General features: G+C 37.5%; 1 protein-coding gene across 1 annotated transcript; it reads right to left on the reverse strand.

Annotated features, from left to right (window-relative positions):
- Nucleotides 1-44,204: 44,204 nt before the first annotated feature.
- Nucleotides 44,205-121,361, reverse strand: LOC126248544 (protein piccolo-like). The gene is made up of 6 exons (XM_049949605.1): nucleotides 121,322-121,361; nucleotides 119,527-119,672; nucleotides 89,673-89,763; nucleotides 82,914-83,039; nucleotides 58,601-58,709; nucleotides 44,205-44,469 (listed from the first exon to the last, which is right to left on the reverse strand). Exons 1-6 carry the CDS (start codon nucleotides 121,359-121,361, stop codon nucleotides 44,460-44,462), a joined length of 522 nt encoding a protein of 173 aa, XP_049805562.1. The 3' UTR covers nucleotides 44,205-44,459.
- Nucleotides 121,362-128,277: the final 6,916 nt, after the last annotated feature.

Here is a 128,277-nt window from a genome sequence, read left to right on the forward strand (position 1 = left end):
CATTGCCGGTGATTATTCCTGTTCAACAATGTCTGTTCCTTAGCAATTTGTGAAGCAGTGTATTTATAATGACAACCTAATATTCGTTCTGACCACCAGTCACCCCGTTTACATGGAACTTCTAAAATCGGATCTCATAAACTGGTTTCCCAATACTGCTAGGTGGTCACGTAAGCACTTCAAAATCGATTCTGGAAATCCGCTTCTGGTTTCCGGTTCTCCAATTCCTCAATCGATTTTCGCTCCTATGTAAACTCAACCGGTTTTGAAACGTGCTTGAGCTGCCACGTTTCGTCTTGTTTTTAACAATTTTTGGGTAATATAGATGGAGTGGCTTTTTGCACAATGAAGGTTAAGTAGAAATATTAGACTAAAGCTGTTTATACCTCGTCTAACTGAAGAGAAATAGCGATTGTGGTGACTAAATCATAAACTGTAACAGCTGTTCTCCAGGCGCCATATTTAACTGGGCTAGCAAATCCACTTCAGTCCTTAATATGAAATCACGACAGTGAAAAACTGTTTTCGAAATTCAGTTTTCGTCTTTCGGAAGATGTGTCGCTTGTTAACATAGTGAATGTTTTAGGTACTCAAACTCCTTAGTTATTGCCGGCTGCTGTGATCGAGCTGTTCTAGGTGCTTCAATCCGTACCCACGTGGCTGCCACTGTCGCAGGTTCGAATCCTGCCTTGGGCACGGATGTGTGTGATGTCTTTAGGTTAGTTAGGTTTACGTAGTTCTGTGTCTAGGGGGCTGATGACCTCAGATGTTAAGTCCCATAGTGCTTGGAGCCATTTGTTATTGGCTGACATTAGTCATAACATGCAATCTGTGTGCAAATACATGACACATTTGTAGAGCCACTACTAATTTATGTGCAAACTTCAGATAATATGGTGGTGAAGTATTGTAGCAGTCCAAGGGCACGCAAAGGGGGCCGCAGTGCATCCCCGCCCCCACCTCCCCCTCCAGCTCCTAGGGAAGAGAAGAAAAATTAGTTTGGTCAGGTGCTTTCTTTCAAGAAAATGGTTTCACATTCAGTTTTATGCAGGTTTCTAACAACGTCAGAACTGGAATTTCTTATGGCTACTTACAAGTGGCCATTTGTCTTTCATAATAAACTGCTGAAAACAAAATCGGCAACGCCAAGAGGGAGTTGTGTGACATAAAAGAAAGTTGGTAGGCGTATTTCTACATGTGAAACATGATGTCTATTTAGATTTTTCAACAGTTGCATAAGAGTGGCGCTATTAGTGCACTATGAGGATGCAAATCAGGTATGCTTTAAATAAACGCTGTAATGCCCATGAGCGTTAGTTACCTTTGAGATTGGACGTGGTGAGTTGATATTACTCAACAATGCCTATAATACGACAAAGACGCCATTATCAACACTTCACTGAGTTTGAATGAGGTTATGCAACAGGGCTACCTGAAACTGGAAGTTCCTTCTGCAATACTGCAGAAAGACTTGGCAGGAATGTAGCCACTGTACATGATTGCTGGCAGTGGTGCTCAGAAGAATGTACAGGCACAAGAAGACTGGGCTCTGGATGGCCATGTGGCACTACCGGAAGGAAGACGATCGTGTTCATTCAGCGTGTGGCTCTGGCACATCATACTGCATTTTCAGCATCAATTTGAGCACAATTGGCACTACAGTTACACAATGAACTGTTACAAATTGGTTACTTCAAGGACAACTCCGAGCCAGATGATTAGTAGTGTGCATTCCATTGACACCAAACCGCCATTATCTGTGACTTTGCTGGTGTCAAGTGAGAGCTCATTGGAGGTCTCTTTTGTTTTATGATGAAAGCTGGATCTGACTCCATACCAGTGATGACCATCTGTTGGTTAGAAGGAGGCCAGCTGAGGGTCTGCAACCAACCTGTCTGTGTACTAGACACAGCTGACCTACTCCTGCAGTTATGATCTGGTGTGCAATTTTGTATGACAGCAGGGGCACTCTCGTGGTTATCCCGTGCACCCTGACTGCAAATTTGTACATCAATCTGGCGATTCGACCTGTTGTCCTGCCATTCATAAACAGCATTCAAGGGGGTGTTTTGCACCAGGATGATGTTCATCCACATGCCACTGTTGTAACGCAAATACTCTACAGAGTGTCAACATGTTGGCTCGGCCTGCTCGATCGCCAGATTTGTCTCTGATTGAGCATGTGTGAGACATCATTGGACGACAACTCCAGCGTCATCCACAAACAGCATCAACTGTTCCCGTATTGACCTAGCAAGGGCAACAGGAATGGAACTTCATGCCACAAACTGACATCTGGCACCTGTACAACACAATGTATGCACGTTTGCGTGCTTGCATTCTACATTCTGGTGGTTACACCGGTTATTAATGTACTGGCATTTCACATTTGGATTGGTTTATCTCATGGTTACATTAACCTGTGATCTTGCAATGTTAATCACTTAAATGTTACCTAGACAAATGTATTCTTGAAATTTCATACTCTGATTATTTTTTCGTGTTGCAATTTTTTTCCTTGATTGTATGAAAAACAGTCGATACCACCAGGTCTAGGCTCCTCCCTATAAACAACTGAATGGGCGCTCTTAGTAGTAGAGCTGTTTATTTGTCGCGAGGTGAGCCTGATTTGGGTCAGTGAAACTTGCCAGCACAGCAGTAAGACACGGTTCTTGCAGTATAGATAATAGGTGATGGGAATCCTCAGTCAACCAGTTTCAGTGGTGTTAGAAGTGACTAGAAGCAGCGCACTGGCATACGAGGTGCAATGCTGTCCTGTATAAATAGTTATCATTTTGGTAGCAGATTTATTTACAGCATAGCAGCTCTACTGGGACATGGGCGCTAAACTAGGTAAGGGGACAACAAGGAGCCACCTGCAGGAGTCACGATTTCAGAACTCAGTTGCTGCATCTGCCTCTTGCGCCTTCCAGACTCAGTGCCACAACACAGAGGAGCCAACCCACATCCTCTCCATGAGTGGGCAGTGCTTCTGCTCAGGGGGCAACAGGTCACAACACGGGCACTGCAGCTACCACACAGCAGCCATCATCCACAGAGGTGGGGTCATCCTCCTCAGAGCTGGGTACCACTAAAAGAATTCGAATTGTCTTCAAGCGCAGCTCGTGCTGGGTGCTTGTGGCACGGCTCACGTAACTGGGTCGCGTGCAGCATACTGAACACTGTCGTCAGCAACTGGGGAGGGCGTGTTGAGGCTAGCCAGTTAGACACTGGCTGTCACCTTGCAGGCAACATGTGCTCTGGGAGGGGGGGGGGGGCATGTCGCTACTCTGCACCATTATAGTGCGGATATCTGAGTGTATAAAATGCTATTTTTGGCAGCTGAGTTTCACTGGGACACCACCAGCCTGCAATCCTACTTCAACGTGGCACTGCCAGTCATCCTGCACCGTAGCCAACTCACCACCTCCCGGCTACAGTTGTAGTCAGAATTGGTGGTGTCATTGTCACTGGGCAACCGGTGGTTCACCACCTATTCAGCACAATGTGTGGAGCATGGATTATAGTGTCTTCACAATGCATTGAATGGAAGGACTGTTGCTTATTTTGGTGTATAGCTGGCTCATGTTTCTGAGTTCTGAGGTAACTGCATGGAGCAGGACTTGGAGCCTGTTAAATGTTTGCAGTGCAGTCTGCTTGGGAATACTGCACTGTGTACATGTCACCATTATGTTTGTGTTGTGAGGCAATGCAGGCAATATACATGGTTAATGATAAAAAGTGAGGTGTAATTTGTTAATAATTTTCAGTCTGTGAGTTGTTGCATTTATATTGTGTGTATTACGTATGGATGAGGGATAAGAGTTTTGTGATGGCAGTGTCATGGGCACAGGGTATTTAGGAGTCAGGTCCAGTATATTCATTGAGGAAAAAGGTAGCACAGCTGTCAGCAGACGATATGGAGACACAAGAACAAATTTCAGTTAAAGATGAGCAAATAGCATTGCACCAGGGCATGAGGTGGAACCAGCTGCAGCTAGCCTAATAACTCCTTTTTCTGGAAGGTTATCTGAGGATGTGGTGTCATTGGTGGTGGAACTGACTATGTTGGCAGGTATGGGAGGTTGGTCTGATGATTAGTTGTTATGGGTGGTGAAATTGCATATAGTGGGAAGGGCGAAAACTTTTTTAACATGTGCAGAGACACTGAGGAATACGGAGACGTTCGAGCAGTTGAAGTAGGTGTTTCCGCAGAGGTTTAGGAAGCAGAACAGTGTGAAGGTCTTCCAGGAGAGATTGAATACTCTTATGAAGGGGCGTGGGGATGTCTTGAAGGATTTTGGAAGGTGAACTTTCATGCATATGAACTGGGGAAAAATTATGAAACAAATAAAGTTTTGCTACAGGATGCTTTTGTCAGAGGCTAATCACCGTATAAGTCTAGAAGAGCATGCACATATGCTCCAAAGGATCTGCATTCTGCTGTCAGGTTAGCAATGGGATATGAGGAGATTAATATGTCAGTGGGTGTCCACGATAGGTGTGAAGTGTTCTCTGCACATGCAAGATGTTACAGATGTGGACAGACAGGGAATGTGCAGAAGGAGTCCGTCAGACTCAGTGGGTTATAAGTGATGAGTATCAGCACGGAATTTTGGTAGCAGTTACAGGGGTTAGCAGGAAGAAAATAAGCAGCCATTAAATGCAGGAGAGAACTCCAAGTGCACTGAAAGGTATTCCCATTAGACTTATATGCAGTGAGTACATATACAAGGCAGAATGTGCAATAATTGGTGTTGTAGGGGGTAAGTAGCATAAGTTTTTGTTGGGTGCAGAGATGCATGTGTCATTGGCCAGCAGAGAACTGTTAGATTGGAAGCACTGGAACCATCCACACTATATGTTTTTTGGGGTGGGAGATACTGATGTAAGGCCACTGGGGTCAGCAGAATAAATTTTCATGTGGAGGCAGTTCAGCTTAGGCAGTGGGTAAAAGTAGTCCCTCATGTCAGTGAGGGATTGTCCATGATACTATTGCTGGACTTTTTTTTTTATCAACATCATGCCAAAATTGTACTTTGGCAATGTGTGAGGGAACCAGCTATATTCTGATTAAAATTACTTTGTGATTGACAGAGTGCAGAGGCATGGAACAGTGTTGGTGGCGTTCAGCTAGTCATGCCCCAGAAGGCACTTCACATACCTATACAACAGGCATAATAATAAACATGTGTCTCTCAACAGAGAGCCACAATTGGATAGTGGCAGGCCCCTACCACTTGATTCACTGAAACATCAATGACAAAGTAATTCTAAATGGAATATAAGGAAGCTGTCCCAGTGTAGACCTGTCATGAGGTGTGTCCTTCATACTGGGCTATCTGATTGAGCCATGTAAAAATACGCTAAGGCTTAATTCATATGACTGTGTGTCAGGTGGCACTGGGAACTCGCTTTGGGTGAGTGTGGAGCTAGACTTACCTATTGATATTCTGTATGTAGAGTTGTGCTCTACCAAAACTATGGCTCAGTAAGTTCAGGTACAGTACGTAAATGATGTAGTAAATGGTAGGATTACTGGTAGTTTTGGTAGCCTTCGGATGGAAAGAAACATAAATAAATATGCAAGAGGGGAACTGGTAGCCGACATTTTTTTTTTTGTACGTAATTAGAACTGCACATCATTCAGTGTTAGCCCATTATGTGTTTTATATCTGTACAGAATATAAATTGAATTTTATTTTTAATAAATATTCGTTAATCACTTAACTTCTGTGTTTTTATGTCAACTAAAGCAATTACTTTTGATGCAGGTACAGTTTACATATACAAGCAAACAAAAAATCTATATAACTATTATTATTATTTTGTACTCAGTTTTTCACCATGCTCAGAGGCAAGAGTTTCCTGTTATTATTGATAAATGTGGAATTGTTTATGAATAACAAAAACATATTTTACATAAGCTTGATGAACTCTTGAAGCAATGTTCAATATATTTTTGTTTTGCAATTTTTTACATTTTATTATTTTTTTAAGAAATTGCATTTTGTATTGCTCTATGAAAAATCTGTATTGTTTTTTTTTCTATTTTTACTACAACATTCCTCTGCTTCACATTGCAAATCAACAATTTTGACAAAAACTTGGATTAAAAATTGGCAGTTTCAGTTTTGCTATAAATACTGTTTATTTTAAAGTATCAGATAAAAGGATAACTATGTAGAATAAACATGTCCTTCAGGTTATGCAGCCATTTACATAGCCTCACTCAGGCTCTAGATGGTTCACTGCTTTCAGTTTCTAGGGGAATCTAATAAGTCATTGATAGCATACGTAAACAAAGCGATTGATATGAGGTAAAGCCTGAAAGGTATGCAACACATCTAATGTACAGGTGTTACACATATGATCTCAACCAGCGAAGGCTACTAGGGAAAGTACTGTAGTGTATTCTAGTTTATGGAAGGTTACAGTAGCCTATGGTAAAAAACTTGGACACCTTGTGTCAAAAGGAAGGTGTTCGGCCAGGCCCAGAAAAGGTGAGACCTATAACAGAAGTTCCTATTCCTAAAAGTATTAGAGCTGTGAGAAGCTTCCTCGGAATATGTTCTTATTACCATCGTGTTATCAAAGACTTTTTTCTTTATCAAAGCCAGGCCACTTCAAGAGTTGATAAAAGACGATGCTAAATTTATCTTAGGTGGTGCTCAACAAGATTCTTTCAATGTACTGCAAAAAGCTGTGACGACTGACCCTGTACTTGGTCTGCATGATGAGAGAGCACCTACAGAACTGCACACAGATGCCAGTGGGTATGGGATCAGTGCTGTTCTAGTGCAAATTTCGGATTGAAAAGAGAAGATTATAGCCTATGCTTCTAGGACACTTACAAAAGCCAAGAGAAACTACTCAACCACAGAAAGAGAATGTCTTGCTGTGATCTGGGCCACGTGCAGATTTTGACAGTATCTCTATGGAAGGCCATTCCCTGTTGTTACAGACCATCATTCACTTTGTTGGTTGACAGGTCTTAAGGATCCAGCAGGACAACTCACCAGGTGGGCACTACGCCTTCAAGAGTATGACATTACCATAGTGTAAAAGAGTGGAAGAAAACACCAAGATGCCAACTGTCTCTCAAGAAACCCTATTCAAGATCATCAAGACTTTGATGAAGATAGTAACTGTCTGGTATATGGGCATGAGACGACTATGATGATGGATACTATGTTTCCGTTACATCAGGCAGGTGTTAACCAGAGCTGAGGAAGCTCGGCTTTTAGCTTGACTCCGCACGCAGCAGGTTCAAGAAAATGATCGCCGAAGGTATGATGCGAGCCACCGCCCTGTTGTCTACCAGAACTGTGTTCTTGACAGACATGGAGGAACATGGCAATGACTGAGGGAAGTACTAAGAGGTTAAGAGCTCCACATCTTGCATTAAGTATGGAAAAATATCATTTTGCTTTAGAGAAATTAGGTTACTTAGGGCACATAATTAGCAAAGATGTGGTGAAAACAGATCCAAGACTGGGATGAGCATAATGAGATTTCCCAGTTCCTAAGTCATGTAAGGAGTTGTAATTGTTTTTGGGACTTTATGGGAAACTTGTGAGGGGGTTAACTGATATAGTGCAAACAGTGATGCAGCTGTTGAAGACAGGTATGAAACTGCTTTGAATGGATGATTGTCAGGCTGAATTTGAAGCCTTGAGAGAAATTTTAATGCCAAGACAACCTTTAATTTTTCATGAGTTTCAGAAGGAATTTCTACTATTGTGTGCTGCATCTAACCACACATTGGGGTGTGTGCTAAGTCAAGAGGTCAATGGTGAGGAGAATACTGTGGTATATGCATCAAGACACCTTAACAGAGCAGAAAAAGAAACAATTGTTCAACAGAAAAAGAGATGTTTAGCCTCATGCATAGGGTCACATTTTTTGGGTGTTAATGTATTGCAAGAAATTTAAAGTAATAATTGACAATGATGCTGTGAAATAGTTATTTGGGTTAAAGGATCCATCCAGCAGATCGACAAGATAGGTATTAAGACTCAGTGAGTTTGATTAAAAAGCAGTGCTGACAGTGACTGCAAAACCATGCAGGAGGCAACTACAGCTCAGCATGTGTGACTGTCGTGTAAGATAACTGGCTTAGGGCCATGGCTAGTGGTGCTGGCTAAATTGAAGAGAGTACTGACAAGGGAAACTCCCCAACGCAACCCCCTCAGATTTAGTGGTAAAATGGACCTGCGAATAGCCCATCAAAAACAGAATAGAGATCAAACATGAAAACAGGAAGAAAGTGTGCTGAATTGTGAAAAAAGAAACACGATGGAAACAGTGAAGGGCCCAAGCTCCAGATGTGCTACATAGAGTGAATTGCAAGAGCCGTGGTGTTGTGGTTGTGTGGTCACAGTGTTGGACTGCAAAGAAGGAGATCTATGCTGAAACCTCTATTCTCCCCCTTGCTCTCTCCCTCCCTCCCATCCACCTTCCCCCCCCCCCCCCCCTCCCCGGTGCCCTTTCACAAAATTATGAGAACTTCCTGTCCGGTCACTGAAATATCTGTTCGTCCTCTGTAGTCTTGTCTTTCATCATACTGTATGTTGGTTATAGAATATGAGTCTGTGGTAAGAATATATCTTGAGTTTGGACCAGTCACTGTTTCTATTTTGCTTCTTTTTTCACAGTTGACTAATGACCTCAGCAGTTGAGTCCCATAGTGCTCAGAGCCATTTGAACCATTTTTTTTCACAGTTCAGCACACATTCTTCCTGTTTTCATGCTTGAACTGTGTTTAGTTTTTGACCATTAAATCTGAGGGAGGTGTGATGGGAAGTTTCCCTTGTGAGTGAGGTGCATGATCACATACTGTATGGTAATCGGAGGTGAAGAGCAAGAAAGTGAAGGGTGGCTGAGAAGTATTGGAGAAAGGGAAGAAAGGAAGTTCTGGATCAGTACACGATAAATTGTGTGCAGTGTGCACATTGCGTGGACTTGATTCATAAACAAATACTGTACGGAGACTGCCAGAAGCGTGAATGAGTGTGTACAAATAAGGGCTTGTCTCTGTATGAGGTAGTCTACAGCAGGAAAACTCCACCACCATTTGATATGAAGGGGCAAGGCCAGAGATTTGGTCCATCATTTCACTAGGACAGTAACAAGAATATGGGAATGTGTGCAGAAATCAAACACAAGGGCACTGGAGATGCGGGAGACGGAGGTGAAATGTATTATATAATGTGGGACAGTGGGTAATGTTATCCAGCCCTTACAAACCAAAGGGTAAGACTAAGAAATTCTTCATGAGGTACGAGGGATTGTATCATGTGATTGAGACTATGGCACCTGTTAACTCTAGGCTACAGGTGTCAAAGAGGTTGACAAAAGTGCATGTTATACTGTTCTGAGGCACTCTGGAATCAGTACTGGGAGTGTTAGTACCAAAGCAAGAGAAGGATGCAAAAATAAGGAAGCAGAGATGTGGATATGAGGATGTGGATGGACCCATGTAGAAGGTGCTCTGTGCATTGAAGTGAAAGAAATGATAGAGAAATTTTGTTGCATTTATTGGCAATTATTTAGGGTATTATGTGTGAGGTATTGGGCTACAATAAGTTGGAGGTAAGGAATAAGTTTTGTGGTAGAGTAAAAGTTCTTTTAAATTATTTGTATGAGAGGACTGGCCAATGTCAACGGTCGTTTCGAGGGGAGAGGCAGGATGATGGCAATCCCTGTTCTCAGGTTGCTGTACACTAAGGGAAAGGGTGGACAGGATACTAGTTGTGGCAGTGCTGCAATTGTCCTGGAGCAGAGTTGTGCACTGTGGAATCAATACCTGGGAGAAGGAGTTCCTTACACCAAGCAACAGAATGTGGTGATCACCAGCCATCAATGGATGCTAAGTTTATTTTTTAATGTGCTGGAGTTAAAGAATGACGTGAGGAGGATGGAGGTGTTTTCTGGGCTTCAATGAGGACCAAGAGCAGGAGTGGGCTTATGAAAGTTTCTGGGGAATGTGAGAAGTTGCGTAAGTCTTATGAACAACTGCAGGAACAGATGACATGTTCACTATGTCAGTGGAAGAGGGGTTGGATAGGTGCTGGGGGGAGAATTTTGAAGATGGTGTTCAGAACACTAGATGTCAGTAACATCAGCAAATGTCACCAATACTTGGGAAATCTTGAAATTTTATTTAAGTTGATTCACACTATTGTTTGTTATTCTTTATTTAAATATCTACATTTTAATTATGAAAATGTAGATAACATCACACAACTTTAAAATGTAAACAAAGTTTCATAGACATCTCATTCTGGGACATTGAATCTTTAAATTGTAATTATTTAACATTTCTGTTCTTACTATTATGGTTCTTAGATTTTTCCACACAAGTAAATATATTTTTATTTAGCTTTATTCTTACATAAAACTGAATGTAAGTAAAGTAACTGAAATGACACTAGGGATATCCAGGATAAACTGGTTGGTATCTATAAGAAAAATTCATACCAGCATATCTTCCTTTGATGTCTATAATTTTGTTTTAATTTTTTCTATATCTGAATTTCCTTGCAGTTCTCTACCTCTGTTAAAAAAGTCTTAATTTAATCCTTTAGTCTTTTTCTTTGTTAACCTTCAGATAAGTCTGTTTGATCTCATTCCATGTTTCTTAACTTCTTAACTTCATTGAATTGTCTGTTGATACTACAATTTTGCAACCTGTTATCCATAGAAAAATAGTAGAAGCCTTCAGGTTTGTAAGGTCCATTTTGCCAAATTTTGTGGAACAAATTCTGTACAATGAGATATTTGGGCATGGTCTATGGCCTAGGACCATTGATTTCTTACAGATTTTTCATAGCCCCATTCTGTCTTGTTCCTGCTTCTCTCCACAATATGTTCATTTTGTTTTCCCACCATACATCCAAGCTAAAACTGATTCCACCCCAGCCAGGCTATAGTGACAGGAGACAACTGTGTCTAGTTATGTGCTTATATTAGATCTGCAGGTGGATTTTATACTAGAACCAAGCAACTTATTGTCTTTCCTATAGGTATGTCTACTGTTCAGCAAGTTTTCTTACTGTTGTGTTAAGATGCACATCAGCATGTGCTCTTGTGCACATACAAGCATCAACACGTGAACACACAGAACTTAATGAAATCTTAAACATCACAAAAGAAACTTGCAAATTTAGTTTAAATTATAGGAAATTCAGAACTACTGATTTATAGCACATCATCATTAGTGTGGAGTGGGGGAACAGGGGGGGGGGGGCAGAGGATGAGCAGCACACACTGATTGGCTAGGTAAATACATACTGCTTCTTGCTTCGTCTGCTCATTCACTTGACATGGCATCTGTTAATAATGTATGGGAATTTGTAGATCAAGAAAATGGGAAAATTCTCTAAAATATGTAACTTGGGAAAGGCATCTGGGAACAAACACCTTGGAAACATTGTAGCTGGTTGACAGTCCATGCTGTAGTACAATGAGCATCGAAGGAAAGTGGTTGAAGGACAGTGAAGCTACATGTTGGCAACAAGTTGTTGGATGATCACACCTCACCATGTAATGTGGAGGTCAGAGCCTTGCCTGTTCTGTAAAGCAGGATAAGCTGCAGCCTGTGGCAGATCCAATGATGGAGTGCAATGCTGGTTTTGGCACAAATGCTGTGGAGCACACACTTCAACATTCGTTGTTGAATGTGGAGCTCCACAGCTGATGACCCCTATGTTTTACTGTGTTGACACAACGGCATTGTTAATCATGATTGTAGTGGGTGCAAGATTATTGAGATTAGACCATAGATCAACGAGAATTTGTTGACTGATCAGATAAATCACATTTCTTGTTACATCAAGTTGATGATGAAGTCTGGATATGTCATCATCCAGACAAATGGCTGCTCTATTCGAACAGTGCACCACATGGTGGACACAGACCTGTTTACAACTTATTCACCTATCTCCTGATTCTGCAATGGTTTCTACCAGCTGGCTAAAAACTATAAAATATAATGTCTCTATGAAAATGAATTCTCAGCAGTGGCAGGTGGCTGAGCTACAGGCACGCACAATCGAGCTCTGACCCATACTGTCCTGCTCAGTTTGGTGAGTTGGCACATTCAGCATTGCTGCAGCCTGTAAAACTCACCTGCTTTGCTTTCACTGCACAAACTCTCATGCTGCTGTCCAGCTAGTGCCATTTCTGTACACTTTGAATGAAATGATAAGCCAGGGAAGAGGTTGGCTGGCCAGAAAATAAGTACCAAACTCATTTGGTAAAAACAGACTATATTCTTGAGGCTCTGTGTTCACCATTTCAGTTGGTATATATAAGTATCATATTCACAATTGAAGAGATATGTGCATCACACCAGAATTCAGGGAGCCTTAATGGGAGCCACTAATTCAGAGAAATCATGACCCATTGTACTTTATACAAGTTTGAAGTACCAGTGGGAGATAAAACACCAGTCATTACTACGACATATTTAATGATTCCTGTACAAAATATCCTGGCACATGGGAATTTATACACTAAACCCCAGGATACTGAAGGACTGCTTGCCACCATTCACCAAATGATTTTACACTTCTGTTATGTTTTTCCACTCAGTCCTGATGATAAGGCCACCCACTACAAGAACATTGAATATATTTGTGGTACAATAGTTATCATAGTAACAGTGCAGTGGAGGGTACCGATGCTGTGTATCAGCAAAGTTTTTGTTAATCTGATCTAAAGTGTCTTTTAATTGTGCTTGCCTGCAACTTAATGTGTCATCTTTATTATAAGTAGCAATTTATCTTTTCCTGCATTGTTGATATTTCTACCTAGAGTTTCCATTGTTTGATCTAAACATATCTAAGTCTGTCAGTATTGTCATCATTCAAAATAAAAATTTTGTTTACCAATAAAAATCACTTCCTAAGTGTATGTGTTCTACTTTGCAGAATCAGTTAAACTACTAATTCAGCTTATATTGACATTTAGAGTTGACTGCTATCAGTGGCATAATCTGCATTCAGCCAACCCTCACCATCTTCCAATTGAAACAATGGAATGCTACCCCTATTTGTAAACTTTGCCCCGCCTGTGATGTCAGATACATCAATTTGCATTACACAAGCAATTAAAGTTCACTCTAAAAAAAGAAAGAGATTCACCATGAGGCAATTATGAGAATGGGATGGAAATCAGTAGGTGAGGTGTACATGTACAGACAAACAAATGATTACAACTTCAGAAAAATTGGTTGATTTATTCAAGAGAAAGAGCTTCACAAATTGAGCAAGTTAATAATGTATTGGTGCACCATTACTCCTTATATAAGCATTTATTCTGCTTGGCATTGATTGATAGAGTTGTTGGATATCCTCTTGTGGGGTATTGTGTCAATTCTGTCCAATTAGCATGTTTGATCACCAAAGTCCCATGATGGTTGGAGCGCCCTGCCCACAGTGTCCCAAATGTTCTCAATTGGGGATAGATCCAGTGAGCTTGCTAGCCAAGGGAGGATTTGACAAGTATGAAGACAAGCAGTAGAAACTCTCACCATGTGCAGACAGGCTTTATCTTGCTGAAATGTAAGCCCAGGATAGCTTGCTTTGATGTGCAACAAAACAGGGCACAGAATATCATCAACCCCTGCTGTAAAGGTGACGCTGATGGCAACCAAAGGGATCCTGCTATGAAATGAAATGGCAACCCAGAGGATCACTCCGGGTTGTCAGGTTGTTTGGCAGGCAACAATCAGCTTGGTATTCCACCACTTTCCAGGGCATCTCAAGACATGACTTTGGCTTGGAATCTCATTGACTGGAGCAGAATTGTCTTCAGTGATGAGACCTGCTTCAAACTGAGCCCTAATGATGAGTGAAGACATGCCTGAAGATGCCCTGTACAGTGGTGGGATATCAATCTAAATGTCAACAACAGATGGCCTGATAACCAGGAGTGATGATCTGGATTGCAGCTACATTTCATAACAGGACTGCTTTGGTTGTCATCAGTGGCAACCTTGCAGTACAGCAGTATATCAATGATATCCTCTGCCCTGTTTTGTTGCCCTTCATGGCATACCATCCTGTGCTTACATTTCAGCAAGATAAAGCCTGTATGCACATGATGAGAGTCTTTATTGCTTGTCTTCATGCTTGCTAAACTCTACCGTGGCCAGCAAGGTCACTGGATCTGTTGCCAACAGAGAATGTTTGTAATATTACAAGCAGGGCTCTCCAACCATCTCAGGATTTTGATGGTATAACATGCCAGTTGGTCAGAATTTGGCACAATATCCCTCACATGGACATCCAACAGCTGTGTCAATCAGTACCAAGCAGAGTAACTGCTTGCAGAAGAGCCAGAGTGGACCAGTGCATTATTGATTTGCTGAGTTTGTGAAGATCTTTCTCTTGAATAAATCATCCAATATTTCTGAAATTGTAATCATTTGTTTGTCTGCACATGTACATCACATCTACCAATTTTCATCCCATTTGTATAATTTCCTTGTGATGCATTGTTTCTTTGTTTTAGATTATATGTTTGTTAGCACCGATTGTGACAAATGCTTGTACCATCTCACATCCACTACTGCAAGAATTTTGGTATGTGCATTTCATATTCAAACAGTATCCTTACTGACAGACTATTTTGTGCCTTCCACATTTCAGAGCAACAGGGACTAGTCCATTGCTCCTGGTCCAAGGAATGTCTCTGGTCTCACACTGAGTTTTACTATCTAGTACATTTTAGTTTCCCCAGAAGCATCCATTCTAGAAGATTTTAGAAGACATTTATATCACCCTCCATGACACACCTGCTTACTTGGCATCTCTTCTGCTCACAAGGCCATTGGTCTTCTCAGCGTCGGGATCAATATCAAACATGGCTACCTCTCACTCACTTTAATTCTATTGCTCCACTATATTCAAAATTACATACTACTCAAACTAAAAGTTGGATTTATATGTGGATTGCATCAACAAACTGCAAATTTTCTACAACTTACTTTCCAAGTTATGTTGTAATTCATGTGTTCTTCAACTTAAGTTCTTTTGTAGAACTATGTTTGGACATGAGAGTGGGCAGGGAGTAAAATGTCTCTGACACTTCTCAGATGGGAGCAGTATTATGCTATGAGAGACATTCAACAATGCTTCCATGAGAAGTATGATTGTGATCAACAGCATAATGATCACTATGAACTATGTGAACATTACTGAAGACTACCTGTATCTATTCATGCTTGATTTCTTTTTCTGATGGTGATGACATTTTCCAGCAGGACAACTGTCTGTGTCATAAGATCACAATGATGAAACAGTGGTTTGAGTAACATGACATGAACCACAAATGTATCTTGGCCATGAAATGCTCCTCAGCTGAGACTGATGGAAATGTCAGGAATGCTATCGGGCATGAGCTCTGCGTCCAAAACCTCCCACCCCATAATTTACGGGAATTGCATGACTGGTGCATAGACATCTGGTGCCACATATGTTCAGAAATCTATTGAGAAACTGACAAATTTACACCATACAAAACTGCTGTTGAATTTCATTCCAAAGGTGAACCAACATGCTATTAAATAGATGGTCTTAATGTTTTGGTATACAATTCTGCATTTAAAGCTATTTTTTATTTGATGTGTTGAGGCTATTGTTTTAGTGCATACAGGGTTGGTATCAGGAAATATTTGGTCTTTGAATTTAATCATTTGTTCTGTTTTGTTTAGTTATTCGTATGTTTGAAGATTATAATATCAACCCCTTGCTATGATATGAAACAATTCAGATTTAGAATTATAGTACCTTCTCTCAGTGAAAATGTGGCAACTATTTTCTGTGTCACTCTACAGGTGAGACAAGGATAGTGTAAGCCGTTTCTCTTTTTAGTGTGAGGGCAAATCGAAAAGTAAGTTACTCTAGCTCACTGCAAGAGCATGCCATGTGTTGCGACTGTGGCCAATGTGTAGCACACAACAGTAACTCTTGACATTTTTGATAAGATAGGTGGTGTGGTATCCCTTTGTGTTGTGTGTGCAGACTGGGCTAGGCTCAGTGGTGCATCAACTGGATGTTCACTCCAAATTGGAGGTGCATGCAACTATCAGATTTCTATGGGCTAAATAGCTCAATTACAAAGACATTCATCATGAAATCATTGATGTGTATGGTGAGTGTGCAATCTGTCACCCAGGTATTGTGAAGTGATGTAAGCAATTTGATGCTGGATGCACAGGTCTCACTGACGAATATTGTGAAGGCAGGCCCACAAAATCAACTACCATTGCAAATTTTGGCCATGTGGGTATGATCTTTAGAGAGGATCAGCACATAACTCTGCAGGAAATTAGCAACATGCTGAACATTTTATATGGTAGTGTGTTCTCTATTGTTTGCCAGCACCTTGGATATCATAAACTGTGTGCCAGATGGGACCCACGGTTTGTCACCGGTATTCACAAGGGACTATGTTTCCAATCATCTCTGGCATTTTTGGAATGGTATTCTGTGGAGGACAGTGAGTTTCTGTGGTGAACCCTCACATGAGATGAAATATGGGTTACCACTTCACCCACGAAACAGAGAGAACACAATGGAATGGGTGCACACCACATCACTCCAACAAAAGAAGGCCAAGGTCCAAAATTCAGTAGGAAGGGTGATGATGACAGTGTGGTGCATGAAACTTCCTGGCAGATTAAAACTGTGTGCCTGACCGAGACTCGAACTCGGGACCTTTGCCTTTCGCGGGCAAGTCCCGAGTTCGAGTCTCGGTCGGGCACACAGTTTTAATCTGCCAGGAAGTTTCATATCAGTGCACACTCCGCTGCAGAGTGAAAATCTCATTCTGGAGTGTGGTGCATGTTGAATTTATGGTGAAATGTGTGAAAATCAACTCTGCTTCATACAGAATCAAAAAGTTAGTTACCCGTTCGATGAAATGTTATAGTCTCTTGGGGACTAGCACCACTACTGTTTGGTGAATAGTGGCATTTCCTTATCTGCTTGAGTATATTCTATTTGTATTTTCCAGTTGTCATCAATTTACCAAACGAGAGAGGTATATGTATTCTCTTACAAAAGCATTTCATTTCTGCACTTGATTGATTAGGATTAATAATAAAATTACATTTGTGCGTTAAATAAATCTCCAGAGTAACTCCTCAGGCAGATGATGACTGGTAGTGTCAAGTAAGAGAGACACAGAAGTATAAAATAATAATTTTATTGTATCAGAAATACATTTGTACATTGATAATTATGTAGGCAATACATAAATCATTTGGAGAAATGCAGTTGAAAATACCATTTTAACAGTATGTTACTATGTAACCTAAATTGACATAAATACCATGACATCAAGGTGCATTAGGCCATTTTTAAACAGAGAAACAAGCAAAGTACAATTATGAACCCTATTAATACACATTTTCATTGATTTATTAATATAAATTAGATTGCATCCCACATGCATTATTTGTCATATTTTTATCCTGTTTGTCACATCTTTCAATTGTAAAGTTATTTGTTTCACACTTATTTTGTGGAAATAAATATTAAAACTTCCAAAACAATTTACACTGTTACAGTTAATACTTTATTAAATTGCTTCCCTCCACTACAATGATTTTAAATATATGTCTCATATTGTATATATTGTTTCAACATAGATGGACCAGTAAATACCTTCCTCAGTCTATAATTTGAGCCTGTATTTATAAATATTCTTTCCAGTGTATAAAGAGCATCTAAATACTGATCTTTAGTATGATAAAATGGTTTGAAAAAAGATTACCATAGCAAAATATTATTTGGATGAAAGTAATGTGGTGCATAGACATCTGGTGCCACATACCCACAGGACCTGTCAAATTTACACATACAGAATTTCTGCTGAATTTCATTCCAAAGATGAACCGACATGCTACTAAGTAGGTGGTCTTAATGAAAACATGTGGGAACATCATTGGAAACATGTGGGAAACTGCTCTTTCAGAAGGGAATAATGAAAACCCAGCCACTCATGTTCAGATCTAAGTAGGCAAAAGGAAAATGAAACATGACAATATAAAAAATTACATAACTGTAACACTGTAATTAAAACCAACAATGGTACAACAAATGACATTAAAACATGATAAACATATTCATACCCAGGGCTGCGAGGTGCAGTTTGTCAATGTGACATGTGCACATGTTAGTGGCCACTACACTGATACAGTGTAAAGAAGATTCTGTCCTCAACATAAAAGAAAGAGAACTGTTACAATGAAAAATATGTTAACAAAATGTATTTTGATAATATGTGTTACAAAATAAAAGTAAAACTACAGATGTAGGAACAACCACACAGCAAACTGCACATTGTACAGTTTTGTGAGTATGTATACATTTTGCAAGAGACGAAGTACAAAAGTAACAAACACATGTAATTTTCATTATTTGATTATGCATCTGTTAAAAAAGAACTTGAAGGACTTCTGCTCATCTACAAAATAAATATGCTCTGAACTCTTTTCAATTAAATCTATGATAAAATTGGCAAAAGAGATCTGCTCACAAAATATTTTTCACTAATAGCTGCAGTTGCTTTTTTAACTCAGAACTTTCAACTTAAGCTAAGATAAGAATACCAAACAGTAGTGCTTACAAATAAAATCTTTGCTAAAACTTATAGCTGTTTTTGCATAGAGTTTCCTTTCACCATTTCCATCTCAGATTAAATTAAGAGCCTTGAGTTTTTTATTTTCAAAATGAATGCAAGTTCTTCAACTTGTGTATTAACTGATGGAAGACTAAAATACAAATTAGATATGTTCATTAATTTGTACTTTCTGTCTTCAAAATGTATAAAAACACACAAACTTGTACAGTGTCAATTTATTGTGAGGTTGTTTGCTATATTTGTTATTTTTGCTTTTATCTTATGTACAGTACTGACATATATTAGATTTATGTATTTTTTACTTTACTTTACTTTTTGGTTTTATGATGGCATAATCTTCTGTATAGTGTATCAACATACTGGCCACTGACTTTTGCTTATACCACATGATTAACTATGAAACCTATTACATTGCATCCCATGTACTTTTTAAAGTAGTACTGTGTTCCCTTATCACCACTATTGAAAAACTCTACCTTGCAGCTCTAGGTATGAATCAATTCATGATGTTTTAATGTTATATTAGTAACACTGCCAGTATTATTTACAGTGTTATCCTTATCTAATATTTTATACTGTTGCACTACAGTTTTCTTTTCCTAACTTTTATCTGAAGATGATCTTTTAGTAAGAATGAAACCGGTAATCATTAATTTTTTTAAAAAAAAATAGTGATTCAGATGGTGTTCTCCATTAATTATATCAATGAATATCATGTTTTCCTAAGACATGCAAAAACAATGGAGTAAGGAAATAGTCCTTTAATATGGAAATGATGGAATACAAGCAACATGAAGTGGACGTAAGATATCGATGGAAATAAATTTGTTTATAGAAAAATTCATAAGTAGAGAATAACCTGGTAAATAATAGGTGAACTGATGTTGGCTGTCAAAATACTAGTGCTGATGGCAGACATGTTCAAATTTAGTTAGGAAATTATAGAAGTTGAAAATGTGCCTACAGTGATCAAATTCCAGTTATTAATATTGTGAGTTAAACAAGGAGTAAATGAACTGTAGTTTACTTCAGAATGTTTCTCATCATCCAGATTTTCAATGTGAGGAACTCTGTATTCAAACAACAGTTTTTCAACAGTCATTACAGTTACCATTATTTTTGTTATTCATGGTAATCTCAATACACAATGGCAAACACATGGACACACAACATTCAGTGTCAGTATAAACTGAGATACTACTGAAGTAAGTATTTTTAAAAAATGATATTTTTTTCTAAGATCATTTGAAAGCTCTTGAAAATATGAGTACAGTGATATGAAGAATGTTAATGGTGGTATTGAAAATTTTTATAAAAGTGTCTGAGATATGTCTATTTTTTCAGAAACTGTAGCTTTAGGATACATAAATTTGCTGAGATATCAGTTCCCATGATGCAAATTAGAGTTGTAGGCACTGCCTAGCCTCAAGGCGACCACCAATTTGGTTTTAACCTAAATGTGTGATTTGTGTACTAATGGTGAGGATTAGTGTTGATTACAAAGATAATTTCTTTTACTGTTTTTGTGGGATGATTTAAAAAAATGGTGTAACCTTGCTTCAAGTCCAGAGTTACAAGGTTATAAGCAATTACAGGGTGTGAACCTTTGTTTTGTTAGGGAAGGGTGTAGTCTCCATAACTGTGGAATGTCTGGTAACACATCTTGCGAACATTTGCCTGTCTGCTAATAATTATTTCTTTATCATAAAAGGTCTGCCATTTTTTGTTAAATAATACATTTCAAGTCTACACTTTTGAGAGCCTATCTCTGTCAAAAATTACTTTACACCCTATGTTGTATGTACATTTTCCTATTGATGTGTTCCAAGTAATCTTCTCATGGTGAGTTAGTCATCATTTATTTTACAGATTTGATGGCACTCATAAAATCTGTACAACACAAATCTGAGAACCCACTATAAGAACCTCATATAGTTTTCTATGGCCATGCACTGCATAAATGATTACCTAATTTAAATGCAAACTATAAGACAAACAGATATGAGTGAGGGAGCACATTAAAAAGGGGCAGAAAAGTAGTAACCCAGAAATAAATGGAGTTGAAAATGAGGTGAGCAACATATACAACAAGGCAAACAGAAAAATAAGCAGTCATGAAAGAGAATCAATATGATACAAACATGTTATTAGAAGAAAGAATTTGCACAACTCTTGCAGTCCGTTTTGATGAAAAATATGACCATTTATTTCAATTTTTACTTACATTTTATACAGGCCACTTTGTAAATTATGGCAGTGGGTATGCAATCTGTGTTATGTCAAATAGTGCTTCATTTGCTTGATTCAATATGCAGTACATCCATTATAGTAATAATCAAAGTATCAAATGAATTTTTTCAAGTGAGTTGTGATTGGCTTAATGACTGATAAAAAGGTTAAGCATCTAGAATGAATTATCTAATGAAAATTCCATAGTCATACATGTCATCATCATGTGCCCAAATGATTAAAATTGCTATCACCTCTGATGGCTAGAATGCCCACCAAAGTACAATAGTGTTGTAACAATGTGACTATAGTGTAATGGCTGTACAATGCATCGAAGTGTTAGCGGGTATTGTGGAGGACTATGAACAGTGCTGCAAGCCCTCATAAGGCCACATTACCAGTCCTTGACTGAGTTCGAAAGGGACATCACTGTGGGTTTGCTTCGGGTTCGCTGTTGCAAAATCCAGGCATGTGTGGCATCTGGATATGGCAGTGGCCCAAGATTGGGCATGAAGAAATCTGGCTACACCAATAGAGGACTGCTCTGTGGTGCACCATGCACATTGTAACACATTCACATCTGTTACTACTATCCATATACAATTAGTGGATTGACTGTAACACCCCACATCATCCAACAAAATTGGTTGGAGAATTATCTGAACTGGATAACTGAATCATCAATGAGTAGGCCAATGTTTCATCACAATACACATAATTGCCTTGGAGTCGTGCCACTCTTGGGCTGTACAAACAGATATGATAGGCACTGCATCCTTTGTGATGAGTCTTTGTTCTGCACTTCCTAGGATGACCATTGTTTATAAGTACTTGGGAGCTGAGGAAATAGGACACATTCTGCCAATGTTTTGAAGCAAGGTGACAGTGTTATTGCTTGCATAATTGCACAAGGAACCATCTGGTATGATGTCAAGTCATCTCTGGTACTGATTCACAGAAATCTGATTGTATAGCAGTCCATATTACAAAAACAGATATTTGATTGAGCATGTTAGGTGTTATAAATCTATATTTAAGAAAGGTTGTGGAGGCAGCCAAACAAATGGTAAACAGTAACTTCATCTTACAACATAAAAATAAGTCAAAGGCAGTGTGGTCCATTGACAAATTAGAAAAAGTTATTAGTGTTATCCCCCCATAAACCATGGACCTTCCTGTTGGTGGGGAGGCTTGCGTGCCTCAGTGATACAGATAGCCGTACCGTAGGTGCAACCACAATGGAGGGGTATCTGTTGAGAGGCCAGACAAATGTGTGGTTCCTGAAGAGGGGCAGCAGCCTTTTCAGTAGTTTCAAGGGCAACAGAATGGATGATTGACTGATCTGGCCTTGTAACACTAGCCAAAACAGCCTTGCTGTGCTGGTACTGTGAACGGCTGGAAGCAAGGGGAAACTACAGCCATAATTTTTCGCTAGGGCATGCAGCTTTACCATATGGTGAAATGATGATGACATCCTCTTGGGTAAAATATTCCAGAGGTAAAATAGTCCCTCATTTGGATCTCCGGGCGGGGACTACTCAGGAGGATGTTGTTATCAGGAGAAAGAAAACTGGCGTCCTACAGGTCACAGCATGGAATGTCAGATACCTTAATCGGGCAGGTAGGTTAGAAAATTTAAAAAGGAAAATGGGTAGGTTAAGGTTAGATATAGTGGGAACTAATGAAGTTCGGTGGCAGGCGGAACAAGACTTCTGGTCAGGTGAATACAGGGTTATAAATACAAAATCAAATAGGGGTAATGCAGGAGTGGGTGTAATAATGAATATAAAAATAGGAATGTGAGTAAGCTACTACAAACAGCATAGTGAATGCATTATTGTAGCCAAGATAGATACAAAGCCCATGCCTACCAAAGTAGTACAAGTTTATATGCCAACTAGCTCCACAGATGTCGAAGAGATTGATGAAATGTATGATGAGATAAAAGAAATTATTCAGATAGTGAAGGGAGACAAACATTTAATACTCATGGGTGACTGAAATTCAATAGTAGGAAAAGGAAGAGAAGGAAACATAGTAGGTGAATATGGAATGGGGGTAAGGAATGAAAGAGGAAGCTGCCTGGCAGAATTTTGCACAGAGCATAACTTGATCACAGCTAATACTTGGTTTAAGAATCATGAAAGAAGGTTGTATACATGGAAGAAGCCTGGAGATACTGGAAGGTTTCAGATAGATTATATAATGGTAAGACAGAGATTTAGGAACCAGGTTTCAAATTGTAAGACATTTCCAGGGGCAGATGTGGACTCTGATCACAATCTATTGGTTATAAACCCTAGATTAAAACTGAAGTAACTGCAAAAGGTGGGAATTTAAGGAGATGGGACCTGGGTAAACTGACAGAACCAGAGATTGTATAGAGTTTCAGGGAGAGCATTAGGGAACGATTGACAAGAATGGGGGAAAGAAATACAGTAGAAGAAGAATGGGTAGCTTTGAGAGATGAAATAGTGAAGGCAGCAGAGGATCAAGTAGGTAAAAAGATGAGGGTTAATAGAAATCCTTGGGTAACAGAAGATATATTGAATTTAATTGATGGAAGGTGAAAATACAAAAATGTAGTAAATGAAACAGGCAAAAAGGAATACAAACGTTTCAAAAATGAGATCGACAGGAAGTGCAAAATTGCTAAGCAGGGATGGCTAGAGGACAAATGTAATGATGTAGAGTCTTATCTCACTATGGGTAAGGTAGATACTGCCTACAGGAAAATTAAAGAGACCTTTGGAGAAAAGAGAACCACTTGCATGAATATCAAGAGCTCAGATGGAAACCCAGTTTAAACAAAGAAGGAAAAGCAGAAAGGTGGAAGGAGTATATAGAGGGTCTGTACAAGGGCGATGTTCTTGAGGACAATATTAAAGAAATGGAAGAGGATGTAGATGAAGATGAAATGGGAGATATGATACTACGTGAAGAGTTTGACAGAGCACTGAAAGACCTAAGTCAAAACAAGGCCTCGGGAGTAGACAACATTCCATTAGAACTACTGATATCCTTGGGAGAGCCAGCCCTGACAAAACTCTACCATTTGGTGAGCAAGATGTATGTGACAGGCGAAATACCCTCAGACTTAAAGAAGAATATAATAATTCAAATCCCAAAGAAAGCAGGTGTTGACAGATGTGAAAATTACTGAACTATCAGTTTAATAAGCCACGGCTACAAAATACTAACACGAATTCTTTACAGACGAATGGAAAAACTGGTAGAAGCTGACCTTGGGGAAGATCAGTTTGGATTCTGTAGAAATGTTGGAACACGGGAGGTAATACTGACCTTACGACTTATCTTAGAAAATATATTAAGGAAAGGCAAACCTATGTTTCTAGCATTTGTAGACTTACAGAAAGCTTTTGACAATGTTGACTGGAGTACTCTCTTTCAAATTCTGAAAGTGGCAGGGGTAAAATACAGGGAGCGAAAGGCTATTTTACAATTTCTACAGAAACCAGATGGCAGTTATAAGATTCGAGGGGCACGAAAGGGAAGCAGTGGTGGGGAAGGGAGTGAGAGAGGGTTGTAGCATCTCCCGGATGTTATTCAATCTGTATATTGAGCAAGCAGTAAAGGAAACAAAAGAAAAATTCGGAGTAGGTATTAAAATCCATGGAGCAGGAATAAAAGCTTTGAGGTTTGCCGATGACATCGTAATTCTGTCAGAGACAGCAAAGGACCTGGAAGAGCAGTTGAACGGAATGGACAGTATCTTGAAAGGAGGATATAAGATGAACATCAACAAAAACAAAACGAGGATAATGGAATGTAGTTGAATTAAGTCGGGTGATGCTGAGGGAATTAGACTAGGAAACAACACACTTAAAGTAGTAAAGGAGTTTTGCTATTTGGGGAGCAAAATAACTGATGATGGTCGAAGTAGAGAGGATATAAAATGTATACTGGCAATGGCAAGGAAAGCGTTTCTGAAAAGGAGAAATTTGTTAACAACGAGTATAGATTTAAGTGTCAGGAAGTCATTTCTGAAAATGTTTGTATGGAGTGTAGTCATGTATGGAAGTGAAACATGGACGATAAATAGTTTGGACAAGAAGGGAATAGAAGCTTTCAAAATGTGGTGCTACAGAAGAATGCTGAAGATTAGATGGGTAGATCACATAACTAATGAGGAGGCATTGAATAGAATTGGGGAGAAGAGAAATTTGTGGCACAACCTGACTAGAAGAAGGGATCAGTTGGTAGGACATATTCTGAGGCATCAAGGGATCACCAATTTAGTATTGGAGGGCAGCGTGTAGGGTAAAAATCATAGAGAGAGACCAAGAGATGAATCCACTAAACAGATTCAGAAGGATGTAGGTTGCAGTAGGTACTGGGAGATGAAGAAACTTGCACAGGATAGAGTAGCATGGAGAGCTGCATAAAACCAGTCTCTGGACTGAAGATCACAACAACAACATTAGTGTTATGGCCAAATTAGATGATAGCCTTAATAAGAACTCAATTCAACTATCCATGTGTCTATTTGAATTCTTCATAAATATAGCAAAGGCAGATGTTGATATGGTGGAGTATTAAAGTATAGTAAGTCCCTTTGGACTTCATCAAGAAGCCGAGTATCTCAGAGACGTTAACAAATTTTGATGAAGTATATGGAATATATTATATTATTACTAAAACAAATACTGGTTGGGACAGGAAATTCACTAAAGAGATTACAACAGTGTCACATAACAGCACCTTCACTATCTCAAATAATTAACCAATATTTTGAACCGGGGTGCTATGCTGATGTGTTGAAGAAGGCAAAAGTCAAACCTCCATTCAAGAAAGAGTCAAGGAGGAAGACACGGGAAACTATAATCCTGTTTCTATTTTGCAAGTCCCACCAAAAGTGTGGAAGATAGTAGCTACATTTCAAATTCCACATTTTATTGTAGAAAGTGACATTATTCTAAGTAGTCTATTTTGATTTCAACAAGCAAAAACCCTCTGGTGCAGTGAATAACTTTACAGGTGTCTTCTGTAACCCTACAAAAGCTTTTGACTCAATAAACCATGCTTTGCTTATCTACAAATTAGACAAATATGGAATTAAGGGAAATGGCTCAAATGATAAGGAGACAAAGGGAACCCAGAAAACTGGTTCCATTTAAATAGATTGAAAATGAAGATTGCAAAAACACATGTGGTACATTTCAATATTAATCATTCAAAAGGTGTAGAGCTTAAACTACAGCATAAGAAACATGTTATGGATAAAGCTGATATGTTCAAATTCCTCAGATTAAATATGAAAAATAGCTGAAGCTAAAATATGCATATTGACTTCTTATCAAATAAATTAAGCAATTTTGCACTTCAAATGCTACCGACATAGTAAACAAAAAATAACATATCATAGTCATTTTGAATCATTCATTAACAGGCAAAAATTATTCCAGGAGAATCATTTTTGGGACACATATAACATGTGTGGGGGGGGGGGGGAAATTTATGCCTCCCAACCACCAATCAAAATTAGATGCACAGACCATACAGTACATGGGGATGAAATTAAATAATAATTAACAGGCAGAAACATACTTAATATGAAGTCATGAAGACAAATTGGGGGTCTTGTTGGCATGGGGAGTACCTCAACATAATGCAAGTTGTTCATAGCAACATACCACATGAGGACATGCACAGCCATGTTGGAAGATGGTTCAAAAATGGTTCAAATGCCTCTGAGCATAGGGGACTTAACATCTGAGGTCATCAGTCCTCTACAACTTAGAACTACTTAAACCTAACTAACCTAAGGACATCACACACATCCATGCCTGAGGCAGGATTCGAACCTGCGACCGTAGCAGTCACGCGGTTCCGTACTGAAGCGCCTAGAACTGCTCGGCCTCAGCTGCCCGCTGGAAGATGGTAGCAGGATGGATCTCATAAGAGATGACACCTGAGGATGCAGGTGTCTGTGATGTGACGTGAATTGAGATTCATTGATGTCATAATGTATGTAAACTAAATCATTTGATTTGGGTACTAGAGACATTAAAAAAATTTCTAGTGGAACTTCATCATAAATTTGTATTGTTATTAGCACTCATTTTTCTGGTTTATGGTGAAGTTCCACTAGAAATTTCTGGATGTGACTTCCATACTTGAATCAAATTATTGTAGCATTACACAACACAATATCAGCATTCCAATCAACCAACTTTTATTCTGCTTCCACATGAAATGTTATACTGAGACATTGAATAAAATAATAATCAGCACAAACACACTTAACCCAGGAGTACGTTACGTTACAGTCTGACAGTGAAGATACATTAGTGACATAAGCATGATAGTGGCCAAGGGCCTGGTGCGTCAGCTTGTATGAGGCTGTTTGGAACATGGGGCAGGGCTTGCTGCACCATTTGTGCCATTTTGTGACCTCTTTAGCACTGCCATGGAAGTACATGCTGCTTAATTATGCACGCTCATTGTATAGGGTTAAAACACAAATTATTTAGATTATGTACATTATGAGACCAATAAATCTTACCTCCCAAGTCACATCACAGAAATCCAGCAGCCTCATGTGTTATCTATAACAATTGTCCTCATATGGTGTGTGTTGCTATGGGCCAGCTGCATTATGCTGCAGTTCTACCTATGCCAACAGTATTGCAGATTTGTGTATGATAGGACTTGTGTGGGATCAATTCAAACATCAAATTCATTCTAGTGTCTGTATCCCGGATAACAAAGGCTAGTTACAACAACTGTTTTACCAATATATCTCAGGAGCACATGTAATGAGCATATGATGCACTTCCAAACAAAGCAGTGCATACAACTATAACCAAAGGGATGCACCATCTTATGATAAGGGACCAGCAGTGTGGTTGCACAATTTCATAGTTTGTTTAACTTAATTTTGTATTCACTGAAATAAAACCACATAACCTATCAATGCATGATAGTTTATTTCACTTTGTCCTCTTCTTCTAGATGCTTTATTTTTTTGTCAGTGAATGTATATAGGAGAATATGTCTATTCTCATTTGTTGATAACAAAGACATCACTGTGTGGCCAACAACAAGTATGATGTTGGGTACAGTACTGTGAGGAATGGAGAAAGTATAGCATACAACAGGGGGAGAATGGCAGAGAGATGGTAGACATCAGTTCACCCACTTCACTGGATTCCTGGAATACCAGCCAAGCACAATTCCATCTGAACTTCCAGTTATTAAGCAGATGTGTGCTGCTGTCACAACCCATAGCTGTTTCAGATGGCTGACAGAAGAAACCTTCTTTTTTGGAAAAATATTACTAAAAGTGATAAAGTTGTTATTAGTCACTGTACTCTAAATAATTTTGATGCTTTACATAATACAGAATAAATCACAAACCTACTGCACTGTCATGGCAGGAGGAGATGTTATGTTCGTACATGGCATGTCCAGCAAGGCGGGTAGTGGGGTCCTCACTGGCTTACTGGTGGACCTGAGCGAAGTAAAATAGCTCTTATGGACCAAATACACCCTCTGTGATTAACAACCATAGTTATAAATTGAAGCCTGCTCCAATTAGGATTAATTACCTTTGAAAGTCAAACATGAAAAGGTCTTTTAGGGAAAAGATACCACCACCATGCCCAAAAAGACAGGTAAAAGCTACATAGGATTCAGTGGATAGCCAGTTAGAAAAGAGCTATGTGTAGTAGTATTTGCAGTCACTCAAATACACAAAAACACACAAAAAGAAGATTCAACATTAGAAAATAAATTATGTAGCAACAAACTACATAAACTCACCACTTAATACTGGAAAACTAAAGGGTTTCACAGAAGAATTGAATAAACAAGAATATTTAATAGTGGGGCTCCAAGAAATTAGAAATATGATAGAAGCCCACTCGAATTACAAAGATACAGAATTCATAATGGGAAGCCAGAACAGAGGGTTCTGAAGCAATGTCCCCAATTTGGAACAGGATTCGTAGGGAAAATAAAAATAATAGATGCTACTGATTTTCAAGCAATATCACTAGGAATTGCAACTCTAACTTTTAAAACAAGGAATAAAACTTACACAGTTATAAATGCTCATGTTTCTGCAAATGAAAAAAAATCTAACAAAAACAAAGGGTATGGTAGATAAATTTTTGGATCTTCTCAAACAAATTGTGAGCAGAGGAAATAAAAGGAATGCAAAAATCTTATTGGGAGACTTCAATGTTTAGCTGGGAAAAGAGAGGAAATATGAAGATATAATTGGAAAATGGAGTCCACATAACTTTACAAACAAGAATGGTCAAAGAGTTGTAGAACTCTGCAGAGAACACAATCTTTTATCTAAATCAACATAGTTCAAGATGAAGCCAAATAAACTTAAAATATGGAAACATCCAGATTGGAGAAAGAGGGATTGGCAGCTAGACCATGTCTGTATGGACAAAAAGTTTCATAAGGAAATCTGCAATGTTAAAGTATTGAGGAAGAAACACAGGCTCAGATCATTACATAAATAAAATTAAAATCAAATTCACTCCATTAAAGAAAGACAGAGGAAAACTAATAAAACCAAAAGGCAGGTATGCCCCACATCTGGTAATTAAAAAACCATAAAATTAACAGATGGTACCAAGTCTCAAAAATCATAATCAACTCTATAGAAGATAATTACCACAAAATCAATTCCAGGAGCTACTACAGAAATCTTTGGGAAACAACTACACCAGTATGAGCCCCTATGCTAGTAGTGAAAGATGAAGATGGAAGAATGGTCCACAATAACAAAGAAATTATTGAAATCATGGCAAAAGCAATTAATAAACTTTTGAATTCTGAAGAACCCAAAGAACTCTTACAAATCAATGTATATAACCAAAGAAAAACTGAACCTAACAAATTAGACCCTCTAACTTTCTAAGACTGCCTCCATATACCTTCAGTATTAAAAATTTTAAGGAATCTAAGACTCCATCCAAAACTAATTAAACAAATATAGCCTACTGTAACCAAAGCAAAATCTAGAGTGAAGTTTAGAGTGTCAGTGATGTGGACTGTCTTCCTCTTGTGTGTTCTTTGAGATGTTTACTGCCTTGTAATGTATAGAAATTGGAGGGATTCAGCCCGTACATGTGTAATGTATTCAGTAAAAATAAAATGTGCTAAAGTGATGTGATGTGCATCTGTGTGTGCTCCCTGCCCTCCTCAAAAGAAGATTAACAGGTTATGGGCCCAGGATCATGGGTCTACAGCAACAGGGAGTGAAGGTGACATCTCAGTGAAAACAAGCTGTAGAAATGTTCAAACTGTTGAGAAACTATGAGTACTGAAAACTTTTCCCTTTTGTGGATAGCAAAGAGGATTTGTAAACAAAATTATGAAATCAGTGTGAAAGTGAAAGGCATGACTGAATTCCTCAAAAATAAGCAGAAAATTATGAATGGAAAGTCTTGCTTTACTGCATGATATATTTAAAACACTAACATGGCGGATGAGCATAACATTGAACTCTTGAATGCAGATAATTACCATCACTGGTCACAAAGAATTAAGGGGATCCTCATAAGCAAACAGTGTTGGTGTGCTATCGATCTTGGCATGGGCAATACACCCACAGTGGATGAATGGAAAACAAATGAAAGGGCAATGGGTATTATACTAACAACAGTAGATGATAATTCACTTGACGATATACAAGACTGCGAAACAGCAAAAGAGATATGAGATGCGCTGAAAGATTCCCATAGACATTTTGATTTGGGACGGAATGCTTGTGTTAAAGGAATACGTGAACATCGAAAAGAAAGCAGATGAACTGATGTTAGATTACCTTACAAGACGCAATGCACTTCTGTTCAAACTTTGCTTTTCTGGCATTGAATTATCAGACAAGCAAGCAGCTGTGCATACCTTGATGGGTCTACCTTTAGAGTACAAGACTTTTATAAGAAGTATGCGATATGAGTAAAGAATTCAAAACATACTTGTTAAAAGAAGGTATTCGGAGGCAGTTGGCTGTCCCTGGCACACCTCAACAAAACGGTCTGGCAGAACGGTTCAACCAAACTCTTTCACTTATTTTTCGATGTACACTCCTGGAAATGGAAAAAAGAACACATTGACACCGGTGTGTCAGACCCACCATACTTGCTCCGGACACTGCGAGAGGGCTGTACAAGCAATGATCACACGCACGGCACAGCGGACACACCAGGAACTGCGGTGTTGGCCGTCGAATGGCGCTAGCTGCGCAGCATTTGTGCACCGCCGCCGTCAGTGTCAGCCAGTTTGCCGTGGCATACGGAGCTCCATCGCCGTCTTTAACACTGGTAGCATGCCGCGACAGCGTGGACGTGAACCGTATATGCAGTTGACGGACTTTGAGCGAGGGCGTATAGTGGGCATGCGGGAGGCCGGGTGGACGTACCGCCGAATTGCTCAACACGTGGGGCATGAGGTCTCCACAGTACATCGATGTTGTCGCCAGTGGTCGGCGGAAGGTGCACGTGCCCGTCGACCTGGGACCGGACTGCAGCGACGCACGGATGCACGCCAAGACCATAGGATCCTACGCAGTGCCGTAGGGGACCGCACCGCCAGTTCCCAGCAAATTAGGGACACTGTTGCTCCTGGGGTATCGGCAAGGACCATTCGCAACCGTCTCCATGAAGCTGGGCTATGGTCCCGTACACCGTTAGGCCGTCTTCCGCTCATGCCCCGACATCGTGCAGCCCGCCTCCAGTGGTGTCGCGACAGGCGTGAATGGAGGGACGAATGGAGACATGTCGTCTTCAGCGATGAGAGTCACTTCTGCCTTGGTGCCAATGATGGTCGTATGCGTGTTTGGCACCGTGCAGGTGAGCGCCACTATCAGGACTGCATACGACCAAGGCACACAGGGCCAACACCCGGCATCATGGTGTGGGGAGCGATCTCCTACACTGGCCGTACACCACTGGTGATCGTCGAGGGGACACTGAATAGTGCACGGTACATCCAAACCGTCATCGAACCCATCGTTCTACCATTCCTAGACCGGCAAGGTAACTTGCTGTTCCAACAGGACAATGCACGTCCGCATGTATCCCGTGCCACCCAACGTGCTCTAGAAGGTGTAAGTCAACTACCCTGGCCAGCAAGGTCTCCGGATCTGTCCCCCATTGAGCATGTTTGGGACTGGATGAAGCGTCGTCCCACGCGGTCTGCACGTCCAGCACGAACGCTGGTCCAACTGAGGCGCCAGGTGGAAATGGCATGGCAAGCCGTTCCACAGGACTACATCCAGCATCTCTACGATCGTCTCCATGGGAGAATAGCAGCCTGCATTGCTGCGAAAGGTGGATACACACTGTACTAGTGCCGACATTGTGCATGCTCTGTTGCCTGTGTCTATGTGCCTGTGGTTCTGTCAGTGTGATCATGTGATGTATCTGACCCCAGGAATGTGTCAATAAAGTTTCCCCTTCCTGGAACAATGAATTCACGGTGTTCTTATTTCAATTTCCAGGAGTGTATGTTGTTAGAGAGTGGATTGCCACAAAATTTCTGGGGTGATGCAATAGATACAGCACATTACTTGCAAAATAGATGTCCAATAACAGCAAATGATGGAGAAAGTCCCTACAAACATTGGCATGGATGGAAACCAAAAATTGATCATCTGCGATTATTCAGACAACATGATTGAGCAAAAATGAAAAGCCAGTGTGGCAAATTTGAACCAAAAGGGCAGCCTCATGTAATCGTTGGATACTCAGAAACCAGGAAGGCCTACAGACTGTGGCATCCAATGACAGGAAATATAACTATTGCCAGATATGTGGTATTTGATGAAATACTCTTTCCTGCAAAACTGAGCAAAAGTGTCGCAAAGGTGATTGACCTGAAGACCACTAACATCACAGGTGATGAAGAGGCATTACAGAATGTGGATATTATGGAAACAGAAGAAGTGCCTGAGATTGAATGAAGTGAAGCTATGGAAACATGCATGCCTTCCAAAACACTGACATTGAGAAGGAGCATGCTGACAAGGATGAGAGTGCTGAAAGCATTTACCCCACAACACAGGATAAAAAGGGTCAACTTCAAGAATCTGAAATAAATTAAAACTACAGAACATGTTCAGGATGAGAAGTCAGTCCACCAAAATAGCTAACAGACTATGAGACAGAAGAAAATAAGAGTACACCAAGAGAAAATGATCCACAAAGTGTACGGTAAGCCATATCAACTAAAGATAGGAACAAATGGCAAGGACTGATGTTAGAAGAATTGGAAAATCTACTGCGAAACTGAACCTGAACATTTATACCATGTACCAACAACACAAAAACAATGTGAACAAAGCTGGCCAGAGTGACCGTGCGGTTCTAGGCGCTACAGTCTGGAACTGAGCGACCGCTACGGTCGCAGGTTCGAATCCTGCCTTGGGCATGGATGTGTGCGATGTCCTTATGTTAGTAAGGTTTAATTAGTTCTAAGTTCTAGGCGACTGATGACCTTAGAAGTTAAATTGCATAGTGCTCAGAGCCATTTGAGCCAATGTGAACAAAATGGGTCTTCATACAGAAATATGATGAAAATGGAAGAATTGCTAGGCACAGAGCATGAGTGTTAACTTTAGGAAATGAGCAAAGACCAGGCATAGATTTTGACAAAAGTTACAGTCCAGTAGTAAAAATGAAAAGTATGCGACTTCTGATGGGAACGGCAGTTGAACAAGACTGGGACGTTCACCATTTAGATGTTGTTGCAGCATTTTTGATGGCTGACATGAGAGATGAGGTCCATGTGGAACTACCTATGGGTTTCACTGACGCCACTGACAAACTAAGAAGAAAATTCTGTGGCATACGAGATCAATGGTGAGTGGATCTGCAAACTAGAAACGTGTATCTACGGGTTGCATCAATCAGGCAGGAGATGGAACAAAACACTTAACAAGTTCCTGCACAAGCAATGGATGCTGCAATCAGTAGCTGATCCACCTGTTTACTATGCTATACAACATGACCTCACAGTAACTGCATATGTAGATGATATAATGTTGTACGGAGACAAAACTGATGTATGAAAGATGAAAAATATCTTAAGTGCTGAATTTGAAGTAAGGGATCTTGGAGTTGCACGGCATGTACAATCAACTTGAATTATGAGGGAAGATGGCTCCCTGGTTTTAGACCAGTCAGCATATGCTAAAGAAATATTAAAGAAGTTTCAAATGGAAAACTACATACCTGTGCAAACTCCACTCATCATCAATTTAAAGCTGCAAAATGCAACAGATGAAGACATACTCACCGAACATGAGGCAACAAGATACAGGATTGCAGTTGGAAGCCTTCTTTACTTGGCAACAGGTACAAGGCCAGATTTAGCATACCCAGCGACATACTTGAGCCAGTTCAGCAGCAATCCAAGTGAGGAACACTGGCGTACTGTCAAACATACACTACGCTATTTGCGTGGTACAATGAATGATGCACTTGTTTTCTGTAAGACTAGTGGGAAAATTGTGATGTATACTGATGCAGACGTAAATCCTGTAGTGGATATTTGACTGTATTTTGGGGGTGCAGCTGTTAGTTGGAGCAGCAGGGAACAGTGACGTGTGGCACTAAGCACTGTTGAAGCAGAGTTTGTTTCACTGAGTCAAACTGTAAGAGAAGCAAAGTTGATGAACAGCCTTCTCGGTGAAATTGGTGAAGATTGTTTTCTGCACCACCCCATGAAGATTTTCATTTACAATCAAGGTGCGAAGAAACTCACTGAAAATCGTGAGGCTTCTGAAAGGACTAAACATATGGATGTGAAGATCTTCTTTGTGCAAGAGGAGGTGGAAGCCAACAACATAAGTTTGGAATACATTGGAAGTGAGAAGAATGTTTCTGATTGTTTGACAAAGGAAGTCAACAATGTGAAGCTGAAAACCCATCGGCAGTTAATTGGGGCCATGGAACAGGGGGGAGGGGTGTCAGTGATGTGGACTGTCTTCCTCTTGTGTGTTCTTTGACATGTTTACTTCCTTGTAATGTATTGAAATTGGTGAGATTCAGTCCATACATGTGTAGTGTATTCAGTAAAAATAAAATGTCCTCAAGTGATGTGATGTGCATCTGTGTGTGCTCCCTGCCCTCCTCAAAAGAAGATTAACATAGAGGAGAAATTTCTGAACCATTCCTCATAAAAACAGGCTTAAGACAAGATGACTGTCCATCACCATTATTGTTCAGCTGCACACTGGAGTACATAGCATGCGAATAGTACAAGGATAACACAAAGACCATAACAACTGGAAGTGCAAAAAATGATATAAGTTTAAACTGCTTGGGATTTGTTGATGACCTTGCCCTCCTAGCAACAACCTTTAAGAAACCAGACAATCGGTTAAATCGCTACAAGAAATAGCATAGAAAGTTGGCTGTAGAATATCATTTGAAAAGACATAGATTATGCTAACTGACCCACCACTTGCAAATAAAATTACCGTAGAAGAATAGGAAATCAAAATTGTAGACAAATTTAAATATTCAGAGAAAATCATATCATAAAATGTAAATGAGAAACCAAAATGGTGAAAGAGAATAAAAAATACTGAACAAAGGAAATTACATTACCAAAGGTGCATACAACAAAGAAGTCTACAAATAAAACATGCATTCTGCATCAGTTACAAGTGACTGCTGCAGAAAGTATTTTATTTGTATTTATCTACAGTCACAGCCCTCATAATGTTGTCCGATACAGTTGAAACATTAAAAAAAGCATCTCTGTAGTTGCAAAATTAAAACATTATAAAACAGTTACACAAACAGCAATTACATACGCACTAAACTATCTTCAAGACAACTAATACAGCAGAAATTGACAAAATACTAAAGACAGAAAGATAAATTATGAGGACATGCATAAATCAATGATATCAAGTAAATGTGCATTGGAAAATAGCTCCAAATTATACAGTACAGAAGAAAATAGAACAACTAATGAGCACAATCATTAAGAAACACATCTCATTTTTTGGACCTCTGATGAGAACAACAGAAGACAATAATAAAGAAAATTGAAGAACAGTAAGAGCAACATTAAATGAATCACTGAAATTAAGGAAGACATAGGGAAACAACAAATTACAGTAGATGACCTAAAGAACAAAACAGAGAAAAGATATAGAAGCCTGCCTACAAATGGAGATCAATAAAAGTACTACAGGAAGAGTGAATTCAGATGAAGAGAGAAAGAAAATGTCTGAAAGAATGAAACAGTATCGAGCAGATAGAAGAGAAAAACAGCCTTCCTGTAATAATAAATTACAATACTCCTTGTATTACCTTACTGAATTATTATTGAACTGAATTGTATTACAACAACAACAACTTGCATAAACCATTGCATAACTGATACAGAGTGGTCCAATGAAACCCATGTAATAAATAACAATAACAACAGAATAGACTGACACTTTTACTCACTATATTGTTATTTTTGTATTACCTGTTCTCAAAATTAAAAACATTTTTCTTTTATTAGATTGCTCCTGACTCCCCTCACCCAAAGTCTGGATGACCAAGTTTACACTGTGTTAGAGAAATCAAGACAAATTATAAATCACAAGCAATATCTTATGACAGGAAACAAAGAAATAATGAGTAATTTGATTACATTTTTGGAAACATTATAAAGGAATGAAGGCTGAATGCAAATTATTGTGGTCTTCAGAATGCTTAAGGATTAGCTACTCATTTGAAGAAGAAAGAAATGTTATGGTTTATCACCTTGACAAGAATGAGGTAATCATAGAAAACATCAGGCTAAGACTGCAAAAAGTCATTTCAGACAACACCAGGCTCAGAAATTGTTCTTAGCCTTTTAAAGGAACTACCTTGACATTCAGATCCAATACAACTGTGGAAAATCTAGATTAGATTAGATTGGAGTGATGAATATCTGAAATTCACTACTCTCATATTTCAATCCAGTCTCACAACCACTTGCTCATTGCTTTTCATTTGGGGCACAGCTTCTGAATTCCATCTGTAATGTATATGAAGAACTTTATAAATATGTTGAACATGACTATATCCTAGAGAGGGTCATGATACAAGGCTATTTCAAAAAGTAAGCACCAAACAATTACAAAAAAAGCAGTTACCAACAATAATACAATGATGAATGCTCTGAAATCGCAACCAATGCATCAGGTGTGTCACAAACATGTCATCATCAAACTGCTCTTCTGTGGCTTTGTATGAGGTCAAGTTATGACAAGTTTGTAATAAAAGTTCCTTTCCAGTTATGAAGTCTGATCACTGGCTAAAGTATTCACATTTTTGTTGTAATGCGACACTTGCACACTATTTCTTCCACCATGTTACCATACTGGTCTAATATAGTCATACAGGTTTTAAATAAGAAAAACAGTAATCATGTCTAAGAGTAAAATGAAACTCAGGTCACTTTCATGATGACATGGTAAGAATTACTCATAGGATCTTTGGTGAATATTGATACTTAAATATCCATAAACACTAAATATAGTTAAACATTGAAATACCCATTTATAATGATCTTTTCTATGTCAAGCCAATATACAGGTTCTTTTGTCTGTATTAAGTGCAATTAAAAGCAAAGTAGAAAATTTCAGCTGAATTCTTCTCCTTAATCAATGGTGGATGGAACAGGTCGAGAGTTGATCACAGTTATGAATCATCAGTGCATCTGATATAGCCTGAAATTGAACAGATAATAGGGATGTCTTTGAGATATTTGATAGTCACTATGAGGCAGAGTCTTTATGTTTTAAATGATATGGATCATGATACTGGCAAAAGGAATTATCACACCAGTACTCTCCTGTTTTGCTCCTGGATTCTATATTGATACTGAATGTTTCCCTCTATGATTATTTGTTATGACATTACACAAGAATCATATTCTGGAGGAGTGCAGTTCAGATCCCTCTCTGGTTGTATTTATAATCATTTGTCTTCTTTAAAGCACTTCAGATGGCTTTCAGAAATGTTCCTTTAACCAGGCCTTGAAAAATTTCAATATTCATCTTCTTTAGGTGAGCACATCTCTGTTTTAATGACATGAATCTGAAAGAACTACTAACATCCAATCTTCCTTTGTTTTCTTAGTTATTATGCATAACATACAAGATTCATTTGCACAGTGGCTTTAAATTTTCATTTCATTTTTTATTTTCTTTGATTTTCCCCTTTTGTTTTTCAGCCTGAGTTTTGTAAAGCGTAGTATGATCATTTATCTCTACCTTCTCTCTTCCCTGGTTGCATTAAAAATGTTAATATGGTGTTATTTAACTCCTAGTTTGATCAGGTAAAGTTCAGAAATAGTCTTGCCCTATAACAGTCACAGTGGTCCAGTAGTAGTAGGACCAAAAAGCTGGTTATAACCAAAAGTAAACAGCAATGAAATACTAAATTTTGATTTTAATATATACTACAAAGGTTGGTTGCACACCAAGAGTGTCAGTGTATTTATTGACATAAAGAAGTCAATCATATCTAGTGACATTATAACAAATTCTGATGCTATATAACTGGGAAGGAGATAAACATCAAATGTGTGTCAAACTAAGTAACTAGATGCTTTTGCATATCACCTACCACAGGAAACCTTGAGGCAGAGAGTTTTGAATAAAAGTTGTAGAATGCAGCTTGTAAATTTACTGACAGCATTACAGTAACAGGAGCAGATTTTGACTTACCAGATACAGACTGGGAAACTCACATAATACAAACAGGTTGAGGGACAGGAATTCATGTGATATGGGACAAAATGTCTTATCCAAAACTTACTCTGATCAGTTTGTTAAATAACTGACCTCTGATCATAACATTTACCATTGGGAAGCTAACTTTTGGCTCATGTAACACAGAAGAGGAACTCAGTGATCATTAGGTTTTCATTCCACAAATAACAAGTCTTAAGAGAATGTAAAGGGAGATGGGAAAATATATATGTTTGGCAGGTGTGACAACAAACAGATTGATTATTACCAGAGCAGAGAGCATCAAACATTCATCTCTGCTGTGCAGAGTGGCCGGGCAGTTTGAGGTGCCATGTCACGGATTGCATGGCCCCTCCTGCCGGAGGTTCAAGTCCTCCCTCAGGCATGGGTATGAGTGTTGTTCTTAGCAGAAGTTAGTTTAAGTAGTGTGTAAGTCTAGGGACTGATGACCTCAGCAGTTTGTTCCCTTAGGAATTCACACACATTTGAACATTTTGAACATTCATATCTGAGGCCAAAAATGTGGAGTATCAATGGATAATATTCAAGAATATTGTGCAATATTCATTGGAAATGTGTGTGATGGGCACAGTTGTATGGGTAAGGAGAGACTCTCTGTGGCTCACTACCCATGTTAAGAAAGATGCAGAAAAAATTAAACACAACTTCATCACAGAAGATAACAGTGGAGACTTTAACACCATAATTCTTGTTTTCTGGCATGCATTACATACAGTTTGGGATTATCACCTAATGAAAATAAATTGGACAAACTTAGAAAATGGCTTTAAGCATCCTTCATTACCACTACATTATTCTTGAAAGGGATAAATGTTTGGATTTCAAATCAGCTTCAGCACATACATCAAAAGACAATTATTGTCCATGAGACTTGCAAATAGCCAAGGGAATAAAGTTAGAAGATTCATCAAGCAGTTTGCAAATGATGCTGTTGCATATAAGGAAGCCACAACATATAAAAATCTCAGTGAATTGCACAATGACATACAGAGGATTGACACTTGATGCATGGATTGACAATTACTGCACAAGATAAACAAAGAGACAATATCAACAAACAGACTCCAGGAAGACTCATTAATTGACTATATGATTGCCAACCAATTATTGGAAACAGTTCACCCATTAAATATTTAGGGGTTGCATATGGACCACTTTAAAATGGAATAACCACTTATTACAGTAAAAGCAGATATCAGCTTAAGATTCAGTGCAAGAAACCAGGAGCAATGTAATTCACTCATGATGGAGGTAGTTTACAGCACCAGATTCTTGGGTATTGCCAGTCAGTGACTCTCAGCAAGTAGAACTAATAGATAAGTCACAGATGATTCAAAACGTGAGCATATTTTGTCACTGATTCATTCAGTAAGTGTAAGCATGTCACGGAAATACTCTTCCAAATCCAGAAGCAGAAGCTACAACACAATTGTAGTTCATCATGAAATCAATTGCTGTTACAATTCCAAAACCATGCACTCCACAAAGAGTCATGAAAAATGGTTCTTTCTCACACATTTGTCTTATGAAATCAAAAAATCAAAATTTCTTCCCATGCATTTGCAAATGGAACAGAAAAGGGGGAAATGTTAGTGATGCATGCAGTACTGATGCTGCATATCATTTGATAACTTCTGGAGGGCAAATAGGAGTGAGACTGTTGAAAACAGTATGGAGGATAGAAACAGACACACAGTAAGAGAAGGAATCCATAAAGAATTGTGAGCTGAGTAAACCAAGTCTAAAAATAAAACTACAGTGAGATGAAAAAAATAATGTAAGGTGTAGAAGATATCAGAAAATAGGTAGGACATATCTGAATATCAGAGACTAAAAACAGTGATATGTGGAGCTGTCTGTAAATGGTCTTTGTCCAACAGTTGATGGCAAATGGCTGATGATGATGATGACAGACATCTCAAATAAAATGAAGTGTGCAAGAGACATTATTGAACTGTTATTACTAATCTACTAAGATTTAGAGCATACATTTCTTTGAACTAAAATGCTATTTTGATTTAATGTCTTATACTGGGCATAACATAATTAATGGCATAAATGAATACAGTTGAATGTACACAATACTAGAAGCAAAAAGGTCTTAGTAAACATGGGCTCCAAAAAAGTATATCTTAAGAATTATGAGCAGTTCTTTATCTCTGATACTGTGAAACAAATCTCTTCTATTGCAAGCTCTCTGCTTTCCATATTTTGGGAGGAAGTAATATGGACCAAAACAAGAAAAACATGTACAGTAAACACAGGCTCTAAAGTGCATACCCTAAGAGCTGTGAGCACTTGTTCACCTGCGATACTGTAGAACACACTTCTTCTATTGAATAAGTGCACATAGCATTTAAAGTACACACTTTAAAGCCAACATTCTTACCAGTCAGTTTATTCTTGTTTAGGTCCATACTATCTCCTCCCAAAATGTGAAAAGTAGAGAGCTTGCAGAAGAAGAAATTTGTTTCATAGTACTGAAGATTAAGTGCTCGTAGTTCTTATGGTATGCATTTTAGAGCACACTTTTCCAAGTTTGTTAGCCAGAACATTGAGGATTATAAAATATACTTTTTCAAAATGTACCCAGACAATTCAAGGTTAGGCCTATACTGCAGCAGATGTATGACCTGGAAAGCATTTTACTATATTCATTCTGTTTACGTATAGTGCAAAAATTACTACAGAAACAAAGCCTGTCACTGTTATAAGAATTACTGACACACTTATCCACAATGCACTAACCACTGCATGGCTTACTGAACAGAGTGTATTGGGTGTGTTAAGTCTGTAACCACATTAATTAGTAAATTCTGTGAAGTGCAAACATGCAAATTGTTAATATTGCATGACCTACTGTTTATAGAGATTTCATGTACACTTCAATCTGAAGAGAAAATCTAAAAGTTAGTAAATTTTCTCAGTTCTTGTATTTATGCCATGTGCTTATAGTAAGTATTAGTAACAGACATACTGACATGATAGTGAGAAAAGTTTCTTCATGCTGAAATGTGATAAAAAGAATTTTACATTAGGCATCCATTAAAAATTTGGTTGTAGGATGAGAACAAACCTCCAATTAGAAAATCAAATTTATATTAGCATTACAAAAGAGTACATTTTAATCCCAAGGTGAAGAGTTCAAAGTAAATATGAGAATGGCATGTGAATTAAACCTCGCTGGCAATTACTGCTGATTAAAAGCTCTCAAGGTTGCAACCAGCAGGGTACTGTTGAAAAACTTTGACTTCAGGATGAATGACATACTCATCATTTTATGATGAAGACTTCACCAGATGAGTATGGTGCTCATAGAAATATCACAGTATTCAACACTACCATCTTATTGCAGATTTTCATTAGATTTAAGAGTGACATTTAAAATGAGACCAGAAACTATTTTTTTTCAAGTGTCTTATGAAATTCAAATACCCTAAAGAAGGATGTGTAAATCTCTGGATTAACAGATAATTGAGATCAGACTGAATGTTCCTAATGAATAAGATAAAAATCATCATGAAGATACATTATTTGAATTTTATTATGAATTAAAACTAACATAGGATGACAGTGTCACTATAAGAAATTACATTTTGTATGAGAAAGTGACATTTCGCAGTTGTGGAGCACTGATGTATAACTATCAAATTTGGTATAAAAGAAAGGTGCACAAATTCTTGGGGTATTAGTACAATATCTCAAAGGTAAATATTTTTTTCGCACACTCAGATGAAATATTTTAGATTTAAACTGTATACATTGCAGTCCCTGTCATGGGATATTATTATTATGTGATGTTGGCTAATGCCTCAGGTTTAAGAGCATTCTTATAAAATCTTCTTTAAGGAATAGGAAGAGATTTCACCATATTTACATGACAAACTACATACATGCCTGAATATGGATGTATCAAACAAGGGATCAGATATGCCACAAAAAAGAAAGAGAAATCATTAAATGGTCACTACAATCATAAGATGTGACTTTGTATGATTATTCACTATGTGGTAGCCCAAACAATCTGATATACATATCACTTTTACCATGTGTTGCACCAGAGCCCAAGGATGAAACTTTGAAAGCCACATCTGGCTTCAATCTTAATACTAAAAGAATTCTCTTAACATGCAGGCAGCTACTCTCAAATTTTGGTTCCAGTGTTTCCCTTCACAATGCTGTACAGCTGCAATCTGTAATTGTCACACAATAAATCATTTAAACAGTTTCCTGAATTTATGTACACCTTTATAATATGAGAATGAATGGATTCCCTTTAATTCTGAAAGGGGCATGTATATTATGGAACTCAGAAACGGGTGATACATTACACTGAAATTCCAGTTCAGTCTTTTTATAGTTTCTCAGAGGTAGGAATTTCATCTTGCTGAGTGCATGTCTGTTGTGTATTTAAAAGCAGCAGCTAGATATTTAAAAAAGTAACACCAAACTATAATTGACCAATGAAGCCAGCGAATGTCTGAAATTGGCTGTTTCAAATATGCTACACTAGTGGCTACATGCTTTGGAAAAATCTAAATAAAACAGCTAAACAATATGTAAATGCCATATTTTATAAAGAAAAACAGTTCTGTTAAGGAATAAATATAGAATTTTGTCATGCATGAACAAGTATTAAATGAACCTGACAATATCATCACTGTAAATTGTATCCAGAACGTCACTGTGATGAGTATCTGATACTCTCTTTAGTTGAATATGGTATCAAAATTCTTTAAGAAGAGAAGAAACTAACAGGAATATAGGAAGTATTGCAACAACCTGTATGTGAATGTTGCCCTATTGTGTTATAATTCTGTTTGTTGACATAAGATAGCAAGCAGACACATCATAGACAACTGGAGTGTTAAAAATTATCCAGTAGCACAATAAAAATTTGTGTTCATTAGTGATAGCTGTCAGTTGATCGAGCAGGGTGGCTACACTAGCTAGCAAATCTCAGGAAAATTTATGGTACAGATTAGCTTAAAAATTCACCAAAAATATTCTCTGAGCAACAGGATGTATCATTTGTTGTCTTTTGTATGATAGGCTAAAATATTTCCTGTTTATTAAATGTTTTGTCATTATATGTGTTGCAAAGAAGCACCTGTTTTAAGAAAATAATGAAACTTAAATATTTTATAGCATCTCATATCACTACTCTTTTTTGCATTCTAGCACCCCCAAAAGATATGACTCCTATTTCTTATTTATTAGGACATTAATTGATTTTAGTCTGTTGTAATACTTAAAGGCTTTTCAAGATTATAAGTTACATTTTTGAAGCTACCTATTTTCATCAATTACATCTTAAATCAAACTCCTTATAAAATTCTAATTTAATATCATTTTTATGTTTTCATGAAACAAATGTATAAGAATCAGTTCACATTTAGTACTTATTCTCTATCTAGGATTACATTTTAGTTATTAAAGTAAGAAATGCAAAAATATTCAGTTTGTACTTTTAGGGAGTCAATGCATATTTTGTAATACATGATAAATCTTAGGTGATATGCCAGATATGATATAATCATCCACAGTGACATGTGCCTCTAATTACTTTTTATCACTGGAAGAACACATTAATTGAATTTATCTCACAAACCAGTCATATTTCAATAAGGGAATCTAAATGGCTGTGAACCACATTCAAAAGTGTTACATCACATTCATGATAAATTTATCAAGTAATAAGATACAGGTAATTCAGCAATGCTGGCTAAGAATAATTTGGATGAGTTGCGAGGTGAAGGCTGGAGTGTCATCAAGAATTAGCATTTTCCAGAATTCATTCCATTCACATCTTGAGTCAAATGTTGCTGAAACAGAAGTATCAAACATACCAAAAACTTGATATAACACAAAGTAATATTTTTATACATTACTGCATCAGACACAATTATGAACAGTGACCTCAGTGCAGTGTATAATAAAATTCATTGTTTCTCTCCCTTTGAAGAAACTACATAATCAATGAGAGTAACTTGTGGAGTAGTGTTCTCACAAGGTGAGAGAGTGAGGGAGTGAAAAGAAAACATGGTGGAAGATTGACTGGAACAGAGACAGAAAAGCTGCAAGACAATAGAACAGGTTATATCCTCACATGAGGCCATGAGAGAGAAGGGATAAGTATGAAAACTTTCACATGTAGTGGTAGGAAAGTAGTTTGGGAAGATCTGTAGAGAAACCATGGAAAACAAGTGAAGAAGAGGAAGGCAATGAAGAGGAAGAGGAGAGACAATAAGGAGGAGAGAGAAAAGAAAAGGAAAACTAGGGAACAGACAATGTTTAGAAATAGTAAAATGTTTTGTGGAAGAGACTGATTGAAGTAAATAGTAAAATATAAAAACAACAACAAAAATGGGAAATACAAAACAGGTGCAAGAAGAAGATGAGATGTTTACATAATTAACTTATAAATAAAAGTACTTTTTATGTACTTTGTTTCACTTGCATTGACTTTTTTAAACAGCCTTAAGAGTACATCAATAAAGAAGTTAAATATATAAATAAAGGGTGATATTGGAAAATAACAAGGAGGCCTTGGATCATTTGAAGGATCAGTCTCTACAGAAATGACAATGGATGCTATAATTTAAATAATATCATTCTCCCCTTTTGTCTGAAATAAGCTGTATCAAAAGAAAAAAAATCACTCCGGAAACCTATAAAATTATGATGACTTGTCAGAAATTACCTTCAGGAGGCAGAAAATAGTTCTGTCAGGCACATCATGACAGTGCCCTACCTTTTGGGACTATTAAGTCCTTCAGTATGGAAGAGAGAAAGATAAGAGGATAAGTTGGAGAAGGTTAAAAGGAAAGGGCAAGTCACTCATACCCCAAGTAATTCACATTAAAAATCTGATGTCAACTCTATGAGGTGAAATTAAAAATGGAATTTCTCTGTGCATGAAACAAATAGTTAAATAAGTATTTTTTTCTTTTTCCTTTCTCCCTATTTTTTTCATCAGACTTTATTAAGGGTTGTGGAATCTAAATGAAGTTGATATGGCTGTGTATGGTAATACTTAAGTATAGTGCACAGAGAACCTATAGGAGTTAGAGGTGTAACACTTAGTTAAATAAACTATACATTGATCTTGTCAAAAGCAGGGAAATGATTTCTTCTTTTCCGTTTTATCCACCCTGGGTCATCACAATATCCTGTTCTCCAGGTTCTCTGTGAACTCAGTGATTACATAATCTGTTGCAAAGTAATGTTATGGTCTGTTGTTCTTGGCTGCTGATGTGCCACTCTTTGCTGTGCATGAGTGGTCCTCACTAAATCATCCCCAAGCCAAACAGTTTAGTACTCCCCTGTTGTGAATTGTTCTCATTGTACTATCAGTGATCAACATAGCCATCAAATATAGTTTTAATAATCATACTTATCATTCAAGTATAATGGTAACAATCAGTGAGATTAAGAAACAAAAGTTCCATCTATATGAATGCATCGTCAGATCTACTTCACCACTTGTACATGCTTGCATCCAATTTTTCAGACTTTAACCAAGAGAAGAAGCAATAAATGAGAATGGAAATTTTGAGTTTATGAACACCATTGCTTGAGTTAGTAGAAATAGGCTCCTTTCAACATAAAAAGAGACACAGCTCACCAGTTTTCTGCTATAAAAAATACACAAAAGGTTATAAATTTCTGGGTGTCTACTGTCTAAGTTGATATGAACTTTAATTGGAAAAATAGTATTAATACATTCTCATTACAAAAGAAACTGCTGGAAAACTTATTAAGAAAATGTAAAGGCCACTCATGCATCCATAAGTTGGCCCATGTCTGAAGTGTACATAAATTTTTAGTCAGTTCCTAGTGGTAGATCTGTTAGATCTTCTGGGAAAATTCTAGTCATATGTTAAGTGCCTGAAACTGTTACAAACTTTTTATGAAACACTTTTCCCAGTCACACCTGTTTCACAGTAGAAAAACTGAAATGAAATAACTAAATAACAGTGTTAAAACCGATGTTGAGTTCAACCTAATGGATAAAATAACGTATAATTATGTCTGTCTGAAGAACATATTGACAAGATGTTTTTATTTTGTAGGATGCCCAGTGCTCCAGTGCAACTCTCCAAGACCAAGAACATTCCAGTAGAAAGGGAAATGACACCATTGGAAAATATGCAAGCTTATTTATAGTCAGTGCAAATGTGCAGTGCCTTAGGATGAAACTTTATACATTATCATTCTTTGTCAACAATGTAAGACCCAGTGTATTATGCATATGTGAACACTTACTAGCCCAACCAGAAACAAGACACTACAGATGTATTACATGTTTGGGAATGGCAAATGCATAGTGTAGAGAAACTGCTATCCATAGTGGCATGTCTGTGTATCCAAACAGTAAACTCAGTGCTAATAAAATTGACTTAAGTAGCTTGTTCTGTATAGACTTGGACCTAGAATTGGATGCATTGAGGCTGCCACATGCTAGCTTTATTGTTGTTTCTGTGTATCTTTTCCCAGATGCCAATTTTGAAAATTCTGTCAAAGAATTGAAAAGCTGCCTATGTCATCTAGTGCACTTAGGAACAAAATTTGCCTTATATGGAGACTTCAGTATTCATATCAGGAAAGATGTTGATAAAGAGAGAGCTTTTATGAAGTTAATAAACAGTTATGAACTATTTGCAGTGAATCATCTACAAACAAGAGAAATTCTTTGCCTTGACACAATTGTCACAAATCTAAATAGTTGTGACTATGAAGTAAGTGTAGCTGACCCTAAGTTTGCATATCATAGTGTAGTGATCATGAATTTATGAACTAACTCTGTGAATACACAAAAAAATTCCAAGCTGGTATTCAAATTAAGTGTTGACGGATAAGGTTATTACAAAGAAAAGTTTATATACTTTTAAAAATATAGCTTCTTCTATAGATTGGCGCCAAGTATTTGAACAACTGGCACCAAATAATGCATTTAGTTCTATGTTCCATACCCTTAAAGTTAATTTTGATGAAAATGTTTCCACTAAAACTCAACAAATGTCCAAAATTGCCAACTCAAAATACATAGAGAAAACTGTCATAGTAAAAAGGTTGTATATCAAACAATGGAAACTCCAGGTTGGAATATCAATAATATAAGGAGAAAGATAGATTGCTACTTTCTGTAAAGATGTCATGTTAAGTTGAAGACAGGTACAACTGAAAGACATTTACTCATTAGCTTTTGGTCACAGCCTTCATCAGAAAAAGGAATGAATATGCATGTGTACCCCTTTCTGATGAAGGCTGTGACCAAAAGTTAATGTGTGAGTGTCTTTTAGTTGTGTCTGTCTGCAACTTAAGAGGGCATATACCCCTAGACTAGCTAAAGTACAATGCACTGTGTAGTGTTACAGAGCATGTATCAAGTATTTCAATACTGAATCATATATGGGGTAGTAGGACACCTGTTGTTGTGGATCAGAATCCTTGCTAAAAGAGTGCATGTTCAGCTGTCAGCAAATAAAAATCTTATATTGTCCATCAGCTGTTGGCCCTGCTGACTGTGTTGCCAAGTCTACACTGGACTAATGGCCAAGCTGTCTGCCTATCTATTTCTGTAGCTAGTCTGCAACACCATGCCATACTGTTTGCTGCCACCCATTTGAGTGGCCTAGAGTGTCCAGCATGATGCCACCCTCACCTGGACAGCATCACCTCATTGCTATCTGTGGTTGTGTGGCTAACCTATTTCACTTGTCAGGCGTGTACAGTCTTGACAACAATTTGCAGCTGTGTTCCATCTGCTGCCCATTCAATAGAACACCCCATTTGTGCTTACTCAGCCCAAGGCTCTGGCTTCAGTGCAGGGGGCCACACCCTCCTCAACAATGTGACAGCTTGCTGTCACCAATAGGTCTACACCCCTCACATACACGTTGCTGCTGACACCCAACACATGTTGCACTGGACTGTGCCGTGTCTCATTGCCTCACCAGATTGTAAGTTCTGTAACTGCTTTGTGTTTCTGCCAGTAAGCCACTACTGAGAGACATTGACAACATGCCACATTTTTATTTAAGAATTTTTTGTCATTGTTTTGACTGTAATTTTTAGAGATAGTTAATGTGTGGGCTGCAAATAAACACAGTAAAATTAGGAATTTTGCTATTTCACCCATTCAGTAGGGCTATTGGGTTGTATATGCTTTACAAAGAGCCTTAAATAATAGAACACTTTATTTTATAAGATTTGTGGTTAAGACAGCACATTTATATTGTATTTTGAAGACTTTTACTACACTGGCCATTTTGTTATCTATAAGTAATATGAGGAATAAGGGGCAAGATACTGTCGGTGAACTGCATCATTTTTAGGTTAAAGAATAAATATATGTCTGTTAAATATTATTTTTTAAGTTGAGTGTTGAGTAGAGTGCTAAAATAATCTGCAGGACCTTGCAGCTTGCAAGATGTCAATTAGCATCCACAGAGTGTTCAAGCTGTTCATAGCATTTTCTTCTGTCTCGTTTTTGTGTCACAACCCACACTATCTCTTTCATCTTTCCTGTTAGCACCATTTCTGTGGGCCACTGGTGAGCATAGATTGTCCTCCTTGAACAGACATAAGGTACCATCAGATGGGGTAAACTGGCCCACTTTTTCATCTTTTTTGACACATTAATATCTGATAAGTTGATAGATAGCTGGTAATTGCAACATAATATTTTCTTTAGTATCTATGTCTCATGGTAAACCAACAAACCACGTGTTGGCAAGGCTGATTCAGATATACTGAAGAAGTTTTGCAGGGAAGCCCTTTCACATCCTCAATAGGGTCTTGCTCTCTCCCACTACGATTTCCATATTTTTGGAGCCCTGAAGAAAGACATTCATGGCTATCGATTTACTGTGGATGAAGAGATGGATGCCTGGGCACAATCATGGTCCTGTAGACAAGGGCAAATATTTTTCTGTGAAGCTATTGAGTATCTTGTCACAGTGGGAAATTTGTATTAACAGTTACACAGATTACTTGTAAAGCAACAAGCAGTTTACTTATTTCATTCCATGCATCTCATTTTCATTTGTTGCCACTTATACACACATCAAAAAAAGTTTTGCATCACCTCGGTTCCAAGAGTTCCAGAACTTGTACAGAAAATTGGAATAGAGATCAATGTAGACACCATTTCCGCCCTTTTTATTGCTCATGAAAACCACACATTGCATGTTGTACCACCATACAGTGAGACCTCCAGATGTGGTGGTCCATATTGCTGTGCACACTGGTATCTCTAATACCCAGCAGAATGTCCTCTTGCATTGATGCAAGCCTGTATTTGTCATGGCATACTATCCACAAGTTCATCAAGGCAATGTTGGTCCAGATTGTCCCACTCTATGACGATTTGGCATAGATCAGTCAGAGTGGATGGTGGTTCACACTGTCCATAAACAGCCCTTTTCAATCTATCCCAGGTATGTTCAGTAGGGTTCATGTCTGGAGAACATGCTGCCCACATTAGTCAAGCAATGTCGTTATCCTGAATGAAGTAATTCACAAGATGTGCGTGATGGGGCCGTGAATTGTCATCCTTGAAGATGAATGCCTTGCCAATATGCTGCTGATATGGTTGCACTATCGGTCAGAGGGTGGCCTCCATGTATCATACAGCCATTGCAGCGCATACCATGACCACCAGCTGCGTACATTGGCCCCACATAATGCCACCCCAAAACAGTAGGAAACCTCCACCTTGCTGCACTCGTTGGACGGAGTGTCTAAGGCGTTCAGCCTGACTCGGTTGCCTCCAAACACGTCTCCGATGAGTGTCTGGATGAAGGCATATGTGACACTCATCGGTGAAGAGAACATGATGCCAGTCCAGAGCGGTCCATTCGACATGTTGTTGGGCCCATCTGTACCATGCTGCATGGTGTTGTGGTTGCAAAGATGGACCTTGCCATGCATGTCAGGAGTGAAGTTGCACATCATGCAGCCTATTGCACACACTTTGAGTCATAACACGACATCCTGTGGCTGCACGAAAAGCATTACTCAACTTGGTGGCATTGCTGTCAGAGTTCCTCTGAGCCATAATCCATTGGTAGTGGTCATCCACTGCAGTAGTAGCCCTTGGGCAGCCTGAGCTAGGCATGTCATCGACAGTTCCTGTCTCTCTGTATCTCCTCCATGTCCGAACAACATTGCTTTGGTTCACTCCGAGACGCCTAGACACGTCCCTAGTTGAGAGCCTTTCCTGGCCCAAAGTAACAATGCAGAAGTGAGCAAACCATGGTATTAACTGTCTAGGCATGGTTGAACTATAGACAACATGAGCTGTGTACCTCCGTCCTGGTGGAATGACTGGAAGTGAACAGCTGTCGAACCCCCTCCGTCTAATAGGTGCTGCTCATGCATGATTGTTTACATCTTTGGGTGGGGTTAGTGACATCTCTGAACAGTCAAAGTGACTGTATCTGTGATACAATATGCACAGTCAACGTCTGTCTTCGGGAGTTCTGGGAGCTGGGGTGATGCAAAACTTTTTTTGATGTGTGTATTTAACATATTGTTGCTAAAGTTCAGTGAATAATTTATTTCCAAAAATTGTAGTAAATAACTAAAATTTAACAAGATAAAATGAACAAGGAAAATCCTGATTTGTTTATTTTTATTAGGTCAATCATTTCAAAAATATAACACAATTTAAAAGTTAACAGAATTGATTATACAAAGCTGTCCACTTAAGAAACAGAAGATAGGTTTCTTTTAGAGACTTTTTGGACTGGCTTATTTTGTGCAACATCCTCTCAGTATTACATCTTCCTAGGATCAGTTATGGATGTTAAACAGTGACTTCTTTTTTTCTCTTGCTGATCTAAGGCTGCCTCTCCTACTAGATAAACTTCATTTTTGTTCATTGGTAAGCATCCAAGAAGGTTTTGCATGTTTAGTGAGACAGTTCCACTTTTTAAACCTGGACATAAGGTTTTGGATCACAGTCTCTTTTAGGTAGTTTGTCAGTTCATTTAGCAGCACAAGAAACAGCTGTCAGACTGACAGAAAAAAATTCTCATCAAAACAGTATGAAATTTATATGTACTGTCAGGTAACAAAATAAATAAAATTGAGCCTAAAATTGTTGAGGCAAAAGTTACTGCAAAATATGGAATAATGTCACCTCATTGTGAAATATAGTCTTTATTTCTTATGAAAATGAATAATTCAGAATTACTTGTCTTACGATCCAATCTAAACAAATGAAGCAATAACAAAAACTTGAATTTGAATACCACTAATGTGCCTTGACTAACAGACTTGTCACATAAGTGCTGCTGCAGCAGCAGATTTGTGAGCTACAAAAAAAAGTGAAAAAGCAACATACCTAATGGTGCTATCTTTCATTTAAGGCAAGAAACATGGATATTCATTGACATATATATGGAACTGTGTGGCAGAGAACCTTTTTTGCCCTCTGAGCCAATGTTACCTGCCATGAGCCAATATCACTCCAGTTGGTGGTAGCTTTTGAATAGCAGTATTTGTTTCCTGTCATCAGTTGTGACCACTTAAGCTAGATGACTGATTTTTTTTATCATTGATTTTAGTGAAATATTTCACATGTTTAGCCACTTCAGATTTACATTTTAAAAATATGTATTTTTTCCATTGTAAATAGTTATCTTTCAATAAAATTGATTGAGATCACTTGTGTGGGGCCTATTATTGTTGATTTTAAGCTTTTTTTGTAGAAGGGCAGACTATAAATTTTTCTAACGGTCCAGTTCTGGCATAAGCTTTTCTTCTCCTTCCTTAAAATTAAATTCAGACTATTTAAAAATCTTTTTGACATGGGCAAGATTTTATATATGAGTCTACAACAGAATGGAGGTATAATCAAAATTAAAGCTTAGAACTTTATTCTACAATTAAATTCAATTTAAAAATCATGCTGTTTCATTACAAATGTTTTCAGTATTCCTTGAATCAATAATCATGGGTTTTATGAAAAGGATAGATTGCTACTCAACATATAGTGGAGATACTGAGTTGCAAAGAAGCACAACAAAAAATCTGTCAAACAAAGAAGCTTTGGGCCAATAAAGCCTTTATCGAGATTAGACAAAACACATGCACACACACACACACACACACACACACACACACACACACACACACACACACACACACAAGCAAATGCAACTCACACACACATGACCAGATTCTCTAGCTGCTGAGGTCAGACTGGCTGCGGTTGACAGAGACTGCGGTCATGTGTGTGTGAGTTACGTTAGCATGAGTGTGTGTTTGTATGTTGTCTAATTCTCATGAAGGCCTTTTTGGCTGAAAGGTTACTTGTTTGACAGTCTTTTTGTCATGTCTATCTGCGACTCAGCATCTCCACTATATGCTGAGTTGCAATATATCCTTTTCATAATATTGTCATTTTTCCTTCCTGGACTTCTTTTGTTAAGTCATGAATTTTCATCTACACTGCTGGCAATTAAAATAACATTATGGAAGCTGAATACAACAAATGTGAGACTTGTATGAAGTGTGCTAGATGTTTCGATATGCATACGATTAGCATTTCAGCACGTCTGCACAAGGTAGATAGAACTGATGCCATCTACATACTATGTATAAGAAAATATTACACTTCTCATTCAGAAATCACTGTTGAATGTTGAGTTTTTGTGAGAAAATGTGTTATGCCTTGCTTAACAAAGAGAAACATCTACAAAGAAGTACCACAATTTGACATCAGAGGATCATGGGTTATTGAGACTGTATTTAATCATCCTGCAATTTTGCTGATTGCATTGTTCAGGACATGCAAATATGGAATCAGTGGGTCTGGGAGAGCCATATTCAGTGCCATTCAGTGCCAGACATAACATCTGCTCAGCCGTACCTGCTTATACAGACATGCCACATACCTTGAGTCTAAAAAGTCAAGTGTACTGCACTTTGAATGTTTGAATGATACCATTGAATTACTGGAGCAATAACATCATCAGTCATGTCAGTCATGTGGGGCCTGAGAGGGGGCAGTCAAATGGGAGGTGCCTCAGGGGTCAGTGTTGGGGCCACTTCTGATCCTTATTTATATAAATGATATGCCCTCTAGTATTAGGGATAAGTCTAAAATATTTCTGTTTGCTGATGACACTAGCATGGTAGTAAAGGATGTTGTGTGCAACAATGGCTCAGTTTCAAATAGTGCAGTTCATGACATAACTTCATGGCTTGTAGAAAAAAAACTAACACTACATCACAGTACGGCTCAGAAAATTTGATGTTTTAATTTCACAGAATGGGAATATGATTAGTGAATCTGGACAGTTCAAATTTCTAGGCGTTCAGGTAGATGGTAAACTGTCATGGAAAGCCCATGTTCAGGATCTTGTTCAAATACATAATGCTGCCATTTTTACTATCCAATTGGTATCTGAAGTAAGTGATTGTTTGACACAAAAATTACTCTACTTTGCTTATTTTCATTCATTATGTTGTATGGTGTATGGTGTTATATTTTGGAGTAATGATTCCCATTTCAGAAGGATATTTTTGGATCAGAAATTGGGTGTTCGTGTGCCTTTTGTTGAGCCCTTTTCACTAGTCTGGGTATTTTGACATTGCCCTTTCAATAAATATTTTCTTTACTGTCATATCTTGTTAACAATATCAGCTTATTCCCAAGAATTAGCAGCTTTCACTCAGTTAATACTTGGCAGAAATCCAATATTCATTTGGATCACACTTCCTTAATTCTTGTGGAGAAAAATTTGCAGTATACTGCAGCATCCATTTTCAATAAGCTACCAGAAGAATTCAAAAATCTTAGCAATAATCCATGCACTTTCAAATTGAAACTGAAGTGTTTCCTCATGGGTCAATCCTTCTATTCTGCTGAGGAGTTCCTTGAAAAATTACGCTAGTTTGTATGTTATATTGTTAATTGCATTTACATAAACTTATGGCTTGACTTTTTTTGGATTGATAAACATTTTACTTTATGTGTTATTACTTTTAAACTGTAATTTCATGTACTGTCATGTTCCATGACCTTGGAGATTTGCTCCTCAGTTTGGTGCTACAGAACTAGATGTGAAAATAAATAAATAAATGTTTACACAATGATTGGAGGATGTCTAAAAGAATTTGTAACTCATTACAGAGACAAGTGTAGTATTGTATCCAACTGCATGGGGGGCACATGGAAAACCTCAATTAACAGGTTGAGGTTTATAGTAACTTGTAGCATGTAACATGGTGAATTAGTATTATATTTTTTGTTAAAGTGGACCATGAATGAAATTTTTGCCCAATGTAATATAAAAGATTACATTTCAAAAACATTTTTACTAAGACAATAGAAACTTCTGTTTCTAAATGGAAACCCAAAATATTCCATACACAAACAACAGTATGAGAAATCACAATAATAATGGCATTGGTTGCATTGCAATAAGTCAATTACAGTCTGAGAAACTGGAACACGAAATTGACGTGTGAAATGAACAAAATTTCCCATGACACAAGCATGACCTGCATGTTGCTTGTAATCATGATGTGATGCAACAAATGCTATACAGGTATGTATACTGTCAGTACGTGGCCTGGGAAATATAGAGTGTCCAGTCACCCGCAATGAAAACAGTGACTTTGGTTTACTAGTATGTGCTTTATTGAACTTTTCGACAGGACTACAATGGACATAATTTTAATGTAATACTGACAACTACTGATCAAAGTAAACAAAATTAATGGCTGTCAAAGGGTTGCACAGAGGGATACATGTTATTTTTGTATGTAGTTGTACATCAGTTATACAGTGGTAAATGCCATGTACAGGATGTGTCGAACATCTTTAATGACTGTTAGATAATTGAACCATTGCAGATGATGGAATGCATACACAAGTAATACCAACAAAACAAACATACATCTTCTCTGTAATACACAAAATGTATGCCAGTGTGCAATCACATGTCTCACAGCTGAAATGCTACAACGTATGTTTGAAGAGTGCCATTTGCTTGGCAACATGCTGAGCATGCTCCATCATGGACCCACCCATGGTTGTCACTGTTTGTGGTGTTATTGCAGCATATGCAGCAGTAATATGGACTTTCATGTTGGCCATTGTTGTTGGGACCTGCTCATACACCACATCTTTCACATGACCCCGAGTAAAAAGTCCATGGGGGTGAGCTCCAGCAACCAAACTGGAAATCCCTGAATCGGACAGCCCCATTTAGTCCATCAATGTGAAACCACTCATACTGTCACCCATTAAGAGTGCTATCAATGAAATATGGGACAATGGTGTAGTGTCCTACAATACCACACCATACATTGACACTCCACTGATGGTGATGTTCTACCTGGTGAATCCAGTGTGGCTTGTCTGGCGACCAGTAGTGCATATTGTGTAAGTTGGCATTCACATGGTTTGTAAATGTAGGTTTATCGATAAGTAGTACCCTAAGCACAAAGTCTTGGTCTTGCCGCAGAATCCACTGACAGTATTCCAGGCAATGTGAACACCATTGACATGGAGGCCTTTATGTAGTGCCGTATGATGTGGGTGGTATCTATGCCTGTGCAGAAAATGCATCATGCATGTTCAAGGGATTTCCATCTGTCTCTCCATTTCAGGAATACTTGCATGATGGTTTATTGCAATGGCTGCCAGAACAGCTACCTCTACTGCTTCATGTATTACACCTCAACTCTGGATACGTATTTGTGGAGGCATCCACCCTGTCCCACGAAGGCAGGGTGGGTTGGATGATGTCTATTAGGGTACTGCTGGGCATACACCTGTGCCACACATGTGCCATTTTGGTGATATTATCCATACAGTAATATCATGTTAACCAGTTCATGATTTATGAATACCATGTCGAGTGTCTAGAACGGATGGACAGGTAAATCAATATCATGATTACAACAGTGACACCAATTACAGGGTACAGTACACTGGTGCTGTGTACCTGTACATACTTCCACACAGAACAACCTGCTTTGTAATGAGCCATTCCTGTACACAACTGCAGAGGCAAAGTGTTGTCCTGGGTGGTGTAACGGGGCAGTGTAAACTGGCCAGTGCTGTTCCCTAGTTAGTACATAGGTAAATACAGTATTCACAAAGGACTTCATTATGTACATATCAATGTTTGTGGCAGCAATCCCTATTATAACTTTTAGCCCTCATGCTAACAGTGAAAGTAAGAATATGCATCAGTCACATCACGATTACGAGCAATGTACAGGTCACTCTTGCATGACGGAAGAAAAGAGAGAGAGAGAGTGGTGTTGGGGGGGTGGGGGGAGGGAGAGGTGGGAGAGGTTGGTTGGAAGGGTTCCAAGGACACTCTGAACAGCTTATGTAACTATAGAATCTTTCCTATTAACATATTTATTTTCCAGCTGACATGTATAACTTGTATCATTTTACCATCGTTACTGCAACATTGCTATTTCCCACTTCTAACTAGTCATGGAAAATTCTGGGAACCTATAATTAGTTGTCTTGCGAATTAACCACATAACTGTTCAATGTGTAAATAATCATCTTGGTACTGTCACCTTTTGAAAACGTTAACTGAGACTTTGACACTATGCATTTGTGCTCAGATTGCTAATAAGTTAGTTACACATAACATATTTTAAAATTAAAAAAAATTACTCCCTTGCTTGAAAACAGGTGGAACATTAGCATATTTCAGCTCAGAAATGTTTAAGTGATTAATAGCTAGTAGCACAAACAATTTTAAATGCAACTAAATCCACAGTCTTGCTGGCTGGAGAAATTTTAATTTCCATTGAGGAAGAGAGGTGGTGTTGTCTAGCTTCTGATCATCAGGGTTTAGCATAGTGCCTTGCATTACCATCCAAATGCTCCCTAGCATGTGACTAAGTAAGAGTGTGAGAGAATGGTGATTCATCTATTCTGAGTGGGACAAAAGCTCAGTAGCCTCCTTCATCCTATTCAAGACTTCAAGATAAGTAAGCCACCAGGTTCTCTCTTTGCCCTCCTTTCATACAAAACAACACAAACACAATGTTAAATTACAAAAGTACTCATCACAGCCATTCATATGATACAGGTTATTCATCAGTCACTTCATAACTGGTGAGACAATGGTAACAGCAAATTGCCTCCACTACGACCTATCCCAGAACAGCAGTGCAGAATTCCTAGAGTAACTCCAATGATGTTTTTCTGGCTATTGGTCATACTTTGGCCATAATCACTCTTGCTTTTAAAGATGTTGTGGTGGACACTACGTCTGCTTGCAATGATATACAAATCTATGGTGAAATTCAGTATGCATTTCCAAATTTTGTTATTAGAAAAAGCTACGTTAAGTGATAATCTCACAGGATATTTCTACAGATGTGCTTCTTTTGTTTCATTATGCTTATATTTTCATTCACAATCTGGGAGGTATAATTCCAACCAAAGGAATTATTTCTGCTACATATTGTATATCAATGACAGAAGATTCAATGAATTTAGATAGCTCCTAATGATGAATGGATCACAAAATTAAAAATGTTATACTCAGTTAAATAGTAACCATTAGCCAAGTTTCCGCAGCCTATATCCTATAATGCAGACCACTATCAATAAAAATTAATGTGATAAAATTGGTGTGAAAACATAAATTAGCAGTGATGAGAGTCTGGAAGTAAAAGAAAATAAATATTTACCAGAGCACATTGATGCAGGAGAGAGGTATCTTCCTTGAGGTGCATGAACATGTTTAGCCATGTCTAATGTCAATATGTGTAAAGTTAACAATGAATCATTAGAGAAACAGATAGATTTTTTTAAATGTGTGAGACTACAGTTACTAGAGAAATTTCAGAATTATGTGTAGCATCCAATATTCAGACATATACAGACAAACAAATGAGATGAAATAAACTTTTTTACTATTTGAAAATGAATTTCTGCTGAACTTTGCTCACCTTTTCACCACAATTTCAATCTCACCCTCTGTATGTGAAATGAGTCTTTGCACTTCTTCAAAAGTTTTGCCTGTCAATGGAACACCATTCCATTCAAGTATTTGATCACCTGAAATTCAGATATCACATAAATAAAGTGTTTGGACCATCAAAATACTGCAGTAAATCAAGAGATCATTAACAATTTCACACTTCACAAACTAATTAACTTGTAAAAATGAAATAATTTTTTTGAATGGGGCCTCCATCATGAGTTGCATGCACCATGACCACCACAGAAGTATTAATAACAAAAGGAGGGTCAACATTGGTTGTTGGAGTAGAAATGTTTATTTCTGTTGCAAATCAATTTCAGTCACTGCATGAGCATCATTAGTTCTAGTATTAAAGCCCTGTGGACTCATAATTACAAGCAGTAAAACTGCAGCATCTGCAGATATCAATGAAGAGTTCTTGTCAGACTACAGGTACAAATGCAACAGGGCTAGCTGCTTTTGCCTCTAGCCTGTTCTGTAGTAGAAGTTTGACATATTTTCTTATTGTGTTTGTAAATACTGGCATTGACTTCATATGTGCTGCACTTTTTTCTGAAATTACAAAAATTACTCTGGAAAATTAAGGTTTTTCCAAACAGAAAAACATGGTCCAAAGTACAAAATGGTCATCTACCTAGGAGTAAATGTTTTATTGAAATTGAACAATATAACAATCAAGGAAATCTTTTCAATACTGTATTTAATTGTCTGACCATTACATTATTACTATAGTACACACTAATAATCAGCAACTGAAATCAAATTAAACAGAATTATTATCACAAACCAGTAACAAGTTAAATACCTTTTGATACTGAAGCTATTGGAAATTAACATAAATTTCCATTTTAAAGACTGATGAAATTGTTAAGACATTAATAAAACTCATTTACTTTGTAAAGATTCCATCTTCCATGGTAAAAGACCTTCTTCTGTTCTGAGGCACAAGATGGCGCATGACTAAGTATGGATTAAAGGTTGAAACATTGCATAACAAGTTCTAAAAATATGTAGAATTGTACTTGTCATGAAATTACATAGCTGAAGATTTAACAATATATTCCAAATAGCTTTAATATATTATAAATCATTCAAATGTGCAGCACTCAAATTATTTACAAATGCTGTACAAAAGATAACCTCATATCTGGCAACATAAAAACTGTAGAAAATGACGTAAACTGCTTCTAGCAGTCTCTAGTGTGCATTTCTTCTTGTGATTTTAAACCCAGCTACTAAAGTACTGACAAACAAAAATTATGTGTTATATGAATGTCCCAATGCAGCTGATATCAGTTATCCTTTCCATTTCCTTTCCTTTATCCTCCTTTCTGCCTTCAATTTACAAACATCATATGTTCCTAGGTATACTATCTTCTAGGTTCAACCACCTCACCTACTATTTACACTATAATAAACTGACTAGACCAAATGTTAGGCACCTCTTAAAAGAGCACACTGATCGCTTTCTAATGCAGCAGGTGATGCATCAGGTGACCATGTGACCCTCTGTTACTGACAGAGGTCAAGATAATGCTGTGGTGTCTATGTGCCAGTTGGTGGTATTTGACCAGAGCAGTAGAATGGGTCAATGTGTGGGCTGTGACACATAGTTGCATATTGAATGAAGTTGTTCAATTTTATGGTGTCTCAATGCAGGTTATCCAACATGTCTACAAGGAATTGCATACCACTCAGAGCCATATACCATGCCATAACAACATTGGTCATAAAAAGATCTCAGATCCCAAGTGACAGTTACTGGACCATTGACCATTGTCAATTGCAATTTGTTTGTAACCAACAGGGATTGCTGCTGTCATTGAGTGCTGGTCAATTTTCACAATTTTTCAAATGGAAAAAACAAAACAAACTGAATGCAGTAGACATTTGGAGTTTAGTACCTTCCAAACAGCCATTGCTCATTGTGACACATAAAGTTGCATGTATTCAATAACCAAAAACTAGGCAGTAGCTGATTGGAGGCATGTAGCAGGGCCTGGTGAGTTGCTATTTTGCTTCTTTTAAAATGACACGTTGTATTGTGTAGTCAGCTTGCAGGATGTGGAGAGAGTAGTTCAGGCCAAAAATGGTTCTGTGATGTTTTGGTGGTGTTTCTCATACTATGATTCAGGCCAACATTCTTAGGTTACCATGAATATGGACCAGGAAGTTTATTTCAACACTGTTGATGAACATTGTTACGGAGATGATACATAAACTCCAGTGGAAGACTCTGCAGGAGAGACGCTCAGTAGCTTGGTACGGGCTTTTGTTGAAGTTTCGAGAACATACCTTCACCGAGGAGTCAAGCAGTATATTGCTCCCTCCTACATATATCTCGCAAAGAGACCATGAGGATAAAATCAGAGAGATTAGAGCCAACACAGAGGTATACAGACAATCCTTCTTTCCATGAACAATACAAGACTAGAATAGAAGGGAGAACTGATAGGAGGTACTCAAGGTACCCTCCACCACACACGGTCAGGTGGCTTGCGGAGTATGGATGTAGATGTAGATGTAGAAAAAGTGTGGCCATTTCTTCTACATGTTCATGAAATGTGTGCTGTGGAGAATTCCCTCTTTCAAGATGGTGACATCTACAGGATATGTTCATATGGGCGTACGCATACATTCCTTGTTTGGAATCCATACAAGCACCCTATGACACCTCCACTGTCCTGCTAAATCACACCATTCATCCCACATAAGCAGATGAAAAGCAGCAATCAACAGTCCTATAATTTGGTAGTTCATTGAGTGGCTTAATGTGTGTATGGTATACACGAAGAAACTTGTGAGCTCTCTTCCTCATCCAATTGAAACCATTGGCAAGGCTAGATGCAGTGTCATATGGTATTACCACAATGCCCATGGGCTGACTAATGTTTTGCAAGATGTGCTTAGTTAGGGGAAAGTTTTAGCAATTTTAAAATTAATTTGCTACTCACTGTAAAGATGATACATTGAGTTACATACAGGTAGAACAAAAAGACTGTTATAAACTGAGCTTTCAGCTAAAGACTTCTTCAGATATGAAAGGAAAACACACAAACAAACAGGAACACCTCACCCACACACAAATGCTATATCTCCAGATGCTCTGGCCAGACTGTAAATGGTGCACTGAACAAAAGCAGCAAACTGGAGTGGGGCAGGAAATGGGGAGGGATAGAGGGTATGGCTGGGTGGAGAGAAGACAACTGTGCGGCAGAGTGTGCAGGTACTAGAATGTGTCTGGACAAAGCTGCAACAAAGTACAGCATAAGGAAGTTGGGAGAATGGAGAGAGAGAGAGAGAGGGGGGGGGGGAGGACAAAGACAGAAAAAGGAGCAGAGAGAGGAAAAGACCAGTGAGTTCATAGGCAGAGAGCAGCACTCAGTGGGGGTGAACAGACCTGAAATGGGAAGAAGTGACAGAACAGAGGGAGTGTAAACTTTTGGATGGAGGGCGTAGTGACAGTAGGCTTGAGTTGTAAGGATAACAGAATTGTGCAGATAGGAGCTGTCTTTACAGCACATTCTCCACTTCTGAAACTACCCCAACTTCAGCCTGCAGTAAATTGCCACCACCCTTACCCTCCGCCCTCTGTCTTATCACCTCCTTCCAGTTCATGTTCCCTTACCCTCGTCATGCACCCACTCTGCTCCCCTCTTTGCTCCTCCCCCCTCCCCCTTTCTTGTCATCCCTCTGCCTTCCCTGCACAACTCCAGATAGCTGCTTTCATACAACGCGTTAATTGCAGTCTAGCCAGAAAAGCCAAAGGCAGGGGTCACTCGTGCATGGTCTGTGACTGCTTGTGTGAATGTCTGTGTGATTTCTTTTCTTTTTTGAAGAAGGCTCTGACTGAAAGCTCAATGTGTAACAATTATTCTTGTTGTACCTATCTGCATCTCAACATGTCATCTTTAAGGTGAGTAGCAGTCTGTCTTTTTCATAATATTGCTGATATTTCAACCTGGACTTTCCATTGCTTAAAAATTAATTTGATAGCTTAAGAGATTTAGGAACCAAGTTCAAATGCTATTACACAAAATGTGGTTATATACAGCTCATGTGACCTGCTTATCAACTTATTATACTCTGTATTTCAAACAGGAAAAAGTGAAAGATGCCACAAAAGTTACATTCTTAACTGGATGGAATGTGTTCAATATACCCAAACATTTATGAAAATTGCAAAAATCATAAAGAATGGCTAATCTTATTCCTTACTTGAAATATGTGTAGAACTGGTTCCCAGCAGTAACTCATTATGATTGTGAAAAGTTGATATTCATATTGGTCAGCAATGACCTCCCTTTGAAACAAAACAAGTAGAATAGGTCCACTTGGTCTGATATGAGTTCTGATCTAAATACTATTTATTGTTTTTACTGCTCTCTTTTATGTAATTGATATATGAGGGTGTGCTAATAAGTAATGCCTCCTAATTTCAATGCAAAAATACCTGAAGTTTCTGAAATAAAATGAATGTTATTAACATTCTACATCTTTACTCTTTCTGTATACATATTTGCAGCCCCCTGCCAATAGATGTCTCTATATTGTGGCATGTAACATGGCAGTATGTAACTTAGCTGTGTCAGTGCATGAGAAACAGCATGCTGTAATCAAGTTTCGAATTCGAAGAGTTCATCCTTACATGGAGCACTCTCTCTTCAGAATGACAGTGCAAAACCACAAACAAGTGTTGCAAAATCTGCAACCTTGGGCTCACTGTCATTGATCATTCACCACCACAGAGCCCTAAGTTGGCCCCATCCAAGTGTCATTTGTTTCCAAGACTTAAAGAATGCATCCAGGGACTTTGCTTTGTTAGTGATGAAATGGTGCAAGCAGAGGTGTGGTTGTGTCCCCATTAACAAAGTCAAATATTTTAACTGTTGCCTGCTTGGCTAATAATAACTATGTCATTGTCGATATGCCTCAAACTACTATGGGCAATGAAACAGCAAGAATGAATAGCTTCACTTTGTCAGACACAAATCCTAATATAAATACTATTTTTTTCTTTTTCTTATAAAATCTGTAAACCATTCATACATGAAATATTAAAAATCTTTAAGCTGTATTTTTAAAGTACTTTTAGTTCAGTGTATCACCTAGTATATGATGGTGGCAATGATATTAATATTTTCCATATGTATTTTTCATAAGAGTATTTTTAACATTAGAGATTCAGAGGCACCACATGGTTCTTAAACTTCAGAAATGAACTTCAGAATTCACATACCTCATTTTAAAACACAGTTTGTGTCCTTTGTAAAGAAAATTTTCTTATCTTTCAAACTTTTATAATTCAGGTAATATCACTATTAAAAGATGTTGATGTTATTATAAAAACAGATTAAAATATAACCATGTTGTAGCTCTAATTTTTCCTTATCTAAAAATGTATATTATTGCTTAAAAAACTTAGTTAATGAAATATGCCTAGTATAAGATTTTAATTTCTAATACATTCTCAGTTGATTTTACTAGAAAATGAAGAGAAATAAACACACTTAAAAGTTTTCTGCTGAAAATATATCCTAAAATTAACACCATTTATGGAATATACAATCAAATAACTTAATTGTCAGATGTATACAACTATTGCCTACCATTTCTATTTTTTTATGACTAAATAATTAATAGCTCCATATTTTAACATTTTGTAAGATACATGTATTGATTGTAATTTAAATATCAGCAGTGTCATCTTAGTTATTTTGAGTTATTACTAGAACCTATCTGTGCATAAGTAAAACTAGAAAGAGGACATCATAGGAGCATTGTGGTTGTTTTTGTGGACTATAGTCTGAAGACTGCTTTGATGCAGCTCTATGAACTATTCTATATTGTACAAGCCTCTTCATCTCTGAATAATTACTACAGCTTCTATTAATTTGAAATTATTTACAGCATTCATTCCTTGGTCTCCTTCTACAATTTTAATCTTCCTGTCCCCAACACTTCCTTCCAATACCAAACTGACAATTCCTTGATGCCTCAGGATGTGTCCTATCAAATGGTCTCTATTTTTTTAGTAAAGTTGTGCCATAAATTTCATTTATCACCAATCTGATTCAGTAACTCCTCATTAGTTATTTGATCTACCTATATAGTCTTCTGCATCTTTCTGAGGCATCACATTTCAAAAGCATATTTTCTCTTCCTTTTTGTACTGTTTATTGTCCACATTAACAAAACTGATCTTCTCATTTTACTGTTTTATTTCTTAATCTAATTCACTCACCATATTTTACATCTGTTGATGTTCATCTTGTACCTACTTTTCAAGGCACTTGCCATTTTGTTCAACTGTTCTCACAAGTTCTGTGCTGTCTGTGAGAGAATTACAATGCCATTGAAAAACCTCAATGTTTTTATTTCTTCTGCCCTATATATAATTCCCTCAACATACAGGCTAAATAAACCTATCTCACTCCTTTGTAGTCACTGCTTCCCTTTCCCATCATTCGAGTCATATCACTGCAATATAGTTCCTGCACAAGTTGTAGATAATCTTTCACTCCCTGTATTTTATCTGTGCCAGCTTCAGAATTTCAAAGGGTGCAGTCCAGTCAACAATGTCAATAGCTTTCTCTAAATCTGCAAGTGCTACAAACACAGGTTTACCTTTCTTTCAACTGTCTTCTAAGGTATGTCTAAGGTATGTCATAGAGTCTAGAATTACCCATGGTTCCATCCACTTTATGACTGAGCAAGATATCCAGAAATGGCAGTCACCCTTCTCCACATCCTCCATAATTTGGATATTCTTGTGGATTGAATTCAGATGCTGAAAAAATCATGACAGTTCTTCTTCACTGTGCGGCTGTATTACAAAAGTATCATCTACATGTCACCAAAAGACTTTTGGTTTAAGTTCAGCAAATCCAGTGCCCTCTTCTTCCATAAAACAATTTGCTACCAGAGGGGATAGAGGACTACCCATGCCAACACTGTCAATTTGCTCAAAATATTCGCTGTTGAATAAAAAGTAAGTTCAGGATAGGCGATGATGAAATAGTGCTGTTAAACTGACTTTGAATTTATTGCTGATGAGTAACAATGAATCCATGAGAGGGACTTAAGTGAAGAGTGGGGTGACATCAAAGCAATCTGATTCATTGTCTTTAAATGACTGCAGTCTATTAATAAACTCAACAGAGTTGTGAATATAATGCAAGCACTTACCCACAAAATGTCTCAGTAGAGAAACAAGGTGTCTAGCTAAGTCATACACTATGTGATGAAAAGAATCCAGACACTTGGCTGAAAATGACTTACAAGTTTGTGGCGCCCTCCATCAGTAGCGCTGGAATCCAATATGGTGTTGGTGCACCCTTAGCCTTGATGACTGCTTCCACTCTTGCAGGCATATGTTCAATTGGGTGCTGGAAGGTTTCTTGGGGAATGGCAGTCCATTCTTAACAGAGTGTTGCACTGAGAAGAGGTATTGATGTCACTCAGTGAGGCCTGGCACGAAGTTGGTGGTACAAAGCATCCCAAAGGTGTTCTACAGGATTCAGGTCAGGACTTTGTGCAGGCTAGTCCATTACAGGGATTTATTGACATGTAACCACTCTGCCACAGGCCATACATTATGAACAGGTGCTTGATCATGTTGAAAGATGCAGTTACCATCCCCAAATCTCTCTTCAACAATAGGAAGCAAGAAAATGTTTAAAACATCAATGTAGGCCTGTGCTGTGATAGTGACACACAAAACAACAAGAAGTGAAAACTGTCTCCATGAAAAACATGATCTCACCATAACACCATTACCTCCGAATTTTACTGTTGACGCTACATACGCTGGCAGATGACGTTCACCGGGCATTCATCATACCCACACTCTGCCATTGGATTGCCACATTGTGTACCATGATTTGTCACTCGGCAAAACATATTTCCACTGCTCCATCATCCAATGTTTATGCTCCTTACACCAAGTGAGGCATAGTTTGCCACTTACTGGTGTGATGTGTGGTTTATGAGCAGTCACTCAACCGTGAAATCCAAGGTTTCTCACCTCCCACCTAACTGTCATAGTACTTGCAGTGGATCCTGATACAGTTTGGAGTTCCTGTGTGATGTTCTGGATAGATGTCTGCCTATTACACATAACAACCCACTTCAACTGCCAGCAGTCTCTGTCAGTCAACAGATGCTATTTTGCTGTACATGATCCTTCACTATCACATCAGAAACAGTAGGCCTAAGGATGTTAGTAGTGTTGAAATCTAACGTACAGATGTATGACACAAGTGAACCCCAATCACCTGACCACATTCAAAGTCCGTGGGTTCCACTCTATTCTGCTCTGTCATCATGTCTAATGACTACTGAGACCGCTGGTATGGAGTACCTGGTAGTGGGTGGCAGCACAATGCACCTAATATGAAAAATGTATGTTTGTTGGGGTGTCCGGATACTTTTGATCACATAATGTATGTCTGAGTGCTGATATTGCTCCACTTTTGATCACATAATGTATGTCTGAGTGCTGATATTGCTCCTAGTAGGGCATAATGGAAGATCTTCTTTGTGGATCTTTGGAAGACCATATAACCTTAGTGGAACAGAACTGGGAGTTCTTAATATTTTCACAACTACTTGCAAAGCAGAAGAAGCATTCAACATCTCTGAATTTTCCTCTCTGCTCTTCCTGTGGGGTCTTTCTCATTCTTCCAGTATGTTGATTTACTAAGTACATTATAAATGTTCTGGTCATGTGACAAGAACACAATGGTGTTTCCCTTGTCCTCTGGAAGGACCAGCATGTGAGTGTGTAACTTGTGTAATGCAGTACTTTCCATGAGGGAAGCACTATTCTTCTGTGGTGGAGCTCATGTAAGTATGTGAAATGTTTCATGCCTTATTTGTTCTACAGTGTCATTGAGAAGAGGTCTAACACCTTCTTCCACGGCACTAATAAAATCAGATAAAGGCAAGGTTCTAGAAGTAGGTATGAAGGTCAGGCCAGTCTTCAGCACTGATGGCATTATGTTGTTGAAAATCTTATCCCTAAAATTGTACATGGAGCCTCAAAAAGCACCCTCTTGTGGTGCTATTGCTAATACACAAGTGAACTTTCAATTTTTTTTTTTGACTCCTTATCAACCCAGTCCAACTTGGCCCATGTCATCTCCATGTGCAGATAAATCAACTGTTATGAAATGCCATCCTTACAATAATGAGTAAAATGAATCCTCCTCTTTGTTATGTTATTTTTGTCTTACATGTGATGAACTTTGCCATGGTGTTCTTAATAAAATATGTAATTCTGACAAACTTTGGAATGAGACCACTGTCCCAGCACTTCAGTAGAAAACACAAGGAACTTAACAATCTCTCTCACTTATTACATAACCTCTCCAACTTGTGAACCCATCACAAGCTATGGACATTCTTCAAACATTGTTACACTGCACTAATGTTGTGTCTGATAGAAACAGCATTGCAAAGGAGTTGGATTACCTACAATCCATGTTCAAAGATTAAGCATATTCTGCTCATCAGATCAACACAGCCTTAGGGAGGAAGAAAAATGATCACCCACATAAGCAAGAGCAGAAGTAACAGTCCACAGTATACCTCTCATATGTGAGCATATTTTGTCAAAGTTAGGCAGAGTCCTCAGGAAACATTATGTCAAAGTATTCATCCAACCAACCACAAAGACTAATGCTCTTCTCAGTGCAGTAAAGGATAATAGGATTTGTGGAGGGCTGGAGTCTACAAAATACCTTGCTAATGTGGCAAAGTGTACATTGGTCAGACCACACACACACAGTATATGAAAGTTGCATTGAACATGGTTGCCACACTCACCTTTTGCAGCCTGGTAAATTACCCATAGTTGAGTATTGTATTACCACAGGAAATTCTAGGGATTATTCTGCCATGGCAATCTTGATATCAATGAGATTGTCCAGGAATTACATTATTAAGGAATTGGTGGAAATACATTAGGTGGAAGATCTTATTAATCATGATAGTGACTTTCAGCTGGGCAAGGTGAGGGATCTGGTGATTTCTTTAATAGCTGCAGAAGGAAAGGAAACATTTTATGACTAGTGACATATCTATTGACAATTAATTTTATCTGAATTTTAGCTCTGTGAGCCCATATTGTGACAGAGAGCTACATGTAGTATCACCATTACACATGTGCCTGCACACCATGGGTGCAGCAATATTTGAAGAGGGTTCAGAACTCAATAGAGGTTGCTCATGTAGCAGCCATCTTTGTGCATGCATCTCTGTACCAGATTTTGGTGTAAAGTTAGCAATGTGAACCAAAAATCTCTAGTGCAAAACACTCGCATAGATGGCTGAATGGTTATTAGATGATATATCATGGCAAGAAGTTGAAATGAGCTACCTGGAATCCTCAAACTTCATGGAATGTTCTGTACAATGGGAAAATTTCAAGAATCACACCAGATGCTGACCATTTACATGATTGTCTTAAGTTTCTTCTTTTTAATTTTTATGTATACAGTGATGTGTACTTATCTATATTCATGGAGAAATGCACTGTGCATACACTATCTTACAATATATTTATTCACAACTGGTTTCAGTCATTGATAATCTTCACAGTGGAAAAATATTGTAACAACTTCACATGTCATACATGCTATTTAACCAGAAAAAATGCCATAGCTGACTTGCCAACATCTGGAGAAGATACTTCATGCCATGTCATAATTTGTGCTGAATTCAACATAGATGTAAGAGCTGATGACAGGTTTGCCATTTCTTTGAGGGAGATGTTATCTACAAACGGCTTAACCTTAAACTTTAGTGAGTACACTAAAATAACAGCATCTTTCGCAACATGTATAGATAATATAGTGAGTGGCATCAACTATGGTGCTACAGAAAAGTTCATCTTAGAATTAGGTATATCTGACCATTCTGTCCTTTTTATCTCATGGCAAAGTTTAGATAAAACTGTAACAGTGAAACAAGTCAGGAACTTCAGTCAACACAATGTGAATGTGTTTAGCTCAAGACTATATGAAACAACCTGGTCTTTCAGCAAGTGGTACTTAGTGAACACAAACTACAATGCTTTTGTATCAGAGTTTATGTGTTTTCAATGAATGTTTCCCCTTCATAACAGCATGTAACAAAATTTGTAAAAAGAACTCATGGATAACTGAAGGCATCAGGATCTCTAGTATTAGAAAGAGGAAACTGCACATGCAAGCAAAGAACAACCATGATGCAGGATTTGTCAGCTATGTAAACAAATACAAAAGAATGTTTGGTAGAGTAGTTAAACAGGGAAAACAAATGGCAAACTGTAAATACATATCAGATGCCACAAATAAATCAAAAGCTGTATGAAAAATTGTCAGTAGTGAAATAGGTGCAGAAAAAACAAAAAGTTTTAATCATAAGTTAGAAATAGATGGGGAAATGATTACAAACTCCAGACATATTTATGAAGAACTCAACAGATATTTCATAAATTCTAACAAAATTGACAAACTCCCTCCTCCACACATAAGTCCTAATATAATGCAGCACAGATCAGTGGAATTCAAATTCACTCATGTATCCTGCTATGAGGTGGCATATATTATAAAATCCCTAAAAAATCTCAAATCTGTGGGTTGGGATGAAGTCCCAACAAAAATAATACAGGCAGGATGTGATAAAATTGCATCCTAACTCTGTCACATAATAAATCAATCATTATATGAGGGCTGCTTTCCGGATAGGATGAAGTATGCAGAAGTTCCACCTATCCACAGAAAGGGCAGACAAGAGGAGATAGGAAATTTTCACCCAGTATCAATACTACCAATTATTTCTAAAATATTTGAGTGAGTAGTGTGTAACCAACTAGAAAAATATAACAAAAAACATAACATTAATCTTAATAATCAGTATGGATTTAGGAAGGGCCAAAGCACTGTGCACACTATTAATAACTAATCACTAACAGAAGCAGATGCCTCAATAACAAGGAGAGCATATCCAATATCTTCCGTGACCTCAGTAAGGCATTTGATATGGTAAACCATAAGCAGCTGCTCCTGAAATAAGCTTCTTATGGCTTCCATGAAAAATCTTTAAACTGGTTCAAGTTGTATCTCAAAAATAGGAAACAGAAGGTAGTTATTCAACACAAGGTCAAGAAAGCTTGCTCTAGTTGGGAGGAAATACAAGCAGGTGTACCCCAGGGGTCCATACTAGGCCCATTACTATTTCTATATTATATAAATGACATGCCAGGTAAGGCAACTTCAGATACGATTCTGTATGCAGATGACTCAACAGCAGTAGTCTGCTGTAAAAACACTGAAGAATTAGCACAGGAAACAAAACAGACTCTTCAAGAACTAGAAAATTGGATAAATAATAATGCTATGAAACTAAACCTAACAAAAACAGAAATTGTACATTTCAGGACCAAACAAACTGTTGAATATGTAACCTAGTTAAGTTATGAAGGCAGAGAACTGATAACTGCAGAATCTGTCAAATTTCTGGGAGTGACCATAAACAAAAACTTCTCATGGACTGATCATACGGATTGCTTACTGGAGCAGTTAAATAGTTTTGTTTACGCAATGAGGGGTCTGAATATAATAACTGACTTAGCTGTTAGGAAAATTGTGTATCATGCATATTTTGTATCAGTTGTAAGATGTGGTATACTTTTCTGGGGAGTTGAAAAAGGAAGCCTCCTCAAAGTGTTCAAGCAACAGAAAAAATTATAAGAGCTATGAGTGGAATAAACAATAGATAATCATGCAAATCTTTATTTGCAAGCCTTGACTTACTGACAATTCCTTCCATGTATATATATGAAACAGTTCTCTTTGAGTTAAAAAACCCACATCTCTATGAGGGAAATTCATTTACACATGCTTATGAAACAAGGCACAAACATTACATGTTACCTTGCCACAGACTAACATTATCTGAAAATACTCCATATTATATGGCTTTGAAGCTTGGGAATAAAATCTGATCAAAGTTGAAGGACTGCAAGTTAGAATCCACCAGCACAAACTTTGAAATATATTTAAAAAGCAAATGCTACTACAGTGTGGATGATTTTTTAAATGAGGAAGACAAGTAGGTGATATTACATTTGTCTTGTTTTCCTGTTTTTTACTGCATTACGTTCTATGTGTATGCTTATGTTCTCTTTTAATGGAGGTATATGTTCTTTTTATATGTGTCCATATTTATAAACTATATATCGTGTGAACTATGTATCTAAATATCTAGATCTCAACATATATACTACTTTTATGAAAGTATGTGGTCTTTGAAGTATGTCCGTGTTTATAAACTAGAGAAATAAACATTAAAAATACTTTAAAAGAGTGATATCAAACCAATGTGGAAATTTTAAGAAAAAGGAAGAAATCTGACATGTAATTATCTTATTATGTTTTAATGTGCTTCTGGGAGCATCCATATGCTTTATTTAAATGTGCCTTGTTTTAGAATTATTCGTAGACAAGTCACCAATGTTTCAATCAAATGATTGTATATAACATGTCATGTGACAATAAAGATTCTATTCTATTCTACTAGTTTAAGCAAGCACAGATGATTATTTTCTGATTGCTTAACCTGGTATTATAGTGTGAAGTATCTTCATCAGACATTTGCAAGTCAGCTATGACGTCTTTTCTGGGTAAATAGCATGCATGACATGTACAGTTATCACAATATTTTTCCACTCTTAAGATGATCAATTATCAAAACTGGTTGTGAATAAATATATTGTGAGACTGCACAGTGTGTACCATCTATGTCTCTAAATATATCAATGCTGTTGACAGTTGGCTCAAAAAAATTTGTAACTTTATTCAGTCTCTCCCTATTTCACTTTCAAATACATGCATACACATGTGCACTCCTCCCCCCCCCCCCCCCCCCCCTCCACACACACTCCTTTAATTACACTTATAGCACATTCAGAAATTCTTATCTGGACTCAAGGATACATTATTTCAGTGTGTGTTTGAAGGTAATTCTGTTATCTATTAAATTCTTCTATTTGCTGGGTAGATGTTCAAAGATTTTAATGGCTGAATACGTTAGTTCTTTCAGTGCCACACTAAGACTGAGCCGTGGACAGTGTAGGTCATTTCTCTTTTTAGTACTATATTTATGAATAATATTGTTGTCCTTAACTTGGGACTGATTATTGACAATAAACTTATAATGGGAGTCAATGTACTGTGTTTATGATGTCAGGATGCCCAACAGTTCAAAGAGCTCGAGAGATGAAGTTTGGATTGTCATACTTGTTCTTATACCTCTCCTGATGCTAACATTTTTTTCATTTATGATATCTTATAATTAATAATGCATATACATTACACAATCAAAAGTATCCAGATATCCATGCATAATGCATGATTGGCCACTGGATGTACCAAGAGGCAGACTTCCAGTATAAAAGGAGGCAGGTAGTATTGATTTGTCAGTAGAGAAGCAATAACAGCAGAATGGGTTGATCAGAAGAGCACAATGACTTTGAATGTGGACTAGTCACTGGATGTCATCTGAGTAACAAATACATCAGTGGTCGAGCAGATCCTCATAAGCCACACAGTTCCGTAGTCAGTGCTATGCGATGCTTGGGGTTGTGGGAAAGCAGGGCCACTGCACAGTTGATAACTGGAAATGAGTGATTAAACATGCTATACCCTGTGGCAATCTGATGAAAGGATTAAGATTTTGTGAATGCCTGACAAATGTTACCTTCCATGACGTGTAATGGCAACAGTGAGGTTTAGAGGAGGTGGCGATAGAGTATGATGGTGTTTTTCATGGTTAGGGTGTGGCTCCCTTATTGCACTTAAAAATGCTTTATATGGAAGGATATGAGCACATTATACAGCACTGTGTCCTGCTTATAGTAGTGGAACCATTTGGAGATGGTGATAGTATTTCACTAAATTTTATTATTCACATTATAATTTGCAGTCTACTGCTGACAATAGTATGTTGTTGTTGTGGTCTTCAGTTTCCTAGTACCTACTGCAACCTACATCCTTCTGAATCTGCTTAGTGTATTCATGTCTTGGTCTCCCTCTACAAATTTTACCCTCCACGCTGCCCTCCAATACTAAACTGGTGATCCCTTGATGCCTCAGATCAAGTCCTACCAACCGATCCCTTCTTCTTCTTAAGTTGTGCCACAAACTCCTCTTCTCCCCAATTCTGTTCAATACCTCATCATTAGTTATGTGATCTATCCATTTAATCTTCAGCATTCTTCTGTAGCACCACATTTCGAAAGCTTCTATTCTCTTCTTGTCCAAACTATTTATCGTTCATTTTTCACTTCCATACACGGCTACACCCCATACAAACATTTTCAGAAACAACTTCCTGACACTTAAATCTCTACTTGATGTTAACAAATTCCTCTTCTTCAGAAACAACAGTATAAATAGTTAAAACAGAAACACTTTATTTAAATAAATATTCATAACTTATTGTACCTTTAAACAAATCCCATCAATTTGCCATCTGATTAAAAATTGTTTGTTTCTAAACTGATGTATCTTATTTGAGAGCCCTCATACTCATCTTTGAAGCAAATGTTTTAATTTTTATAAAAATTAAATATTTCAAAAGTTATTTATATTCAAAATTTTGATTTTCCAGAATGCTCCTATCAAGAATGTTCCTATCTTAATGCATAATTTGGTATCCCTGATTTTTATATTTACAAAAATATATGGTTTTTCTGAAATAACCTGTTAGTTCATTAATTATTCTAATTACAAAATTTCACTATCTACAAAATTCTTTGCAAACTTTTTGAATCCCAGTTCTCACTAAAACTTCTCTCCCACAAATTAGTTCCTTATATTTTTTCTGTTCTCTAATTATACAGCTTTTAGTTAAACAAATTTATGAATTGCCTATTGTGTCTTTGTACCTTTCATTTTTTTGTTCTGTGGGAGTCGAGATTTTACGTACGGTAATATCGAACCCAACATTAATCATTCGCTCGTTTATAATGAATTAACTTTATTTTGATCATATTGGTACAAACACATCCGCTCGAATACAGAGTTCGGAACACACTGAGATCAACAGTTTTCAAAGAAGTTCGTTCCCAAAGTGAGGCGGTTGACTCTTGCAGTCGATAACTGCCACAGAGCCCCTGCCGGTAGTGTGGAGCACGGTAAGGATGATGAGAGGTGTGTGTGCACCCGGCCGGCTGATGACGCAGGTGCCCGTGACCGATCGTGTCGTGGCAGGCGCTAGTGCGAGGCGCGATCTGACCGTTTCTCGATGTCTTGGTAGGCGCGACCAGAGGAGGGAAGGAGGCGCCCAGGTTGACCGTGCCATGCTGCTGATGGCACGGTGGAAGCAGAAGGCGGTGGCGTGTCGGTGGGGAGAACATCGTCGTGCCGAGGCCGTGTGGCGCAGCGGGGTTTTGATCCAATCAGAGGTGCAGAGTGTGACAAAGATGCGATGTGATGTATTGCCAAAGTATTTGAGGCGAGCGCCGCGGTAAGTGCAATGTGTCCGGTAACAGTTTGTTATTGGCCGTATGACATAAAGGAGCAAGCATGCTGTGGCTTAACAGGTTGCCTAAGAAATGCCGGATGAGCAACACTCGCAGGCACTTGATGTTGCAGCAGGGGAGAAAACAGCAAGCTGCACATGACTGACCTTGGCGGCGGATGACTTCGGTGTAGACTTCCGTCTACACCGAAGAGTCCGTGGACAGTGAGTGTGTTACGGCGGTAGATGGCAGGATGTTCTGAGTGAAGTTGACAATGTCGGTGTTTTGATGTGCAAAACAGCCGTGATTGAAGGTTGGGGGGCCCTGTGCATGAGGCATGGCGACGGTGAGAGGTGGTGGAAGGTGGACGTGGTTGGCGAAACCGTGGTCGGGGCAGGAAGGCGATGAGACATAATGTGAACGTGAAGAAGTCAAATCGGCGGATGAACTACTGGTCTGTGGTGGAGAGGCAACACAGTTCGATGGAACTGGAGCTACGTGTGTCCTGTCACTGTCAGTGCTGTGGTCGAGTCATAAGGCTGCAAGCTGCTTGCGCGAAACTGCTGCACAGTGGTGTCTCAGAGCGGAAAGATGCTCACTCGTTGAAGCAGAAACGGCAGATGTGTTGGTCGTACATTGCAGAGGTATTGAAGAGGACAGCAAAGCAAGTGGCACTGGAATGCGGCTGGTTATGCCGTGGTACAGAAACGAAGTGTCTGGAACTACCGAGGAAAGGTGGCAGTGGCATAAATAAGTTGCTTGTATCACATCAGTAACATAGAATTTCCACTTGAGGCAGCATGATGATTACAGTTGTGACATCTGGGACATAGATCCATGTAGCGTGATCGTCAGGGTATTAGTTGTAGCTGGTAGTAGGGGCAAAGGATCATCAGCAGTCGGAGGCGGAACACTGACAGGAGCATCTTGTTGCATGTCGTGCTCAGTTGGTGTCGGCTGCAACATGTGTAACTGATCTTGTACCAACAAGTTGTATGTCGCAATTTGCTCATGAAGCTGTTGCAGTTTTTCAGGCAAAAATGTATGTCGTGAAGCAGTCTGCTGTGTATCACTGAGTAAGATGGGGTCAAAGTCAAAATCTGCCTCTATCAAAGGGTAACCTGGCGTACAAGACAAGGTCAGCAGCACAGTATTGACATAACAGTTTGAGTAGAAGAGACAGTCTGTGTGATCGCAAATGTGAAACTCAGTACTCAGCGGCAGCGGAGTGAAAACACGTTCACTGCTATATGAAGCATTGATATGGTTGAAATCGTCTTCTGGGTTTGGTGAACAAGTTGCGGACGCGATCCAGTAGTGAATAGCCGGGCGGTAAGCATGGGTAGTGTTGGCGAGTTGTTGACAAGATGCGGATTTGGTAGCTGTGACGGGATCGTATGTCACGCAGCTGTTTGTTTTGACTGGGTTGAGGTCAGTGAGCCAGCAGGTGGCAGCCGTGATGTCGCTGTCGGTAGCAGTCGAGCAGATTCAGTGCGGCTCGGGTGCTGCGTAGAGGGAGGCGTGGCATGTCCAGTGTTGCACTGAGAAACAGCCGGCATTGTCGTTGGTGTAATTGGTGCATTGTCGTTGATCAGTAGGATGTCCCTGATGAAATTGTTCCTGTGATGTTCGTAACAGGCACTGAATAAAAGCGGCTTCTGATCTGGTGTATAAGTGAGGAGAAGCAGTGGAAAAGTGGGCGCGAACATTCAAATTCTGGAAGACGGGCTGTGCAGAAACCAGGTTGAACAAATTTGCACACAGCATGGAAGATGTGGTACCTGTGACGGGCATTTGTGAATTCTACCTGGCATTCGATTTAGCCGTAGTTCGGAGTTCGTGCAAACTGGGATTTGCAACATAGTCCCCGTTTGTTGCAGTCCATTGTTCGGCATGATTGTCCAATGTCAAAGCACTGCACAAAGTTAATACATTATGTAAAAGCAAGTCAAAATTGTCCAAATTAATCAGCAAAGGAGCACTGCACTGTCCGGAAGTGAAATTACCGATGCATTGAGCAGGTTTCGTCGGATGACTTGTGCGCCTCGGTCGCATTGTCGATGTGTGAGAAGTTGAGGAAAGTTACCAAAAAGCATGATTCACACAAGAGTCGGGAATTTACACACTAATTACACTTCCTCTACACTGCATCCAGATGCGGCGTGATGTGAAGTTGATGGACGTAGAAATCCGACAAAGGGTTGCTGCATTGTTTGTCCATTTGTCCATGGCAATGTTCCAGTACACATTTATGGCGTTGTAAGTGTCGTTCTTGAGCATCGGGGTTAACGGTGTGGGAGTTGAGATGTTACGTACGGTAATACCGAATCCAACTTTAAGCATTCACTCGTTTATAATGATTTAACTTTATTTTGATCATATCGGTACAAACACATCTGCTCGAATACAGAGTTCGGAACACAATGAGATCAACAGTTTTCATAGAAGTTCGTTCTCTAAGATAAGGCGGTCGACTCTTGCAGTCAATAACTGCCACAGTTCTTTTATGTAAATATATAAAATGTAATAGCTATGTTATTTACTGATTTGTAATTTCTGTTATATACGTGTCAGTAAATAGGTGTCGCACATGAAGCCTCAGTGAGCTGATGGCCAGTAGCTAAAATGTGGAGATCTATGTCCAGTCAGTCAAACTTCTGTGTAAAATTAGTAACAATAAATATGAGAGAAGTGAAAAAAGAAAATTAAATTATGGTGAATTATGTCATTATTAACTATTTCAATAACCTAGCAGTTACTGGAAGAAGATTAGATTGATGGATTTTAATGAGATTAAAGAGATGGCCGACAGGTCAGTAATGTTACAAGCTGTCTACAAGAGATACTAGAGAGGACACAGCATATTATCCTTATTTAACTGTTCCTTTGAAAGAACAATTTTTCCTACAACCATGTATTACCACAGAATATAATACCTCAAGGCATTAGTGAATGAAGTTGAAAAATTCAGTCGACTTTTTGAGATATTAATCTGCAGAATATAGTATTATTTATAACACAAAAGTAGCAAAGGTTAACCATTTAAAAAGATCTGACACATGAATTACAGTTTAGATTCTTATCAACAGAAATGTCTAAGAGTTTAGTATATTATGTTCAATTTATTAATTAACTCTCAAGCCTTTTTTCTAATGAAGTAGTCAGGCCTCGTGCAGTACTGAATTGCAAATATTGAGTTTTACCTAAGTTCATTGACAGTCCACGTGCAGGAAAACAGCTATTAATTTTTAAGAAAATTATATTATCGTTTTCAAGTGCTGGATGTTTTCCACTATCTTTAATTATAATACTTCCATAGTCAGAAAGTAAAACATTGAAATTTTGACCCTGCAGTGTAATGTGCACTGATACAAAACTTCCTGGAAGATTAAAACTGTGTGCCAGACTGAGACTGAAACTCATGACCTTTGTCTTTTACAAGCAAGTGCTCTACTGACAGCTACACATGAATGACTCAGAACTCCTTGTCACTGCTTTGCTTCCACAGAACCTCAACTCCTACCTTACCTATTCACAGAAGTTCTCTTGCGAATCTTGCAAGGCTGGCACTCTAGGAAGAAAGGATATTGTGGGGACATGGCTTAGCCACAAGCATGGGGGATGTTTTCAGAATGAAATTTTCACTCTGCAGTGGAGTGTACGTTGATATGAAACTTCATGGAAGATTAAATCTGTGAGCTGGACCAAGATCCGAACTTGGGACCTTTGCCTTTCACAAGCAGGTGTTCTACTGACTGAGCTACCCAACCATAGGTTTTTTAAACATGACATCCTTTTAGTTAGATATGATGAAAATCATTCACCAACAAGATCTCTGATACTACTTTATTTGGTGGACTCATTGCAGGAAAATGTTTTATAAATTTTGTTACTTTACTGCACTAAGTAAGTTGATCTATCAATCCACTGTGCACACTAGAGAAAAAATTAGTAAGTATATCATAAACAGTTACATATATGATCACAGAACAGAAGACAGCTTGGACTAACATGAACCAAGAAAGGCAAACAAAAATATATGAACAGCATTTATATCAGGAATTAAAATGGTATAATAATTTACTCAAGAAGATAAAAAAGAAAAGTAAATTACATTTTATTAAAAAAGCAGTTATAGTGTACCCCTTATGTAAGGCATACTACACAACTAAAGATCACCTACAAGAGAAAAACCCCATCTTGTGCCCTTTAGTGGTAAGATGGCCCAGTGGTTAGCCAGTCAAAAACTGAACACAGATCAAATCTAAAAACAGGAAGAAGGTGTACTGAACTGTGGTAAAACAAGCAAAATAGAAAGAGTTAATGGTCCAAGCTCAAGATGTGCAATATTGAGCAAACTCAAAGAACTGTAGCATCCTCATTGTGTGGTCATGGTGTTGGACTACACTGTGGGAGGTTTGTGTTCAAAACTTCTTCATTCCCCATTTTTTTCCCCACAAAATTATGAACTTTCTGTCTGTCATTAAAAATATATCACTTTTTCGAACCAACAGCTCAATTCATGGAATCAATACTAGAAATAAGAATAATCTTCACAAGGATTTAAAGTCACTTAGTCTTGTACAAAAAGGTGTGCATTATTCAGGAACACACATTTTCAATAACTTGCCAGCAGCCATAAAAAGCTTAACAACCAATGAAATTCAGTTTAAGAGAAGCCTAAAGGATTTATTGGTGGCCAACTCCTTCTACTCCATTGATGAATTTCTTAGTAAAACCAACTGATTTGTATATAAGTACAACATAACTTCTGCACAATTTCAGTGCAGTAATGTGTTCATTGAAAATTTGTGTGTGTGTGTGTGTGTGTGTGTGTTAGTATAATCTAACTTCTGCACCATTTCAGTGCAGTAATGTGTTCATTGTAAATAAGTATTACAGTAGTTGTATTACCTTATAAATAAATAAAAAACTTTTTTATTTTAAATTCAGTGCATTAGTATTTGTAAAATTACTCTTAGTGTTCATTAAAAAATGACGATCATTCCACTTGGGACCTGTGGAATGGTACATTAGCTTATTTGTTTTAATTGTAAATATTTGTCATGTATTGTTGTTTTTCTGACATGTTCCACATCCTGGAGGACCTCCTCACTACGGATCACTTGGAATGAAAGTAAATCTAATCTAATCTAATCTAATCTGTTCTTGGCAGTTGTCACACTATACATTGGTTATAGAATATGAGTCACGTGGTAAGAATATATTATGTCACAAGTAAATGTGTTGAATAGTCAGAACAAGAGAGATGCCACCTGGACCTCTCACAGAAATGAAAACAACAAATAAATGGGTGTTAACTGTGTTGCAAAAAAGGAAGTCCCTTCCTTACACCTTGTAATGTCCCACCGGTTAGTGAGTAGTTAAAAATGGTTTAAATATCTGTGAATATCTTGCCTTTGGTGTCCCTTGACAACTGCATACATGAGCTAAGATATGCTTGTTCAATAAATACAAGATATCATAATGGATTTCACTACACTGATGTAGGTCACAACTGAAGTAAAGTAAGTACATAGATTTATTCACTTCAAAACCTGTATCTTACGAGCTCATGATCAAACTTCGGTGTAATAAGCCTTGTTGTTACTACTACAGCTAACCGATGGTAGCACATACTACACTGGTGATATTAAATAGTCCAGATGCAGTAATCTGATAGAAATGCGTGTGTGAGATCCATTTCATTGTTCAACAGTAATACTTCACAAAGTACGAATATAAAGTCACAAATCATTCTGTATTTCGCGATGTTAAATCAGACTGTTTAACACTCTGAAATAATCCATCACTGAAATGTTCTAATATGCTGTTTTAGACAATGCCCAACACATGAGTTGCTCTATTGTAAATCCAAACCTGAATCTTGCACCAAGAACTTATCTCGACTATATGCACGGATCTGTCCTCTTGTGGGTCCAACACTCATCTGCCATAATAATACTTGAGGCCGAGTATTTATACTCTTCCTACAATGTACTACTGGTTATAATAATGCAAAAAATAATTTATAATATGAAATAGTTTGACAACATTATCAAACACTCTGTAATATTCCCTACTTTGCTAGAACAAGTTAAAGACATTTTTTAAACACACAAAAAACCCATTAATATTGTAATTGCAGAAATAAGCATTCTAACAATGCTAAACGATCAATTATCTGTATTTTGTTAATGAAGCTTGGGATTTAATTCCTACCATTTACAGATGATGCGAATGAAACATATTATTCTTTTATCTAAACATTTTCCATATATCAATTTCCTGAATCTGATTTTGATTGTTTATGGTACAAGGGTATTGTAACTACTATTGTTTGGTATTGCTATTATTCTTCTAAAAGCCTTTTTCCTATTATGAAAAAGTAATTGAATTACAGCTGGAGATATAAGAGTGTTGATCTAGTAATACATAATGTAGGGGTGGTATCCATAAGCCGGGAATGTTACAACTTGCTGTTGCAAATGACTGGACAGACAGTTCATAATCTTGTGAGAAAAGAAAAAACAGGCACAAGGGAGATTTGACATGGACCTCCCACTTTGCAGTCCAACACTGTGACAACACAACAATGACACCATGGATATTCCAGTTCACTCGATGTGGCACATCATAAGCTTGAATTATGCACTTCTTCTATTTTATTTCTTTTTCACAGTTCAGTACACCTTCTTTCTGATTTCATGCTTGATCTGTGTTCAGTTTTTGATGGGATATGTACTGGGTCATATTATTACTGAATCTGAGGGTGGTCCAATGCAAAGTTTCCCTAGTTAGTTGCTCAGAGTAAGGGTTAGTAAAAAAGTGACAACTAGAACACCTTTGCTACATTTTGTGTACACAGTGTAATATTTTAACAGAAAACTCATATGTCCCAGACTGGTAGTCCATAATACTAAAGTTTCATCACATTTCCTGAGATCAGAATATCACTCAACATAAGAGTATACTTAGTCATTACTTTAGACTGGAAGAAGGGATGTCATGGAGATATAACAGAGGTATGGCAGCATGAACATGTTCTTCAAGTCATCTGTAAATGTATGTGGTGCATGCGGCAGTGAAGTGTTGAGAAAATAAATTAACAGAGTATGTTTATTTTTCATATTATTAAGTTAACTTGTTCCGTGTATGTACAAACATAACAGCATTGTACACCAGATATAATGAATGAGGCAGTGTGTTTGTCAAGACACTGGCCTCCTGATTTGGATTTCCCATGGTTTCTGTAATCATTTCAGGCAGATGCCACAATAATTCCTTCAACAGGACCATGGCCACCAATCTATCCTCTCCTCATTAAACATATGTATGCATGTATGATTTATGGTTTTCCTTGCATTAAGCTGAGTAGTCGTTGTAAGTTGATCCTTGGATGAATGAATCAATAACACTACAACTCAGGAAATCACATATATTGTTTCAAAGAAATTAATGTGTCAATGAATGTAACTGACTTAAGAAAACCCAGGGAAACATAAAATCTTGTTATCTGGATGCATGTCCTGAAAGCAAATCTAGTGTGTTAACTGCTGCACCAACTTCATAAAGTACCCTAGATGGCAGCATGTACTATATTATTGAACAGAATTGAGAGAAAGTGATGAGTTTCTAAACCAATATTGTAATGATATAGGTTAACTGAAGAGTACAACATTTGCAGCACCTGCAAATATTTGAAATATTTTAGAGATAATTAAAAAGTCATTTTTTAATATCTGTGTAAAAATGTATTAGAACTAACCTTCTTTAATTGTGCCTAGGTAATCCACAACTCCCCCAGGATAAATTCTGGACACAAAAGCACCAAGTTCACCACCTGTATGAGGTATTTCCTTCCCACCCACAATTCTCATACCAAGACCATTACCTGTAAGAAACAATGACAAATTATGTTTGAGGTTTTCATGGTGATAAAGGACTTGAGATAAAGTTAATGAACACATGGAGGAATATTAATACTTATCTGTTAATCCTGCACAATAATGTTATATTGGTAGCATTCTAAAATGAGCAAAATGGTCTACAAACAATTAACTACTCATTTGCTATTAATCTCCTACATGAAATGTTGTGGACTCACTTTTGTGAAACAGTCAAATTACAAAATAACCCTGTTTTTATGTTATTACAATTCAAAAACTCATCTTAAAACCACAGACATTGACCTGATGTTCCTAAAATTATTTTATTACTGTGTGATTAAATTTAAAAATGATATATAGAAGTTTAGACACTAGTGGTCTTAGGGCAGATGGTCTTTTTTAGTGAAGACTGCAGCAAGAAAACTGATACTGTGCTGTCAAAATGGAACTAGGAACTTAACTTATCTCAGTCACACCAATCTAGAGAGCATCAACAGCCAATAATACCTTAAAGTAATAAATAATGTGATTGAATCTACAAGAACAATAGTAAGAAAAATGAACATGAAAAATTTAGCATTCAATGGAATATTCAGGCAACTACATTGTCTTAATGTTAAAGTCCAACTAATAAGAGAGATTATGTCAGGTGGAGCAACTGAATGGTAGAAGAGAAAGATGCATGGAAGGGAATGCTGGAGTGAAAGCAGGATGGTGACTGGTGGTGAGAGGAACACTAATGAAACAGAATTTGAATGTGGAATTAATAATCTCAGCTTGGTGCTGGCAGGAGGAGTCATGTGTTATACATATTGAAGTAGGAGGTGTAGGGTAAGAAGGTGATGACAGCAAGATATATTGAGTGGGAGAGACACTGCATGAGAACAGCATGGTTGCAGATTCGTATATGTGTTACACTAAATTGAAATTTACCTGTTTGCAGTGAGGAGGAGGGGGAGAGACTGGATGAGTGGAAAAAGGAGGAGGGGAAAACCAGATGGTGTGGATTGTGAATCAGCCATTACAGTCAAGCAAGTTCAGGTCAGTGGCATCTCTGCCACTGGATGGTCAACCTTGAATATGACTACAGTTCCACATTGCCCGTGACATAAAAAACCTCCATACATGTTAAGGCTTTACCATTATGACGATGAAATGTTGTGATTATCTGGAAGACTCCACCATCTGTCTTCTTCCTTCACCTACAAGCCTTTCCATAGTATTCCCATCCTAGGAGACCAGCATAACTTCCAACCCATAATTTAATCCCTAGGACCATTCCAGAATCTCTTATGCATATTTATCACCTTCCTTATCCCAACATATTTCACATGTAACCACCCTGTTTTATCTGGTTACTGAATTCCTATTAAAATAACCATTGTCCTAATTTACAATTACCTGAAATCCACTGTCTGCAGTGTAGTTTCCTATATCAAGAATATCTATTACTTCCTTCATAACCTCTTCAATGTCTGTACTTGATATCAGTCTAGGTCCTCATTTGTCACCCTTTACAATGATTAATTATACAATGTGGTCATAAACAGACTGAAAAGCTTGTAAGGATGTTGCAAGGGTAGGTTGTACTGAGAAATAATTGTTAACAAAAAAGCCATTTCTGAGCTTATTAGCATTGAAGCTAACCTATCAAGCTGCTGCGCACACAAATTCAAGCGACCGAGCAGAGATGGAGTCACCAAACATGTTCTTTCTTTGGTATCCTAAAACCAAACAAGAGAGTGATACAAATATTGGAGGTGGAGTGGTAGTAAGGATCAACTTGAGCCAAAGGCTGAGCAGTCTCACGCACTATCATCTATGCCATGAGAAAAACTGGCACTAATTATATCTGGTAGGCTGCTTGAATTTGTGTTTGCAACGACCTGAGTGACTAACATCAATACTAATTAACTCAGAAATAGTGAAATGTCTTGAATTTTTGTGTTAGCAACTAGTTTCCAGCACAACCTATCCTGCAATACCCATACTAGCTTTTTAGCCTGTTTCTGACCACTCCGTATATTAACGTTGTTCTTGACATTTATCTTGCTGTCTCTGAACACTACTGCTCCCAACATCATGCAGACTGTAAACACAATAGCTTGTTTCTTATACACATGACTGACTGTGTCCTTACACACACTTATTTCTGCTTCAAGGATAACATATACAAAAGTATTCGTGGCAAGGCCACAGCAAATGTATGGGGCATTCATATAATCCTCTTTATTCATTACCTAGATAAAAACCACCTAAACACCAAAACCCCTCTCTGATGATATTATTTATATATTTTCGTGATGTGGAACCTGGGACAAAATGCTCTAGCTTCATTCTCTCACAGGCCTAATCCTTCTTTTCCTATCTCTTTCATCTTTGCCCAGTATGTCACAAATCTGAGCATTGACACCTGCTTTTCAATGTTTCCATAAAAAAATTCACTGTATAACATCTGCTAATCATCAGCAGTAAATCCACATAGTGACTTTGCAGCTAATAGATGGTGCCAACAGGTCAATGGAGAGACACTACAATCTCCATAAAAAATCTTACATTTAGTAGTTCAGCATGTAAGGTATATGAAAAACACATGTTAAATGACACTGCATGGTGTGTGAAGTCTAACTTTCTATTTAATTAGAAGTGTGAACATGTCAGCATGAAATTTTTATGTGACAAGTTTCCTTGATCCTATTATGTTGTGAGAATGAACATAAGCACTTCATATAACAGACTTCAGTAACACAACACAAGATGGCATGTTCAGCAAAACTGCAGTTAATGAACAACAAGTAAAACCAACAGAGAGATACAAATGGGCCATCATAAAGTACAAAAACTGAACACATAGGCACAAACAAAGTGTCAAAAATGAATTTCTAATAATCAATGATTCTATGCTTAAAAATGGAGTAGTAGCTTTAGCACACAAAATCAATGTTCATCCAACAAGCAACTGAAAAATGTTCTGGGAGCTAAATGAAGCCAAACAGAAAATGTTAACTGTAATGCTAACTACAGGGCAGTTTTCATCCATGTGTGGGCAAATTTCCTTCAAAGCTACAGCAAAAAAGACAGAAGCAATGAAACCAAAAATTTGATCTAAACAGTAAAAAGGACATTTGCAACATCAAAAGTAGTAATCAGGGGCATTATCCATAGATGATCAGTGAGAAATATAATCTGTAGTTAGCAGGAAAGAGTATAATAGACTACAGGAACAATATTCATAGATCCTAATAAGTCTATAACTACAGATCATTTAACACAAGATGGCCTACATTTGAACAGCTTATGGTCTACAAGATTCAGCAAAATGATTATTGACATGTATAAAATTGTAAACAATAAGGAAAACTAAATATGAGTGATGAGGGTGACAAGTTGCCTAAAGGAATGAAAGGTAAGAAATCTTTAAGGAAAGTAAAAGCACATTATCAATTCATTTAAATATACTTGCATAGAAAACAAACATATAAATGGAAGAGAAGCAAAAACTGATGATTTACAAATGTTTCTGTCACAAGGGAGAAATATTACAATCCTTCTTCTAAATGAACTTTGGCAAACAAAAGGCTGCATCAAAATCTTTACTAAATTGGAAAAAAATGGTTCAAATGGTTCTGAGCACTATGGGACTTAACATCTTAGGTCATCAGTCCCCTAGAACTTAGAACTACTTAAACCTAACTAACCTAAGGACATCACACACATCCATGCCCGAGGCAGGATTCGAACCTGTGACCGTAGCAGTCGCGCGATTCTGGACTGAGCACCTAGAACTGCGAGACCACTGCGGTTGGCTACTAAATTGGAAAAGTATGTTATAGCTGGTAGTTTTTGTAGAAGTAACATAATTCATGGGAGTTTCTGCATACTGATTAAAGTTCTTTAATTACCAGGTAAGTTGAAAGTTGCTGTATAGAGTTAGATGGACAAAATATTCCAATAACTTTCATATACATAACCTTCAGTAAAAAAGTACCAGTGACAAAAGAATTACTGCTTCAACTATGGAGTCTCTCACAGAAACCAACAAAAAAGAAAACAAAGGAGTGGGCTAATGTCTGATTATAACATGAACATAATAAATGAATACAGTGAATCAACAGAATTTATTCATCTGCTTCAAGCATTTTGTTTCATTTAAGCTTCGTAGAATTTACAAGAGAGAATGAGAAAATGAAAACCTTATAGGCAACATTGTGACAAATTATAAATTTGATGATACAACAAAACACTGCATCGGTTTAGGTATTTTTGATCATTTGGCTTTGTTTCTGGAGCTCCCAAGAGTCAGTGACCCATTCATTACGAACATGTGCACCAAACAATACTTCAGCAAAGGAAATATAAACTTGTTTTATTGTAGACTTGACGACCATTGTATTAAAACTTCTGAAACTTCTGTCACAGCTCCTCGCATGCTTTAATGAAACATTTCCCTCTGAAATCTACTATAAGAAATGACAGGCAAATTAAAATTGATAACTACTGGTATTAAAGTATGAAGCACTAGTAAAATAAAGTTACATAATGAACTGAGAAACACAAACATAAATTTTATAAACTGTATAAAATTGTATAATACTGTTTTCAGGGGTGTGATAAAAGTGGTAAAATAAATGGTACACAAAAAATTCATTGTGAACCACAAAAAATCAAAGGCAATATGATCATTCATAAAATCTAAATTTGGTGTCATTACCAGAGGTCTACAAATCACCAAAATTAAATTAGGTGACTCATTATAAATCCTTCAGAAAGATCAGAATACTTCAAGGAGTGTATCAGAATCAGACAATGATATAAATTGTTATTAGATAATGTCCATCCCTTAAGTTTCAAACAGGAAAACAGACAAGTTATAACTAAATTTGAAAAAAAAAAAAAACATTAAGTTAAAAATCTAGAAAAAGTAGTATTATTACTAATCAGATGAAACACCTACTGTAGTAAACAAAACAGTGTGTAGTATAGCATCAAGACCCTTATAAGTAATAATTAGTTCTTAATTTGAATAACGATGCTTCTAAGATGCTGTAAAATATGCAATAGTGAAACTGTTATTCAAGAAAGGCTCAGAGGACATTTATGAATCTACTGACCACAAAGTCTTTTCCCAGACTTCTCAAAAGCATTTGAAAAAAAAATTGTAATTCAGATCCACAGTTTCATAGCAAAATGTAATATCATTACATTAAGTCAGTTTGGTTTCTAGAAAGGCAAGAATACAATATATGACATCAAAAAAGTTGCTGAGAAAATTTGCACGTCTTTGGACAAGTCCTAAAAATTGACAGGCATTTTTTGTGATCTTATGATGGCTTTCTACTTTTCTCCCTTCAGCTCCATAAGTTAGAAAGATATGGTATGGATGGTAGTGATCTGAAATGGTTCAAATCATAATTGAAAGGGAGAAAGCAAAGGGTAGTTGTAATTTCAAGTACAGGAAATTGTTTTTATCAGACAGGGAAAATGGTTTCACAGGAAGTCACATGAGCACCCATTTTAGGCTTTATCCTGTATGTCTTTTATATAAATATTTCCCCCTAAATATAACATCCCACTTAGTTTTATTTGCAAACAACACATCAGCACTCTTTTAAGTAAGATCACAGAATGAATTCCCCAAAGAGTCATTGACACCATAAACAGTTTAGAATATTGGTTAGAACTTCCAAATTACCCATAAAATCAAGAACTTATGGTTACATATTCTATCAAATTCCTAGGTAAATTTCTAGAAAAAGAACCTCATCATTTCCCTAATTTGTTCCAGGCTAAGAAGACAGAGTGTGCTGGTTGCTGTAGTTAGTGACAACCATGAGGATAGTTGACTTCCACATTTCCACCAATGAGGGCACTGCCTGCAGGATAGTGTGGTCATTCTGCCACCATATGGAATGCATGCTAATAAACTGCAGAATGTGGAAGTCTCATTCAGCCTTCAATGGCTCACCTGAAGATGACTGGCCGGTGCCCACTCAGAATATCATAGACTGGTGCTAATGACAACTGGCAGCAAACCTGAAACTTCTTTGAACTTTCAGTTCACTTGGAAAATTTTAAAATTCCTATATGATAAGTGGTTGCCTTTATTTCTTCCATTATTTTTATTCCACCTAAAAACAGATGTCGAAATTATGCCACAATTAGATATTCTTAATATTATAATTTCAGTAGGTGATTCTCCTTTTTGTTCAGAGAATATTGATTGCAGGATGAACTACAAAACTGATAGATTTGGAGTCAAGATGAGAATTGGAACTAACTTTGAAGCACAACAAAGACATCTAAGGTCTTGTTATTCTTCACTGATCTAGTAGGCTATGGAGGATTGTCAGAGTTGCGGATTGGGAAAAGGAAGCTTTACCTATTTTTTATTGGATTTGTTGTTTGGCTTTGTAGATAACCACAATAATACAGAAAATATGAAAATGAAGTTGCCCTGTTAACTGTATGTAAAGTATAAAGTTGTTTTTATCACTAATAAGATAGCACTTAAAAACTAGCAGCCTTTCCCGTTATTTTATAGTTATTATACATGAGACAGTAATGCACTCTTACTCATTCACATTCTTACTCATTCACTATAAAACCTATAGAAAGGTATGCCATCATACTTTTCATACCTCCAACTGATCTGTCTTTTGGGTCCCGAGTCAAGAGAAAGCGTTTGACTGGAATCTCACAACTTACAGAAAGACTTTGGGGTTGTGATACCTGTAAAAGAAAACAATATACTTTGAAGTGATTTTTGAGCATGTTCAAGCAGTAAATTTTGTTCCTAATTTTTATACTTGATAATTATTTAAATAATTTTCTAATTATTAATTTACTATATTAAGCAGTGATTTATTTATGGATGTGTACTCCTTCTAGTAACACATACATATTTGAAAATATAGTACAGTTCTTTGCTCTATTCATCCACCAATTTTAACCTCTTGTTGCAAGTTTTATCCATTAAAAATCCAGGAAGGAAATGTAACTGTGTTGCTTGTTATAAAATAGGATGTGTTGTTGATATTTACTGACATCTTGTATTAAGCACAAGATGCTTTTCTCTATTTTGTGTCCTATCAAGTCAAAAGAGCTGTTGTACAGAAGAGATTCAGTGTCAGTAGCTACTACAAAATGGCGAGTCAGATAAACTTCAATCATAAATCTGGAATAGAAAGAAGATAGGGAGCTGAAAATGCATGTTATTAATGAGAATTAAAGAGGAAGTAGCAGAGAAGCATTACTGAAAATCATGAATATACAGACAACAACAATACCTGTAATGAAATAAATATTAGTATATTGATAACGAGGAAACTGATGAAATGCAGGCAACAACATATATCTAATGTATATAATAGACTTTTGGAATGGTAAAAGTGATACACAGTAGGGACATTTGGAAATAGTGATGACTATTATGTAAACATAATTTTTACACTAGTACAAAACTCAAATAGCCTGGCTGGAATACAAACAAGATAAAGAGTTAAAATAGCCACTCACCATTTAGTTGAACAGTACACAGATACATAAAAATGTTGAACTTGTTAAGTTCAGCTTTATGCTGCTGTGTACCACTTGATGTCTCTACTATACAGTGATTCATATGTACACTGCTACAATAAAGCAATTAGCATTGTCCAAAGATGCTGCTAATGCAGATAAAGAGGAATTTTCCTCCAGAGACTTGGTATTTTGACTTCTGATTCTGAAACATACACTATATGACAAAAGAACTGAAGCACCCAGAAGGGGAGGAGGAAACAAAATGAAATTCCATGGGTTGTGAAGATATAAAATGCTATTTTAGTGATTACGGGATCAAGTTAAGTTTACAAAGGACTTGGCATAATGAGCCCACTTATCAGTATGATGTTGCACCCTCTCTGGCCTGGATGCATGCACTGCCTTGGTTAGGAAGGGTATCACAAAGCCATCATATCTTCTCCTGAGGCAAGCTGGTCCACAATTGTTGAAACTGATCCTTCTATCCTGGATACTGGCAACAGAAAAAATTTGTTGTCTGAGCTGGTTCCACACATGCTCTGTTGGGGACAGATCTGGGGATCTTGATCACCACAAGGGTACCTCCCTATCATGCTGAGAGCTCATAGAGATATGTGGCACATGTAGGTGAGCATATTGGATTTGAAAAATGGCATCAAAATACTGTCACATGCAAAGTAATGCATGAGGACATAGGATTTCCATAACTTATTTTTTGTTACACCATCAGATTTGCCTCAATGCTAACAGGCAGACTTGAAGTCATACCGAAAGGCTCCCCACTCCATTACATCAGTAATAACACTACTGTGTCTCTCCAAAACATTGGAAAAATGGGGCCTCTTTCCAAATCACCACCATACTCAGCAATGATGATTCTCCAGGGTAGCTCAGTATCCCAGTCATTACTGAATACAAAGAACACCAGTCATCAGCAATCCATGCATCCCAAGGCTGCTTTACAAATGTCTGCTTGTGTCTGTGTATGTGCGGATGGATATGTGTGTGTGTGTGTGAGTGTATACCTGTCCTTTTTTCCCCCTAAGGTAAGTCTTTCCACTCCCGGGATTGGAATGACTCCTTACCCTCTCCCTTAAAACCCACATCCTTTCATCTTTCCCTCTCCTTCCCTCTTTCCTGATGAGGCAACAGTTTGTTGCAAAAGCTTGAATTTCGAGTGTATGTTTGTGTTTGTTTGTGTGTCTATCGACCTGCCAGCACTTTCGTTCGGTAAGTCACATCATCTGTGTTTTTAGATATATAAATAAACAATCTGGCAGACATGGTGGGGAGCAATCTTAAGTAGTTTTCTGATGATGCTGTGGTGTATGGGAAGGTGTCAAAGTTGAGTGACTGTAGGAGGATACAAGATGACTTAAGAAAAATTTCTAGTTGTTATGATGAATGGCTATCTCTAATGTGGAAAAAGGTAAGTTAATGTGGATGGTAGGAAAAATAAACCTGTAATGTTGAGATACAGCATTAGTAGTGTCCTGCTTCACTTAGTCATGATGTTTGAATATCTGGGTATAACTTTGCAAAGTGATATGAAATGGATGAGCATGTGAGGATCATGGTAGGGAAGATGAATGATCATTTTTTTTTCTTTTTTTTTTTGGAGGGATACTATTGAGAACATTTAGAGAACCGGCATTTGAAGCTGGCTGCAGAATGTCTCTACTGCCACCAACATACATTCTGTATAAGGACCATGAATATAAGTTATGAGAAATTAAGGCTCATACAGAGGCATATACATTGTAATTTTTTGCTTGCTCCATTTGGGAGTGGAACAAGAAAGAAAATGACTAGTTGTGGTACAGGATACCCTCCTCCACACACCGTACAGTGGCTTGTGGAGTATGTATGTGTATAGAGATGTGAAATGAATGAGGAATGTAGCTGTATTACAGATTACCTACTAAATTAGAGTGATCTACAAGATTAAATTTACTTCTTGATAAATGACGCTGTTACACATCACCTGGTGGTCATCTTTTTTGGCTATATAGATTTCTATTAAGTAATAAATAATTTTGCTATCAATTGCACTAAATTAAGCCGAATGGTACTTCTTAAAAATTCTAAGGAATAATTTCTTCTTGGTATTTAAAAATAATTTAAATTGCATTGGTTTATCCATGTTAATGGTAACAGACACCAATGGTTATGGGTTGAATTCGTACAGAATTACAGCATCTGGCCCCTTTCTGTGGCTGGCTAATGTATTTATTCAAGTAACATTTTGGTTTTATTTCATAGATTTTTCCAGAGTAATAAATATTTATGCCCTTCACAGGTATGCAGCTGGATTTCATCATCCCGATGACACAATATCAACTGACTGCCATCTTCAGGGGAGAGTACAGGTACATAAAAATGCCAGAACTGAGGTAACATCAGATATGCCATAATTCTGAAGAATCCTACGATGAGCAGTAGTTTTAGCAAGAAATTGAAGTAAATGAATGAAGTTCTGGATTTCATTTATGTTGTTGATTGACTTAAACCTGAAAATTTACCTTTGAAAACATCTTTTCTACAAACCAGTGTGTGAAACCCAAGGTAATTTCATGAAAACAAAGCACAGTCTACCTTCTTGGTCATTAAGAATTCCTTGTTATCTCACAAGGATTCTTTAAAGTTCTTTTTTTATAATTCCATGTAAAAAATTGTGTAATTTGCAAAAACTATAAATATTTTATATTCACTCAGAAATGTCTCAGGACACAAGTTGAAGATGATCAGTGTTGCATAGATGACTACGTTACTGTAACAATCTAGAATTTAGTTTAATAATCACTGAAGAAAAGATCTCAGAAAATGTAATTTTTCAGAATTACACAAAGTAAGTGTGAATGGCTTTACTGTAGTGTTCCTTAAATGTGATTAAATCTGCAAAAAGGAAACTTCAAAGAGATTTGTTGATCAAATAAAAACAACCTTTGGTGGCTAGCACCTTTCTTTAGTCTTCAATGGTATGAAGCATTTTAATGTGGGAAACACACATCAACCATACCTGCACAAAATTGTCTCGAGTTATGTATGTAATGTGGGAACTGAGAAGCCTGGTGACAAAAGAATATTTATTTTGGACTCTTTCAGTCACATATAGAGTATGGACTGCTGATATGGGGACACTCTGTTCACATCACTGTTCTAAAAATTCTGAAGAAAGTGATATGGGCAATTAGCAATTCTGGTAGATCAGAGCACTGCTGGCTACTGTTCATTCAGCTGAAAATATTAACAGTTATTAATCTTTATATTTACGCCTCAGCATTGTATGCGAAAAACAATATAGCAGATTTGGAAATGAGGGAAAATGTTCACCACCGTAATACCAGAGGCAAAACAAAATTAGACATACCTAGGCACAGGCTGACAAGAACAGGGAATTCCCATATAATCAATAGTCTAAAAATATTTAATAAACTTCCATTTTCTTCTCGGTCAGCTCAAATAAGTAGCTTCAGGAGCAAGCTACTAAACTGGGTTAATAATCAATCCTTTTTACAATATAACAGAATTTATGAACATAAAATCAATTGACATTAATTTTTAAGGATTTCATTATGTCATGTCACTGAATGTATTTTTTTATGTTATGGTGTATGTTATCATCTATGGGCACTATTTGCAATGTTCATTTAGCTTTAAGGTACTATTCAAGGAAAATGTTATATATGATATCCATGTAAATTGCCTATTCGACCTCAGGTGGTCAGTGGTGAATAAAGAATCTGAATCTGAATCTAAAGCACCATAGCCATCACCACATGTCATAGAATTACTAAAGTTCCAGTCAATACAGTCTTAGATTCTTCAAACTTTCTAATACAGTAGTTAATAATTTTATAGCTACATTATATTTGTATCTTTTTAAAAATGTTTCATCAGTGTTACTACCTACATCTAACATTTTTATCATGTGACCTAACATCAGAAACAGAAGTGTTTCAAGAAACCCATAGCAAGATGTAACTTGAAATGGCCATATTTTCCTATTCCTGTAGTAGTAAATATTGACATATAATTTTATTGCCTATTGGAAAACTCAACTGGGAGCATTCCTCAAACTTTGGGTTGCATTTTATTGTTTTTCCATTCATTGTTCTGATGCAGGATGGTTTCAGCATTCAAAAGTATTTCACGTGACCCCAGAAGACAGTAGGTCAGAAAGACAGGCAATGTATGTAATATAGTTTTCATCTGCATGCCATAGTGATCACATGATAAGAAGATATTGTAATGTATAATACAGCAAAAAAGTAAAATATATACATATTTTTACAATGTATGTGTGGTTTATCTGTCTACAGACTGTCTACTGTCAGTGAATATTTTTTTATATTCTGAAGTTATTGTACAAAATGAAACAGTGCTTAATAGAAAGATTTCTTGTAAGATGTAATGTGATTCAAAAGTGACTTCTATTCTTCTGGTAAGATTAAGATCTAGGAACACTTTAATGGCTATATGACTATTTTGTGGTACAGTGATAATGTGCATATTTACTCTGCATTAGTTTACCAATCTCTACTGAATAAGTGATTTCAAGTAGAAAAAAGATGTAAAATGTACAGAGCCAATAGCAGAGTAAAATATAAAATAGAATTAAAAGACTAACACCTCAAGGTCACAAATTATCCTAAGGCCTTTTTTTACTTCTACATAAATGTGTGCTATGAGTAGCACTTCTTCAGGAAAAAATTCCAGATTAAGGCAGTGAAATGAACTGTACATGGTACACCTTCATCCCTGTTGTAACTTTTAATATCTTCAATTGCATAATGTTGAGAGTTTCTATGAGAAGGAGCTGATATGCATAGGCTTATAGCATGTCAAGACCTAATAATTTTGTAAGCATTTTCTACTATTTAATCTTTTTGTCTTGTTTGGACAAATATTTAGAATAACAGGTGCAGAAGAGGAAACAAAATTATAGATGAGACAAATAGCTTTTCAATCACGATTAGTTTGCTTTTGTTCAATTACTTTGAAAATCTTGAGATAGACTATTCTTATATTGACTGAAAACTTTCTAGGTTAGATCCTGTGATTAATATGTTACTATCACCAGGGTACTGAACGGATTATTGGGTACTCATATGTTCAATAAAGTCATCTACATACATGATAAAGAGTAATGGGTCCAGTATCAAATCTGCAAGTATACAATGTTTTAGCAGTGACTAATCTTGAATGAAAATTTTATTTCTGATTTTAGAATGAACACTGGACTTGTAATGAAGTTATACCTGCTGTTTTGTAGTAAGTCCATAACTAGTGGCATACAACACATCTTACATATTAGCTTTCTATGTTTTGAAGCAAAATTTTATAATCCAGGACCTCAAAGACCTCCAAAAGAAGGTTAATGGTTTTCTGTTTTTAAATTAGATGTAGGTTACTGACAACTTCATACTCCATACTTACATAAATATACTTTTGGAAACTAATGTGTAAAAGCAAGAGCCTAATAGACACATTCTGTCCATATTTTCACTCAAGTCTTAGCTATGGCATTCTTTTTTAGGTGAGAAATGCACAAAATATGAACGTTGTGTGAAAATATAGAAAAGGGCCCTAAGAATAATAATCAAAAACAGTAACTAGGCCCATTATAAAGATTTGTTAAAAACATTGATCATTTTAGCTATATCATGTGAGTACATATGCCAATAAGTACTGCACATTAAACTCAGATGTGATATTACTGAACATACAGCTCAGTCTTTGACCTTGGAAAATGGAAGAATAAAAATAAAAATAAAAACAACACTTTCGACCCAAGAATAAAATCCTGTAATATATTTTTAAGGAAATTAAAGAGATTACTGAAACAAACTTATTTTATATGGCAGTTGAACAATGGATTTTGTACAGAGAAGGACAATTTACATAACACAGAGCCAGTGTTGGGTAAAAAAAGCAACATTAGTAAATAGTAACAAAACATCTCTTTCTAATGAGGGAACTCCCCATTACAGCCCCATTGGATTTAGTGGTAAAATGATTCAGGACAGCCTATCAAAAACTGAACACAGATCATGCATGAAAACAGGAAGAAGGTGTACTGAACTGTGAAAAAACAAGCAAAATAGAAACAGTGAATGGTCCAAGGTCAAGATGTGCAACATCAAGTGAATTGCAAGAACCACGACATTGCTGTTGTGCGGTCAGAGTGTTAGGCCATAAAGTGGGAGATCTGTGTTTAAATCATCATAATGCCTCTTCTTAGTCTAGACAATTGCCATACTATATGCTGGTTATAGGATATGAGTCACGTGATAAGAATAAATTATCGTCACAAGCAAATGTGATGAATAGCGAGGGCAGATTAGATGCTGCATAGACATTTCACAGAAAAATAAACAAAAAGTAAAGAGGTGTGAACTATGTTACAACAAAGAAATTCAAGAATCAAAACTCCGAAAACAGAATACAAGGGTCATAACATGTGGTACCTGTGCAGAACAAATAGAAGGTATGTACATCTGGAGGTCCTTTCCTTACATTTCACAATTGCAGACTAATGTTACACCATGACACAGACACAAATTTGAATACAGCAAACAGACACATTAATGACCAGATGGACAGTTCATAATTCTGGAAAAAAATCTAATATGGTGGAGATTTGAAGATGGATCTCCCCCTTCACAGTCCAACACCACGACCACAAATCCACAACACTGTGGTTCCTGTGATTTGATCGATGTAGTACACCTTGAGCTTGGAGTGTTCACTGTTGTTCAGACACCTAACTAGAGAGGCATTCCTGGCACCTTTCCTTTGTGAAGTGTAAGTGTTGTATCTTCACTACATCTGTGTACTCCAAGTGACTATGATGACTGAAGATAAAGTTTAATGTTGTTGTTGATGAGAATAATGATGATGACAGAGAGAATGATGACAGTTAACTCTTCTGCCACCACATATATCACTTCTCACAAAAAGCAAGAGGGATGCAACTGAGCTTAACTCCCCTATCCAACAGAGGGATCATCATCAATGATGTCAATTGCCCCACTCTGTGAGATATTGCAAACAAGTTTGTAGTTTAGCCTAGGAAACTGCCACACGGTTCGGTAATTGAGAGCTGTATACAGGACCAGTTTGAGAATATTTTCCCACACGAGTTACATATCACTTCCTGTTAACCTCTGATACCCCTCTCAGATTGTGACCACTAGTGTTACTTGGGCATTAAATGGTCCCTGCCTATATGGTACTACTTCTTTTTCCCCAGCTGGTCAAATACTGATGATGAAAATTTCTACCTCTGCCATGATTTTAACTGGTTACCCTTGATTGTATGCACACAAAAGAAAAAATGTAAACATTCTAAAGAAAAATATATTAGATAATTTAAAGCTATAAAATAGTATCTCAAGAGTGAATTATTGAGACATCGATGGGTCAGTATTTTTGTTAAGACAAGTATCTAAATTTGCATAAAAAAGAATACTCTGAGAATCAAGTAAATCCACTGCTGTCAACAAAATAAAAATTCATTTAATAGGTGATACCAGTAAACAAACAATTAGACAGTTATCTAGAATATCACACTGTTTTTCAAGAAGTATTGTTTTCAGAAGAAAGAAGAGTAGTTAACAAAGGAGGGGCCCAACAATTACACACCAGTCTCAATCTAGTTAACAAAGGATGGGCCCAACAATTATACACCAGTCTCACTGATGCCCAATTTAACAAAAATGTATTGTTTTTGAGAAGAAAAGAGGAAAGAAAACTTGACCTACAGACTTTCATAATTGATCTTCAATAACAGATACATCGAATATACAGTTTTAATAGGAAAATAATAAAATGGAGATGATGTGAATACACAAGAGAATTAATGAAATATTATCTTGAAACCAAGAAATGGCACATAACAATAAGAAATATACAAAAAGTTAAGAATTTGGAACAAATCAAGAGGGAAAAACCTATCAAATGTACACTGACTTAGAGAAAATGATTTAACTACAAGGGTGAAAAATATTGTAGCAGTATTACAGAATTGTAAAATGAAGAGCAACTCATGAAAAGAAAGATGAAACAGGACTGGAGGAGGTTGGCTTAATTTCATTCTTAGGAATCACAGGGCAAAATGAACTTAATTGGAAGCAACACATTCACAACTGATTTCAAAATTTAACAGCTCTCTTCATTACAATATAATTTTCATAATATTTTCAGAAAATAAATTTCTTGCAATCTATGCCATGGTCATTTTTAGCCATGTAATATTGAATAAGCATCTTGAATAATTCTAATATTAAAAGTAAATACTTATATTTAAAGAAAATCAGTTAGGGGACTCCCAAGAAAGGGGTAGACTGAGGCATGCAGAAGTTGTTTTCAAAACCTCGATATTTTGAGTTTTCCATTCTAGTATTTACACAAGAAAGTAATCTCATTAATAAAATATTTACCAGAATTAGAAACAAATATAAATATAATTGCTCTCACAAAAAATTAATAAGAACCAATTGTTATGCATACTGTATGTATTGAAAGTTCTTCAAATACATTGACTAAATACAATGAAAATTCCATGCATAAACATATGGAACATTTGCAATGAGAAAACTTTTCCATAGGTACTGGAACACTACTTAGTGCAAGAGGAATTTTACAGTGTAGTGGATTATGCAACAAAGTGAAATAGTTTACAAGAATAGATTTAATCCTTATCTTGATCTGATCCATATCCCTGAAGGTTCTCCTTCATGTAGGGATCTATGGAAAGCAATGTATCAGATTATGAATTTTGCAATATAAAACTTCAGAAACATTAATTCACTTAGATTTACATGTTAATTCTATAATTTTGGTGAGTGGTGTATGACATGTATATATCTGCAAGCTACGTAATCCAGTGGGACCAGTGGAAAATAATATCATATCTTTGTGGGTCTTCTCACTACTTATGTTAATGTTCTACAGGTGAAAAGAGATAATTTTCCAGCAGTTCGCACACACACACACACACACACACACACACACACACACACACACACACACACACACCTTCCCCCAACTGCTGTTATCCCTCACAGCAACCACTGCAGCCGATTGCTGCTTCCATCAGATGCAACGACAGTTGGGTTTAATGCAAGAGACAATAGCTTTGTGTGTGTGAGTTGTTGTGTGAGACTTCTACTCCTGATGAAGGACATTGTCTGAAAGCTTAAATATTTCTGGTATTCTTTACATAGTGCTTGTCTGCGAAACTCTATGTGGTGAGTAGTATTATGCAAGTAAAATTCCCCTCAATAGGAGCAATGCAAACAGACCTGTCCCAACAGCTGTGATTACCAAACCTGTAACTGAGGATAAAATTAACACATTTCGTAATTCCCTTGCTGACGGAGACTGGTTTGGCCATTGTAGTGTCGATGGACATTACACATCAAGTAATGACCTGCCAGCCAAAATAATATTTGATAGATTTTTTAATGCATTCTTGACCCTATTTAACCACAGTATTACCATAAACAAAATCAAAATAATGGACAGCAGCAACAGATCCAGATCTCAAAACAGACAAAATATATGGTACACTAAACAGCTGACAGGTATAAAGAAACAAGTTTTGTTACTGTAGAACATATACAATAGTATGAAGTCTGGCTGTGCCAAATCAGCCTATGTGGAATGCAGGAATGAATACAAAAAAGCCATCCTGCAAGCCAAATAATCCTACAATGCCAACAGCATACATAATTCCACCAATAAATGCAAAACTGCTTGGAAAGTAATTAACAGCACTGCCACAGATACTAAAAAAGACAAAATTAACATCCCACCACAAACACTTAATGAGTTTTTTATTAATTCAGTGAAAGAAATAGGAGACACAATTATCAAACCAGACATTAGTCCATCAGAGTTACTCTCCCAAAATTGGGGTAGACAGTCACTAAATACAAGCATGCTAATCTTCTCTGAAGTATCGCCTAGATATGTACATTGGGTCATAAAACAACTGAAATCATCTGATAGCTTAGATATATATGGCATATCATGCAACCTGCTAAAAAAAAGTGTGTGATTGCATTCTGTACCCTTTAACCCATTGCATAAACAAGTGCTTACTTGAGGGATATTTTCCTGATGAGTTAAAACCGTCTAGAATCGTCCCAGTATACAAAAAGGGAGATAAAGACTCTCCATCTAGTTACAGCCCTATTTCAATAGTACCCGCATTCTACAAGGTAATAGAATGCATCATGTACCAACAATTATCATCTCACGTTGAGAATCAAGGAATAATTAATGCTACACAATACAGGTTTAGGAAGAATCTGTCGACCATTGATGCAATCAACATGGTAGTCAGTTACATCCTCAAAGTTTTTGAGAACAAAGGCTTTGCTAAGGTCTCATTCTGTGACCTAGCAAGGCCTTCGACTGTGTTGAGCACACGCCACTACTAGAGAAACTAGAATTCTACGGCATCAAAGGAAACAGTCTCAGACTATTAAAAGCTTATCTCAACAACCATAAACAGGTAGTTTGTGTTGGTAAGGAAATGTCAAACATAGAAAATGTTAAAGTAGGTGTGCCTCAGGCATCTGTACTGGGGCCCTTCCTGTTTCTGATAATGATCAATGACCTCCCCTCGTTTATTAGATCCACCACTGTATTGTATGCAGATGATACGACTTTTCTTCATAGCAGTAACAATCTTAATGATCTTAAAACCTGTGCTGAAAATACACCCACTCATGCAGCATATTGGTTCAGAGCAAATGGTTTCCTGCTAAATGAAAATAAAACTCAGCAGATAATCTTCACTCTAAGAGACAAGCCACTATCTGATGACCCTAGTTTTGTTAAATTCCTGGGAGTTTATTTAGATGAAAAGTTATCATGCGGCCAACATGTAAACTATATTAGTAGTAAGCTATCTAGAGTAATTAATTTATTAAGACAACTCAGAAATTGTGTACCTGAAACATACATCAGATCATCTTATTTTGCATTTTTCCAAAGTATAATATCCTATGGCATTATCTTGTGGGGTAACTGTAGTCATAGACATGACATCCTTTGCATTAGGATAATTAAAAATTCTTCACATAAGGCTCACTGCAATCCCTTATTTACTAAACAAAAAATTATGACAGTAATAAACCTCTATATATACAATGTCTTAATCTTTACGAAGAAGAACCTACAAGATGTGAAACGTAGAGAAAATGTACATTGTTACAACACAAGAAGCATCAAACACATATACACACCTTACCACAGACTATCAAAATCAATAAACAGCTATGAAGTCACAGGGCACAAACTATTTAATAAGCTGCCACATGCTATACAGGATCTTCCTGAACATACATTCAAACAAAGACGGCATGAATTGTTTATTGCCCACCCATTCTATGATATTAATGAATTCTTCAACTGTAAAATGCAGTAATCCAACAGATGACCCACTGTACATTTATTGTAATATAAGCTAAAATATTTCAGTAGTCAATACCTTATCAGACTGTATTATAAATTGTAACTTCATTTGACGTTGTCAATTGCTGTAATGGCCTAAAGACAATAAAATCTTTATTATTATTATTATTATTATTATGCTTTCCTTACTGTTGCAAAATAGTTTAGTTTCACGTCTACAAGTTCGTATGTTATACTATTTTTATATATAAAAAATTGTGTGTGGTAGAAGTAGTCTTATAAAATCTTAAATTTTCCTGTTACATTAATTTGGTATATGTAAGGCACTTCACAGCATCGTTAGGCTACTATAGTATTGTTACAGCATAATGCAATAAGGCAACTAAAATGAGCAGAATGAAAGAAGGGTAGGAAAATTAGCATTTAATGCCGTGTGCATACTGAGGTCATTAAAGATGGAGAACAGATGAAAATTGGAAACAATGGGTAAAGAAAACTGGTGCATCCCATCAGAGAAAATTTACGAAAACAACAGAATGTCATTCCTCCCAAATACGAGTCTCCATACTACCACAAAAAAAAAAAAAAAAAAAAAGTGGAGGAAATGTTTTAATCTATATTTTACAAAGTTTACATTTGGGCTTTACAAGATATTATAGAATTATAGAAACAGTTTCAAGTTTCTAATTAATGCAATAGTGTCCTTAGTAGCCATTACCAACTCCTCCATATTCACAGAGAATGTTGATCATGGGCACATCTGGATGACATGTACAATAGTTTTTCATTCATCACTGCAGTTACAAATGGGCAGAGCGTTGGTCAGCATTTTCATTGTGAGGTTGTGTATCTCCCATGGTTTATCCTTTCCTATGCAGTAGAGGGGAGATCCTCAAATGCTGAAGGACTGACTGAGATTATGGGTATCTTGTGCTGTCCATTTATAGTGTCAGACTGCAATTATGTCATCCATTGATAATTCATACTCTCTTCATTCCTACTGAGTTCTTTTGCTATACACTGAGGGGGACTTCAGGAATTCAGTCTATTCCTATTGATGGTGGTGATGTCATTATGGATCAGAACCTCCATGTTCTCAGATAGATTTTTAAACTCACTAATGACAGATTACATTCACTGGAGTGGTGAAAATGCTGTGTGGCTAAGGACAGGCAGTCTCAAAGTTTGAGTGCATCATTAGCATTCCTGTAATAATGTTTATCATGTTATGTAGCTGTGACTCAAAAAATACAGCACAAGCTCTGTTGAATGAGAGTAGTGTGCAGTAATCTGCCATGGATTACACCAGTCCAAGACTAGAAGTTCTTAATGTTGATGCTAATGATAGTCTGTCATTCCACAAAATTTATTTACAATACTACTCTTTGTTCTGAATTTGGGAGCTATTCTTGACTAGGTATATCTGAGGATGAGTATTCTGTCAAGTACAGATACCATATAATAGATGTTTTGAATTGTTATTGTATGTTAGCTCTTTGTTCATGAAATAAGTCCAGGTTTATTTATTGCCACTTTTATTATTGAGATTAAATGCGCTTGTTTCTGTCTTGGCGGTGCTTCAATTAACCTAAATTAGTGGAAGTACTTGCAGAAGACTGACAAATCTTGGATCATGTATTAATTTCAGACACCAGAATAATAGATTTAACTTCAAGGAGGATAGACTACATAATAGTTAGCAAATATGATAAGATAGTAACCTAGACTTCCACTACTCTGATAATTATTGTTAGCAACTGATTAATAAATGTGGATCCTCCTGAAATGGAAAAAATATTCAGCAGTAACAAAGTCTAATCACTATGAATGTAATCACACTCAAAATTACACTAACTAGAAAGAATTTTGAGTGTCTACAAGTATTTTGAGTGTCTACAAGTTAGAAGTCTCAAATAATAAATGGAATGAATTCTATTCAGTTCTGTTGAAGCATTTTGACTCTTATTAAAGTGTGGTCCTTGTCCAGGATGTGAAAGGGCTGTCTACTGGCCACTGTGTCAAACTCCGCCATGGGGTGTCATATGGATGCAGTATGCAGGGGAATGAGGTCAGCACATCACTCTCCCAACCATTTTTCAAACTTTACAGACTGTGGAGCCGCTACTACTCAGTCAAGTAGCTCCTCAATTGGTATCACAAGGCTGAGTGTACCCTGTACCAGTCCTTCCACCAAAGAAAAATCCTCAGGAGTACCATGAATCGAAACTGGGTCCTCCTCATGGCAGCCGTCTGTGCTCACCACTCAGCCACAGAGGTGACTTTGATTCTTGTTGTCCAATTAAAACAATATTAACCAAATAAAACATTTAAGAAGTATTTGTGGCTGGTTGCGTTGTTCACCAACTGCCATTAATGGCTGCAGGTTTCACAAAATCTAACACGAATAAAATAACAATAACAACATATTTGATTCACTGGGAAAAAAAGTGTCAAGTTAGAACCACCACTTAGGTTAGTCAAGCTCAGGAAGAACATCCATCACCTCTGTGTAGTGTAAATTTCTAAGTGTAAATTTGTCATTTCTAGTGTAAATTTGTCATTTGGGTTATGCATTTTCAAAGAAAAATATACCAGTACTCAAAATTGTTACATATCGGAACTCCTAATGCTTAGGAAACAAGTCCACAGTGAATCAACAGCACAGTCAATAAGTGCAGGCTGGGTCTGCTGGAACCCCTTGAAAACGTTCTGTAAAACACACATAGATACAAAAGGGTGAAGCATTTAATATCAGACATAAAGATCAGCTGATACAAGACTAACAAACAGTTTGTAATTTTATTAATTTATTGTATAAAGACTACAAATTCTGATGGAACAACATAGTCAAGGATCAGTTTTCAGGATGGCTTATTTGTGCACTTTCCTTTGGGATTCAGAATTTTTTTTCTGTTTTCTAGTTACTGGGCTTAGGCCTACCATGTTGTCATGAAATTAGTGTTATATAATGCTTCTCTATACTCGAGTTTTTTTGCTGTAGTTCCAATGCTTACATTTAGCTTTTTCAGATGGCATATTTATTATTTCACCCTCTTCAGGCTATATTATTTTTCATTCAATCTGATAATTTCACTGGAAACAATAATCATCCTGCTGAATATTACAGACTTCAATCTATTTAAATGCAGACCATCTTTTCATAGGCAGTTTTCACTTAGAAATTTGCTTTGATCTGTGGTAGTATCTCAGGACTATCATATTGTTTACCTTGCAGGTACATTTATTACTTACTGACCTCCTTTTCATGATGCCACTAAATTTGAGGCTAGATGCTGTACAGACACTTGTGGCTAAACAAATCAGGTTTCTTTTCTTGTTACTGGTTTCTTATTCACTCATGCTTTTTATGAATTTTGCCCCAGTGTGTACAGACACATCTCTCAATTTATGCTTGTGATCAGAATCAGGTCCTGCAGTAGCTTGTACTGCATTTTACATATTTGTAGCAGGGACAGAATTTGGTACTACTGGAGTTCTAGAAGTTGTTCCTTTGCTACCTTCTTGACATCTGGGCAAGAACAGCACTCAGTCTGCTGGTATCACAGAAGATTTGAGGTCCAGGAACACAAATGCACATCCTCTTGCACGTACCCAAATGCCTGCAATGGCCAGAAATAAGTGCTGCCTCCAATTGCCAAGCATCATTTCAGCACCTTTTTAACAGTGATCGGAAGTCTGTTACAGATTTCTAGTGGATACCGGGTTATATATATGTCTGTCTTTCCCTGTAGACTGCTTTGTTGTTGTAGACCATCAACCTTCTTCCACCTGTCCCCTGTGAACAGCTCTTCAGTACCAACTTCTAGCACAAACCATATGGAATTAGACTTCGGGATGTGATAAGGATTCATGTGTAATTTTAAAAACATGTATATCACTGAGCCCATCATCAATGCTGATCTGTTGATATATTACCACCTGCTACTGGATATGGTGAATGTGCAGATGGTGGATGGCATAACCAGCCTGGCTACTTTGGGTTTCCATTGCTGTGCAGTGGTGCAGTCAGCCAAAGTTGTGCAGGCAGATAGCTGGGGAGCATGCATGCCTACTACAGCAGTTTATGGCCTTAACATGAACCCCAGGAGTGCCAGAAGGGGTATGTCATTATACTGTACATCATATCAAGACCACAGATAGCCTACCAGTTTCTTGTTGACCACAATGCCTGGCCCCAGATCAGTTAGTGATCAAAAGGCAGAATTTAATGCAATCCAGGTAGAGAGAAATATAGAGCTAACCAGTGGGGATTATGTGTCCTCAGTGCCCAGATGGTGCTGGATCAGTATCCCATTTCTCTGTTGTGCAATTACAAGTACACATTATGTTGTGGCAACTTCTAGTGTACTAGACTGTGTTAACGTGTATACACAGATACCAGTAGTGGAAGAAGTAATTCCAAAAACCACAATCATCACCATATTTGGATTGTTTGAGAGTCTGTATATGACATTTGGCTTGGAAAATGGCATACAAACATGACAGCAGTTTATCAATGCGGTACTACAAGGGCTATCCTTCTGGCTGACGTTTTTTGATGACATTCTCATTTTCTAGTCAACTGCAGAACAACAAGAGCAACAGCTGATGCAAGTCTTGGAACGGTTAAATAAACATGGTATGGTACTGAACACAGCCAAATATGTTTTTGGACAGTCATAGAATGAAATTTTAGGGCACCAAATTTCGTCCAAAGGTTGACTTCCTCTGCCTGAAAAGGTGGAAGCCATTTTACAGATCGTGTGCCCATGCACTGTTAGGGAGTTACAATGTTTTCTTGGCATTCTGAACTTCTATCACTGACATCTCCAAAGCTCAGTGGCATTACAATAACCTCTTACCACAGTACTCACCAGCCTGAAAGTCAAGGAAACTTTGCCTATCCACTGGACTGATGCCATAAGTCTGGCCTTTAAAGCTAGAAAGTGTAGCATAGTGGATGCAGCACTCCCCACTCATTCAGAAGTAGAAGTACCTCTAACACTGGTAGTTGACGCAAGTCAAATAGTAGTCAGGACCACTCAGCAATAGTTCTATGGGGGCATGTGGCAACCTTTGGCCTTCTACTCCCATAACCTGTCATCATCTCAGCAGAAATGGAGCACTTAATATCAGGAACTCCTCACAATATATGAGGCAATAAAATACTTCCACTCTCAACTGGAAGCAAGAGAGATCACAATTTTAACAGACCACAAGCCACTGACATACTCATTTCAGCAGGACTACAATAACTGCTCACTTTGTCAGCATAACGAACTCATTTTCATATAGCAATTCAGCACAAGCATCAGGCACTTATTGAATATTGACAACTTGGTGGCTCATTGCCTGTCTCTTATCTATGGCACTTCAAACAGATCAACCACTGTGGATTTTGACCAACTCACAGAGGTACAGAAATCTGATCAAAAGCTTCTAAACTACCTAAGTGATCTGTCAACAGCGCAAAACCTGACGTTAGTCGATGCACCCAGCACTGATGCCAAACATAATGCGATATCTCGGCTGGAAACTGAAGGCCATTCTTGCCAGTAGTGTTTCACTAGCCCACCTTTGACAGCCTGCACAACTTAAGTCATCCTGGCATTAAGTCAACAGTTTGTCTAGTCCCCCACCACTTTATGTAGCCAACAATAGAAAAAGACTGTTGTGAATGGAACCACACGTCTCAGACGTCAACAGAGCAAGAACAACTATTAAGTAAGCGTACCGATTGGGAACTTTCAGATTACTGATGTGCTATTTGCACATGTACACATTGACATCATGGGTTCACTACCTTCTTCCGATGGATGACAATATATCCTTACCATGACTGATCATCTTACATACTGGCCTGAGCAACGCTGGTGGATAAAACATCTGCAAAATCATTGATATCTGTCTTCACATCAATTTGGATTTCTCACATTGGTGCCCATTGCTCATAATGACAGACCACAGTCACCAATTTGAGTTGGACCTGTTCTCCAAATTAATGAAACCATGGGATTACCAGTTACCCCCTGGCCAGTAATGGTATGATTGAATGCTGGCATCACTCACTCAAAGTGGCAATCATGACCCAACATTCAGATTGGACGACAGCATTACTGATGTTATTGCTGGGTCTCCAGATAACATGTAAATCAGATTTAGATGTATCACCAGCAAGACTTGTTTATGCCAAAACCCTACACCTACTCTGAGAGCTTGAAGAAGCACAGCTGTTGCAGTTACCCAGTCTCGATCACAGCAACTTTGTATTTCAACTGAGGGAAAATGTCACTTACACCAAGCTTCAAGGGATGGCACCCCTTCTATCTATGTGCATTGGGACCTACCAACAAGCAGCCATGTTGTGCTATGCACAGATGGTGTCAGACCTTAGCTGCAACCACAGTACACTTACCTCCACAGGGTGTTGCAATGAGGAAAATGCACCATTGAGATATTGGTAAACAACAAGCCTACTACAGTCTCCATAGACAGGATAAAACTACTGTACATTCAACATGACAATTGACTATCTGATGGCCCATGACCCCAGCCACCAGTATCAGCACTATCACCAGCATCAGCATCATCACCAGCCATCACAGGACCATTGTTGATATGCACAATGAGATCTGGATGGCGAGTGCACTTTCCAGTGAGCTCTCTGGAGGGCACTGAGGGGCTGATGTAGCAGCCAAGCTTCAGTTTCTCTCAAAATGCAGTGTAGTGCAGTGTTGAATTGTGTCATGTCCACATGAATGGGCAAGCATCATTATGGTGCTGCTATCAGTAAGCTTTCCATGCCAGCCATCAATGGTGCTAATATTTTCACGTAGAAGAAGGTGTAAGTAGATGAATGATGAACACTAACTTCACTTAATGAAGGTTTATTCAGCACTTGCACATACGACTGGCCAGAACACATACAGTATATATAGAGCTACAGAACAGTGCAGCACAATGATTCTTGCCATTTGTAGATACTTCTAGAATGTACTCAAGCCGAATGTAGAAATTAAAATTTTACAGTTCATGTGAGTTTTGAACTCACGACCCTTCACACAACAGTCTAGTATCATAACCAGTACACTATGCCAAATGTGCTACTCAGTTTCTTCTGTGACATTGCTCCCTCCTTAATAGAACAGCAACTCAGGGTTACATCCTCCTAGTTCGGGTACGAGTCATCAGTCCTGCACACTCCGACTCCCAATGATTGATGTTTGCCCTGGTGGTGATCTTCTTAGAACTTCCCTTGCCGCTACGTTCTCCATCATCTTTCTGCTTGTTGCCTTTCACTAGAGCTTCGAATTTACTCTGGGTTGCAGGATCCTTATAGGGCTTCATTCAAAGGATCTGGACCGTATCTCTGATCTTTTGTCATCTTGTGTCGGGGTCAAAATGTTCAACTTCATAAGTAACATCAGACAACTGTCTTAGCTGGCTGCAGTGGCCGAGCAGTTCTAGGCACTTCAGCCTGGAACTGCGTGACCGCTACGGTCGCAGGTTCGAATCCTCCCTCAGTCATGGATGTGTGTGATGTCGTTAGGTTAGTTAGGTTTAAGTCATTCTGAGTTCTAGTGGACTGATGACCTCAGATGTTAAGTCCCATAGTGCTCAGAGCCATTCCAACCATTTTGAACAACTGTCTTACAACCTTGTAAGGTCCAAAATAGCACCTGAGGGGCTCCTTAGAGAGACCAACCTTCTGAACAGGAGTAAAGATCCAGACAAGGTCAACAGTCTGGTAAACAACAGGGTGGTGGCTCACGTCATACCTTTGGCGATTGTTTTATTGAGCCTGCAGTATTCGGAGTCGAACTAACTGCTGAGTTTCCTCAGCTTTGGTTAACCCCTGGCCAATGTAGTTGTCCACATCATCAGGATGTAATGGAAACACAGTGTCTATCATCAAAGTTGCCTCACACCCATGCACCAGGAAGAATGGCATAAATCCTGTGGTGTTTTGTTTGGCAGTTTTGTAGGCAACCATCAAAAAGATAGCACCTCATCCCAGTTTCTCTGCTCAACACTGACGAACATTGACAGCTTGTTGGCCAAGGACTTATTAAGGCGTTCAGTAAGCCAATTTGTTTGTGGATAGTATGCAGTGTGACACATAGTGACAGATACTCCTAAATAAACCTGGCCAGAAAAATCTCTTGCAGATCGTATTGTATGTCTTAATAAATCCGAAATGTCTGGTCTCTGGTGTGTCATGGAATTTCTATAGAAGATCTAAGTGAATGTGTTTAGGAATCACTGGTAGCCACCTCTTTCCAAACTGATCAAAGTTTTTCTTGCAAAATAATCCATTAACTACCTTAAATTGTCCTTTCACATCCTCTGATCGAGTTAACGTAAGCATAATTTGAGATATCTTGGCGTCCTTCTTCTGCTCAGCAGAGATATCCTGGATTGCAGTGAGACACTCACTATTTTCATCAGTCTTGATGGTCTTGCACAGTTGGCATCTTGGTGTTTTATTTCACTTTTTTACACAGTTGTAATGTCATATTCTTGAAGACGTAGTGCTGACCTGGCGAGTCGTCCTGTTGGATCCTTAAGACCTGTCAACCAACAAAGTGAATGATGGTCTGTAACAACTGTGATTGGCCTTCGATAGAGGTAATGTCAAAATTTGCATATGGCCCAGATCACAGCAAAACATTCTGTTTCTGTAGTTGAGTTGTTTCTCTCGGCTTTTGTAAGTGTCCTAGAAGCATAGGCTATAACCTTCTCTTTACCATCCAAAATCTGCACCAGAAAAGCACCAATCCCATACCCACTGGCATTTGTGTGTAGTTCTGTAGGTGCTCAGGCATCATTCACACCAAGTACAGGGTCAGTCATCACAGCCTTTCACAGTACATCAAAAGAATCTTGTTGAGCACCATCCTGGATACATTTAGCATCGGCTTTTAACAACTCTTGGAGTGGCCTGGCTTTGATACAAAAGTCTTTGATAAAATGATGGTTATAAGAACATAATCCGGGGAAGCTTCTCACATCTCTAATACTTTCAAGAATAGGAAATTCCATTATAGAGCTCACCTTTTCTGGGTTTGGCCACACACCTTCATTTGTCACAAGGTGTCCAAGTATTTAGATTTCTTTTGCTCCAAAGAGAAACTTTCTTGGATTAAGTTGCAGTCCACCTCGTTGGAGACACTTAGAAAAGCCCTCAGTCTTTTTACCTGTTCATCAAATGTCTCTGAGAACACTATAATGTCATCTAAATAACAAAGACACATCATCCACTTCAAGTGACTTAGAAGATTATCCATCATCCGTTCAAAAGTTGCTGGTGCATTACACAAACCAAACGGCATTATCTTAAACTCATACAGGCCCTCAGGGGTTATGAATGCAGTTATGCAGTTTTCTCATGATCAGCCTCATCTACTTTGATTTGCCTGTATCCTGAGTACATGTCCATGGTTGAGAAAAACTTAGCCCCCTTCAGACAATCTAGTGTATCATCAATTTGTGGAAGAGGCTAAACGTCCTTTTTAGTTATCTTATTAAGCTTCCTGTAATGAACACAAAAGTGCCAACTGCCATCCGTCTTCCTGATGAGAACCACTGGTGACAACCATGGGCTCTACAAAGGCTGAATGATGTCATTCTTCATCATTTTCTCTACCTCATCGCGAATTATTCGACGTTCTGTTGCTGTCACACGGTATGCTCTCTGGCTAATTGGTTGATGGTGTCCAGTATTAATTAGGTGCTTCACCATTGATTTGTCTAATTTGCTCTTTGCCTGTCCATTGAAGCATTCAGAGAACTCTTGAAGAATGGCAGGTAGCTTCTTCTGTTGTTCCTTAGTGTGATCTGTTGATAGGCGAGCTAGAAGATCTTGTCTTGTAGTGGTAGCACCAGTTTCACCCATAGATTTGGCATGGGAGGTTTCTATGGTGCTCAGATGATCTGCAATTAATGGCTCAGTGTTTGCTATGCACATGTGTCTTGGAAGGATCTGCAGTTCTTGGCGACAGTAACTATCCACAATTCACTGAATCCGTTCTTAAATGAGACGACAGATGCTGGGATGACCAAGTTATTCTTCAGTGGTATGCTTCTCTTACATTACTCTACAAGATCCATGGGTTGATGCATGGCATGCACTGACTGCAGGAATGATCACTTCATCCAGCACACATAGTCTCCACACACTTGGATACACATCTTCCTGTCCACAGTATCTCATTTCGTGTAGCATAATCTTTGAGAGACCACAATCTATAATTGCTTGAGAGGCTTTCAAAAGGTCCCGTCCAAGAATGACATCATGACTACACTCTTCTAAGAAGATGAATTCTAAGGGCTGTGTATGGCCACTTTTGCCCACACGAATGACACGTCTTCCTGTAGGTTTTACATATTTCCCATTAGCCACCTTCAGCAGAGATGTTTTGTTGTTGATGAATATGGCTTTCTGCAACTGGTGACAGTACTTCTCTGAAATGACTGAATATGATGCTCCAGATTCCACGAGAACTTGGGCTGGTCAACCATCCATGAGGATATCGACATAGTTTTCTATCATTTTTGTAGTGATCGACGGCAGAGGATTTTTCTCTTTGGCAGCCTCACCTCCAAGGAACTCGCACCCTTTAGTTTTCCAGGTTGTGGTGGCTAGGTGACCGGCTGGAGCTTCTAAACAGTGATGGAGACCTTGATCAGCATGTCAGGGAGCGTCCTCTCCACTGGCTAGCTTGCAGCATTGGTGACCTACATCGTCCTGCACTCACATCTTCGTTTTCCCAGAGTTGGTATCGGCGAAGATCGGTCTACTGTCTTCTGGTGTGGACATCATCAAATATCTGAAGCCTTTCTCAAAAGAGCATCGCATGTCCCAGTTGTCTGCAGTGGAAACATACTGGTTAGTTATTCTGGTTCCTCCAGATGTCAGGCTTCCTTGGTGCCCGAACAGGTTCCTCATGCAACATTGTAGGAATGTATCTTTGCCTGGGTCTCGACTTTTTTATGGTTTTAAAGGTAAATGAAGAATGAGAGATTGGGTTCAATGTCTGTTCCGCTTCCTCCCCTATGACCTCTTGAAGCATCTCGGTTTGTTGCTCACTGTACAATCCAAGTGCCTTCTGAACTTCCTCTCTCACTATCTGACAAAGAACACTTGTGAAATCAGTTTCTTCCCCCATCACAGACATCGATACGATGTTTGGAAGCCATTCAAACTTCTTGCACGTAATTCTTTTTTATGCATTGTCTCCATATACTGGCACCATTTTATGAAGTTGTCTGCTGTCGAAACCTCCTTCAGGAGTAGGGCTTGATAGATGTCCTCAGCGACACCCTTCATGAGATGTGCAATCTTATCTTCCTCCTTCATTCTAGGATTGACTATTTTAAACAGCTCCAAGACATCTTGAATGTAGGATGCTGTAGTTTCTTCTGGACGCTGTGCCCTGCACTTTAATTTGTCTTCAGCCTTGTACTTCTGTTGTTCCAATAACCAGTGTCTCCACCAGAATAATGTCACGTAGAAGAAGGTGTAAGTAGATGAATGATGAACACTAACTTTACTTAACAAAGGTTTATTCAACACTTGCTCATAGAAGGGCGCGGAGCAAACTGTCTCCGGCCAGAACACATACGGTATATATACAGCTACAGAAAATTCCAGTACACTGATTCTTGACACTTGTGGATACTTTTAGAATGTGCTCAAACTGAATATAGAAATTAAAATTTTACAGTTCAGGTGAGTCTTAAACTCACGGCTCTCTATGCAATAGTCTAGTATCATAACCAATAAACTATGGTAACTATGCTACACAGCTTATTCTGCAACATCATTGGTGAATTATTCCAAGCTGTCAGAGACTTATTATTTTTATATGTTTTCTTGTGTTGTTATGACCTCAGTGACAAGAAATTGTTTTTAGTTAAGATACATTGTATTTTGTACAAAGATAGTGCACATCAAGCCACAAGCTTGCTTTGTCTTTGTGGACAATTCAATTCCTTAGGTGCACGCAATAAGGAGACAGTTCATGCATACAGTAATAAGTCACTTTGTGCACCTACAGGCAAGATGATGAATCAGTTGATTATGAATCTAGCATATGACCATATATTTTTAAACATATGTTGAACAGTTGCTTTTTAATTTTAGGCTGCAGATAAATTTTGGTTCAGTGACACTTTCCAATAGCAAATTGCTTGTTTCGAAAATTCATTTTAATTACATGCATAGTGGCAGCAATATCTTTCCTTTTACTGTATCTAAAAAGTTTCATTTATACCAATTCATACATTCTTGGCTTGCTGGGTTTTGCTTAAATACATTGCAGGCCATTAGTTCCATATGTCAAAGTTTAGGATCCTCTATGCCTGAATAATGTAGAAGCTAAATGTTTGGGACACCTTTTCCACAGTCCTGCATGTTCTACATCATACTGGGATTTGTGAAACATGATGTGTCAATGAGAGATTAATTGAAGGCCAGTGGTATTATCGACATGACCCATGACATCTCGATTCCGATGCCTCAAAGTTACCTGTATTCAGACTTGACATATTCCACATTTTTGCAGTTTTGACATAGATTGTCACCAATGTGCAAACCTTTAGTCCTCTCCCTTGTTTGCAGAATGAATCACATCAAGAGAAAAAATTCTGTCTGCCTCACATGTTCAGATTTACTCATCTTCAGCAGAAGAGGCATTTCAAATGTGTATGATAGAGAATTAAAGAGGTAAGGATGTTGAAATGCTAGTTTCTTTCTCTGCATGAACCATGACCAGTTTCAGATTTTTACATTCACAAGTTATACAGTATATGGCACAGTTGCATTTTCTTTGCTGCTTTGGTTTGCACCTGTTACAACCTACTGGAAAGTGTTACAAGAGTGGCCGAGTGGTTCTAGGCACTACAGTTTGGAACCGTGCAACCGCTATGGTCGCAGGTTCGAATCCTGTCTCGGGTATGGATGTGTGTGATGTCCTTAGGTTAGTTAGGTTTAAGTAGTTCTAAGTTCTGGGGGACTGATGACAATGGCTGTTAAGTCCCACAGTGCTCAGAATCATTTGAACCAAAGTGTTACAAAGTATATACTTGATTATATTAATACAGTGGGTAACTATGTAGTATTTTGGTGTAAAATACATTAGTAATGCATATGGAAGCTATGACTGTAAAATGAGCTTTGAGCCAGCATATTTGAAGAATCATGTAACAAATGGAGGACTACAGAGTTAAAAAATGTGAGTGCACCAAAAGAGCAAAAGACAAGTTGATAGTTATTAACAGTGCCTTGCACTGTATTACATGTGAATGTAGTTATCTGAAGACAGAAAAAAAGTAGTTTCATAAAATAATGGCTTATGACTGTACAATTCACCTTTAAGCAGAATTAATAATGTCAGTGCAGTAAATAAAACACACCAATTGAGTTATTATTTTCCGTGAAATAAATACTTCTGGAAACCTTCCTCCCCATCCTACAAATGTGGACATTATTTGCGCATTATAGTCACTGATCTCCCTCACAAATATTCTCCCAGTTGCTCCCCCATGAACCCTACCCATTATCTGTCAACATCTGTAATTCAATGACAAGGGAATCACAGATATTTTATTGTTGTTTCAATTTATTTGCTGTCTCATAGGAAGGTTAAATTGTGCATGGTTGAAATAAATTTTAATAACTGTATGACATTTATGAGTGACACATTCCTGAGCAGTTGTTAATGATGAGTTTAAAAAAGGGCTAAATCTTTGCAGAAGATCCAGGCAAGGATGCTGACATTGACTTTAGCCACAAATACAGAGTATGTACACTTGATTTCCCAGTAACAATACATAAGAACACATGTGAATTCAACCAAAGCTCAGCATGAACTGCAGCAAAGATAGTCCTACACCAAAGAGCTTCTCTGCTGACCAGAAAGTGTTCTTATATTAACCAATGAAACAGATACTGGGTTACCACAAATATATTGTGTAGCTGGCTGTTGCCAATAAGTCTCTTTACTTTACGAGCTGTGTACTAGTAGCTTAAAAAAGTACAACACACATCACCCTTACTGCACAGTTTTGTACATTTAATATTGATTGTCTAAATGTCAAAGTGTTACAGAATATAATTCCTAAGGACATCAGTGAATGAAATAATTCCAATGTAGCCCCGTGCCAATGATAATTATTACTTGTAGTGCAATAGGTACAGGACTTACCCATGTTGAACATTCATAATATGTGGTTTTCTATTCATAATCTTGTTAGAATGCACACTAAAACACATTGAACACCATGTTATACTTATAACCTCTACCGTGCCCAATTATTATAAACAAATTTACATATTGCTTGGTAAAATTCTTATGTAATATGTTTCTAGATAATTACCTAATAAATTTTGAGGAAATTTCATTCTCCCTCTCTTCCACTGATGTCTCTTTGATAGATTTGAGTATGATGATTTTTTTCATTGTGTATTTCATTTTAATTTAATTCATTGGTATCCTATATCCTACATTATTTGGAGAAGCAAAATATAAGGGGAAAGTCAATAAAAAGCAAACCCTCAGTTTATGCAAACTGCAATAGCCTATCAACTGAATATGAGGTGAACCATTTACCATTTGTACATACTATGCAATAAGAATAATTTTCATTACATGAATTTTTTGATTTGTGTAACTAGCTGCCTTAGATCAAAAGTAGAAAAGCCTGGTAAGTGGTATTTTGTCATGTACATGTTTCATTATATATTCTAGATTTTTATGTACGACGTGCTAGAGCAAAAGATTTAGTAGATACCAAAGAGTGATAGCACAGTATTGTATTCCTACAGAATAATTTTTCATGAAGACATTATTGGATAAAATCCTCTGTTTCTTTGCTACATGTTGTTTGAATAATATATTTAGCATTTATATCCATCACCAGATTAGTTGAATTGTACAGCTGCTTGCTACATTCTATGTTAGTTTCTTTTATTAGAGTGATTTCTCTGGTGCCATATTGGTGCCTTGTAGTTATGACACAACACAGTGGTACCTGCCATAGAAGTGAATAGCTGATACTGAGTTTGAAGCATAACAGATGAATGAAATTATATGATTTATTTCAGTGGGTAGCAAAGTTGGTATTAAATACACTGAAACACCAAAGAACCTGGTATAGGCATGCATATTCAAATATAGAGATGTGTAAATGGGCAGAATACGGTGATGTGGTCAGCAATCCCAAAAGATACACAGCAGAATTTCTGTGAAGTTGGGAATGTATGAGATAAGGTATTAGTGGAAGTAAAGCTGTGAGGGTTGCTCATGAGTCATTTTTGGCTAGTTCAGTTAGTAGAGCACTTTCTGCTGAAAGGCAAAGGATCCAAGTTTGAATCCCAGTCAGCCACACAGTTTTAAACTGCCATGAAATTTCAAATCAGTGCACAATCTACTGCAGAGTGAAAATTCATTCCAATAACAATATGCCCAGTCTGTCTTCTCAATATATTTTCTTTCAGAAGTGCTAGTCCTGAAAGCTATGCAGGAAAACTTCATGAAGTTTGAAAGACAGGGGATGACCTACTGGTAAAAATAAAGCTGTGAGGGTGGATCATAAGTTGTGCTTGGATAGCACAGTTGTTGGAGCACTGGTCCACAGAAAACATACGTTCCAGCTTGAAGTTCCGGTCAAACACACAGTCTTGATCTGCCAGTAAGTTTCATGGTTGCCATTTGTTGCCAGTGAATGTTCCATCAGTGTGACTTCACACAGAAACAACAGTGTTGCCTTTAGTTAGCCAAAGTACATTGGAGTATGTGTCCAGTATATGTAAACTGATGTGCTATTGTGTACTGTATTAGTATCATGTAACAAGCATCTATGAACAATATCTATAAGGACATGGCCTTTTGGATAAGGTGCTGTGTGCTTTTAAATATTTTAGCTATGACAAACGTTTATAATGTGCTGAATTTTATCCAGCTGAAATCGTTTGTATGTGGTTCAGTGGAAAATAAGCATGTTTTACTACAAAAACAAGTGTAAGACCTGAAGATGACATGTAAGGCTGTTGAAATTGGTTGTCTTGAATAAATAATATTTTGTGTGATCTTGGCTTTTGAATGGTTTTTGACAACTGACACAGATCCCCCTTCAATATTCTCATAATGCGAAAACTCAATTAACTTTTTCACAAAAGTTTTTTATGGGTAAGAGCTCATGCCCAATGTTTTGGTGGCATATAATTACATGAGAATTCTGTACTGACAAATGTTTGAGGGACAATAATCTGTCTATGTAACTGTGATATATAGCCCATTTTGTCTGATATGAAGAGCTGTACCAGAAGTATATAACTGCCATACAAACATATGGTCAATTAAGATACAACTGCAAACAGTTCAAAAAGAAAATTCAGTTGAGGAAACTATAAAATTATGAAACTGACCTTCACAAGGCAAGATTTTTAGTACTGTCAATTCACAAAATGTAAAAATATGTGAGACTCCCATAGCTTTGGAAACTATTAAAGGTGAGAGGGACTAATCTGTTGTGAAAAAAATGGGAGACAAAGATGAAGGACGACAGCATTAGAGAGAGGAGGAAGTCAAAGGCAGCACAATGGTAAGCACAGTGCCAGTTTCACTTCAGAGAACCAACATGCAAGATGAAAACTTGTCACTTTAAACAGCTGCATCTCTGGCACACTCTTCTATATCACAATTTTTCTTCATGTGTACCATACATGTCAGAACTCCATGGTGATTCTTAGATTTACAATGATCAAACAAATGTTGTAGCATTTCGTGCCACTGTAGTTTTTAGTGTTGACTACTTATCATCAAACTGCATGTTTAAAAGAATTAAATTAGCAAGTACTTTGAAGTTGGGTCTGTGTGATATTTTAGAATGTGTGTTTGTATCTTCCTTTTAATTTTGTATTTGCATGAGTGTCAGTATACAAAGAAAAGAAAAAATCAAGATGGTTCTTCTCTTTTTCATGTATTGTATATATAATAATTTCATCCTGCCACAGCTGAATACACAGCATTCATGTACTGTGGGTGCAGTACACATTTTAGTTTATGGAGGTTAAAAATTGACTTCATTTGCTTGACATTAAATAGAGAAACATGAAATGAATAAATTTCAGTTCTTAGGTGGAGTAGACCTATAATTACATGTATAAGAACATATCACCACTTGATTTGTTGAGAAGTGATTTGTCTCAGGTCAGTATTTTAAGATTTAATTTTTTATGTTACCAATATATTAATTGTGTATTGTGATAGCATCTTTCTCACACATCTTTTGATTTATCTGAATTCCCCAGATTTAAAATAAGTCACTGATAAGTACAACTAAAAACTGTGAAACTGAAATGCTACTATGAATAGAGTAATATACATCTCTTTTGTGCCAAAGCAAGCTATAATTTTTATTATGCACTTAATTATTTGGAGAAAGACAGTAAAAGTAGTATATCAAGTTCCACTCTTGACAAAGAATTGTATATTGGTAGCTCTTTTATAACAAAATTACTAACATGTCATTTATACTTACTTTAGTATCCTGTACTGTTCTTGAACCAGTTCTGCTCCTTTCTTTATGCATATGGACTTGTGCATTTACATGTGTTTCCTCAGGATGTTGTGGCTTTTCTGTGTGAGAAAGTGAAAGTCCCAAATAAATTGAAGAAGTTCTTTCAACTAACAAATTACTGAACTTAATTAACAGTGGATGTCTGAATTGAAGTACACTAGCAGGGAAAAATATTAGTACACTTGGAAAGATGATGTTGATCTTGATCTGATGATGGCATATACCACATGGGGATAGTAGATGCAGTATCGATGTGCATGGCTTGATTGCTGCCATCACAGAATCACTTGGAAGGTGGAATGGTGCACTGTGGTCTTAAGCAATGAAACCAGATTTTGCATGCATGCAAGTGATGGTCTTTGCATGTAGGATGCAAATGTGATGAATGCTGTCTTGTAGAGTGCATTCATCCAAGATACACTGGTCCCACTCCAGGACTTATGGTCTGGGATGCTACATTTCTTGCTCACCTTTGGTGTTTCTGGAGGGGACGCGAACTAGCACTTGGTACATGCAGAATGTTGTTAGACCTGTACTTATGTTGTTCCCACAACAGGAAGGTGATGCATCATTCCGTTAGGACATTGCTGACCCACACACTGCCCTTGGAACTCAAAGTGCTCTGCAATACATGCAACAACTTCCCTGGCTAGCACAGTCTTTGGACTTGTCTCCAATCAACCACATGTAGGATATGATGGGACAAGAAATGATTCATGTGACTTGATAACCAACAACTCTTTCAGAACTATGTGAACGGGTCAAGTGTACGTGGCCTAATGTATCCCAGGACAATATTCACTATCTGTATTATTGCGTGGATGCCAGAGTGAGTGCTTGCATTGCCATCCATGAAGGGTACACCACACACTAACACAGGAGCTTCAGCATCAATTGATACCTGGTACCTGAGACACCCTTTTGCTACTGATCTGTAAATGTAATCATTTCGAGTACTCCATATACACTGCTGCAACAATCAATCTTGAGTGAATTGTAAACCTATAAAAGTGTGTACTAATTTTTTTTCTAGCAGTGTATTTACCAGTGGTTAATAAGTATTAATTAAGATTTTAATTTTTATGTTGTATAAAAATGATTATTTCATGGACACCATTACTGTTATTATTAAAGTGTGAAAATGTCCTTGTATGGTAGTAAATAGTATACAGCAATTTACTGCACATGTAAAGGAAAATGGCAACTGTATTAATATTAGGTGCTTAATTGTTTTTATGTTGTGATAAATCTCCTGCTATCTCAAACACTTTTTTGTAATATTCTGCACAAAGTTAAATCTCTGAAATTTCTTTTAGTACTTGAAAACTGACAACTTCCACACACAAGAAAATGATGCAAAATACATCAGCTATAACTATTTTTCATTAAAATATATACTTTTAATTTAAATTATATGATACTTGGTTACTGCAGCAGAGTGTGAAAACTTATCTATCCATTAGAATTTTTGGAAACTTGTGCATATTGCTACTAATATACAGTGCAGTTATTTTAGTCAGTCAGGCTTATGAATGAAACTCACATGCAAATATTTGTTCTATGTAATAAATATAAATTTATGTTGACATACAAGCTTACATGTTGCATCAACAAAATTTGTCTACATGCTGTTGAATCTATATATTATTTTTAAAACATGCATCCATGTGATATGAAAAAATTTGAAGCCTTGTTTGACATAATTGGCAGACACTTAAAACATCAATAAATAGAATTTAAATAAGTTTCTTCTTACTTATAATAACTATAAATATCTCATGGAAATGATGTCGCATGTCTGGTTTTCAGTAAACTTTATTTTTGATAATAGTGTACAAAAATTATTGCTTTTTATCCCTTTGTATTCTGACTCATCAATCATTGTTCCTGAAATGCTTATGGATGAAACACAAAGAATGTGCAAACATAGTTAGGCCATAGACACAATCCATGAGTGTGATTGTATTTACTGAGAAATGTAATTTTTTCTTCAAGAAGAGCTATGTTTTCATGACATAAAACTTCTGAAAAATACACAGTTATAACTTATTTGTTGCAAGGCACTTTGCATAGATAATACATGTTTAAATGTTTGAAAAGATTATTTCTGCTTTAAGAAAAGAATGATAATCGATTTCTGTCAATTAACAGCAATTTAGCATTGATAATGGAGGACAGGAATATGCTGATTACATCTACCCTGAAGAGTAGTTAGCTGTTCTGTGAGTCTAATTATGACAATAAGTTCACCTTTGCAGTTGTGGATTAAACAAATAGTGAACTGGTTTGTCAAAATATGAACTCAAATTTCATCCACAGTTGTATTATTTTTGCATGATACTCATTCATACCATTTCTACATATTTGTATTAAAAAACTTGAAATGATCTAGGTTCATTTATAATATGGATTTACACCAAACTAATAATTTAGGCCTTCTTTAGCTGTTTGATGTTATCTTCTACATTAAAATTACATTTCTCTTTATCAGCTCTGAACATCTTGCTGAAAATTTACTTTCACTTCACATGAGTGTACATAAAGTAGACCGAGTTTGCTAAAAGCAAAAGTACTTCAGTTTTCAAAATCTTTACTTATTCTATGAAATTTTCAACAGGTAAAATGATGAAGTGTTTTTTTATGAGGAAACCTTCATACTGTGTTCAGATGCTGCCATTTACTATCTACATTAACAATAAGCTGAAGATCATGCTTTTTGTTCTAACATAATGGATATCCTCATTTTAAGATGAAATATACAATGCTATTCACTTCTCACATAAAAGGAAAATTACTTTGCCCAGGATTTTCCTCACGTCACCCAAAATATTTACCTGCTCACCAAGTAGGTGCTCTGTCTTCCTCATTATTCCTATAGTATGCTTGAAACATATGCCTATTCAATGACTGATGTACCACAAGTAAAAGCACACTAATATAACATAACATTCCATCAACACAATAATATGATCTGCAACATCATAGCAAGAATCATAGAACAAATCTTATGCAGAACTAATATGGAAGTTATGGCAGAATGTACATAATTTCAGAGTAAAGAAGCCCAGTCACTGACTAATCAAAGCCCTGAGCCATTGAGAAAGCCCCACAAAACTAAGAATGAAAGACCTGCCCAATTTACCCACCTAGCACATCCTATTTTAGTCCTATCACAGAATTATCCTGTCCCATCAGATGCAGGGCCCCTGTGAAAGTAGCCATGCCATACACTAGCTCTGCTGCAGTTTTTGCACAGCATTTTATATGGACATGACCACCAACCAGCTGTCCACTAGAATGAATCATCACTGCCAAATTATGGCCAAGGGCAGAGCTGACTGCCCACTGCTGAGTAAAATATGCTCAAGTTCAACAGCTGGTTCACAACCCACACGGTTTGGATCCTTCCCTCCAGCACCAGCTTTTCTGAACTATACAGATGGGAGTAATCCTGGCAACACATCTTTCACTTTTGTAATGCTCCTTGCTTCAATATCTGATAGCATTGACATGCTCTGTCCAACAGTTTCCTTCTCTTCTGTCCTGTCATCCCCTAACAATACACATTTTTATGTCATTGTCATTGTGCACCACACAAATTCACTGGCTCAGGTGACCATGCATCACATTCCTAGCCCCAGAATTTCTTCCCTCTGCCTACTGCATTCCTATCCCACACACCTGCTACATCTCTTTGAGCCATCATCTACACCTTCCCATCCCTCCTTCGACCCAATGTCTCTCTCTGTCCCTCTATCCACCTCATTCAACACAAACCCTCTCCCCAGTTCACTTGCTGATCTGCAGTACTGCCATGATGTGTTCAGCTGGGACAATGTAACTACACAGTTTTGTGTGTGTGTGTGTGTGTGTGTGTGTGTGTGTGTGTGTGTGTGTGTGTGTGTGTGTACTCTAGCTCACTGAAGTTCCATGCCCGTCGTCAACTCAATGCTTCCTCTTTTCAGACCATGGCATAATGGTCTCCTTGACTCCTAAATTATTCATATATGTTATTAGCCTTTATAATTGGCATTGCAAAGACTAGTTTGAGATCAGCATTAAGAATCTATTTTTAAACTTTAAGTAAGAATTAGTGGGTAATGAGAGCCTCCAACAGCAACATACTACAGTCTTTGTGCAAAATTTCCAAGATTAGAGCAATGGGAATCAAAACAGTTTTTACATGCCTAAACTGTCTAGATCTTTTCTTTCTGGTATGAGTTTTCATGTTTGCAGATGGAAGTTTTATTTTCTTACTCAGCTAAAATACAAAGTCTGTCCAAAAAATTCTAGAACTTCATCAACAAAGGTTTCCTATGCTTAGCTTTTACTTATTGTGCATGGTCTACTTCAAAATACTCTCCTTCACAATTGATACACCACTTACAATGCTGTTTCTCCTTCTGGAAGCAGTTTGGGTATGCCTCTTACTGGACTGCATGAAACGTCATCTGGGATTTTTCTTTTATCTCAAATATAATTGCAAATCTTCATACTTCCAACAAAATTTTCAACTTTGGAAATAAAAATAAGTCCACAGGAGCCAGGTCTGGAGAGTACACAGGATGAGACAGATGTGTGTTATCGTGCTGCAAGTGAAAGAGCCATGAATTGTCTCACCACATTTCAGACCATTTCCTTCCTTCTCACATTAACTCACATGTATTGCAAAACATCCTGATATTACCACTGATTAATAGTTTGTCCCTGTGGTACAAATTCATGATAAACTAATCCTTCAATCTCAAAGAAAACCATAAGCATGGCTTTGACGTTTAACCTGACCTGAAAAGTATTTTTTGGTCTTCGAGGACCTTTCCCAACCCATTGTGAAGATCGAATCTTGATCTCAACCTCATAACCATAGATCCATGTCTCATCACCAGTTATGATGCTCTGAAGGATCTTTTCCTCATTTGTGCGATTCAAAATCTCTTCAGAGAATGTGAGGCAAAGGTCTTTCTGGCTTTGACTCGTTAGATGTGGGACAAATTTGGCAGCAACATAATGCATTCCAAGGTGCTGTGTCAGGATTTTATGATGTGATCCAACTGAATCTCTTGGACAGTCAGTGTTCAATTGGCATAGACAATTTCATTGACACTCCTGACATGAGCGTCATTGGTAGACGTCAAAGGGTGTCGTGAACAAGGGTCATCTTTAACTTCTGTCCAGCCATTTTTAAACCAGCTTAAGCATTCATCACTGTAGGCTTCTTGCATCATTTTATGAGTCTCTGTAAAAGTTTTTTGAGTTTCATGCAAAATTTAATGCAGATACACTGCACCTCTAACTCTGCCACCTCGAAACTCATAAAATGTGTGAGACAACGTGCTATTCCATACAGCCATGAACAATAACTAACCGCAGTTGCACATTATACACAGGCATGTGGAAGGATGCCAACTGCATTCTACTCCATCACACCATTGGTGCGAAATTACAAATGTTCCAGAATTATTTGGACAGACCTCATATGTGGCCCAGTATTTCCATACCATCTCTCTCTCTCTCTTTCTCTCTCTCTCTCTCTCCCCCTTCCCCTCTCTCTTCTTTTCTCTTTCTATCTCTCTCTTTTTTTTGTCTCTCTCTTCCATCTGAACAAAGTGCTACAGTAGTTAAGACTCTGGAGACACCACTGGACTCACATTTGGGGGAGTAGAGTTCAAATCAATGTGCAGCACTACAGAATTATACTTCCTGTGAGTTTTCTAAAGTTGTTTGAAGCAAATACAAAGTTAATTCTATGAAAAGAAAATGGGTAATGTCATTTTTATCCTTGTCTTATCCAAATCTTATGACCTTGTCATTCATGGCATTTTCTCCAGTAAATTGTAATAAAGCCTCAAAATTCTAAAAAAAGTTGCTTCACTGTGCACAGTACTGAGTTTCCTAGCACTGTGTAGATCCTGTAATGACTTCTATGTACAATATCACTGTCCATTTTCGTATGTTTTCCTTATTCAGTGCATGAATAGATGCACGCGAAGTCAAAATATAAATTTTTTCTTGGTAATTTTTCTTGTTTTTTCCTTTTCTCTTATTGCATCTCATACCATTTCAGAAAAAAAAAAAAAAAAAAAAAAAAAACTGAAAATATGAACCCCCACTGTACGTAGCGACAGAGCAGCCAAAGATAGGGGTCATGCGTATTTGAAAGGCACTTGCTCATGTAAATGTGTGTGTGTTTTCTTTTCTTTTCTGAAGGAGTCTTTCATCAAAGGCACAATGTGTAATAGTCTTTTATTGTGCCTGTCTGCAGCTCAATATGTCATCTTTATGGAGAGTAGCAATCTATCCCGTTTGTAGTATTGCTGCTATTCAGAACAAAGATTTTTATGATGGCATGGCAACACGATTAAAACCATCTGAATGAGGGACAAAAAGGATGACTACCTTCAAAAGTTATAAAAATGAAACTGTTCTGCCAATAAAGTCTAAATTTGAATTATATTACTGTACAGCATACACCACCATGATAAAAACAAGACTTCACTGACAAGAATGCCATATGTCCACCACACATACAACTTTTCACCTTGTCATTAAAATGGAAAATTAAAAGTAACATCATGTACATGCAGTCAGAAAGATCAGCCTGTAACAGACCTAGGAGGAACTATCCCACTTGTTCATATATCACTTCTGAGATCAATACAATTTTTTCTTGATTTGATCTCATTTTTTTAGTAACACATGTATGTTAATTACACAAAATAGCTAATTTTTATTCATGCTTGACTCCATTAAAATTTGTTATACACAGGATAATTTTCAAACTAGTCATGAGAGTAATACAATTGTTCAAGATGAAGATATGTTATTTAAAAGAATATTCATGTTTTATGATTCATGCAACCGATATGGAGATGAAATTTTCAGTGAGTAAATAGCTGTTTATTTCTAATCTAACACAACTCATTTATAAGTCTATATTTTTTCTTTTCAATAAACATTTTCCATTTTCCAAAAATTTTACATTCCAGGAAAAGTTATTCATATTCATTATATTCATGATCCAGAAGGTTCAAATCTTAAATAATCATTTCTTCCAAAATTCAGTACCTCTGTTTTGTAGACTGGATTTTTCTGATTTAAAAAATGCATACTTCCACTAGAATAACTTGTTACTTTGTTAATCAATCAATTTGGAATATTTCTCCTCAAAACTTTTTGGCAGGCTTTGGGGATCCCCATACAAGTAGAAATCATTTTCATAAAACAGAACCTATAGTTCTTCATTTTTTCTGGTTATACAAATGATAAACTGATTCACTTTGTGTCCTCTAATTTTGCTGTCTTTCATCTTTATATTAAAAATGTAGTAACAAATCATCATTTTTAATCTTATGTCCATTTATAAGTATGCATGTTGTGTGGTTATTCAGTCATTTGATGGACATCAGTCATATCATTAACATCATGTAATTGTTAGTTTGTATTCATTATGTCAAAAACATGTAGTGTATTGGCAAATGGTGCAGTTACTATATGAGACTATCTGTGTGAGACATTCTGTATTAAACAATCAATATGTTGGGACTGAATAGTAAACATCATTGTGTTAATATGTCACTAGATAACTGTGTGGTATGCTACCTATGAAAATAGTTTACACACTTGATATGAATGTTTAGATTGTATCCTATGGCAAAACTGACCATCAGACCATGAATATTAGTTATAAATAAGCATAAAGAAATCAAAAGTTCGTAACTGCTGTGTAACGGTAAGTAAAAATTTGTGGTGCCTGCCTGTGATAGGGCTGTTGGTCTGACTGTAGGTAAAGTGCAGCTTTTTTTGCATCCACACTAGTAGGGCAGGATGGTGGACCCATTGCCCCAGCTGTGTATTACCGCAGAAATGATCCTTGGTATTCATCTGATAGGCTGAACTGACCTGGAGTCATCACGGAAGGATTCAAATGAGGAAAAATCTCTGCCCCTATCTGGAATTGAGTCTGAGACCTCCAGAGCCAGAGTCTAGTCCTTTACTCCTTAGACCACCTTGGCCACATTACTGCAGTGTGGTGTACATTATATAACATATGTCCATAAGATATGTTCACAACACAAAGATCATCACCATCGAGTGGTAGTGAAGCTACCAAAGGTAGACTACCAGGTACGCAGAGTTACAAACTGAAGTCAATGAAGTGAACTTCCAATATCAAAGTACCATTTTTGGACATGAATTCTCTAGAAATCTTTAAAGTTGCAACTTGTACAGACTTATTTTTTTCAGGAAAATTAAAAGTGAAATACAGCCTCATTTGATGTGCAGTGTATCTTTTTTACCTCAAAAATACATATCACAGGCAGCTACAAAGTGTTTTCTGAGGAAATGGTATGCACTGACTATTGAGAAAGAAATGAATGAAGGAAGGAACGTTGGGATTTAATGGACCATCAATACTGATATCATTTAAATGGGCCACATACCCATACTGAAGAAGAATGGGGATGGAAATCAGTTATTTCTTTATCAAAGTAACCATCTTAGCATTAACTTCAAGCAGTATAGGGAAACTATGGAAAACTCAAATCTGGATTACTGCACACTCATTTGAGCATCTTTCCTTCTGAATTTAACTCTAGTGCCTTCACCAATTTACTACAGCTCATGACCATACCCTGAATTTCTATTAACATTTATGACTGGATGCTTTTATATTTTATGAAGGATGGATTGAGATGGTGAAGAGGTGGAGAT

The sequence above is a fragment of the Schistocerca nitens genome, chromosome 3 (genome assembly GCF_023898315.1).
Source record: "Schistocerca nitens isolate TAMUIC-IGC-003100 chromosome 3, iqSchNite1.1, whole genome shotgun sequence".
Taxonomy (NCBI): Eukaryota; Metazoa; Arthropoda; class Insecta; order Orthoptera; family Acrididae; genus Schistocerca; species Schistocerca nitens.

Coding starts and splice junctions, on each gene's coding strand:
- LOC126248544 (XM_049949605.1), bottom strand. CDS start 121,361: ATGCGACATCATTTCCATGAGATATTTATAGTTATTATAA. Junction 119,673..121,321: donor GATATTTATAGTTATTATAA/GTAAGAAGAAAC, acceptor GTAATTTGTTAG/TTGAAAGAACTTCTTCAATT. Junction 83,040..89,672: donor AAAAGACAGATCAGTTGGAG/GTATGAAAAGTA, acceptor TGTTTCTTACAG/GTAATGGTCTTGGTATGAGA.